General features: G+C 42.4%; 4 protein-coding genes and 1 long non-coding RNA gene across 8 annotated transcripts; 3 read left to right on the top strand and 2 right to left on the bottom strand.

Annotated features, from left to right (window-relative positions):
• The first annotated feature begins 21,445 nt into the window (after nucleotides 1-21,445).
• On the top strand, nucleotides 21,446-59,386 carry UBE2Q2 (ubiquitin conjugating enzyme E2 Q2). The gene is made up of 13 exons (XM_072147675.1): nucleotides 21,446-21,849; nucleotides 37,716-37,820; nucleotides 49,128-49,232; nucleotides 50,344-50,400; nucleotides 50,737-50,877; nucleotides 53,123-53,207; nucleotides 53,363-53,423; nucleotides 53,789-53,879; nucleotides 54,855-54,913; nucleotides 55,271-55,319; nucleotides 55,609-55,704; nucleotides 55,780-55,846; nucleotides 56,154-59,386. Exons 1-13 carry the CDS (start codon nucleotides 21,691-21,693, stop codon nucleotides 56,183-56,185), a joined length of 1,107 nt encoding a protein of 368 aa, XP_072003776.1. The 5' UTR covers nucleotides 21,446-21,690; the 3' UTR covers nucleotides 56,186-59,386.
• On the top strand, nucleotides 31,845-34,403 carry LOC140127239 (uncharacterized). Of its 3 annotated transcripts, none has more exons than XM_072147670.1 (2): nucleotides 31,845-33,473; nucleotides 33,546-34,403. In XM_072147670.1, the coding sequence occupies exons 1-2, from the start codon at nucleotides 31,845-31,847 to the stop codon at nucleotides 33,846-33,848; spliced, it is 1,932 nt and encodes a 643-aa protein (XP_072003771.1). In that variant the 3' UTR covers nucleotides 33,849-34,403. The 3 variants fall into 3 exon arrangements, with proteins under 3 accessions (XP_072003771.1, XP_072003772.1, XP_072003773.1); XM_072147671.1 differs by having other exon boundaries at nucleotides 31,845-32,873; nucleotides 32,982-34,403; XM_072147672.1 differs by having other exon boundaries at nucleotides 31,845-33,091; nucleotides 33,341-34,183.
• On the bottom strand, nucleotides 49,193-71,536 carry LOC140127242 (uncharacterized). The gene is made up of 3 exons (XR_011854969.1): nucleotides 71,345-71,536; nucleotides 50,562-50,620; nucleotides 49,193-49,281 (listed from the first exon to the last, which is right to left on the bottom strand). It is a non-coding gene; the product is annotated as an uncharacterized lncRNA (long non-coding RNA).
• Nucleotides 71,476-88,431, top strand: FBXO22 (F-box protein 22). Its single transcript, XM_072147674.1, has 7 exons — nucleotides 71,476-71,812; nucleotides 73,285-73,423; nucleotides 73,939-74,026; nucleotides 75,038-75,133; nucleotides 76,140-76,304; nucleotides 85,679-85,844; nucleotides 87,826-88,431. Exons 1-7 carry the CDS (start codon nucleotides 71,580-71,582, stop codon nucleotides 88,238-88,240), a joined length of 1,302 nt encoding a protein of 433 aa, XP_072003775.1. The 5' UTR covers nucleotides 71,476-71,579; the 3' UTR covers nucleotides 88,241-88,431.
• A 3,546-nt stretch (nucleotides 88,432-91,977) lies between these two features.
• On the bottom strand, nucleotides 91,978-111,811 carry NRG4 (neuregulin 4). 2 transcript variants are annotated; one of them, XM_072147676.1, is made up of 6 exons: nucleotides 111,721-111,811; nucleotides 107,166-107,235; nucleotides 97,631-97,721; nucleotides 95,461-95,610; nucleotides 94,130-94,210; nucleotides 91,978-93,113 (listed from the first exon to the last, which is right to left on the bottom strand). In XM_072147676.1, the coding sequence occupies exons 1-5, from the start codon at nucleotides 111,787-111,789 to the stop codon at nucleotides 94,174-94,176; spliced, it is 417 nt and encodes a 138-aa protein (XP_072003777.1). In that variant the 5' UTR covers nucleotides 111,790-111,811; the 3' UTR covers nucleotides 91,978-93,113; nucleotides 94,130-94,173. The 2 variants fall into 2 exon arrangements, with proteins under 2 accessions (XP_072003777.1, XP_072003778.1); XM_072147677.1 differs by lacking the exon at nucleotides 111,721-111,811 and adding an exon at nucleotides 107,610-107,809.
• Nucleotides 111,812-128,090: the final 16,279 nt, after the last annotated feature.

A 128,090-nucleotide genomic window follows, 5' to 3' on the forward strand; every position in this document is an offset into this window, starting at 1 on the left:
AATGGAAGAAAAATGTAGACACAACTGAGAAAAAATGCAAAGGAAATGCAACTGCAGCTCAGCACCAATGTCAATGTGAAAGAGGCCGTATGGTGACGCCACACACCGTGCTTTTGGACAGTTTTAAAGCATGCGTTTTCAGTCTGTTTAAAAATGCATTCGTTTTTGATTGTTTACCATGTGTTTGCCTGCATTGAACCTGTTAATCTTCATTTCTAGAACTGTAGGCAGCTGTGAAACAGATTAAAACCAACCAAACACTTAGTACACATTGAACGCATGCTTTTTTAAATGGACTGAAAACGCATGCTTTAACCCCTTCCCGATCTGCGTCCGATATATCGGCTCAAGATCTGAGCCGAACCGGCATCAGGAAACACGGGGTGCCGGCTATAACTAATAGCCGGCACCCCAGTGTAACACCCGCGGTAGGAGTGGGCTCCCTCCGGGGCATTTAACTTGCATTTGAGGGGTCTTTCCCCCACGTTTGCCCCCCCCCACAACTGCTCTCGGGGGGGGCGCCGATCGTTGTTATGGCAGTGCTGGGGTCCGATCTGGTCCCCAGCACTGCCTGCAGGCACAGCCGGTAAGATGGCGTCTATGACGTCATCTTACAGGCAGAGTGTCAGCCTATGCATGTGCATAGGCTGACACTGCTAATACCCTGCAATACATGAGTATTGCAGAGTATTATCATGTCCCATGGAAGAAAAAGTTAAAAAAGTTAAAAAAAATGTTATTCAATAAAAAATGAAGTAATAAATCAATAAAAATGCCCATAAGCCCCAAAATATATAAAGAGACATATAACGCTAAAAAAAGTCTAAATCATAACACAAACCCTACATATATATAGTATCATTGCGTCATTAACAACCTGTAGAATAAAAGTAAATCATTATTGAACCCATACGATGAATGCTGTAAACCCTATTCAATCCCACAAAAAATGCTATAAAAAGCGATCAAAAAAACATATGTACTCCAGGATGATACTGGTGTAAAGTACAACATATTCCACAAAAAACAAGCCATCAACCAGCTCCGTAGCCAAAAAAGTAAAAATGTTATGCCACTTGGAAGATGGCAATGCAAAAATGATAGATTTATCCCCACATTAGGGTTTTATTTGGCAAATTTAGTAAAATGTAAGAAATAATATTCATGTCTGGTATCCCCGTAATCGTATCGACCCATAGAATAAAGAGAACAGGATTATTAGGCTATATGGTGAACACCAAAAAAAAAAGTAAAAAATACATTAAAGAATTGATGCTTTTCTACTCCTGCCCTCAAAAAAAAGTTCCTAAATTTTCAACAATAGGTGATACCAACCCCAAAATGGTAAAACTGGAAAAAGCATCTCATCCCGCAAAAAAATGCCATCACATGGCCCCAATAACGAAAAAGCAACAATTTTATAGCCGACAAAAGGGGCCAATGGGGAAACTAAAATCCTGGCAGCTGCAGGTGCAAGCAAAACAAACAAAACAAATCCCAAAATGTTTATACTACTCTGTAATGACAAACATAGCCTGAGAATATTATTATGTTTACTAGAAGCAAAGTGGTAATCTATTTCCTCAAACATTTAACTAGAACTATGTTTTATGTTTTTAATATTTTTAATTCTTCACTAATAATTCAATTACTTTAATCATATAGCTCTAGGACACCAACGTATGATGATCTTTTTAGATAAACAGTGAATCATTTAACATGCTGTGACTGCACTGTCCTGGAAAAACAGCCAGTGGTTGTGCCAGATTTAATTCATGCCTGGTTCACTATCAGCTACTGAACCATTGCCCTTGCAAACATCAGCATTTCTGCTGCATCCACTGAATGCTTCACTGATTTTAGCTGAGATAAGTAAGCTTTGCTTTGGTATATACACATTCAAAACACCTGAATTATTATGTCAAAATTAACCAAATGCTGGATATAGGCTAAACTAGCACACACGTCCAAAGAAAACTAAAAGAAAACTGTATAAAGAATACAAAATAATACAACACCATTACTAATAAACATCAATAAACAGTAATCAAGTCCACAATACTCCACTGCTGTTGGGTGAACAAAAAAAAAACCTGCTGGTACAATTCAGTGGTTCTTCTGATGCCCATGCCAACACTGGCGTTTTTCTTATCATCCATGATTTTCACTGAAGCCTTACTGAACCTTTCTATTACTTGAGTGTTTTTTCACATTTTTTTTCCACTGATCCATTGTCCAAAAATTTGTAGAACCTGTACTTTTTTTTCATGCATGTGGATCACAGAAGTCTTTGGGTTCGCAAAAAAAAACTGATAACAGATCTGTATTTTTAACTGATGATGCTGGGGAATATTTCCTAAACATTAGGAATATTTCCTGTTAAACCTTCAGTTTCTTTTTGTGGAAGTGAGAAAATACCAAGCAACAGAAGCATAACTGACATGAAAAAAATAGATGCAAACAAAAAAACGGAACAAAGCAGAAACAAAACACAATGGAAATGCCAGTGTGAATCTGCTTTCGTGGTAATTTCACCTTGGTGCTACACTTCAGTTGTGAATTTTGTCTCGATTGTGTCTCCGTTTTGCATCTGCGTTGTCTCCGAAGGAAAAACTGAAAGTTTAACATTTGCTTTAATTATCTGCCTCATTAGTAAAATTGAAAAAAAATCTAAACAATATGTTTAGTATTTATGCATGAAAAAAACTGAAATGTGGCAAAAATTTAGAAAAAAATTATGTTTTCCAAATTCAAAATTTTCTACTTGTTGGAAAGTTATCCAAAAAGTAACTTGATAACTAACATTTTCTACATGGCTGCTTTAACTTGGCATAATTTTTCAAATATCCTTTCCTTATTTAGTTTAGACAAATATGGCTGAAAAACGTCTGTCAGGAAGCATTTGAAGAGCCCTAGTGGTATCAAAACTGAGGTGAACCCCAACAAGAGACACCATTTTTGGAAAGTAAACCCCTTGGAGATATACAAAGGTGTAATATGTATATTTGCCCAAACAAGTGTTTGATTCAATTAGGCCCCAAAAAAGAAAAAGGAGAAAATTTTACCAAAAAAGTCACTTTTAACCCTAATTTTGTAAGCCACAAGGGATAAAAGATGAAACAACCCCCCAAAATGTGTAAAACTATTTCTCCTCAGCGTAAAATTGACCCACACGTGCATATAAAATGTTGTATGGGTACGCAGTAGGGCTTAGAAGGGATAGAGGGACATTGGCCTTTTAGAAGTCAAATTTGACTGACATCCTTTACATGTGTCAGGATACAACTGGAGAGCCCTAGTGGTACAAAACAGAGGAGAACCCCAACAAGTGACACTATTTAGAAAAGTACACCCCTTGGATAATTTAGCAAGGTGTTATATGTGTATTTATCTGTAAAGGTGTTTAATTTACTTAGGCCCCAAAAAGGTGAAAATTTTCCCCAATTAATCACATTTACTTCTATTTTTTTATAGCCGGAAGGGATTAAAAAATGTAATAACCCCCAAAAATGTGTAAAACTATTTCTCCCGAGTGTAGAAGTATCCCACATGTGTATATAAAATGTTGTATGGGCACGCAGTAGAAGAGGGAAGAGGGATGTTTGCCTTTTAGAAACCAAACTTAACAGAAATCCTTTTCAGGATGCATTTGGAGCACCCTAGTGGTATAAATAGGAGGAGAACCTGAAAAGTGACCCTAATTTCTGAACGCACACCCCTTGGAGAATTTAACAAGGTGTAATATGTGGTGTAGTGAGCATTTTGAACATACAGGTGGTTTCCAAATATGATGTGCAATGGATGCCCAAGATGGAAATTGCAATTATTTTTTGTAAATACACAAGTTTGGTGTCCATTATGTGATGCCCAGTTTGTGCCACTGTGAAATGTACGGTCTCTGATTAGGAAGCCATGTTTCCTGACATTAGAGCCTTGTGTCTTGGGAAATCACACAACAAATACGTAAACGGTGGAGCTAATATTAATCTGTGATGTGGTCTAGGACTAGAAGCTCTCCTTCACTCCCCAAACGCATCAAATGAATAGTGTCCAAGAACCCCTGGCAGCTGTAGAGACACCATATATGGACAGATGGTGATATTACCCTGATGACATGGTCCCCTCTGCTATTAACTCCACACATCTATACATCTGTAGAACAGTACAAGTCACTCAGACAAGTGACAGAAACCCAGTAACTTTGGCACAAGTATCGATGCTACGGCTGACTTTATAATGTCGGTGTCGGCTGGCAGCACGCAGGGACCCAGGGACCTGAAGACGGATCTGAAAGGGGGCGTCGGAAAGGAGAGTACAGAGTTAATTTTTGTTATAGACTTGAGTATAAGCCGAGATTTTTTGTGCTGAATTATACACTTTATGCTGTTTTTTACTGTTTCTCCACCATATGGACGCAAATATGGTCCTTGTGTCACCCGTATATTCAATGACTTTACAGTCCATACAAATTATGCAAGGCCGGCAAATTATGTCAATGGGTCAAGATTTATCATAAGTGTCTGAGAGTAGAACTCTTCTAGTTGCCCATGACGACCAATCAGAGCTCAGATTTCATTTTCTCATAGCTGTTTATAAAATTAAAACTGAGCACTGATTGGTTTCCATGGGCAACTAGAACAGTTTTACCTTAGATACTTCTGATAAATCTCCCCCAAATATTACAGTGTACATGTAGCCTAAGGGTTGATATTACCATAAAACTTTTCTATGGAGATTTGTCATTGCTTTCTGAATTGTTTATTATTCTTAGTGTAGCAAGCATAGCTTTATGTACTGTTCATGATAAAGCGGATTTAGTCAATTTTAGTCTTTTTTAAGTAAATTTTAGTCTGCAAAGTGGTACCTATTACTTCATACGCTGTGGTCAAAATTTATGGTTTAACCCGTAAACCTACTCTTCTGTAAACTGTAATTTGTTATGTAAGAGAGTAAGCGGTTTAATTAAAGAGAGAGGACATCCAAGTAAAATCTCATTAACACATTTCCATTTCGCAGAAAAGGTCGCCCGTATCAATTGATTTCCCTTCATTTAACAAGGCATGTACACTGTTCATAACCCTTGCCCAACAGTTGCATGAGATTTCTATTAAATGCATTGAAGCAGATTTTAAATGACTCTTCAGCGCTTTCAACAATACGTTAGTGTTTGAATAGTTCCACCCATACATATTTTTCAAAAGCATAAAAGCACATAAGTATGTATGCAAATGTATGCAAAAATAATGTCCTTTATAAAGGTAGAAATGCTTCATGGTTCATCTACTTCTACATGTCTGTCAACCTTATAGTAGAATTGCTATGGCAAAAACATGTCTGTTAGTATAGAGTAAAGATTTGAAAACTTTGGTAATTTTGCAAACTATGACAAGTCAATTATCAATTGAGGTTGCTATTCAATAAAGCTTGCATATCAATCTATGAAGTGCAATGCTGGGTACATAAAAAGGGTTTTGCCATATATGTTCAATAAGGTGAACCACCTTAACAAACCTCCATGTGACCACAAATTCAATTTTATTGAGCTATTAAAGAGGACCTTTCACTGCCTCTACCAACCCCAACTCATTGCATGCTTTACCGGCATTGTTACACTGATCTTAGCACAGCTGGAGTTTTCTCTCTAGCCTCCAACCACTCCTGAACAATCAGTGTCAACATTTTGACTCACTACTGTCAGATGGGGGAAGCCAGGCTGTATGTCCCAGTCCCAGACCGTACAACTGACAGTACGTAGAAAACCCAATTAGCATAGTTTCAGTTAGTTCCAATACCCAATATGCTAATTTGGCTCTCGACTGTCTGGTGAATAGTCCTGGAATTAAACAGAGAGCCTGAGAGTGAACATTGGAAAAGATACAAGAGATTACTCAAAAAGGTTTAATATGTACCTCCAAATGGTGTGTTTTAAAGGAAATCTACCATCAGAATCAGGTTTCTGAAGTATGCAGCCATTACTGAAATAAGTTTTATTTTTTCCTTATGGAAAGTAATTGCAGCGGTTACTGGGGGCATGGAGTAACCTCCGACAGCTACGGGGGCAATGGTTACTCCACGCCCCTAGTCGCTCCTGCACGTCGCGTCCACTTTACGGCGCGTCCTTGAAAACTCTGAACAAGCACAGTAGCTCCAATTCGTCTGTCAGAGATGTGCCGGCAGCAGACGCTTCTCTGGCAGCAAAACAGCTGCTACTGCACTTGTGCAGAGCTTACCTGCTGCCAGAGACACGCCGTGAAGAGGATGAGCGAGTAGGCAGGTTTGCAATGGCCACAAGAAACACTTCAGGATCCAGCTTTTGTTTGGGATAAAACCGCCTTTATTTAATCCTTCATGGCATCCAACAGGTAAAATACAGGTGGAGCGGTCAGGCTCGACAACACGTTTCCAGCACAATTAGGTGCTCTTACTCATGACTGAGGTTTGCAATGGCAACTGGGGGTGCAGAGTAGCCTTCACCTCCAGAGCTGTCTGAGGCTAGTCCACGCCCCCAGTAGCCTCTGCAATTAATTAATTAAGGAAAGAATACAAGTTATTTCAATAATGGCTTTATATAAGAATTAGATAAAAAAGGTGTGGAGATGTTACACTGAGTGGGAATTTACACTGGGATAACTGTTACTACATGGGTCCCTGTGTCATCATCACCATTATCTCCTCTCTGCTCTGCTAGTTTTTCTCCTGGATTCTTTTTAGATTCGGACTCTCGCATTCCTACAATAAAAATTATGTTATGTTTAAAAAAGTGCAGTGTATTGAATACTTATTTTCATCACTGTAAATAGAAAATGCACCTTATTTTGAAAAAGATCTAAGTGCAATGACTGAAAACACTAGAATCTGCTGTATATTGCCATCTGTTTGCTGATTCTTTGAAAGGTGGTAGTAAGTAAGGTTGTGAAGCATCTTAGGATGTGCTTGTGGAGCATTGTAGGATGTAAGGTTGTGAAGCGTCTTGCTTTGTGGTAACTTGATTATCTTTTGATTATTTAGTAAATCAAAAGAATAAATAAAACCTTTATTTGACTGCTATGTTTATTTGAGCCATGCTTTATGAACTGTGATAATGGCAGAGCTAGGAGCAAAACAAATGCTTCATCCGTTCTTATTTTCATGAGTCTCCTGCCATCTGCTGACAGATAGCCATACAGCATGTAGCAGTTAGTGAAGACACTGATATAAGAAATTAATGTAATATAATCATGTGTTTTAGGGCTTCTTAATCTATTTTTATAGTTGTGCTCAGATTTTACATTTGTTTTATATGTGTACACAAAAAGGAAAAGCCAGCAGTGGGGGCCATCCACTACGGGCAAAATGCATAGAACACCAAAAGATTGATCAAAACAACAACAATCACCAAATTCATATATTAAATTTATATTTTATTAGTAGCAAAATTTAATAACAAAAATTAGATACATAGAATATCAGTAATGAGTGGACCAAAAAATAAAACAATGATAAAAAGTGGCTGTGCAAAGTAAATAGCCAAACAAGGCATAGGAGTAGGTTATACAATCCAAGTTAAATGCATTTAGAACACAAGTAAGGCATTGGGAGATTTTCCAGAAAAGAGAAGTCACAATAAATATTCCACAATCTCTTTGTAACTTTGTTAATTCTGACACAAGCAGTTTCTTTATATTTTCATGAATGGAGCTGTGTAAAGTGTCAGCTTTTGCAGGATGAGCTGTTATTTTTCATTGAGGTAATCTTTATGCTTTGGTCACTTTTTATTCATTTTGTATGCTTTCAAAAATGTATATTTTCTTCCACCAATGAGGAATATTTTGAGGAATATTTTTATATTTTAATTGTGTATTTTTTGAATGTGGGGATATTAAATATGTTTATTTGTTATTGGAAAAGGGTTCTTTCACTTGATATTTTACTAATTTTGGTTGCCAATTATGGTTATGTGCAAATTAATTACATGTGACAAATAAAGGGCTAAAAATGGACCTTTGACCCTCTAAAGTAAGCAGCTTTTAATGCTAAAGCAAATGCAGCAGAGTTACAATGATAGTGTTATCGGAAACGCTATCTAACACCGCTGTGCAATACAATAAAAATGCCGGGTCCAGCATATTCATGAGGGGGTGTTCCGAGGCGCTGCCTCTTCCCCGGACCACGCTGTTCGCTCCATAGCTCGGCGGTGACAGCGGCGCATCATGCCACAGTCACTGCCCCTAATCCCGCCAACAATCCCACCCCCTCATAAATACGCCGGACCGGTTTGAGAGCGGTACGGTGTTTCTATTGTACTCCGCAGCGGTGATAGAAAGCGTTATCTGCGGTTTCCAATAATGCTATCACTGCTTCGTTTGTGTTAGCACTAGGAGCTGCTTACTTTAGTAAGCAGCTCCTAGTGCCGAACCTCTGGCTGACAGGTCCTCACCTGTCTAGCTGTAATTTAGCTGGCACCGGCCATATATCATACCTCCCAACCTGGGACCCCATTGGACCCCTTGTTCCTGTGGATAGGACCTAGCTTGTTTGGTGGAAAACCTCTTTAACTATTTCTGACAAAGTTGTCAATAATTTGAGAAAACCTGGCACACTTTTATGCATGTTTTGCATACATACAGCCCAATTTTAGAAAGTGGTGAGGAACTGAATGCATATAACTCACATTACAACTCAGTAAAGCTTGCCTATACAATGTTACTATCTACAATGCATGTTTGCTGGTTCTCATGCTTATAGCAGACACCTCCCAATGTGTAGCTGGGAAAAGATGGTTCAACAATGTTCTCTATATTTTTGTTATCTAATTTATTTTTATTAATAATTCCTGGTGAAGACTATCCATTTTCTGGGATCCCTCTATTAGATCATAGAAGTGGTCTTTGCCTTGCTACTCATTTTTGCTTATACATAGCACTTATTACTTCAAACTTCACGTTATACATGCATACTTTACTAAGCATTCAATATTTAATTGGAAAGAAGGGTATAATGGTCTGCCAAACCCTTCTGGAAGCAGTATGCCAGCACGGTGGAATCAGACTCGAATAGATTCAATGTTTCATAAAATCATTGTCTAGTAATAAAAGAAATTAACGACCCCGGAAAATTCCTTTAAGATTCTATTCTACTCATTTCTCTCAATGACATCGGTGTTATTTAAGTTTGGAGAGAAAGCTTGTAATGTGTAAACTGAAGATTCCATTCTATACCATTTGTTTACAGATCAAAAACCATTCTGTAGAACAATAACAGGTGAAAACGAGTCCAACAAAGATGACTGATGCAGTTATAGTAGTATATATTGTACTTTAGTACAATTAAAAGAAAACTATCCATTGAACCTCTACACTTTATAGTTTATAGACTTCAAAGTTTCTTTTAGGTTTCTTAGATGCCCTCATGTAAATGCCAATCTTAACCACAGACAAGCAATGGATGAAGAGAACTCTACATATAGAATGTCACAGCTGTACTGCAAAATGTGAGACTACACAATGATGATGGAATAAGGAATCTTTTAAGTTGATTTTAGCTTAGTGAGCCCACGAGACAAAGCAGGAATTGCTTTATAATCAGCCAAATAGCACCTTCATAAACCTTGCCCAGTGTGGCAACTAGGCAGGGCTGTATTGAAAAGTGTAATGCTCTCATCCTTTTCCAAACTGGCCCCTTGCAAACTGTATATGGAGGCCATATGCTACCTGTACGAACGCCAGCTGCCATATGAGTGTATTGTGCATGGCACAGTATGGTGATCACTCACATGTCACTGTACCATGCTATTGCCGGAAAAAAGATAGAGTGTGCTGTATCTTTTAAATACAGCCTGGCAGAATTCCTTCCAATGGAGAGGGAAGGGGTGAGGAGTGCTCACCTCTCTAGCCGAACCCATGCTACGCCCTGGTCCCAATCCGGGTGTAGCATACATTCACGTGGTGGGGCCTTTGCTGCAGCTGTCACAGCTCCCTTGTGTGTGGCAGTAGATTGAACAATGACAGCTGAAGCCTGAACACATCTGTGCATCCACTCAGGGTTCCCTTGTACAAACAGAGCAGAAGCACACTGGACGGCAAGTACGAGTCTTAGCGCCAGCAGTGTAATGGTGTCATGTTGCCGGTGCTGGGCGCATTACTCCATGCGCTGAAGATACAAGATGACCACCTGCAGGAGAAATGAGGAGGTGAGTATATATATTTTTTGTCCTCCCAGTCCCAAGCCAGTGACACCACCATGCCTGCACGGCTACTTTGGGGATAAGGCAGCCGACTCAATATGGGAATAACTCAATAAAAACAGGCAGGAAAAGGGGCATTAATAAATAAGGGGGCAAGTAAAGAGGCACTAAGAAAACTTCTCTTATAAAATGCCCCTTTTTCTTGCCTCTTCTTTTAGAGGGAAAGAAAAGGGGCATTTAATGTGAGAAGGGGCAACAATAGGGGCATTTAATAAGAGAAGGGGCAGAAAAAAAGGAGAAAGTATGGCAAGAAAGAGGACACCTATTAAGATAGAGGGCAAAAAGAAGGCGCTTACTAAGATAGGGGCAAAATTTTGGGCACATGCACAAACAATCGCATTATTCCCTTGCCGCCAGTGCATTTCTTTGGTTTTTGTGTTTCCATATTTTGGAACTTTTTCACTCCTTCAAAAATCCATAACTTTTTATTTTTCCAAGTGTGAGGCTTGTTTTCTGTGTAAGGCCCCTTCTACACTAGCGAGTGTGATGCGATGAACTCGCATCACACTCGCAACGCAAGCTGCCGGGAACGCACGGCCCGAACCCTGCACCGCGGGAGTGAACTGACATGCTGAGTTCACTCCCGCGGTGCAGCGTTCGAGCCATGCGTTCCCGGCAGCTTGCGTTGCGAGTGTGATGCGAGTTCATCGCATCACACTCGCTAGTGTAGAAGGGGCCTTACAAATTATCCTTCCTAGTGATGGTATTTAATATTTCAAGCCGTGTATTTGGAAGGTGGAAAAACATTCCAAATGTGCTGAAATCCAATGATAAGCTTCAGATGCCCGGGACCAGTGCTGCCTGGACTGCAGCCGTAGAAACTTACACAAAAATTAGAAAGCACCAAAGATAAAGCATCTTCTTTAATTTATCGCATATTTAAAAAATGGATGAGTTTATGTTATGGATGGTGACACCAACTCTTTTTTTTAATATACAATAAATATAAGAAGTTTTACCTACAGTGCTGGGATTTGCTGTCTACTATTTTGTATGAATGGGGAGAAATGGACTTTGTAGTATAAAGGGGTGAAGGAATGGGGTTTATAGCACTTTAGGATTTTAGTCTATAGGGGTGGGAACACATAGATAAATCGTCTTTAGTAGTTGAGTGGTTGGTCTTTAAGTGCTGCTCCTGCTCACCTCTATATTGTACTGCATAATATAATACCTTGTGGACCTTCTATCGATATAGTGGTAGTAAAGTTAAATTCAGCAGACATTGTAAATTGAATTTAAAGTATAATAGGAGTAGAGTAGACAGTCTTATGCTGCACGGGATTCATATAGGAGTCCGATGCGGGATGATAGATTAACCCCTTAAAGACATTCAGCCAGTTTGTATGTTAAGGCTCAGCCTATTTTTTTGTAATCTGGCATGTGTCGCTTTACACTCACCGGCCACTTTATTAGGTACACCATGCTAGTAACGGGTTGGACCCCCTTTTGCCTTCAGAACTGCCTCAATTCTTCGTGGCATAGATTCAACAAGGTGCTGGAAGCATTCCTCAGAGATTTTGGTCCATATTGACATGATGGCATCACACAGTTGCCGCAGATTTGTCGGCTGCACATCCATGATGCGAATCTCCCGTTCCACCACATCCCAAAGATGCTCTATTGGATTGAGATCTGGTGACTGTGGAGGCCATTTGAGTACAGTGAACTCATTGTCATGTTCAAGAAACCAGTCTGAGATGATTCCAGCTTTATGACATGGCACATTATCCTGCTGAAAGTAGCAATCAGATGTTGGGTACATTGTGGTCATAAAGGGATGGACATGGTCAGCAACAATACTCAGGTAGGCCGTGGCGTTGCAACGATGTTCAAGTGGTACTAAGGGGCCCAAAGAGTGCCAAGAAAATATTCCCCACACCATGACACCACCACCACCAGCTTTCATGTTGTTGACGCCAAATTCTGACCCTACCATCCGAATGTCGCAGCAGAAATCGAGACTCATCAGACCAGGCAACGTTTTTCCAATCTTCTACTGTCCAATTTCGATGAGCTTGTGCAAATTGTAGCCTCGGTTTCCTGTTCTTAGCTGAAAGGAGTGGCACTCGGTGTGGTCTTCTGCTGCCGTAGCCCATCTGCCTCAAAGTTCGACGTACTGTGCGTTCAGAAATGCTCTTCTGCCTACCTTGGTTGTAACGGGTGGCGATTTAAGTCACTTTTGCCTTTCTATCAGCTCGAACCAGTCTGCCCATTCTCCTCTGACCTCTGGCATCAACAAGTCATTTCCGCCCACAGAACTGCCGCTCACTGGATGTTTTTTCTTTTTTGGACCATTCTCTGTAAACCCTACAGATGGTTGTGCGTGAAAATCCCAGTAGATCAGCAGTTTCTGAAATACTCAGACCAGCCCTTCTGGCACCAACAACCATGCCACGTTCAAAGGCACTCAAATCACCTTTCTTCCCCATAATGATGCTCGGTTTGAACTGCAGGAGATTGTCTTGACCATGTCTACATGCCGAAATGCACTGAGTGGCCGCCATGTGATTGGCTGATTAGAAATTAAGTGTTAACGAGCAGTTTGACAGGTGTACCTAATAAAGTGGCAGGTGAGTGTATATGGTTAGAACTTTTGAACAGTTTAACTTACCAAAATGATTTTGAGAATGTTTTTCGTAACACATTGCATTGAATGCTAGTAGTACATTTTGGTTAATATGTTTTGCGTTTATTTGTGAAAAAAAAATTAAATTTGCCAAATTTTAAGATGGATAGTTTAACCACCCAAATTAGATACCCATACCTCAACTTTATGTTTTCATCATTTTTATAAAGTCCTTTTATTCTTATATGACATTAGACAGCTTACAAATAGAACAGTTTAAAAAAATTTTTCCTGAAATTTTTACATTGACTTTTTTGGGATCATTTTTGTTTTAATTAAAACTGGTTTTACGAAGATTTTTAACCCTTTGAGCTCTAAATAGTAATTATAACAAAATGGAGATTAGGAAATTAGGAAATAGGTGTTGAGTTTAGGAGATTAGATATATAGGAGAAAACAAAAGGGGGACAGAAGGGAGGAGTAGGGGAATAGAATAAAAAAAAGTAAGAAAAAAGGAGGATAAGAGAGAAAGTGCAAGGGGGGAATACCCATGATTCCCAAGTACGTACTTGGGAACACCAAAAACTGGTATAAGTGGGGAACGTAGAAGAATTTGAGCAGATCTTTTTGACCAACAGGCATTAATTATTGTTGAAAATAAACAGTATAGCAGCATCTTCCCCCTCATGTCCAATTTAGCAGTAGATGCTATTTCCAAGACAAGTGTCTTCGACACCAAGACCGTCTTAGGCTTCTATAGGTAGTGCTACTGACAGATCAGGACCCAGCGGGATGTCATCCTCTGTATGTGCAGGATCAGGGGGGTCAGCAGCAGTCACGGAAGATGAGCTACATCTTCTCAGGGAATCTCTTCTCCTTCTTGATGGTGCAGAGGCTATGAGCTGTTCTTGATTGGTCAATAGTGAGCCAATTAGGAACTGCGACTGGAGGCATATTCAGAAAAAAGGAAAAAGTTTCTGCCATTATGTCTGACAATTAAATGGAACGGGTGTCCCCATCTGTAGGTGGCCCCCAACTATTTTATACTCTGTAGAAGGGGTTGCAGCAGATGTCTCATGTTCAAAGTGCGGGCTGAGATGTCAGGATAAATGTGTATCTAAGTACCCTCCATTTGAATAGCGCCCTCTGACCAGGCAGCTCTAGTAATCTTTTCTTTGTCATCTCTGGCTATGGTGGAATCTATAGTAGACATCCGTGATACTCTGTGGATACGGTCTACCAGTAGCTCCGCGTGACATAACAATTTGTTAAAGATAATTGATACCCTTTCTGACAAGTTGTCTAATCTTGAGCTGCTAATTTCCCACTCTAACACAGAGACTCTTTCATTTAAAGAGACAGTTACATTTCCAGTGTTCACAGTGCGGGTTGTGTCACTAAATCTTCTCTAAATCCCTGCTGATGAGATGTCTCCCCTCTTTGTAACACAGAATATAAATCCTGTCATGTGGGGGCCTGGATTAACTCCCAGAGGAATTGGAGCTCATTATTTATCGGGCCCCCATATATATCTGTGGCAGGGTGAGAGGAGAGAGAGTGGCTCTGGGGGCTTTCATTAGGGCTTACCCATGATTAGTGCTAGCACCAATCACAGTTGTTAACCGCCATGATGTGATCAGGGTGCGGCGGTCAGTTGCCATGACAGCCTCGGTTCTAAGAAGAATATCTGGAAGATAATAGTCTAATAGTCTATAGCAGTGATGGCGGACCTTTTAGAGACCGATTGCCCAAGATACAACTAAAATCCACTTACTTACCATGAAGTGCCAACATGGAATTTTAAGCAGTAACTTATTGCTACCTGTTCTTCCACATATTTCAATCGTATCAGCCCCTAAGGCCACCAATACAGTTGAAAGTTGGAGGGAAAATTCAGACTATCATTGTAGCTTCTCTCCAGAGGAAGAATGAAGGGTCCAGCAGGATGACCTCCAAAGATAATGCAGCCCCTTTCCACTACTTTTCCCGCAGTTCCAAACAGCCAATGGAGTGTTGCTTTAAAATAGCGCTGAGAGCATCATCTCTTAAGTTTCCTGGGACTACAGGAAGATTTGGTGGATTTGTTCCTGTCTGGTGAACTCTGTCCTGGGGTGACAACCTGAGTGCCCAGAGAAATGGCTCTGAGTGCCACCTCTGGCACCCGTGCCATAGGTTCGCCACCACTGGTCTATAGTAATGATTTTCATAATGTATAATAAACGGGTTATAGGGAGGGACACTGTGGACACAAGTGGTTAGTCTATAGAAGTGGGGCAACACTGAGGAATAGTTTAATGGAATGAGACACAGGGAAGTCATAGCCGGTTGGAATGGGCAGGGGCGTAACTACAGAAGTAGCAACTAAAACAGCTGCTATGGGACCCGCAATGTCAGCGGACCTAGCCATCTGGCATGCCACAAATAATAATAATAATCTTCATTTATATAGCGCCATCAGATTGCGCATCGCTTTACAAATCATAATCTAAAGAGTGGAGAATGTGTTGTGCATCAGTGTATCCTGCACAGCACATAATTTACCACTTCATGTAGCTGTTGGCTCAGGGGTAAAAGGGAGGGGATCTTCAGATCTTCAAGGGTAAGTATAATGTATACAGGGTTGTAAATGTAATGCAGAAGTGTCTGTACAAGAATATAAGGTACTTTATGTGTGTACATGGATGTATAATGTCATGTACGTGTGTACATGTCATTATAATATAGTGTATGCTTGTATATGGGTATATAGTGTACTTTATGTGTTAGCATTTATATATAATGTACAATTTGCATGTTTATGGGTGTATAATATCCTGTATACATGTATATGGGTGTATAATATACTGTATGAGTGTTTATGGGTGTATAATGTACTGTAAGCGTGTACAGTGGGTAAAGAAATTATTCAGACCCCTTTTCACTCTTAGCCAATTGGTAAGATCAAAAAAGTTTTTTTTTTGCTCATTAATGTACACTCTACACCCCATCTTGACAGAAAATAAACTGCAATGTAGATATTTTTGCTAAACTGAAATATCACATGATCATAAATATTCAGACCCTTTGCTCATTATTGAGCAGAAGCACCTTCTGAGCTAGTAGAGCCATGAGTTTTCTGGGAATGATGCAACAAGTTTTTCACACCTGGATTTGGGGATCCTCTGCCATTGTTCCTTGCAGATTCTCTCCAGTTCCCTCAGGCTGGATAGGAAACGTTGGTGGATGTCATTTTCATGTCTGTCCAATTGGGTTTAGGTCAGGGCTCTGGCTTGGCCAGTCAAGAGTTCTGAAGCCACTGCTTTGTTATTGTAACTGTGTTCATAGTGTCAATGTCTTGTTGGAAGGTCAACCTTTGGCCCAGTCTGAGGTCCAGAGAACTCTTGGAGAGGGTTTCATCCAAGATATCTCTGTACTTGGCCACATTCTTTCATTCCTTCAATTGCATCCAGTCGTCCAAAACTTCAATCTTTGTTTAATCAGACCAAAGTATCTTATTTGTCATAGTCTGAAAGTGCTTCATGTGTTTTTTCGCAAATTGTATGCTGGGTTTTTTTATGTAGAGTAGACCTTCGGCACGCTCTGCCATAAAACCCTGCAGTGATAGTTGACTTTGTGGAACTTTCACCCATTTCCCTACTGCATCTCTGGTGCGCAGCCACAGTGATCTTGGGGTTCTTCTTTACCTCTCTCACCAAGGCTCTTCTCCCACGATTGATTAGTTCAGCTGGCCGGCCAAGTCGAGGAAGAGTTGTGGTCTTCCCAAACTTCTTCCAATTAAGGATTATGGAGGCTACTTGGAACCTTGAGTGCTGGAGAAACTATTTTGTAATCTTGGCCAAATCTTGCCTTGCAGCAATTCTGTTTCTGAGTTCCTTGGGCAGTTCCTTAGACCTCATTTTTCTTATGTGCTCTGAGATGCACTGTGAGCTGAGAGGTCTTATATAGACAGGTTTGTGCCTTTCCTAACCAAGTCCAATTAATTTATATTAATTAAACACAGCTAGACTCCAAATAATCTTTATTTATATAGCACCCTCATATTCTGTAGCGCTTTACAAATCATAGGGGACATATACAAACATTGGTGCCTTCAGAGCCACCCCGCAAACACATCTCTCAGATCACAACCAGCTGCTTCTATACATCAGGTCTACCAACAAACCATCCAAACAAAAACCTCAGCAAACAGGCCTCTTTTGCCTCCCACCATCCTTCAAATGTTTCGAAAACATCGGCTTCAAGATATAAAGACACCCCAAACAGCCCAGAAGTCAAGGAAAATCTCCATAACTCCATGAGATAAACTGACAGGGGGAAAACCAACCCTTGACAGACCTCAACCATATACTGTACAAAATGGCAGGAATGTCTGATAACGTCTGAAGGAGACACAACCACAAAAGGTCAAAAGGCAAACGCCTGAACAGCTGGGACAACAAAGAATGCAAATCCCTATGGAAGGTCCTCCAACAAGAAACACGGAGAACCAAACAAAGCCAACCTGAGGAAGCCTACAACAGCATAAAAGATCAATACAAGTCCAAACTCCGGAAAAAAAATACAACCACATCTCCACCAAGCTCACCCAGCTCCAAGCTGCCCTCCAGGATAACTCATTCTGCGAACTATGGCACCACATGGGCAGTGAGGGGAAGGAAAGCACCCTCCATATCCAGAATGGCAACATCTGGTACCAATACTTCAAGAATCTCTACAAAAATATGCCAACAGAGGAACTAGGCCAAATGCAGATAGACATCAAAACAAAACTAGAAGCCCTTGAGAATATAATCAAACAATTTCAAAACCCTCTAGATGCCCCAATACCCCTACAGTAGGAAACAGAGAGGATCTCCTCCTTAAGATGTAAAAAAGGTGGTGGCTCTGATGGCATCCTACCAGGAATGATAAGATACAGTCTTCCTGAAATACAGGCCGCCATAGCTAAACTGTTAGGGGATTGTGCTAAGTGTTGGCTATTTCCCACATACCAGGAACCAAGCCCTCATAGCCCCCATACACAAGAGCAGGAACAAGTACAACCCCTCCAACTACCGAGGGATCTGTGTGAGTAGTAACCTGGGAAAGCTATTCAATAGTGCCCTGAACAGGAGGATCTCCAACTTCCTCACCCAACACAATGGGGCAGATATATTTACCCAGTCTTGTCGCAATCCCGCAGTGCGTTGTCCGACGAGGATTCGGTTCTGCAACGATTCACTAAGATCGTGCGCCCGATTTCCTGCATCCGCCACTACTGCTTGTAAGTGCGTGTCTTGCAACACATTTCTAATTGTTAAATCCCGCGCATTGTCCGAATCTGTCAGGTTGTCCAACGGCCCGCCCCCGATTTCTATTGCGTGCAAGCCAGCGCCAATGCGCCAAAATCCCGGGGCAATTTGGCGCAAAATGGAAATCATTGGGAAACCCAGCGAAAATGTGCTCCACGGACCCTTAGCAAATGAGCCCCATTGTCCTCAGCAAGAGCTAAGCAGGATTCATGCCAAACCATTGCACCACTGACCACCTCTATACCTTGCACAGCCTCATCTGGAACCACGTCCACAAGGCAAACCAGTGAAGATTATACGCCTGTTTTGTAGACTTTAAAAGGCCTTCGACTCAATGAGTCATCCAGGTCTCTTCCTGAAACTGGTGGAGAGTAGAATAGGTGGGGAAACCTATGATGTCATCAAGATGCTCCTACACTGAGAACACCTGCAGCATGATGGTAAACAGAAGGAGAACGGCCTATTTACAGCAGAGGCGAGGAGTCAGACAGGGCTGCAGCCTAAGTGCAACACTCTTCAACATCTACATCAATAAGCTGGCTGCACTGGGGGCCTTCTCCACACCCGGACTCACCCTACATGACACAGAGGTGAAATATCTGCTATATGAAGGAATCTTCAAGCTAGCAATCCAGATGCTCAGAGATAAGTCCTGCAGAACCTACCATGCAGTCATGAGACGATTTTACAGACAGTCTGGACAAAATATTTTGACAGCATCATATTCCCTATCCTTCTGTATGGTAATGAGTTCTGGGGCCCATACACATACCCAAACTGGTCAAGGTGGGACTCCAGTCCAACCGAAATATTTCACCTGGAGTTCTGCAAATACCTTCTCTAAGTCCATCAGAGCACCTCAAATAGTGGCTGTAGAGAACTTGGCATATTCCCCTTACATATTACAGTCCAGAAGAGGGCACTATCATTCTTGGCTCACCTACAGAACAGCTGTCCAGATTCCTTCCACCATAAAGACTGGCAGCAGCAGGGGGTCCCTGGCAACCTGAGAACCCAAACCCAACCAGACATAAACATGGACCAACCACAGCTGATCAAAACCAAAATCATGGCGCTGATAAACAAGGCCCAGGAGGAACATGTCAGTGACTGGAGTCACCCCAGAAGCTGACCATCTACCAGGGTCTATAGGGGGACTACAAACCGACCCCGTATCTGGAGAAACTTTTGGACCCCAGAGACCATCTGATCCTGAGCCGCTACAGACTGAGCGCCCGCAACCTGGCGGCACAAACAGACGTATGTGCCCAGGGAGAGCAGGGTGTGCCAATAGTGCCAGGACCAGGAGGCCTCTGAGGATGTGGTCCACTTCCTGCTACACTGCTCCAAATATTCAGTAGTGAGGGACACTCATTTCAGGAGACTCTCAGATCTTGTCCCAGGCTTCTGCTCCATGGAGGTGGAGAGAAGATCTGCATCCTGCTGGGGGAAGAGGAGACCACAATGGCCATAGCCGCACAATATGTCACCGTCTGCCATAGAATGAGAGACGTGTGATACCAGGGACTATAATAACCCGCCAAGCCCCATGTCCCCCTTACTGCTCCCCATCACCCTGTACCCCACCTTACTCCCCACAATCCAATATTTTATAAATGTTTTGGCAATGCTTACTTATATTTGGTCCTGCCAATAAAGCTTCTTTGACATTTATAATACTATTGTAAAGAACCTGTCCAGCCACAGAGCAACCACAATAAGGCTGGGTTCTAGCTGTAAGTGGTGGTGAACTCACCCTGCAACGACTAAGGCCCTGCCTGCAGTAGATGAGCTGCCCTGATAAGGGCGAACCCGCTATCAGGAACCTAAATAACGGTCCCTGAATGACCCTACAAGATGACAGGGAAGACTTAATTGGTCTGGCAGCTGCTGGATGGTGGAGCAGACAGGTAACAGGAATTCAGATATTGACTAGTGTTCACACTAGTACACAGAAAACCAACCCAAGTTTGAGAGGGAAAGTGGGGTCACAATGGGAGATACACAACACTGAGGGACAAACAACAGATACAGACAGACGAGCGGAGTCGGACAAAACCGGGTCAAAACAAAGATGGCGGCAAAGGTACAGAATCGTATAGCAATAGAATGGTCGGTAAGCATAGCAGAGGTCAAATAACACGAGGATTCGGCTCTCCCGCGATTCACTAAACTCAAACGCCCGAGTTGCTGCATCTGGCGTTTCTGTGCCGAGGTCCACCAGAGTTCATCTTCTTCTTCCTGGTGCTTATAAGTGCGTGTCTTGCGACACATTTCTAAATGTTAAATCCCGGCCGTTGTCTAAACCCGTCAGGTTGTCTGACGGTTCGCCCCCCAATTTCTGTTGCATGCAAGCCGGCGCCGATGCGGCAAAATCCGATCACGTACGCCAAAATTCCATGGCAATTCCGCGCAAAACTGAGCACCTGGATGTGACAGGGAAGTACAGCATGTTTGTAGCCTAATATACTGATGGTAGATGTCCTTTAAAGTGACTTAACAGATTTGATATCTGTTAAGATCTGTTAAGACAGATTTGATATAACAATTATGATATACTGTATTTGCATACATAATTTGTTTTCTCTGTAACTCATTTAGTAAAATGCATAGTATAAAATGTTTTCATGGGTTTTAATTTAATTTTTATTATTGCAGAGGCAAAGGTTCCTGTTATTTTTAAAAATGGTCTACACAGCTTAAAGGTAAAGACACAAAGACAAGATTCTAAAATATACTCGGGATAACTACCGTATATACTCGAGTATAAGCCGACCCAAGTATAAGCCAAGGCCCCTTATTTTAGCACAAAAACCTGGGAAAACCTATATTTTTTTTATTCGAGTATAAGCAGAGTTTGGGTTTTCAGCACATTTTGTTGTGCTGAAAAACTAGGCTTATACTTAAGTATATATGGTAAGTAACACATAAAACCATTGACACGTGCGGCACCGTACCGTTCCGGCGGGCAACGGCAGTGCGAATGTAGCCTTAGGGTTGATTCACATGACCGCAGGGCAGCGCAAGGCCAGCGTCATAACACGGCGAAATATCATACATTCGCATATAGTATATTTCTCTGTGCGCGTTGCGGTGAGACGTGTTCTTACCGCAACATGGCCAGTTTTTGTCCCCATTACATTTGTGTGGATGTACCCTAAACTTGTAATGCAAGGAGATTAAAATATAGCCTATGAGGCTTTTCAGCTAAACCTAGTGTGAACATAGGCCTCTCTGATAGCAGTATAGGAGGAGTCCAGGGCCTGGTAGCTGCCCCTCTCAGCTATGCTGGAGCGCCTCCCGCTTGTTGGACCATCCCCGCCACACACCACTAGCACTGCCTTCAACAACTCCCCAGTTCCGTGTACTTCGCGCGCATGCGCAGAGGCAGCAGCGTTTTATCAATAGTGCGCAAGGGTGCTTCCTTTCGGTAGAACTCCGTCTCTGACGTCACTGCGCCGGAAGCTTCGCTCTCCGTGGCCCTCGGTGGCGTCGCTCCGCATACAAAGACAGGCCGCCGCCATCTTTTGTACAGGCCGGGCGGAGAGCTCGGGCCCCGGGCATGACCCCGCTGTCTCCTCGGGCCTCCGCCGGGCGGAAATGAGGCCAAGATGTCGGTGTCTGGGCTGAAGGCCGAGCTGCGACTCCTTGAGTCTATCTTCGGTAAAGAGCACGAAAGGTTCCGGATCATCAGCTGGAGACTGGACGAGCTGCACTGTGTGTTTATTCAGAGCACCGGAGGGGCCCTGACCATCCACTGCAACATTACGGTGTGTACCAAGAGGATGAGCACATCAGCTGCTAAGAGCCCGTACATACAGTGCGGCGCCATCCGCTGCGGTACCGGCTGTGCACGTACACAAGCTGCATTGTTGTGGTACCTCTGTACCGGCAGGGAATCTATCCTGTGATTTGTACCGGGGCACCGTATTTATATGTGCAGGGACAGCTGTTCAGGGCATCTGGTGCCATCAAAGATGGCAAACACTTGTGCTGTGCCAGTACGGGTCTAAGGGATCAAGCCAGGCTAGATCCATATCTGTTTTGGCAGAAGTTTGGTGTTGATCTATCACCTGTAGCCCTTCTCTGGCATCAGTTTATCCCACAGATATCTGATCTGTTGTTTCTAAATTTAGGACTGGGGAAGAGGGATGCAGGGTGTTACATTACATTTTGGGAAACAAAACATGGTAAATCCATGGGGCACAAGTCTATGTGGCTATTAGTGGATGTGGCTGCCCTCTGATCACAGATCTTATGTAGCTGATCTTGGAAGGGTGATGTTTACAGGAGCACAATCCAACCTGTGACTGATTTCTGCCATTGTCACTGTCATGGCGCAACTGACCCACTGAAAGTGCCCCTCTACCATAGTAGTAGAAAGAATTCTTAGAAAAAAATAACTGTTTTGCAAGTTTGATTCCAAAACATTTTTCCATGTTGTAATTGGTGAGACAGCGTTTATACTGCGGTATCTATCTTTATTTATATCACAAAGTCTGGAGTTATGAGAATCTCATATATATATATTTTTTTTTTTAATAGAACTAGAGATGGGGGCAGTGAAAGATGCATGGGAATGTGAGCTACAGGTGAAGATCCAGTTTCTGGTTGTCTTTACCTGCCTGTATCTTAGTCCAATAGCTCACAGAAGCACAAGTGCGATGAGAAAATAATTTATTGAATTGCATCTTTACATTGAAACCTGAACCATGGTTCTGGTTACTATACGCTCCCTATCTAGCCCTTCCAAAAGAGATGATTTACATTTCATATGCATATGACTTTTATAGGTCTATGCTTTTTATAGTTAAACAGGTGAGAGAATGCTACAAAGAGCTTTTCATATCCTACCTGAGGGGGCTGTTGGTGTAGTGGGGTAAAAGCTGGTGACAGATTGCCATTAACAGCTTTTCCTTATCATAATGCTGTATGTGTGAGTATGGAGGGAAAGGTCCTGTTCTCGTCATGAATCTAGCGGGCAGCTGAGCTGTTGTTCTGTTCCATGCCTGGCCTGCATTACTAGTGCACAGTCAACTCTGCTGCCCAGCATGACCCCCTTTACTCCCACTCGTGGTGACGATGTAAGGGGGGAAATAGCAATTCCCGGTAGCGCGCAGGAGTAGAAATTATTTCAGGGCTTGTATGTCAGAAAAGTGGTGTATAAGCCCTGCTAAATCAGCCCAACTAGGTACTGGGAAAAAATATAGGACCACTGAGGTTTTTTTTTTTGTAATGGTGTATACTTTTACCATCTGTATCATTGATTTATGTTAGAAAAATGCTTTCAAGGCAATGTGTTATTTTTTTTTTTTTTTTAAACTGTTATTTGTTAATATTTTTTAAAATATTTTGTGTAACAGAATTTAGTGATATACTTTACAGCATTCTCAAGGCCATAGGCAACAATATTTTGGAGCTGACACACTGAGATTTATGTAGTTTGCTGGCCATGCTGTGCAGATAGATGATCTGTGACGCCATCTATTGTCAAAAGATTTTTTTTTTTTTTCTACAGAGATGTTACCTGCTATGCTAAGCCATTCTGTCCTATGTGTCCTTGAGGTGACGGCTATATAGGAAACCCCTACAGCATAAAGTGTCTGCTCTATTAAGTGAAGAGTTCAGATACAGGCAGTCTCCTGACTTGGAGGCAACAACCCCTAGTTACAGACGGACATGGATGCTGGTAATTTACTGAACTTTAGCCCCAGGGTGCAATGATCAACTGTAAGAGTTATCAAAGGTGTCTGTAATAAAGCATTATTGTTAAGCTTTGTTACCAAAACAACACAAAATGCTGAATATCCAGTTGTCACTAAAAAAAAATTTGTGTGGAGTTAATTACAAAATATACCTATTCGGTGCAAATTCAACTTAAAGGACATCTATAACAGGATTACTGGTGGTAGTGTCCTAAAATGGCTGCTTGTTATGTGTAGGGGATTGGGGACAGTGTTTTATGTGTAATTTGAAGTTTTTATTGCTGAAATAACTTTCAGGCAGACGGCGTAGGGCATCTCTTGGCTTCCCCGGACTTTAATATATTCACAGATCGTAATTCCCCGTCCGGCAGCAGGAGGTGGCTTTCAGCTTGAATATAACAAAGTATGGGGAAGCTGAGAGGTATTTGGGCGCCGTCTGTCTGAGCACCTCCGGCACTTTTACAAAGTTATTACGTCGGCAATAAAAACTCCAAATTAAACATAAACTGTTCCCCATCCCTTAGACATAACGTGGTATGCAGAGATGTTTAAAGGAAATCTAGCATTTTGTTTTTATGCATTATGAAACAAACAACTGTCCTGGTGCTCTCCTCACCCTAATTATGCACTGTTTCAGCCTTGTCCTGCCCAGCATGAGCTGAGAATCATCACTGTGTTGTCCCTGAGAGGCAGAAGTAATCAATTGCTGCACCACCCCCCAGCTGCTGTGTAGGAGTCATCCAGCTCAGGTTGATTAGTCCTGTCTGGACAGTTCAGGAAGTTCCTGTGTATGTAAAAGTAATGTGTTTATCTACGGCAGCCAGGGCACCCAGCTATCCCAAGGTCCTGAATTTTATAATTGTTTTTGGAGCAAAACCGTGTGGCTCAGGGATTAAAGATGTTTCTACATCAGCGTAGCTACAGGTATTCTAAAGGTATGTTTGGTTCACAATGCATGAAAACAAATGGCAGATTTTCTTTAAATATCCGCTATATTGCTGTTGTACAATGCAGTGGTTTTTGTACTGGTTGAATCTGCCACAACATTTTTCATTTTAATTATTTATAAAGCTCCAATAACACATTTTCAAATATACAGCTAGTGACGGGTTCCCCTAGTGCAGTGATGGCGAACCTTTTAGAGCAGGGGTCTCAAACTCGCGGCCCGCGGGACAATATTTTGCGGCCCCCACCTGCATGGAGAGGGCAGGTCGCGCTGCATGGAGAGGGCTCACGGGCCGAGCCCTCTCCATAGCCGGTAAGTCTTTGCTGCATATTGCAGCAAAGGCTTACCGGTAACACCCGCGATCGGTGCTAGTACCGATCACGTGTGTTTTCACAGCGATGGCTGCCGGCAAAGCTTACCTGGGATCGCCGCTCCCCGTGACGTCATCGGGGGGCGGCGATCCGTCTCCATGGTAGCCTCGGGTCTTCCGAAGACCCGAGGCTATTTCGTTTTAACCCCTTCATTACAATGTGCTGATAGCACATTGTAATGAATGAGGAGGAAAATCCCCATATATTGCCATACTGTAGTATGGCAGTATATGATACTATCGATCAGACAACCTAGGGTTAAAGTACCCTAGGGAGTCTGAAAAATAGTATAAATAAAAATACAAAAAAGTTAAAAAAAAAAAAAAAAATGATAATAAAAAAACCTAAAATTTCAAATCACCCCCCTTTCCCTAGAACTGACATAAATATAAATAAACAGTAAAAATCATAAACCCATCAGGTATCGACGCGTCCGAAAATGCCCGATCTATCAAAATATGATAACGTTTTTTCAATGCGTTTAACCCTGTAACGGAAAATAGCGCCCAAAGTCAAAATGGCCATTTTGAAAAATATAAAAAATCTATAAAAAGTGATCAAAAGGTCGTACAGTCCTAAAAATGATATCATTGAAAATATTATCAAATTTCGCAAAAAATGACACCACCCACAGCTCCGTACACCAAAGTATGAAAAAGTTATTAGCGCCAGAAGTTGGCAAAATCAAAAAAATAATTTTTGTACAGGAGGTTTTAATTTTTGTAAAAAACATTATAAACCTATAACAAATTTGGTATCCCCTTAATCGTACCGACCCAAAGAATAAAGTAGACATGTCATTTGGGGCGCTCAGTGAAAGACGTAATATCCAAGCCCACAAGAAAATGGCGCAAATGCGGTTTTTTTCATCATTTTCATTGCATTTGGAATTTTTTTCCCGCTTCCAAGTACATGGCATGGAATATTAAATACCATCACTATGAAGTGCAATTTGTTACGCAGAAAACAAGCCGTCACACAGCTCTTTACGTGTAAAAATAAAAAAGTTATAGATTTTTGAAGGTGGGGAGTGAAAAATGGACATGAAAAAACAGGAAAGGGCCCGTAACCGGTTAATCCCCTTCCCTCCGGTACTTGAAGAAGATGAAGTCGCCGCTCTGAACGCACTTGGTGCAGGTCAGAGCGGCGACTTCATCTTCTTCGATGGGAGGCAAGTACCGGGGGGAGGGGGGGATCGAGTGTCCTGGGCTCAGTGCGGTAGGAGCTTGGGACCCCTCGGTGCACAGGACGCGTTCATAGAGAGAACACGTCTCCCAGCATGGGGCTTTCCTTGCGCTGGGAGACGCCATGACATTTGAATCTGAATAATGATATTTTGTAAGCGCATTTTGTGTGGAAAACTTGATGCGGCCCAGCCTTACCCAGAATCTACCTCCAGCGGCCCCCAGGTAAATTGAGTTTGAGACCCCTGCTTTAGAGGCTGAGTGCCCAAATTTCAACCAAAAGACGCTTATTTATTGCAAAGTGCCAGCACAGCAGTAATTTATTTCTGTTTGTTCTTTGACAATTTTTAATCGTTCAGCCTCCTAAAGACACCAACGCAGTTGATAGGAGGAGGGCAAATTCATCTATCATTGTAGATAGATTCTGCAGGAAGATTCTTTGAGTCCTGTCTGGTGAACTTCATGCTGGGGTGAAGGCCTGGGTGCCCACAGAGAGGCCTCAGAGTGCCGCCTCTGGCACCAGTGCCATAGGTTCGCCACCACTGCCCTAGTGCTTTAGTAAATGACACCATTTAGCTAAAAGTTGTTTCCCTCACATCCCCATAAATAAACTTTGTTATATTCCCTGGCATCAGAGGGGACATGGCCTGCCCCTCCTATCTACTCCTCCCCATGCCTTATGCCTCCTCATTATTCAGCAATTCATGTCATGGGCCAGGGTGATGTCGTTTAAGGTCCTATACCATTTACATTCCCATGTATGTATCTGATCACATGAAATTATTTTATGCCTCCATGGACTTCTACTCTTCCCCCCCCCCCCCCCCCCCAAAAAAAAAAAATCCTCCATGGAGACATGCTATGATTTCATGTGATCAGATGTGACTTTAGATGACATCACCCTGGTTACATGACTTGAATGTAACACAAGGCATGGTGTAAAAAGAAAAATTGATGCAATATTTTGTATCAGTAATTAGAGCTTTATATGTCTGTAGTTGAATGTTGGCAGATGAGGCCCTAAGTACAAGGAGGCAGAGCAGTGATTTGAAGAGACACCAAGCTGTCAGTCACAAGGGAGTTGGGGTTAACTGGCAGCCTGGAAGATAAGTCAAGAAAGCTAATTTGCATATAAGAAAAATGGCTGTAATTAAGGCACATTGTCTCACTGGCAGCTAATTTTAGGTGATATGAGGAGGATTTGTAATCCTTTACCAGCAGAAATTGTGGGTTTGGATGGTAAAATTCTGGTGAAAGGTCTTCTTTAAAGGACACCTGTCATCAGGTCTGTGTCACTAGTCCTGTCACCTCTTCCTGTTGGAGCAGCTCACAAGGATCCCATCCCAGCCTTTATCTAGTTATTTCATACATTAATCATTGTAAAATCATCTATTCTTTATTATTTAAATGAGGCTGGTCACATGGTCAGAGGCAGTGATGTCACCCCTGTTCCCCCTCCCCTCTCCTCCCCCTGCTCATGTCTATGTGTAATGTATAGTAAAGCATGGCTAGTGTGTGTGCTGCATCTGCTGACATGCTGCATCCTCCTAATATACAGGTGAGAGACACAGACATCAGCTACACATGAATCTGACATGTTCTGCTGTAACATGGCTGCCTGGAGCTGCTGTATCTCTCCTTTACACACACATGCACACACAGGCTGCAGGGGGCGCCAGCACCAGGAAGCACATCATTATACAGCCTCACATCATTATACAGGCTGTCAGTCAAGCACTGGGGGTGTGGCTGTGCCTCCCACTCATGAATAGAGTGGACAGCTTGAATATGCTAATGCTTCATTGGACATTTCACAGGTCATTTGCATACAGCTTTAGGACCTCATTGCTTAGGTTTACAGGCATGTAGAGGGACAATAAAGGGATAGAGGCAATGCTCTCTAATGGCGGTTTATGAAAATATATTTAGTTTAGGGGGGTTATTTTGCATGACGGGTTCTCTTTAATGACACAGCCTATAATGGCCTTCAGGACACAGCAGTTTTTTGTTTTTTCCCTGCTCAAATTCCAAAAGACATAACTTTAACCTTTGCACAGTTCACCATACAGTATAATAAATATGATAAAATTATTCTGTAGGTTAGCTTGATTAAGGAGACCCCAAACATATACAGGTTTTTTTTTTTATGTTTTCGGACTTTGGCAAATAAAACTTTTTAACCCCTTACCAACTTGTGACATAATACTACGCCACATGCCAGGCGTGGGTGCATGGAGAGGGCTCACGGGCCGGTAAGTCTTTGCTGCATATTGCAGCAAAGGCTTACCGGTAACACCTGCGATCGGTGCCAGCACTGATTGTGGGTGTTTTCCCGCTGATCGGCGGCCTCAAAAAGATATCGGCGTCTTTCTGAAGATCGTTGCTCCCTGTGACGTCATTGAGGAGCGGCGATCCATCGCAATGGAAGCCTCTGGTCTTCCGAAGACCCAAGGCTTCTTCAGGTTAACCCATTCATTACAATGTGCTATCATCACATTGTAATGAATAAGGAGTAAAATCCCCATATACAGGCAGTCCTCGGGTTACATACATGATAGGGTATGTAGGTTTGTTCTTAAGTTGAATTTGTATGTAAGTCGGAACTGTATATTTCCATAACGTCCCCCATGACGGCCCACTAGGAGGATGACCCTTGACCTCTGTAGGGACAGGAAGCAGAGAGGTTAAAAGCCTCCCCCCACATCCTCCCGCCAGTGTCTTCCTGTCCCTACAGGGGTCAGGTCAAGAGAGGGTCTCTCTCCTCCTAAGGGGGGGGGGGGACGTTTTGAAAAAAAAAAAAAAAAAAAAAACGGAGAAGGATCTCCATACTCACCAAGCCTTACCTGGGGTTACGCCGACTGCGGTCCAAGTTCCCCTCCGGACAGATCCTCGGTTAGCCCGGCGGCTGCGGGCTCTCCCTGGAAGTTATCTTCGTTCCGGCTGGCGTCCTCTCCGGCGGGCTGGTCACCAGACTCTCGCGCGGACGCAGGAAACTACGTTTCCCAGAATTCCCCCTGTTCGATGACGACTTCCGGTCGCGACCGGAAGTGACCGCGGACCGGGCGCGGGACGCAGTAGGAGCCACCGACAGGGGGATGGGCTCCCCATGCAGGTATTTAAATCCTCAAATAGCGGGTAGTCAGTTGGTCTGAGGTCTATGACTCGTTTTCTTCTTGGCCGGCCGTCCCAGACATCATAATGGCTGATGAGGCAGACTTGGGCCTACTCCACCCCCCGGTGCACGTGAGTGGTGCTGTATGGCAACATATACAACTGTTTTTTGTGTGAGCTCCAAGTCATTGTCTCCTTGCCTTCCTTCCCTAGGAGCAAGTTTCTAAGGGGAAAGGCAAGGAAGAGAAATCAGGAAAGGAAAAGAGTAGAGAAAAACCTGAAAAAAGCAGGATTCCTGTTAAAAAATGCAGTATGTGCTTCCGTACACTACTAGAGGGCTATAAGAAACCGATCTGCAGACTCTGCATAGAAGAATTCATGCGGGAGGAGAAAACGTCTTTTATGGACGAGCTTAAGTCCTTTATAGACGAGAAGGTGGTTTCTTCAGTGGCGGCGGCTACGCAGGGAGCCCCACCCCCACGTAAGAAAGCTCGGATAGTATCGGCTTCCTCCTCAGAGGAAGAAGAGGGGTGTATTTCAGACTCTCCCTCCTGCTCTCTGGCGGGAGACCAGGATCATCAGGATCGTGAGCAAGCAACATGTTCCCGCTACTTATTCCAAAATGAGGATCTGGACGATCTTCTGAAAGCTATGAGAGATACATTGAACCTCGAGGACGAGGAACCCCCTCTTTCTCGCGAAGATGAACTATTTGGGGGACTCAAAGCCAGGAAACAGCGTGTCTTTCCCCTCAATGATACCCTTAGGGGTCTAATTAGTCAGGAATGGAGAGACCCTGAGAGGAAAATCGCGGTCTCTAAGAATTTCAGGAAACGCTTAGTCTTCGACCCTGAAGAGTCAAAGGATTGGGACTCGTTCCCCAAAGTTGATGTACAGGTTTCCAAGGTCGCTAGGAAGATGGACCTGCCCTTTGAAGATTCGGCTCAGTTAAGAGACCCAATGGACAGGAAATCAGAAGCCCTTTTAAAGAAAGCGTGGGAAACTTCCATGCTAAGCCTAAAATCGAACTTAGGAGCCACTTCGGTAGCAAGAACACTATATTTCTGGCTGGGGAAATTAGAGTCCCATATCCGGGAGGGTACTCCCAGAGAAGACTTACTGGAAAGCATACCATTGTTAAGATCTGCTACTGCCTTCCTTGCTGACGCATCTGCCGAAGGAATAAGGTTTGCTGCAAAAGAAGGAGCTCTTACCAATGCCACCAGGAGGGCCTTATGGCTGAAACAGTGGAGCGGGGACATCCGCTCTAAATCCAAATTGTGCAGCATTCCTTTCTCCGGAGACTTTGTGTTCGGACCCGAATTGGACGCTATACTCGAAAAGGCGTCCGACAGAAAAAGGGGATTTCCAGAGTCCAAAACAGTACCCAAGAAATCTTCCTTTCGTCCTTTTAGGAACACCGGAGAGACTTACCGTGGCAAAGGTAAGCAAGGACGGTGGAGTTATCCCAAAGGAGGAAGGGGAAGGGGGTTCCTTTTCTCTAACCTCCCAGAGGGTCCAGGAAACAAGAAACAATGACGCCAGAGTGGGGGGGCGTCTCCTGGGATTCCTATCCCAGTGGACAAAGGTCACCTCGAATCCCTGGGTACTATCTATCTTGGAATCAGGCTACAGGATAGAATTCTCATCACCCCCCCCTTCTCCAAGGTTTGTCGCTCCCTTACCCTCTCCCTCTCATTCTACACATTCCTTCATTTGGCAGGAAGTGTTTCATCTAATCCACATGGGAGTGGTGGTGCCGGTCCCTCAAGAACAAGAAAAATTGGGATTCTACTCCCCGTTGTTCCTTGTCAAAAAACCAGACGGATCAAATCGCCTAATTATCAACTTGAAAGAGCTAAACCGCTTCATCGTTTACAGAAGATTTCGCATGGAGTCGGTAAGAACAGCTACCCAACTTATTCACACAGGCTCCTATATGTGCACTTTAGATCTAAAAGACGCATATTACCATGTACCTATTCACCCCTCATCTCAGAGATTCCTAAGATTCTCGGTTCTCTCTCCCGAGGGCTCTGTCTTACACTTTCAATTCCGTGCACTTCCATTCGGTATTTCATCGGCTCCAAGGGTCTTTACCAAGATCATGGTGGAGGTGGTAGCCTTTTTAAGACTACAAGACATATCAATCATCCCTTACCTAGACGATTTGCTAATTATAGGGAAAGACAAACAAAAACTAATCTTGGCAAGAGAGTCTTCCCTAAGAATTTTAACAGAGTTGGGGTGGTTAATCAACCTGAAAAAATCAAGTTTAGTACCCTCCACTCGAAAGACCTTTCTAGGGATCATTCTAGACTCAACTCACCAAATGTCTTTTCTTCCTCAGGAGAAAATATCCAACATAAGGCATCAGATTCGTTCATTCAGACGGAAGGACTCTGTACCAGTCAGACAGGCGATGAAGATCCTGGGGCTCCTCACAGCATGCCTACCTGCGGTCGCCTGGAGTCAGAGCCATACTCGGATCCTTCAGAGTTGGATCCTAACCTTCTGGAACAGGAAGTCTTCAGGTCTAGACAAGAAGATCCGGATTCCTTCCTTTGTAAAGAGGGACCTGCTGTGGTGGATGGAATCAAGGAACCTAGAGAAAGGAGTATGTTGGCACCACCTCCCAACCATCACCATAGTGACGGACGCAAGCAGCTCAGGCTGGGGAGCAATCCTTCCTTCCCACTACGAGCAGGGGTCCTGGACTCTAGCCCAAGCAAAAAGCAGCTCAAACTACAGGGAGTTAAGAGCGGTCTGGGAAGCGCTAAGATCGAACACAGCCTATCTGAGGGATCATCATATCCACATTCTCTCGGACAACGTCTCGACAGTGTCCTATTTAAGGAGACAAGGGGGTACAAGATCTCCAGTATTATCGAGTCTGGCTCGTACCATCTTCCAGTGGGCGGAAGAAAACATCCTTTCCATCTCTGCCACCCATTTGAAGGGATCCCTCAACAGAGAAGCGGATTATCTCAGCAGGAGAGAGATCCTACCGAACGAATGGTGTCTCAACCAGGAAATCTTCCTACATCTAACCAGCGTCTGGGGCATGCCCCAAATAGACCTATTCGCCACGAGGGAGAATTCAAAATGCCAACAATACTTCTCTCTGGAGGCCGGCGAGTCCAGAGATCACTTGGACGCGTTCAGCCATCGTTGGAGCGGAAGTCTTATGTATGCCTTTCCCCCAATTCCCCTAATTGCGAGAGTACTCAGGAAAATCTTGCTCGACCGGTCAAGGGTGATCCTGATCTGCCCAAACTGGCCAAAAAGAAGCTGGTACCCACTGCTGAGGTCCCTATCTGTCCAGCAACCCTTTATTCTACCGATTCAGAAGGACCTGCTATACCAAGGTCCGATTTTCCATCCCGATCCAGGAAGACTCCGTCTGGCGGCTTGGATCCTGAGTTCGAGTTCCTAAGGTCCCAAGGTCTCTCTCGGGCCGTAATAACTACGTTGAAGGCAAGTAGGAAAAAGGTTACTTTCGCCATATACCATAAGATATGGAAAAAGTTTGTGACCTTTTGTGGGGCTAATCCCCCCTCTCAGTCTAACCCAAATATTTTACAGGTACTAGACTTCCTGCAAAAAGGACTAGAAATTGGTCTTTCTACTAGCACTTTGAAAGTCCAAATTTCGGCTCTGAGCGCATTCTTCGACCAACCCCTGGCGGACCACAGGTGGGTCAAAAGATTTATTGCTGCTGCAAATAGAATTAGGCCTCAGGTTCTGAAACGGGTTCCCTCCTGGGATCTCTCCCTGGTTCTAGATGCTCTCTCCAGGCCTCCCTTTGAGCCTTTAAAAGACGCTAGTATAAAAAACCTAACCTTAAAAACTTCCTTATTAGTAGCTGTGACCTCAGCTAGAAGGCTGGGGGAACTCCAAGCCATTTCTATTAGAGAACCCTATATGTGTATTCTCCCTGACAGGATAACTTTGACTCTGGATCCAAGCTTTGTTCCTAAAGTGGCGTCCAGGTTTCACAAGAACCAAGAAATAATTCTTCCATCATTCTACGGGAATCCTTCTTCAAGCAAGGAATTGGAGTGGCATTCCCTGGATGTAAGGCGCTCGGTCTTAGAGTACTTAAAAGCTACGAAACCTTGGCGCAAAGATCACAATCTCTTTGTTCAGTTTCAGGGGAAGAACAAAGGGGTAAAGGCATCCAAAACCACGATCGCCAGATGGTTAAAGACTGCCATAGCCTCCTGTTACACAGAACAAGGGAAGGAAGTTCCTCCTAACCTTAAAGCCCATTCCACCAGAGCCATATCCGCCTCCTGGGCAGAGAAGAGGGGCGCTTCTCTTGAACAAATCTGCAGAGCCGCCACCTGGGTTTCTTCATCCACCTTTGCAAAACACTATCGGCTGGACTTACCCAACTCACAGGATCTCGCCTTCGGTCAGAAGGTTCTCCAGGCTGTGGTCCCACCCTAACTCTACTAATTTTGTAGATCTCCTAGTGGGCCGTCATGGGGGACGTTATGGAAATTGTGAATTAGACTCACCGGTAATTCGGTTTCCATCTAGTCCTCCATGACGGCCTATATATTTTTCCCTCCCATGTTTCTTTCACTTCTTTGAAAGTTCTGTATGTGATTCTAACAAGACAGAATAAAAATATGTTGTATCTTCCACTGGTGTAGTTATTTGGTAGACACTGGCGGGAGGATGTGGGGGGAGGCTTTTAACCTCTCTGCTTCCTGTCCCTACAGAGGTCAAGGGTCATCCTCCTAGTGGGCCGTCATGGAGGACTAGATGGAAACCGAATTACCGGTGAGTCTAATTCACAATTTTATCATTGTAATCCCAGCCAGAACTTTTTTGGTCTCTGTGACAATTGGATTTTAAAAATGTTGGATTGTCATAAGAATCAATATTAACACTAAATCTTCATTACAGACACATTTTATAACTGTTATAGCTGATTATTGTAGCCTAGGACTAAAGTACAATAAATTACCAATATCCAGAGGTCCGTTTGTAACTAGGGGTCGTATGTAAGTCGAGTGTTCTTATGTAGGGGACCGCCTGTACTGCCATTCTGTAGTATGGCAGTATATAATGGCATCGTAAAGACAACCTAAGGTTAAAGTACCCGAGGGAGTCTTAAAAAAAAAAAATAGTAAAAATAAAAAAAGTTAAAAATTATAATAAAAAAAACCTTAACTCAAATCACACACCCCCCCCCCCCTTTCCATAGAACTGATATAAATATAAACAGTAAAAATCATAAACACATTGGGAATTTTCGGACGCGGCGATACCTAATCTAAATATAACAATGGCTTTTCACTGCGTTTAACCCCGTAACGGAAAATCGCACCCCAAAGTCGAAAAAAAAATTCTTTAACCCCTTAATGCTCTGCACTGTAGCTCTACGGCGCAGAGGTATAAGGGATGTATGAAGAGGGCTCACAAGCTGAGTCCTCTTCATACAAAGGTGGGGTTTTTTGCATTTTGCAGAAAACCCCCACCGCTAATAACCGCGGTCGGTGCTTGCACCGATCGCGGCTATTAACCCTCTCAAAGTCGCCTGCGGCGTTTAAAAGACGGGCGCCGCCGTCTTTATTACGATCGCCGCGCCCCCGAACGTCATCGGGGGCGGCGATCGGTTACCATGGTAGCCTCGGGTCTTCTTTTGACACGAGGCTACATGGCTTATGCAGGTTCGTTACAATGAGCCAGCGGCTCATTGTAATGTATGACCTGCAAAAATGCCATATATTGCAATACAGAAGTATTGCAGTATATGGTAGGTTAATGTACCCTAGATGGTCTAAAAAATAGTGGAAAAAAAAAAAAGAAAAAAAGTTTAAAAAATAAAAAAATTTAATAAAATATTAAAAGTTCAAATCACCCCCCTTTCCCTAGAACGGATATAAAACATAATAAACAGTAAAAATCACAAACATATTAGGTATCGCCGCGTCCCAAAATGCCCGATCTATCAAAATATAAAAACTGTTACGGCCGACGGTGACCTCCGAGGCGGGAAATGGCGCCCAAATGTCCGAAATGCGACTTTTACACCTTTTTACATAACATAAAAAATGATCAAAATGTCGCACAGACCTCAAAATGGTAGAAATGAAAACGTCGCCTCATTTCACAAAAAATGACACCTCACACATCTCCGTGCGCCAAAGTATGAAAAGGTTATTAGCGTCAGATGGCAAAAAAAAAATTCTTTTTTTGTACACATTCGTTTAATTTTTGAAAATGTATTAAAACACAATAAAACCTATATAAATTTGGTATCACCGCGATCGCACCGAACCAAAGAATAAAGTAGGCTTGTTATTTGGAGCGAAGAGTGAAAGTCGTAAAAACTGAGCCCACAAGAACGTGACGCACGTGCTGTTTTTTTTTTTTTTAATTTTTCCAAATCTGGAATTTTTTTTCAGCTTCGCAGTACACGGCATGTTAAAATAAATTACATTACAGGAAAGTAAAATTTGTTACGCACAAAATAAGCCCTCACACAGGTCTGTACACGTAAAAATGAAAAAGTTATGGATTTTTGAAGTTGGAGAGCGAGAAATGAGCCGAAAAACCCAGCGTTCTTAAAGGAAACCTACCACTTGAAGTGGCAGGTTTCAGATGGAAATACCGGGCACCAGCTCCAGATCCAGAGCCGAGCCGGCATAAGCGCCGTGGCGGATATATCCGCCACTGAGCGCTAAGTCGCTGCGCTCCGTGGCGGATATATCCGCCACGGAGCGTGAAGGGGTTAAACTTTATAGCCGTCGCAGTGAGGTACGCGCTCGGCGCTTACCATGCGCGCGACCGTGCGCGACGGCTACATAGGAAGTGAAGGAGAGCCGCGCGCATGGTAAGCGCCGAGCGCGTACCTCCCTGCGCCGGCTATAAAGTTTAAAAAGTGTTTTAAACCGCGATACCGCGGTTTAAAATGCTAACAAAAATAAGCTCTGGCACCAGCTCAGCCTGAGCTAGTGCTCGGTATTGCCATCGGAAACCTGCCACTACAAGTGGTAGGTTTCCTTTAAGGGGTTAAAAGTGGTGGACAAAAGGACAAGTGGACTAGTAAACAAAAGGTTGTACAGTCCTAAAAATAACATTGTAAACGTCATCAAAAGCCGCAAAAAACGACACCTCCCAAAGCTCTGTACACCAAAGTATGAAAAAGATCTGCACATGGAAAAATAAAAGTTATATATTCTTGAAGGTGGGGAGTGAAAAATGAAAATTAAAAAATGAAAAAGGGCTGCGGCGTTAAGGGGTTAAAGGAAACATGCCTTTATAACCTGCAGGGTACAGCTCACAGCAGCTACGGTAGCTCCGCCTCCTCATACGATGGCGCGCAGCTGCTGCAAGGGATCAAGAGACTATTGGGGCATGGAGTGGCCGTAATTCCTGCTCCACGACATGGCTACTCCGCGCCTCAGCCTATTGATAAAATTTGCATACACATGAATTTAGATTTATGTTTGGGTCCACTACAATTTTAGCAAAATAAAGCATAGGGTTACGCTAGATTAGAGGAACCTGTCACCGGATCTACCTTATTAGACCGCATTAGCCTATGTATCGCCATCTTCTGATGGCTATAAGAAGCTATATTTTCTTGGCCAAGGGCACTACGCATGCGACAATACCAATTTGGGGGGGGGGGTGTATTTTTTTTTTTTTTTTTTTTTCCAATGCAAAATGATTATATATAGGGAATTGGTTGATTTTTGTGGTTCATTATTTTAACTTACTGATACCTTGATCCCTCATACAGTACATTGCAGTACAGAAATGCTGTAATTGTCATTGTTCTACTGACACTTTGCATTTTAGACAGTCATGGCAGGGGACCTTGTCCGTGAGGCCTTGTAATCTATATGGGAGGTTAGATGGAGACGTGAGGTGAGGGAGCAGAGAAGTTTTCGGAAGCTAAGAATATGGGGGAAACCCCCTCTGACATATTGGCTCAGGCATTGTTTGGTTGTATCTTTTTAATATATATCCTTATTTGATAACTCATAATTCCATCTGTTATTGGCTTGTGCAACCTGTTCTTCTATCCCCCTCTCGCTCTTTGGTCAAGTTGAGGTTGCATTTCCAATTGACCTTTTGAAGTGTGTGTGTGTGTGTGTGTGTGTGTGTGTTTGCCGTAATATATAAATGGTGACCCAAAAACCTCAATCATGTGAAATTTCTTGCTTATTGATGTAAAATACCACCTCCCTTCCCCCCCTTCTTCCAGGTTCAAATCTGCAAAAGGTAATTGGTAATTTGTGTCCTCTGGATGTTGTAACCTTCTAAATACATATTTTCATGTTTCTCTCTGATTAGGAATCCTATCCCTCTTCGGCACCAATATGGTTTGTGGAATCAGATGACCCAAATCTGACTTCTGTCTTGGAGCGTTTAGAGGATATTAAGAAAAGCAACACTCTGGTGAGTTTACCAGGAAAATGATAACAGAGGACATTTAACCCCTTAAGGACCAGGCCCTTTTTCATTTTTGCGTTTTTATTTTTCACTCCCCACCTTCAAAAATCTATAACTTTTTTATTTTTCCATGTACAGAGCTGTGTGATGGCTTATTTTCTGCGTAACAAATTGCACTTCGTAGTGATGGTATTAAATATTCCATGCCGTGTACTGGGAAGCGGGAAAAAAATTCTAAATGCAGTGAAAATTATGAAAAAACACATTTGTGCCATTTCTTGTGGGCTTGGTTTTTACAGCTTTCACTGTGCACCCTAAATGACATGTCTATTTCATTCATTGGGTCAATACGATCACGGGGATACCAAATTTGTAAAGGTTTTATAATGTTTTCATACATTTACAAAAATTAAAACCTCCTGTACAGAAAAAAAATTCATTTTGCCGTGTTCTTGCGCTAATAACTTTTTCATACTCTGGTGTATGGAGCTGTGGGTGGTGTCATTTTTTGCGACTTCTGATGACGTTTTCAATGCTTCTATTTTTAGGACTGTTCGACATTTTGATCACTTTTTATAGAATTTTTTCTATTTTTCAAAATGGCAAAAAAAATGCCATTTGCGACTTTGGGCGCTATTTTCCGCTACGGGGTTTAACGCAGTGAAAAACGGTTATTATATTTTGATCTGGCATTTTCGGACGCGGCGATACCTATTGTGTTTATGATTTTTACTGTTTATTTATATTTATATCAGTTCTAGGGAAAGGGGGGTGATTTGAATTTTTATGTTTTTTTAATATAATTTTTTTTTTTTTTACTTTTTTTAATTTATTTTTTTTACTATTTTACAGACTCCCTAGGGTACTTTAACCCTAGGTTGTCTGATTGATCCTACCATATACTGCCATACTACAGTATGGCAGTATATGGGGATTTTGCATACCATCTATTATAATGTGCAGGTCGCACATTATAATAGCCTCGATCATGACAGCCTGGAATCTTTGTGTGATCCCAGGCTGTCATGGCAACGGATCGCCGCTCCCCGGTGACGTCACGGGGAGTGACGATCGGAGCCAAGATGGCGGCGCCCACGCGCCGCCGGCTCTTTAATGCCGCCGGCAGCTTTGCCGGCGGCAATCAAAGGGTTAACACCCGCGATCGGTGCAAGCACCGATCGCGGGTGTTATCGACGGGCGTTTGCTTCATTATGAAGCAAATGCCCGGTGAGTATGAAGAGGGCTCAGCCTGTGAGCCCTCTTCATACTCCCCCATGCGCAGTAAGACGTAAGGGTACGTCTTATTGCGCTATGGGGTTAATAAACTACAGGAAACATGTAAAATGTACAAAAAAAAACCCTGCGGTTGTTACCTTTTAAATGTCCATACCTCTATAGCCGATGCTCTGGTGGTCCCTGCCGATCTTGTGTTTCCTAGAACAGTACTGTGCCTCTCCATCCACGTGATTTCTATAGCTAATGTACAGCAGTAGAGCACAACGACTAGGGATTTGACTGCAGGGGGTCACATGTTTTGTCTAAATACATCAGTGCTGGGCTTTAAATACCCCTCAAACTTTAGAATGTGTCCTTTCCATTCCAGAATTTGAGGCATGTTAAATAAAATCCAGATTCCCCAATAGGGTTGTGCAGGCATATACTTCTGCCTTATGTGACGTTCATTCAGGTGTTTTGGTGGATTAAGCAGAATGACAACCAGAAATTACTGTGTTTTACAATAGCACCCATGCATGAAACTGGGTGTTGCTTTGTTTTCTCTACAGTTGTCCTAAAGATATAAAGTTCACTGGGAAAGGAATAGCTGGGATAACTTATTGGTAGTTTGACACCTGGCACCCCCGCGATCACTATTGGGCTGCTACACTACAGACCCATCTTCAGTGTATTGGCCGGATGCCAGAATTGGATAAAGAATTCACAAAGTAAAATTGTTTGTGGCTATAGTCCTTGGTTAAAGATGCCATTTATTGGATAACTAAAAAGGTTGCTGACAATTGCAAGCTTTTAAGACTACTCAGATTTCTTAATCAGGGATAATATAATACGACATTTAAATATAATACAAATTTATACGCAAATGAACACAATGATGCTATAGAAAATCTCTCCACTGACCTGGTCATGTAACCCACATACTATCATCCTTGGAAAAAAGTTATGTACCCTACAAATACTCCATATCCAAACCCATATGTTGCTGCAGGCCATGATCTAAAATTTCACTTTCCAAAACGTCCTCCATGACGGCCCACTTGGAGGATGCCCCTTGACCTCTGTAGGGACAGGAAGCAGAGAGGTTAAAAGCCTCCCCCCCGCATCCTCCCGCCAGTGTCTTCCTGTCCCTACAGAGGGCAGGTAGAGAGGGTCTCTCTCTCCTCCAAGTGGGGGGGGAGGGACGTTTTTTCTTCTGCCAGAGGGCACTTACCTGGGGTTACGCCGGCCTATTGCAGGTCGTAGTTCCCCTCCGGATCGGGGTCACGGCTGGACCTTTCCCCGGAGGCTCCTCCCTGGCTCTGGTGGATCCGGGTCTTCCGTCTTCACCCGCGGCCGAGCCGGGCTTACGCGAGGACGCGCGGCGCCTGGGGGAACTTCCGTTCCCAGGCGTCCTTTGCGCTCCGTGACGACTTCCGGTCGCGACCGGAAGTAGGCCGAATAGTCACGGAGGACCGCTGCACTGCCACCTGCATGGGGGATGGGCTCCCCGATAAGGTATTTAACGGAGTGGGTTGCTAGTTTTGGCGTCCACTCGTAGTATTACAGTGTACTGTTGGTTGTGCCGTCCCAGACTTCCTTACTATGGCTGATGAGGCAGACTTGGGCCTACTCCACCCTTCTGGTCACGTAAGTGGTGCTGTATGGCATGGTCTTATGGTATCTATGATACATATTGAACCCCAAGTTAGTTAAATTTCCTCACCTTTCCCCCTTAGGATAAAGAGCAAGGGTCTAAGGGGAAAGGCAAAGAGGACAGACCTGAAAGGTCTGAGAAACCCAGCAAGTCCGATCGTTCTATCAAGAGTAGGACCCCTGCTAGGAAATGTAATATGTGTCTCCAGGTCTTGCCCGAATCGTACATAAAACCCATATGCAGACCCTGTATTGATGAATTTATGCGGACTGAAAAAGTTTCATTCATGGATGAGTTAAAATCCTTTATTGAAGATAAGGTGACAGCATCAGTGGCGTCAGCTACACAAAAAGATCCTCCTCCTAAAAAACCTAGACTGGCGGACATCTCTTCCTCAGATGAAGAAATCTATGATTCAGAGGGTCCGTCCTGTTCCCCGGCGGATACTGAGGAGCAAGACTCCCAGGACTTCAGTCAGCGATTGGATTCTCGTCACCTGTTTCAAATAGATGATCTGGATAACCTCTTGAAGGCAATCCGTGAAACTCTGAATATTGAAGAAGAGGTTCCTTGTATGTCTCGGGAGGACGAGTTGTTCGGGGGCCTAAGGGCTAAAAAGCAACGTGTTTTCCCGGTTAATGAAACCTTGAAAGGGTTAATTACAGAGGAATGGAAAGACCCAGAAAAGAAGATCCTAACTTCTAAGAGCTTTAAGAGACGCCTCGTCTTTGATCAAGAGGTCTCTAAAGTTTGGGACTCCGTTCCGAAAGTAGATGTGCAGGTGACGAAGGTGGTCAAAAAAACAGACCTTCCCTTTGAGGACTCCGCTCAGCTCAGGGATCCTATGGACCGAAAATCCGACGCACTTCTTAAAAAAGCCTGGGAGACGTCGATGCTTAGCTTAAAATCCAACATATCAGCCACATCCGTTGCAAGGACCCTCTACTTCTGGCTGAACGAACTGGAATCACATATTAGAAAAGGTACCCCCAGAGCATCCTTACTGGACAGCATTCCGCTCCTAAGATCCGCCAAGGCATTCCTAGCAGATGCCTCCGCCGAAGGTGTTCGCTTCGCTGCTAAAGAAGGAGCATTAACAAACGCAGCAAGAAGAGCCTTATGGCTGAAACAGTGGGGCGGCGATATACGATCAAAATCAAAACTCTGCAGCATCCCATTCACTGGTGATTTCGTTTTCGGTCCTGAGTTGGACAACATCCTAGAAAAAGCCTCAGACAAGAAGAAGGGGTTTCCAGAAAACAAAACACCCTCCAGGAAACCTTCCTTTCGTCCCTTCAAGAACCCTAAAGATTCCTTTCGCGGGAAAGGTAAACAGGGGCGCTGGAGCTACCCTAAGGGAGGCAGAGGTAGGGGGTTTCTGTTCTCCAATCCTCCAGACAACTCAGGGGGAAAGAAGCAATGACGCCAGAGTGGGGGGGCGTCTTCTACAGTTCATCACTAAGTGGACGAATATTACCTCAAATCCTTGGGTCTTGAACATTATCGGTTCCGGTTACAAAATAGAATTCAGCACCTACCCCCCCCCCTCAAGATTTGTTTCCCCATCATCCTATACTTCTCCTTCTACCCATTTTCTTATTTGGCAGGAGGTATCATCCCTCATTCATTCTGGAGTGGTGATTCCAGTTCCGCAGGACCAAGAAAAGTCGGGCTTCTACTCTCCACTATTCCTGGTCAAGAAACCAAACGGATCGAACAGGCTGATTATAAATTTAAAATCCCTAAACAACTTCATCACCTACAGGAGATTTCACATGGAATCGGTAAGATCCGCTACTCAGCTTATATATACCGACCACTATATGTGCACGATAGACCTTCGGGACGCCTACTACCACATTCCTATTCACCACTCCTCTCAAAAGTTCCTCAGATTTTCAGTCTTTTCTCCAGAGGGTTCTATCCTCCACTTTCAATTCCGGGCTCTACCCTTTGGTATTTCTTCAGCTCCGAGAGTTTTTACAAAAATCATGGTGGAGGTTGTTGCTTTCCTGAGGCTACAGAGGGTGTCTATTGTACCATATTTAGACGACCTTCTGATTATAGGGAAGAACAGATCAGACCTTATTACAGCAAGAGATTTTACCATGAGGAAACTCTCAGATCTGGGGTGGATAATCAACACCCAAAAATCCGATCTGTCTCCCTCCACTCACAAGAAATTCCTAGGGGTAATATTGAACTCTACTCTCATGATGTCCTTTCTCCCTCAGGAAAAAGCCGACGGGTTAAGACTCCAGATCCGCTCCTTCAGGAGGAAGACCTCCGTTACAATCAGAGGAGCAATGAAAATCCTGGGTCTCCTCACGGCCTGCATTTCATCTGTAGCTTGGAGCCAGAGCCATTGTCGCACTCTGCAAAGCTGGATTCTCTGTTCTTGGGACCGGAGAACCTCGGGATTGGACAGAAAAGTCATCATTCCATCCTCGGTAAAAAGAGATCTGCAATGGTGGTTGAGAGCAAAGCATCTGGAGAAAGGGGTTGCCTGGCACTGCCTTCCGTGTCTGACCATCATGATCGACGCAAGCAGTCTGGGCTGGGGAGCAGTCTTCCCTTCGCATTACGCCCAGGGACCCTGGACCCCTTCACTTGCAAAGAAACCATCAAACTATCGGGAACTGCGAGCCGTCTGGGAAGCCTTAGGGTCCAACCCTCTTCTAGTGAAGAATCGGCATGTCCATATCCTAACAGACAACACCACGGCAGTGTCTTACATAAGGCGACAAGGAGGTACGAGGTCAGTAGCTCTTTCCTCCCTGACTCGCACCATCTTTTCCTGGGCAGAAGAGAACCTACTCTCTCTTTCTGCAACTCACCTAAGAGGAGTTCTGAATACGGAGGCAGACTTCCTCAGCAGGACAGTGATTTCTCCCAACGAATGGTGCTTAAATCAGGAAATCTTCAGCCAGTTGACAAAGCTCTGGGGCACTCCGCGAGTCGACTTATTCGCCACAAGGGAGAACTCAATGTGTCACCTATACTTCTCTCTGGAGGCAAGGGAGCCGAAGGATCGACTAGACGCCTTCAGTCATCCATGGACCGAACCTCTCTCCTACGCCTTTCCCCCTATTCCCTTGGTCGCAAGGGTCCTCAGGAAGATCCTTATGGACCAGGCAAGGGTAATACTCATCTGCCCGAACTGGCCAAAAAAGGGCTGGTACCCTCTGCTGACATCCCTGGCCATCCAACAACCAGTGATATTGCCTCCAAGGAAGGATCTTCTGCGTCAGGGTCCTATCTTGCATCCAGACCCGGAGAAACTACAATTGGCGGCTTGGATCCTGAGTCCGACTTTTTAAGATCACAGGGCCTTTCCAGAGCGGTGGTAACCACACTTAAGGCAAGTAGGAAAAAAGTTACTTTTAACATATATCACAAAATTTGGAAGAAATTTGTGTCTTTCTGTGGGGATGATCCTCCATCTCAACTCAACCCAAATATTTTCCAGATCCTGGACTTTCTTCAGAAGGGCCTGGAATTGGGCCTATCCACTAGCACCTTGAAGGTGCAGGTCTCGGCCTTGGGAGCCTTTTTCGATTTCCCCTTGGCGGACCACAGGTGGGTCAAGCGTTTTATCTCGGCCTCCTCCAGAATCAGACCTCAGGTTCTCAGGAGGACCCCTACGTGGGATCTCACCCTAGTGTTAGACGCTCTTTCCAGACCTCCTTTCGAACCTCTGGAGAGTTCTGGCATTAAAAATTTAACGCTAAAAACTACTCTACTGATTGCTGTTACCACAGCCAAGAGGTTGGGGGAGCTCCAGGCTATTTCCATCAGGGAACCCTATATGCGCATTCTTCCTGACTGTATTGTTCTTACTCTAGACCCCGGGTTCGTTCCCAAAGTGGTATCAGATTTCCACCGGAACCAGGAGATTACCCTCCCGTCCTTCTACGAGAATCCTTCTTCTAATGACGAAGCCTCATGGCATCTTCTAGACGTAAGACGGGTTGTACTAGCTTATCTGCAGGCTACAGAACCCTGGCGCATTGATCATAACTTATTTATTCAATTCCAGGGGAAAAATAAGGGGAGAAAAGCTTCCAAGATCTCGATAGCAAGATGGCTTAAGTCGGCCATTTCCACATGCTATACCTTGCAAGGGAAGGAAGTTCCTTCTAATCTAAAGGCTCATTCCACCAGGGCTATGTCAGCCTCCTGGGCCGAAAGAAGAGGCGCATCACTTGAGCAGATCTGCAAAGCGGCCACCTGGGCGTCAACATCTACATTCATTAAACACTATCGTCTGGATTTACCAAGTTCGCAGGACCTCTCCTTTGGAAGGAAGGTTCTACAGGCAGTCATCCCACCCTAGAGTTTCTACTAATTTGGTAGATCTCCAAGTGGGCCGTCATGGAGGACGTTTTGGAAATGGTGAATTAGTACTCACCGGTAATTCGGTTTCCATCTAGTCCTCCATGACGGCCTATATATTTTCCCTCCCTATGGTTTTGCTGTACCATAAGATGTATGTGAATATTTAACATACAAATAAAAAATTTTTTTCGTTACCTTCCACCGGTGTAGTTATTTGGTAGACACTGGCGGGAGGATGCGGGGGGGAGGCTTTTAACCTCTCGGCTTCCTGTCCCTACAGAGGTCAAGGGGCATCCTCCAAGTGGGCCGTCATGGAGGACTAGATGGAAACCGAATTACCGGTGAGTACTAATTCACCATTTTTCATGCAGCTGCTGCATTTTCTGTAGTCCTCCTTTATAGTATATCCGCCCCTTACACACACACACACCTACACTCACCGGCCACTTTATTAGGTACACTTGTCCAACTGCTCGTTAACACTTAATTTTTAATCATCCAATCCCTTGGCGGCAACTCAGTGCATTTAGGCATGTAGACATGGTCAAGACAATCTCCTGCAGTTCAAACCGAGCATCAGTATGGGGAAGAAAGGTGATTTGAGTGCCTTTGAACGTGGCATGGTTGTTGGTGCCAGGAGGGCTGGTCTGAGTATTTCAGAAACTGCTGATCTACTGGGATTTTCACGCACAACCATCTCTAGGGTTTACAGAGAATGGTCCGAAAAAGAAAAAACATCCAGTGAGCGGCAGTTCTGTGGGCGGAAATGCCTTGTTGATGCCAAAGGTCAGAGGAGAATGGGCAGACTGGTTCGAGCTGATAGAAAGGCAACAGTGACTCAAATCACCACCCGTTACAACCAAGGTAGGCAGAAGAGCATCTCTGAACGCACAGTATGTCGAACTTTGAGGCAAATGGGCTACAGCAGCAGAAGACCACACCGGGTGCCACTCCTTTCAGCTAAGAACAGGAAACTGAGGCTACAATTTGCACAAACTCATCGAAATTGGACAGTAGAAGATTTAAAAAACGTTGCCTGGTTTGATGAGTCTCGATTTCTGCTGCGACATTCGGGTGGTAGGGTTAGAATTTGGCGTCAACAACATGAAAGCATGGATCCATCCTGCCTTGTATCAACGGTTCAGGCTGGTGGTGGTGGTGTCATGGTGTGAGGAATATTTTCTTGGCACTCTTTGGGCCCCTTGGTACCAATTGAGCATTGTTGTAACACCACAGCCTACCTGAGTATTGTTGCTGACCATGTCCATCCCTTTATGACCACTATGTACCCAACATCTGATGGCTACTTTCATCAGGATAATGCGCCATGTCATAAAGCTGGAATCATCTCAGACTGGTTTCTTGAACATGACAATGAGTTCACTGTACTCAAATGGCCTCCACAGTCACCAGATCTCAATCCAATAGAGCATCTTTGGGATGTGGTGGAACGGGAGATTTGCATCATGGATGTGCAGCTGACAAATCTGCGGCAACTGTGTGATGCCATCATGTCAATATGGACCAAAATCTCTGATGAATGCTTCCAGCACCTTGTTGAATCTATGCCACGAAGAATTGAGGCAGTTCTGAAGGCAAAAGGGGGTCCAACCCGTTACTAGCATGGTGTACCTAATAAAGTGGCCAGTGAGTGTATATTGTCCCCTTGTTTTTGGCCTTTTTAAAATATACCGTATATACTCGAGGCACCTAATTTTACCACAAAAAAAAACCTGGGAAAGCTTATTGACTCTTGTAGACGCCTTGGGTGGGAAAGGCGGCCTCCCCTCACTGGTGACCTGGCCAGCGGTGGCCTCTCCGTACAAACTTGCCTCCAGCTTCCTATTCTTACGGCTTCCCAGCAGAGTGGGCAGAGGCACGTCTATGCGCTTTGCCTGCTTCCACAGCTGGTGACACCTCCACATGGTAGCATCTGCGCTGGAACAGTGCATAGATGATCCTCTGTCTACACAACTGGGAAAACTTAAGAGGAGGAGCTGCATGGAGTGCCGGAGGCAAGACCTAAGGTAGTTATTTTTAGGGGTTGTCCTAGACTAATTAAAAAAACATAAGGTGGCCGGTAGGGGACCGCTTAAAAAAATAAAGATGTACATACCTTCCAGTGCCCTCCGGTCGTCCCGCGCTGCTGTCGCTCCTGTCCATGCTCCATGTAAACAAACATGGCCGTGGGAGCAGTGCTGGACCCGCCCACCCGTGCCTTTTCATGCCATTGTATATGCGGGGCGGCTGGGTATTGGGTCCGTAGGAAAGCTGAGTCCAGCACTGCTCCCGGGGCCATGTTTGTTTACATGGCGCACGGACCGGAGCGACAGTAGCGCGGGACTCCCCGAGGGCGCCGGAAGGTAAGTACATCTTTATTTTTAAGCAGTCTCCTACCGGCCACCTTATGTTTTTTAATTGGTCTCGGACAACCCCTTTTAAGTTCTTTCACCACAGCTGGTCTTTGGAACCTCAGCTATAGATGAAACAAGTGATAAGAAACAGAACAATAAATGCAAAGCGAAAAGTACATACTTATGGAATATTGTAACACTTGGGGGAGTAAGTTAGTTGTATTGTGTTATAATTAACATAAGAACTATGGCTGTGATGACCTTACCGAGTCTGAGGAGCTGCTCGCCCCTCCCCTCTCCATAGGAGATGGTGCCACATGACTGTTTTACGTTTGGATGAGGCCTTGGGCTGACACACCAGACAGCTGTCTGCTTCTTTCACTTTTTTTTTTTTTTTTTTTTTTTTATATATAACTTTACCAGGGAACATATAAAACTCTAACGGAGTAACCCCAGCCCCCCCCCCCCCCCATATAGTACTTAACCTGGTAAAGCTTCAGCTGCTGGGACTTTTTGTGACGTCCAATGTCCTACTGCCTTCCAGCAGATGGATGCCAACATGTCAAGGACATCCGCCCCTCCAACCACTTCTTTGGAAGTAATTACGACAGGGGGTGTGCAGACAGTAATGATTGTATGCCCCTTTCATCCCAGGGGCAGGTCATAGGATGTCCCAGCTGCTTTACAGAAACCTGACCAGCATTAAACGGGTGCCCCCATTAAGGTCTTGTACATACCCTGGTAAATTTTAGTAAACTGCAGCTTTCCAAATGTGTGTTTTTTTGTTTTTTTTTTTGTTTTTTTTTTATGTAATGCGAAGGCAGCATTGCAGATGTGTGTACACTGGAACACGATTGGGCACCAGCACTACATGTTTTGCATGTTAACAATGCAAAACTTGTAGCGTTTGATCTCAGTTGTAAGTATTTATATGTGAACCATATCTGGTTAGGCCACTAATGAGATTGGGTTTTTTGTTTTTTATTTATGCATGTCTTTAAGTATATTTACCATACCATTTGTTTGAACCTGTTTTATCTTCATTTCAAGAAGTGTAGGTAGCTGTGAAACTGATTAAAACCAGCCAAACGCATGGTAAACATACCGTATTTTGCGCCTTATAAGGCGCATCGGACTATAAGGTGCGGGGTATGGGGGCGTGGCGGAGACCCGACGCGACGGGGAACGCGGGGAAGGTGAGGGGGAGGTGGAGGAGGGCAGCGGACCATACTTACATAGGTCCCCAATACCGGAGACAGCAGATCTCCAGCGGGAACTGCAGACCACGCGGCAGAAGTTGTTCATGCCGCGTGGTCTGCAGTTCCCGCTGGAGATCTCCGGTCTCCGGTAGCGGGGACCTGTGTAAGTATGGTCCGCTGCCCTGTGCCATAGATAGGGCGCACCGGACTATAAGGCGCACTTTGGATTTCCACGGAAATCCAAGGCTTTTAAGTGCGCCTTATAGTCCGGAAAATACGGTACAAATTTTACAATGCATTTTCAGTCCGTTCAAAAACAGACCAAGAACGCGGCATGTGACATCACCCTTAAAAGTGATGACTCTTGCCACCATGTCAAACTTCTTATGTTACATGTAAACTTACAGATGCTTTATGTGATACATTTTATAAATAGGATCCTAAATACTGGATACAATATAAAGCTTGCATTAAACGATGGTATTAGCGCTGTCCACAGGAGCCTACAAGATGTTGTAACGTCACCTCTGGATTTGTGTTCTTGTCACTTTAGCTCCTGCAGCAGTTGAAGCGTTTGATATGTGACCTGTGCAGATTGTACAATCTCCCACAGCACCCTGACGTTGAAATGCTGGATCAGCCTCTGCCTACAGGACAGGTATTAATCATTCCTTCAAGGTGTAGATACATAAGCATGCCAAGGTGGTCTAAAGGGGAAATACAGAATTATGTAACAAAGAAATGTATAGATTTGACCTATAGTAGATTTCACTAAAAGTATATAGGGTAAAAAACCGACTGCAATATAGTTGGGTATGCTGAACTCCTAAGTGTGATGCGTCACAATCTCCTCCAAAAGTATCCTGAGCAGGAAAATGTTGTGGTAGGATCACTTATTAACATTTGTTGCTTTCCGAAGAAGATTGATGGCTTTAAGCTGACCTCCATGTAAGAGTCCTATTCTCCTTTAGAGGAGATGTATAGTATGGGCCCTTAGGAAGAAATAACAGGATTAACCAAATTTGTTTGCATCCGTGTGTAAACTGACCAAAAAATTTGGACCCTAAACCGCAAGATATAAATATATTTTTAAAATTTAGACCAATTAAGGGAGACTTCTAGAGATGAATCTATTAATAGAAAATGAGAGCTTTTCCCTGGCCTAACCCTTGGGATCTGTGTTTTGTTACAATACATTTGGGCATACATATTTTTAGTATTATTAGTTTACAAGTCTTTTCTCCTGACTAGCTCAACAAGGAGGCAAGGCTTGAAGTGCAGCATGTTGTGAAAATGGCAACTTAATCTTTCAGCCACACTGCACATTTCCGCACTGCCTAACCTTATAATTCCTCGCTTAGAGGGGTTTTCCCATGAAACAATTAGGCAAGCTCCATCATTTTCATAAAGATGAACGTGGCAACCCAGCCATGTGCGACGGCTGCCCCCCTCATCTCGGGGAGCGACAAAGGGTCAGACTGAGGTACATTGGAACCACCATTCTTGCGGATAGGGCCTAAACTTGATTGGTGGGGAAAAACCCTTTTAAAATCCACTGCAGAAATCCATATATTTTATATATTTTGATGGTTTCGGTCCACATTTTGTAGTCTGTTAACACACTGCTAACAAATCTGGTTGATCCTGTTATTTCATATCATCCGGCGCTTATACATTCTATTAATCAGTGCTAGTTTGGTTGACCTCTTTTCAATAGTTTAGCTCTTTTGTTAAATCTCTAATTTTATATAAATATTTTCTGTTTGCAGAATGGCACAACAGAGGAAGTTACATCTGAAGAGGAAGAGGAGGAAGACATGGGCGAGGTAGGGGAGGTGTAGGAGGCCGTTACACAGTGTAGTGTGTACATTCTTGGCATCATAAGTTTGCCCCCCTGGTTGAGATTTCTCTGTAAGCATGAATGTGTGGGTAGACTCTAATTACTACGTATATTTGCTCTAATAAGGTATAACATGATTTTGCTTACCCCTGGGTGAGTGGTGAGGCCAATCCGCTAAGGATCAATTCTAAGGATAGGCTACCGTTCTAGTTTTGAAAAAAAAAAACTTTTTGTTTAAAGGAATGATAAAACACTAGTTGCAATTCATTTGTTCAAACGCTATCAAAATTGTTGCAGTTAATTTATTTCTAATTTTTTAAAGGATATTGAAGACTTGGATCATTATGACATGAAGGAAGAAGAGCCAGTAGATGGCAAAAAATCAGAGGATGAAGGCATTGAGAAAGAAAACCTAGCCATCTTGGAGAAGATACGAAAGAATCAAAGACAAGACCACCTTAATGTAAGTTCATATAGTTGTTCCTTTCACAAAAATGTTCCAAAAAAAAAGAACCAGTTTAGGGCTTATTTTAGTTGGGCACACAACTTTTTTTTGATCGGTCAACCAAAAAAAATGTTAGTTATGTCTCTGAAAAGATGACAATACATAATGGGACTTTCTCTAATATATTTTTAGAATTTTACTGAAGAAAAACGAATAAACATAAATAAGGTATCACCGTAATCGTAATGATCTATAGAATGAAGATAATGTTATTTTTATGGTACGGTGTACATCCCCAATGAGGTACAAGAAGAAAGGAGACCAGAATTTACTGGGTTTTTTTTTCCTCCATACATTCGAGAGTTAATAAAATGTCACCAATAAGCTAATGACCCTCTAATCTTGCAGAAATTATAAGCCCTTCTATGTCCAAATTGCCAAAAAAATATTGTATAGCTGTTAAAAAGTGACAATGCATATTATGCTGAATGGCACAGCTTTCCTTCAATTCCCTGGCGTGTGCCCATACAGCAGGTTACCACCACATATGGAGGATTGTTATACTTGGGACAGCGTGGGTATCAAACTTTGGAGCGTTTTGGTATTTTATCCACTGAGAATTTTTTTTTTGGCTAAATGAATGTATTTAAATTTCAAAATTGCAACTGATTTTGTTTTAACTCCTGTAAAACAATTAAAGGGTTAACAAACTTCATAAAAGTTGTTTTACATAAGTTGAAGGGTGTAGTTTTTATAATGTGGTAAATTATGGGGTTTTTGCTTTTTTACTTAGGCCTCTTAAAATGACTTAAGATTTAAGCAGGTCCCTCATAACCCTGATTTTTGTGTTTGTATGAAAATGTCAAAAAATGGCACTTAAAGTTCAAAGCCCCATAACATCCTACAAAAATGCATTTAAAAAAGCTTGTCAACATAAAGCAGACATTTGATAAATGTTAGTTATCAAGTCTATTTGCTGTTATGACTGTGTGGAAAAACCTTACATATTTCACGAGAAAACTATTTCAAAATCACTTGGCTATGTTAGTGTTCCAAAGTTATAACCACTTAGTTACACAGGGCAGATTTGAAAAATGAGGCCAAAATAGGTTGACTCCTGAATGGGTTAAAGGAAATCTACAATCAAAATCCAGCATAATAAATCAGAGACACTTACTCATAGATACAGGCACTCTGATTGTGGTCATCTTCTTATCTATATCCATGGCTTCCTTCTAAAATGTATTTTTAAAATGTTGCTAATGAAACAACCCCCCCCCCCCCCCTCATAGTCCTCCTGGCTAACTGGCATGGGGCCATGGGAAACAAATATAAGATTACCACAGTCGCGGTGCCTGGATCCGTGTGCCAAGTGCCCCTGGTTTATACTTGATTTTGATGATAGATTTCTTTTTCTTTTATAATTTGCTCTTGTATTTTATATTTGCCTTTAATAAAGAACTTTAACACAAAACTAAAACTAAGTTACAGATGTCAAGCAGGACAAAAAGGGGGGGGGGGACCAAACTTGTTCATTAAATGGTTATGAAATCAGCGGCGCCCCTGAACAGTTCAACATAATACCAAATGATATACCAAGGAAGTAAGAAACTATTGTGTCCAGTTTAAGCTTTTGTAAATAAAATCTGCCAACATTACAAGATTTTCAACTTGTGGAAAAATATGAGGTAAGCACTCAAGCAGTTTATTGCTGCACAGTTGTCCACGTATAGGATTTGGCTATTCGAATTGGGATCTTTGACTCCTACAGGTAACATCCAAATGTTCATCCAGGGAGCCAATGGATGAATCTCAATGGAGCCAACAGAAATTGCCAAGCGCGGCGCTCGGTGATCTCTGTCCGCTCCATGGAGCTGAATGGAGAAGAACGGTCATGCGCAGTAGTCTTCTCTATTACTCTCATGGAGCAACGAGGGTTCACACTGAGGTACGTGGGACCCCATCTGACCTCTCGTTTTTGTGATCTGTGGGGGTCTCCTCACTGAAACCCTTACTGATTAGCAAATTATTCTGTGGATAGGGCCTAACTTGAATTTGCAAGAGGAATGAATAAAGTTGTTAGTGATGAATCCAGCATTCAAGGTTTCCTCAATAAGTCTCCTCAATAAAGGCACATCCATGGCTTATTCCTGGCTTCCTAAGTGGGACCATCGCAAACAAGAGACCTGGGACTGGAGTCTGTTCACTTTGATGGGTCTTTGCATCTTTTAATGTAACTCATGTTTTTATTTTCTTGTATTAGGGTGCAGTTTCCGGCTCCGTACAAGCTTCTGACCGTCTTATGAAAGAGCTCAGGGATATATACAGGTCACAGAGTTATAAAACAGGTCTGTCTTTCTAAAATAAACCTTCCAAATTCCTCAGCAGAATGCTAGACTTGCACTTTAACCAATGTTTTCTCTTAGACCTCCCATTTTTTATTTTTTTTTGTCATTATTTGCTGAGCTTTTTATAATCCGCTTTTTTTTTTCTTTCTTTATAGGAATCTATTCGGTGGAACTTGTAAATGACAGTCTGTATGAGTGGCATGTAAAACTGCTAAAGTAAGATCATTATTTTTTTTTATCCATATGGGACTTGCCCTCCACGCATAGACATACTCTTCAAAATGAGTAGAAGTTTCTAACCCAGTCCTTAACTTCATTAAAGGGGGGGGCTATAAAACCAACAAAAAAAGGATAAGCGTGGCACTGATGGTTGGCAGCACAGGAGGGCCAGAGGAGGCAAGGATAAGAGTTGGGGGGGGGGGGGTATTTTAATATATATTGATTTTGCAGCACACCCAGGCCAGAAATAAAATGAATTAAAACCCAAACAACCCCTTTTTAAGTCATTTTAAGGTAGGCCATTACTAAGCCACTTGTCAGTAACATTTGTGTGTTTTTTTTTTGTTTTTGTTTTTTCCTAGGGTTGATCCAGACAGTCCATTACATAGTGACCTTCTGGTTTTAAAAGAAAAAGAGGGCATAGACTGCATTTTACTGAATTTTTCCTTTAAGGTAACACATGAATAGATGTCAGGTGGGTGTATTGTTCTGACACCTGCACTGCATGTGCATAGTTTAAATTATTATCTTAGTGTTAAAAAGATGGTCCCATAAAACAACTAAAGATCATACCTCTCTCCTCCAGTCCAGCACAACGCCATCCACTTGGTCGCTGCAATAGTCTTTGGATGGGACAGGATGGTCTGTGCTCTAATGGGAGGAGGAGAGTTTTGGATCTATTGTTTTATAGCCCCTCTTGCTAATCAATAGTAATTTTAAGATCCTTAAGGAATTTACTATCGGAAGTAGATCTGATGGTAGATTCCTCCTTCCTGACTCTGCCCTAATCTGTAATTTAATAATCCTGGAACATAACCAGTTATTAACTTTATGTAAATGCTTAGGTTGGGTTCCAGGATTATTACAGATTATGGCAGAGACCGGCAGGAGGAATCTTCCATTGGATCTACTTCTGATAGTAGACTCCTCATGGTAGGTTTTATTTAACCCCTTGAATTGTGTATTAATACTACGGCAAAAGCTCTACCATGTGTGAAAATGTAAAATTATTGCAGCATTGTGCTTCTTAAACTTTATTCACATATTGCTTTCCCAATACTTGTGTTTGCAGAATCCATAGTTGCCTGGACCATTTATCGGTGTGGCAGCTACGTAATGTAATCACAGACCAGCCACAGTCTCTTAACACTGACTGCAACTTATTACTGCATCTTTTCACTGTGCAGTAGTGGTTCTAAATCACTATATGCTAGTATGCTATGAAATGTAAAGGCGTCAGTCTATATGCAAAGTATTTTGTTCTTGTTATATGCTGTATAAAACAGAAAACCTTCTAAAAAAATAAAAAACTGTTGCCCATTGTGACCAATCACAGTGCAGTGTTCATTATTCAGGACTTGTGCTGTATTGCCATGGTGTTGCTTTCTGCTTCACATATGCACTTGTAATATGTTTTCTCTGCTTTAGGATAATTTTCCATTTGATCCTCCATTTGTGCGAGTGGTATCCCCTGTACTTTCTGGGGGGTGAGTATTTTTGTTTAATCTTGATTCTTATCCATCAGCTGCAAGCGCCAGGCCGATCTTCTCATGTTAAATATTGGTTATATTTATTATTTCTTTTTTTCCCTTACATCTCCAAGTCACTTTCAACATTAAAAAAGTATTTACAATTCTCACTTGCACGTAACATTGGGGTTTTCACCTATTTACATTAGATGTTGTCACAGATGGGCTCAATTCTGCTTATGGCCATAAAGCTGCAGAACTTTCTGAAAAACTTTGCCTTAACAGTTCATAAATTTGTTGATATAGTCTCCAGCTAAACCAACTTCTTAAAGTTCCTTGAAGCTAATTTCTCTCTGTCTTTTGCTTGCTTTTTAGGTATGTTCTGGGTGGAGGTGCTCTGTGCATGGAGCTTCTTACTAAACAGGTATAGAAGACATCTTACCCTCTGCATACAATTTATTATCTTTTTTTTAATGGCTTTGATAAAATTTTATTCCAGATCTGCTTAAATCTCGCTTTAAAGCCTTCTTCCTCTGTTACTGTACAGATCCTGTATTTAACAAGAGGACCAATCCTTTTTAGGCAGCATGTAATATAATGCATATAAATCTTGTTGAATCTTTGTGAATTTTTTAATTTTTTTCTATCCTTTTATTTCCTTTTGCACGTCATATATTTGTAAAACGTTTTAACTTGCCTTTTTTCTTGTTTAGGGCTGGAGCAGTGCCTATTCTATAGAGTCTGTTATCATGCAAATCAATGCTACCCTGGTTAAAGGGAAGGCCCGTGTGCAATTTGGAGCCAATAAGGTGAGGCTTGCCTATATCTACCTGTGTATGCATACAATAAAATATCTACTTCAGCTTATTTTTCTTTTCTTTCAGAATCAGTATAACCTCGCTCGAGCACAGCAGTCCTACAAATCGCTAGTACAGATCCACGAGAAAAATGGTATTGTGGTATTTACAGTAACCAAATAATAAAGTAGTTGCTGTAAGGACAATAGCAGGCACTAGACTTTATATAATCTTTATATAGCTCTATCCTATTCTGCTGCACTTTATGAATCAGATAATTGGACAGTACAAGTAGGAGAAGTCTTTAGTTATACTCTATCAATGTAAAAATAACACCAAAACATTGAAGCTAGAAGCCAAATTGATGGCTAGAACAGGGGACCATTGCAATATATGAATGACTTAAGATCATGTTTCACAGTACAATCCTCTGCAATGACTTTGTTCTTCTTCCTCTTTAGGCTGGTACACTCCTCCAAAAGAAGATGGGTAACTTGAACCGAATTTGGACCAAGATTTAAACCATTTTGTTTTTCTATTTCTTTCCAAAAGAGATCCAATATTGCCCTTTTTGCTCCTCTGTACAGCATAAGTTAGTTTATTATCTAAAGGAACTGTCAGACCTGACCTGTATATTAGACCACGTCTGCTTCTCTGGCAGTGAGAGCAGCTGCCTTGACTGAAGAGGCCACTCCAAATATTTTAACGTCCTATTTAATTCAGAAGATATAGCTTAGTTACATCATTCCACTTTTATTAGACTGTTGTAAATTGCTTTCACTTTGTTCATGTGTTTTTGTTAAAAAAAAATTTTTTCCTTTTGTTTGCAAAATGTAATTTGCAAAACTAATTGCTTTGTATAGTTTCATTTAAAGCCAAACAAATGTTTGATACTTTTTGCAGAATAAGAAATTGTTGATGCAGGTGATTCTAGCACACTTGCTACAGTCAGATACAAGAGAAAATTGTAGCATTGCCAAATGTGTTGTGGGTAGATAAACTTAAGAGGCCATTAAATACAATTCTTCTGGCTCAATTAGTTTGGGGATTTATTCCCCCTCCCCCTTTTGGATGTGGGGTGGCAAAGGATTTAACTGCAATATTATTTTTTCTCATTGATATGTAATATTTAGATTTTACAGATGTTTGCCATTTCTCGTTAAATGTGCTATAAGCTCATATGATGCAATATAGTTGCACTGGTCATCTGGCATCTCCCATTCTCTGAAAGCAGCAACAACCCAGTCTTCAGCTACACTGGCAGATTTAGATGGCATAGAAACCACTGTAATCACAAACTTCCACAGTTTTTCACTTTTGTCGTTTATATTGAAGGGGGTGTACTTCATGCTTAACTAGACCCTGGATAGTTGGTAAGTGTCGGATTGGTGGAAATTCGACTTCCAGGATTTGCACAGATCAGGAGAGCTCTGGTGTTACCCCTTGTGTCCATTCATCTCTGCACTGCAAAAAGAGAAGTTGAGTACAGTACTTGGCAATCTTTGGCAGCCCTGTAGATGACAAAGGGGAAGGCTAAAAGTTTTTAAGATTGTAGGGGATCTTAATAATACTTTGTTCCATCGCCTTTAAATTATGGCAAATGGCTGACAAAAGACTAGTACTGGGTTGTTTTTTGTTTTGATTCTTTTGCTTAACCGCACTGCCCCCTTACGCAGTACAGTCGGCTCCTGTTACAATACAGTCCCAACATGGCCACTGATGGGATGCGTAAGGTATTGGGTCCACCCATCAGCAGCATTTCTTGAGCAATCCTTTACACAGTGTAGGTAATTGTCATATTGTTATAGTGCCATTCTTTTTATGTAACGGTGACACCTGATGGATGGTTTACGAGGCCGGACCTATCAATCAGGACCCATATTGGGATTGGATTTGTCAGCTGCTTGTTCTACCCTTGGGGTTGTGATCCTGGGCAGGAATGCAATGGCACTGATGTACAGGCTTGTAGCCCTGGAGAGCTGTGTAATTTCTTTTCAATATCTTATTAGTAGCAGCAGATCTTGGTATCCAATTCTGCAGGTCTTTCAGCCTATACAGCTAGCTGTTGTCAATACTGAGATGGTTATGAGTAAGTGCTGAAGGAGGGCTCTAGTTGAATACCACAGCTGTCACTCAGAGCAAAGGGGATGGGCTATGGAACAGCTCAGTGCAAGCGGTAGAAAGATCTGCAAGGTGAAAGACCCACCGAGAGCCCTTGCAGAACTGCAGGCTCCCAGTCCTGCTGCTGCCTTACTGTCTGCAACTTTGCATGATCAAAGACCCTTATGGCTTCCCTTGTAAACGATACATGTAATGCTCTTAACAGCTAAAGTGACATTCCTAAAATGTGCAAATGTAAATTGGCACCTGATCTGCCCTTGTAACTTGGGCATTGGCCTATTTATTTTATTGATTCCTATTTTAAGTAGCTTTATTTAGGGGTCATTTTTGCCTCTGCTTCTTCATTCCTCTGGTACTTTCTTTATTCCCTTGTAACTGTGCTATATCTAACTCTGATGGCAGAGAAGCATAGCAGCGTTGCTTGAGAAGAGTATTAACCTTTTTTTCTTATGTCTTTTTATTCTTAACGGGTTGTTGCAATTCTGTGGATTTAAAGAGAGTGAGTAGGCACATAATCAAGATTTCAGATAGGCAAGTGGCTGTACAGTTTTGTGTGAAGAGGAGGGCCTGTAACATTGTGTTCAGGGTGATTTTAAACTCCAAGCATAATGGGCTCTTGGACTTGGTAAACTAGAGAGATCAGCCCACTTTTTTTTTTTTTTTTTTTCCTCCTTTTCCTCCCCTCGCCAAATGTCTTTTTAGTTTGTAAGTAGACATTACTTTTGTTGTATAGTAAGGATTAAAAGGTGGGGGTTGGCTTAATTTGTTGCCTTTTTTGTGTTTAATGGGGTAAATCTGTGCATTCTACAAAAGGAAATGGGATTTCTTTGGACTTGAGTCAATTGTTTAATAAAATTCTTTGTATCGGAGAAGACACACTTTTCTATAGTAGTCTGACATTTCAAATCTTAAACTGTGAAAGGTAGCATAGAGCCATACAAAGTTTACTCAGATTTTCTCTTTGAAAACATTAAAAGCCCGTGTGACCTCTAGGTCAGGCTACTTGGATACTGCTGTAACTGCGTATGTATGGCTTGTTCCTTTTTCTTTACAGATTGACCCCATTAGGCTTACTGCTGTTGTATTTTTCATGTGTACCTGTTTACCTCTAACACTTGGTATGCAGAGCAAGTTGGCACAAAGATTTTGTTCTGGATCTTGCCATTGACCGTCTGAATCTCCCATAACATATATGCAATATTCTGCTATGTTGTTGTAAGTTTTGCTAATCTCTCATTTGGTTTGTACTATTGCAGATACTATTTCTGTGGTACCTTGTAGGAGTTGGCTAAATGCTCCTCTCCCAGAGTGCTCCATACTATATTTTTGCCTGTACATATGTTTTTATAAGGCCCTTCCTGTTTAACACCTATTTCAATGAACCTTTAGGCAAGACAAAAACCTGAAAATATTCTAAGTGGTATTGACTTTTTATAGGGTTTAGAAGGTTGCTGACTTGGCATGCTTTTGGGTTTTGTTTTACTTTTTTCTTTTCATTGCAGACTTATTTGGCAATGTACAGTAATCTGTAAACTTGCATCAAGTTTATGATTAAAACCATTTTAAGATATAACTTGTGGATTCCGAGTTCGAGTTATTGCCTCTGTACAGTAGAGAAGCCTGCAGCATACATGAAATGAGACATGAAACGGAAGATATGTCTGAGGCTTTGGCAAATGTATTGTGAACATCTGCAATGGGTGGCAAGAGGAGACACAGTGCTGCAAACTTCTTCTACTCTGGTCGTCCACGTTTGCTCACCTGCTGCCTACCGTATATAACACTTAAAGAGAACCTGTCATCACATTTTCATCTATACAGCTAGTGACGGGGTCCTATTAGCTGACACCCTTTTACCTACAAATTGTTTCCCTTACATCCACATAAATCAACTTTGTTATATTATCTTGCATCAGAGAAGGCTTGTTCTGCACAGTCTGCTTCTACCATCTACACCTCCCCTATCCCATGCCTCTTCTCAGTATCCCATGTGACCAGGGTGACATCACAGGTCCTTTAGCCTCCTAACATTAGCAAACTATACAACAAGCATATATCTGCTCACATGAAATCGCAACAGCATGGAGGCATGCTGTTATTTCACATGATCAGATATCTGATGTCATCCTGATTGTTTGTGGTAGAGTACACGGAAGTGTAAGTCTCCAAATGCACAGTCCACCCTAGCCAAGCGAGGAAGCAAGGTTCTACAAAACTTTTTTTTTTTTTGTGTGACTAAAACCGTCTTCCTTTGAAGTTCACCATTGTCTGTCTATTTTTCTGCAATGTTCCCTAAGTTATCAGATGTGGAAGTTGCTAATTTTTTTTAAGTGGCTTAGAGCTGATTATAACTTTTGGCGACACTTGTTTACAAAAATCCAAGAAAAGTCCCAAAAAACAGACGGACAAGGCCAAAGCTGAAGCGGTGCCACCCAAGTGCGAATGCAGTGGGAGAAGATGGGATGGTAAGTCTCTGACTCCCTCAGAGTTCCTCTCCAAGGACCTGTCCCATATAGTATGAAAGTCCTCACCTAATACACAAGAATCCCATGCGTAGATGGACAGAATCAGCATTGATAGCATTGGAGGAGAACACTGTGATAGACCCAGCACATCCAAGCCTCTTTAAGCCAGTATTGCTGCTCCCCCTCCAGATGTGTTTCCTTTAGGCACATGATAAGGACACTGCTTCCTAAGAGATTGGAGTAAATGATAGTGATGCACCTGCTCCTCCAAACGTTCCAGGAAGCAATCACTAGGTCTCCAGTTGGTAGAAAAAGTTGTGATGGTCCCTAGGGTGAAAAGGGGAGAGAAGGCCACAGCATCCAATATTATGGAAAAAAGGTTAAACCTTTATTCACACAGGCATAGAAAAAAGTGCAACATTTCGATTCACAATGAATCTTTTGTCAAGGTCCCTAGGGTGAGGCACAGCAGGGCTACAGTGCTTATTAGCGCAATACATAGGGGCAAAAAACAGAAGTAATACAGGAATAAACATCTCAATCCTCACCCCCCTCAGACACTAGTCATAGAGGGTGTTGGCATAAACCCCAACCTGACAAAGGACAAAAATAGGTCTAGAAGTCAGCATACCAATGGCTAACCAATTCTGTACCTGGAAAGGAGAAAAAAAAAAACATATACCTAAAACGCAGGTATGATGAACTTAAGCTGCATTAGAAAAGGATACAGGCCCCATGCTGAACAAGCATTAGACGGCTGTGTGGTGATTCAGCTGGCCAGGACACTATGAGTCTCTGAGGGAAACAACCCCTTGTATCCAGCCATGCTGAGACCAAAGAACCAAACTTGATCTCCGTCCACATGGCAGATTCTTGCATTTTTCAAGTTGGACTCCTGCAGGCGGTTTTTGCCATGCAAGTACTGTACCTGCTTCCTTTGTACATCAATAGAGAACTCCGGGAACACCATGACCTATGCATTGTCCACCTTGAAGTTTTCCAGCTCCCTAGATGGCATCATGGTCCTTGTAGTTGAGAAGTTTGGTGTTGCACCAGACGGAGGGGGCTTAGGAATTATGCGGTGTGTCCGTTCCACCACAAAGTAGAAGAAACTATCGTGCCCGTAGATGGTTGGTGATATCCCGACTACATTTAGCACTACTGAGCTGTATACACTGCTCAAATAAAATACAGGCAGTCCCCGGGTTACATACAAGATAAGAACAAACCTACAGACCCTAAGTTGAATTTGTATGCAAGTCGGAACTGTATATTTTATCATTGTAATCCCAGCCAAAACTTTTTTGGTCTCTGCGACAATTGGATTTTTAAAATGTTAGGTTGTTATAAAATACCTTAGCCTATATCTCAATGAATGAAATATTCCAGTTGCAGTTCTTAATTCATTAATTAGTGGAATGGGATGAGAACAATAAAAGATGAAAATGCTGAATTAACATTGTAGTCTGGATTTGGACCGTTTTAAAGCATGTGTTTTTGAATGTTTATCATGTGTTTGGCTGCTTTGAACCATTCATCTTTGTTTCTAGAAGTGTAGGCAGCTGTGAAACAGATTAAAACCAGCCAAACGCATGGTAAACATACAAAAATGCATGCGTTTTTAGTCTGTTTAAAAACGGTCCAAAAGCGTGACGTGTGGCAGCACCCTTACCTGAGTCACCACCTCCCTGGGCAGTGATTCCCTCATACAGTCATGGCCATAAGTTTTGAGAATTATACAAATGTTAATTTTTACAAAGTCTACTGCATCAGGTTTTATAATGGCAATTTGCATATACTCCAGAATGTTATAAAGAGTGATCAGCTTAACAGCAATTAATTGCAAAGTTAATATTTGCCTAGAAAATGAACTTTTTCCCCAAAAACACATTTCAACTTCGTTGCAGGCCTGCTTTAACCCTTTCAGGACCTGGCCCTTTTTTTTTTTTTTTTTCATTTTCAACTCCCCATGATCAAAAATCCATAACTTTTTTTTATTTTTCCATGTACAGAGCTGTGTGATGGCTTATTTTCTGCGTAACAATTTGCACTTCATAGAGATGGTATTGAATATTTCATCATGCCATGTACTAGGAAGCGGGAGCTGTGGGTGGTGTCGTTTTTTGCGGATTTTGATGACGTTTACAATGTTATCAATTTTAGGACTGTTCGACCATGTGATCACTTTTTATAGAATTTTTTTTTTTTTTAATGACAAAAGTGGCATTTTCGACTTTGGGAGCGATTTTCCGTTACGGGATTAAACGCAGTGAAAAACCGTTATCACATTTTGATCGGGCATTTTCGGACGCGGCGATACCTAATGTGTTTATGATTTTTACTGTTTATTTATATTTATATCATTTCAAGGGAAAGGGATTTGAGTTTTTAGGGTTTTTTATTATAGGTTTTTTTGTTTTTTTTTTAGTATTTTTCAGACTCCCTAGGGTGTCTACACGATCCTATCATATACTGCCATACTACATCTATGGCAGTATATGTGTGTTTTACTACTCGTACATTACAATGTGCTGATAGCACATTGTAATGCATGGGTTAACCCGAAGTAGCCTCGGGTCTTCGTGAGACCCGAGGCTACCATGTCGACGGCTCGCCGCTCCCCCATGATGTTACGGGGAGCGGCGATCCTCGAAAAGATGGCGGCGCCCATGCGCCACCATCCTTTTGAAGCTGCCGGTGGCGATCAACGGGAAAACACCAATATGCAGCAAAAACTTACCGGCTACGGAGAGGGCTCAGCACGTGAGCTCTCTCCATGCACCCGCGGCCGACCTGTGACGTGCTATTTCGTCACAGGTCGTGAACTGGAGCAATCTGTCATGATTAAGTAAGAATCACACCACTGGACACTTTAAAAGGAGGCTGATGCTTGCCATCATTGTTTCTCTTCTGTTAACCATGGTTATCTCTAAAAGAAACACGTGCAGTCAACAATCTATCGTGTCATCAAGGAATTCAAGGAAAAAGGCTCCAGGGCGCCCAAGAAGGACCAGCAAGCGCCAGGAGCGTCTCTTAAAAGTGTTTCAGCTTTGGGATAGGGCTACCAGCAGTGCAGAGCTTGCTCAGGAATGGCAGCAGGCAGGTGTGAGTGCATCTGCACGCAATGTGAGGCGGAGACTCTTGGAGCAAGTCCTGGTGTCAAGGAGGGCAGCAAAGAAGCCACTTCTCTCCAGAAAAAAACATCAGGGACAGACTGATATTCTGCAAAAGGTACAGGGAGTGGACTGCTGAGGACTGGGGTAAAGTCATTTTCTCTGATGAATCCCCTTTCTGATTGTTTGGAACATCTGGAAAACAGTTTGTTCGGAGAAGACAAGGTGAGCGATACCACCAGTCTTGTCTCATGCCAACTGTAAAGCATCCTGCAACCATTCATGTGTGGGGTTGCTTCTCAGCCAAGGGAATCAGCTCTCTCACAGTCTTGCCTAAAAACACATCCATGAATAAAGAATGGTACCAGAATGTCCTCCAAGAGCAACTTCTCCCAACAGTCCAAGAGCAGTTTTGTGATAAACAATGCCTTTTCCAGCATGATGGAGCACCTTGCCATAAAGCACAGGTGATAACTAAATGGATCATTGAACAAAACATAGAGATTTTGGGTAAAAGGCCTGGAAACTCCCCAGATCTTAATCCCATTGAGAACTTGTGGTCAATCATCAAGAGACGGGTGGACAAACAAAATCCAACAAATTGTGACAAAATGCAAGCACTGATTGTGCAAGAATGGACTGCTATCAGTCAGAATTTGGTCCAGAAATTGATTGAGAGCTGCCAGGGAGAATTGCAGAGGTCCTGAAGAAGAAGGGTCAACACTGCAAATATTGACTTGCTGCATTAACTCATTCTAACTGTCAATAAAAGCTTTTGTTACTCATAATATCATTGCACTTGTATTTCTGCATGTAATAAAACATCTGACAAACACACACAAAAACCAGAGGGCAACAGATCATGCAGCAGTGCGTCATCCACACCTAGCCCTGGCTTATATGTAGCTTGAAGTAAGTCCTGAAACGTCTTGACAAGTTTTTTTTCGGGGTATATGCTTAAATGCCTTAATAGAAAGGAAAGTGAAAGCTATTGGTCTGAAGTTATTTAAAGAGGACCTGTCACCCCATTTATTGGCACTAGGAGCTGCTTACTAAAGTAAGCAACTCCTAGTGCTTGAACAAACGCCGCAGTGTTAGTGATAGCGTTACCGGAAACCTCCGGTAACGCTAACACTGCGGCAGGGTATAGTGTAATTGTCGGACCGCTCGCAAAGCTGTCTGACGTATTCATGAGGGGGCGGGGTTGGGGCGTGACTAGGGGCGGTGACTGCCGCCTAGCGTGCGGCAGTCAATGCCGACCTATGGAGCGAGCGTGGCGGTCCGGGGTAGAGGCAGCGCCTCAGCCCGCCCCCTCATGAATACATCGGACAGCTTTGCAAGATGTCCGATGATTACACTGTACCCCGCCGCAGTGTTTGATAGCTTTACCGGAGGTTTCCGGTAACGCTATCACTCTAACACTGCGGCGTTTGATCAAGCACTAGGAGCTGCTTACTTTAGTGTACTGTCCGCTAATATTCAACTACAGACATAAAGGGTCTATAAAAATAGATGGGAAATATTGTGTCAATTTGTTTACTCGGTGCCTTGTGTTACATTCATGACATGGGTCCAGTGATGACATTGCAGGTCCTTCAGACTTGTAAAAATAGCAAACACCATGTATGTGATTACTTGAAATCACAGCAGCTTCCAGGGAGCATGGAGAGGAGTAGAAGTCTATGGAGACTGCTGTGACTTCATGTGGTCAGATACATGCATGGGGTACAATTTGTTATTACTAAGAGGCTAAAGTACCTGAGACTATGTCACTATGGTCACATTACATGAACTTTTACCAGTAAGGTGGTTTTAGGTGCAGTTTTGTTAATTTAACAAGTGAAAGAGATTTGTTGAACAAGTAATTAACGTTTGTTGAGCAGGTTTCCCCTTCAAAATCAAATTCACCCGTTCAGTTCATGTTTTTCACCTGGTAAATTAACAAACTGCACCTAAAAACACTTGGTCACTGATTGCGATGCAGTAGTGACAGCAACTTGTGACTGAACCCTTAGGAGGCATAAGACATGGGGAGGATTAGATGGGAGGGGCCAGGCGAACAGGGTGCGCCCCTCTCTGATGCCAGGGAATATAAGATAAAAGGGGATTTATGAGGATTTAAGCAAAACAATTTTTAGCTAAAAAAAGGGGATCAGTCAGTTATTAGGGCTCTATAGGAACTTGTCACTGGCTGTATAAGTGCAAATTTGCTGACAGATTCCCTTTAATTACACAGGGCTACCTTTTTTACCAACAGGAACAATATAATATATTGGCAGACAACTACAATTTAACAGATTAGTAAACACATCACACAGCTGATCTCTGCATACGGGTAGAATTCCTGAACATGGCATCACTCAAGATATAACTAGAGATAACTAACTTACTACTGCAGCCAATTCTATCTACAAGCCGAGGATTGCAGCTGAAATCCCCCCTAGTTCATTAATGAACAAAAAGAACACACATGGCGCTTTGAGCCCATTTTTGGGCCGTTTTTAAGCAGTCCGTTAAAAAATGCATCCGTTTTTTGACTGGTTTTACCAATTATCTTAAAAGGGTCAAAAACCGCATGTGTTTTTTAACGGACTGCTTAAAAACGGGCCAAAAACGGGTTCAAAACGCCACGTATGCCGCCAGCCTAAGCCTCCTAAATGACAGGGAGGTTGAACGGAAGAGAACAAGGTAGATCGACAAGAGGAGGTTAATAAGAGGGGGAATTATACCCCTGTCTCAAAGTAAGGGACCACCAGCGCAGCTGGAGTATCCATCGGATGAAGACATGAAAGTATAGGCCGAGTAAGGGTGAAGACACACATGGCGTTTTTGGGCCGTTTTTACTAAGTGCGTTTTCAGATCGTAAAAAAAACGCATGCGTTAAAAAACGCATCCGTTTTTAAAAACGCATGCGTTTTTTGAAAACGCATCCGTTTTTGTCCGTTTTTAATTGTGCAAATTCGGAAAACCAGACAAACGCATTCGTTTTTAAAAAACGCATGCGTTTTTTTTAAAACGGATGCGTTTTTTATGATCTGAAAACGCACTTAGTAAAAACGGCCCAAAAACGCCATGTGTGTCTTCACCCTAAATCTCCGCGAGTCGTCATGGGAGTCCATGGGATCCAGGTCAAGTGAAATTTTTAGAAAGTCCACTGCTTTTGACCTTCAAGAACAAGAGGGACCCAGAGGGATCATTTGTCTACAATAGAGGTACACATTAGGCTGGGGTCACACGTGGCGTTTTGAACAGGTTTTTTGGCCCGTTTTTAAGCAGACAGTTAAATGCATGCGTTTAAAAAAGCACACAATTTTTTGAAAATGCATGCATTTTTAACAGGTTTTACCAATTATCTTAATCAAAACTGATAAAAAAAACGGATGATTTTTCAAAAAACAGGTATTTGGACGGACTGCTTAAAAACAGAAAATGTGTGGCAGCCATGTGTGGCATCACCCTTATAAAGAAATGGAGGAGGGAACGCTTATACACTGGGGTGGAGATCTCGCAAAGCTGTAGAAGGAATAGGGCTGCGTCAAGAGGCAAAGTGTTGTCAACAATCTGCCTAATGGCAGACCGCACAGTCCCAAAAAGGGACCGGAAGATATGAAGATACGCCTCAGCCTCAGGAAATATAGAATGGAGCCGGGTTGGAGCATAGTATGATCTAGAAAACAGATAATAGTTGCCTTCCTGGTAGCAGAAGCTAATAGAGGTATTATGGGACACATATACATGCAAATGTATATTCCCGTGGCTCAGTAATTCTTCCTGTCAGGGTGTACACCACCAAACATAACACAAAGCTGCCGGAAGCGTGAAATTCCTGGCAGCGATTTTCTGCCCCCGCTATAACCTCATGGAGTGGCAATTGGTTGCCATGGCAGCCTAGGGTCTTACGAAGACCCAAGGCTGTCTGGTTTTAACCCATTCATTACAATGTGTGATTTGCACACTGTACTATATGATGTGGTAATTACCCAAATACTGCCATACTGTAAAAAAATTATATTAAAAAAACTAAAAGTTCAAATCACCCCCTTTCCCTAGAACTCATATAAATAAACAGTAAAAATCATAAATGTTTGGTATCGCTGCGTCCCAAAATGTCAGAACTATCAAAATATAATAAGTTATTCCCGATGTTTAACGCTGTAACAGAAAATAGCCCCCAAAGTTGAAAATGCCACTTTTTTGCCATTTTGAATGATATGTTATGGAGTTCTCACAGTCAGAATTGAGTTCCTGGCTGGTACTTCCAGCTTAGTCACGGGGCAAGCCAATGGCACTTGTTGTTTCCCCTTCTTCTAGTTTGGGGCAGTTTTTAAAATAGCCCTAAAATTTCAAAGCTCCCTGTTTTCTCTACAAGACGTGTAAACATGTAGCCAGAGGTCGCATTAACGCCTCACCACGCGTCATAGACGCGTGATGAGGCGCCATTACCCCCCAAAATAATTGCCATGCGTAAAGTTACGCTTGGCAATTATTCCTTGCAGCGCGCAGGCTGAGCGGCTCGGCGCGCGCTGCAAAAGAGGTAAATGTCGCGCGATCACAGCGCGCGCCGGACCGCTCAACGCGACACTTGACACAGTGATCTGTGTCAGCAGCGCTCCGGAGCGAGAGCGGGAGCGGGGCTGCTGCTCCCTGTCCTGCTCCATCTCTACCTGCCCGCAGATCCGGACGGGTGAGTGTGTGATTGTAGGTGTAGTGTTCTGTGTGTGCAGTGTAGTGTAATGTTCTGTGTGTGCAGTGTAGTGTAATGTTCTGTGTGTGCAGTGTAGTGTAGTGTTCTGTGTGTGCAGTGTAGTGTAGTGTTCTGTGTGTGTAGTGTAATGTTCTGTGTGTGCAGTGTAGTGTAATGTTCTGTGTGTGCAGTGTAGTGTAATGTTCTGTGTGTGCAGTGTAGTGTAGTGTTCTGTGTGTGCAGTGTAGTGTAGTGTTCTGTGTGTGCGGTGTAGTGTAGTGTTCTGTGTGTGCAGTGTAGTGTAGTGTTCTGTGTGATTGTAGGTGTAGTGTTCTGTGTGTGCAGTGTAGTGTAATGTTCTGTGTGTGATTGTAGGTGTAGTGTTCTGTGTGTGCAGTGTAGTGTAGTGTTCTGTGTGTGCAGTGTAGTGTAGTGTTCTGTGTGTGCAGTGTAGTGTAGTGTTCTGTGTGTGCAGTGTAGTGTAATGTTCTGTGTGTGCAGTGTAGTGTAATGTTCTGTGTGTGCAGTGTAGTGTAATGTTCTGTGTGTGCAGTGTAGTGTAATGTTCTGTGTGTGCAGTGTAGTGTAATGTTCTGTGTGTGCAGTGTAGTGTAATGTTCTGTGTGTGCAGTGTAGTGTAATGTTCTGTGTGTGCAGTGTAGTGTAATGTTCTGTGTGTGCAGTGTAGTGTAATGTTCTGTGTGTGCAGTGTAGTGTAATGTTCTGTGTGTGCAGTGTAGTGTAATGTTCTGTGTGTGCAGTGTGAGTGTAATGTTCTGTGTGTGCAGTGTGAGTGTAATGTTCTGTGTGTGCAGTGTGAGTGTAATGTTCTGTGTGTGCAGTGTGAGTGTAATGTTCTGTGTGTGCAGTGTGAGTGTAATGTTCTGTGTGTGCAGTGTGAGTGTAATGTTCTGTGTGTGCAGTGTGAGTGTAATGTTCTGTGTGTGCTGTGTGAGTGTAATGTTCTGTGTGTGCTGTGTGCGCAGTGTGTGAGTGTAGTGTGCTGTGTGCGCAGTGTGTGAGTGTAGTGTGTGCTGTGTGCGCAGTGTGTGAGTGTAGTGTGTGCTGTGTGTGAGTGTAGTGTGTGCTGTGTGTGTGAGTGCAGTGTGTGAGTGTAGTGTGTGCTGTGTGTGCGCAGTGTGTGAGTGCAGTGTGTGAGTGTAGTGTGTGCTGTGTGCGCAGTGTGTGAGTGTAGTGTGTGCTGTGTGCGCAGTGTGTGAGTGTAGTGTGCGCAGTGTGTGAGTGTAGTGTGCGCAGTGTGTGAGTGTAGTGTGCGCAGTGTGTGAGTGTAGTGTGTGAGTGTAGTGTGCGAGTGTAGTGTGTGCTGTGTGCTGTGTGTAGTGTGTGCTGTGTGCTGTGTGCGCAGTGTGTGAGTGTAGTGTGTGCTGTGTGCGCAGTGTGTGAGTGTAGTGTGTGCTGTGTGCGCAGTGTGTGAGTGTAGTGTGTGCGCAGTGTGTGAGTGTAGTGTGTGCTGTGTGCGCAGTGTGTAGTGTGTGCTGTGTGTAGTGTGTGCTGTGTGCGCAGTGTGTGAGTGTAGTGTGTGCTGTGTGCGCAGTGTGTGAGTGTAGTGTGTGCTGTGTAGTGTGCGCAGTGTGTGAGTGTAGTGTGTGCTGTGTGTAGTGTGTGAGTGTAGTGTGTGCTGTGTGTAGTGTGTGCTGTGTGTAGTGTGTGCTGTGTGCGCAGTGTAGTGTGTGGTGTGTGAGTGTAGTGTGTGCTGTGTGCGCAGTGTGTGAGTGTAGTGTGTGCTGTGTGCGCAGTGTGTGAGTGTAGTGTGTGCTGTGTGCGCAGTGTGTGAGTGTAGTGTGTGCTGTGTGCGCAGTGTGTGAGTGTAGTGTGTGCTGTGTGCGCAGTGTGTGAGTGTAGTGTGCGCAGTGTGTGAGTGTAGTGTGTGCTGTGTGTAGTGTGTGAGTGTAGTGTGTGTAGTGTGTGTGCTGTGTGCGCAGTGTGTGAGTGTAGTGTGTGTAGTGTGTGTGCTGTGTGCGCAGTGTGTGAGTGTAGTGTGTGCTGTGTGCGCAGTGTGTGAGTGTAGTGTGTGCTGTGTGCGCAGTGTGTGAGTGTAGTGTGTGCTGTGTGCGCACTGTGTGTGTAGTGTGTGCTGTGTGCGCACTGTGTGTGTAGTGTGTGCTGTGTGCGCAGTGTGTGAGTGTAGTGTGTGCTGTGTGCGCACTGTGTGTGTAGTGTGTGGTGTGTGAGTGTAGTGTGTGCTGTGTGCGCAGTGTGTGAGTGTAGTGTGTGCTGTGTGCGCAGTGTGTGAGTGTAGTGTGTGCTGTGTGCGCAGTGTGTGAGTGTAGTGTGTGCTGTGTGCGCAGTGTGTGAGTGTAGTGTGTGCTGTGTGCGCAGTGTGTGAGTGTAGTGTGTGCTGTGTGCGCAGTGTGTGAGTGTAGTGTGTGCTGTGTGCGCAGTGTGTGAGTGTAGTGTGTGCTGTGTGCGCAGTGTGTGAGTGTAGTGTGTGCTGTGTGCGCAGTGTGTGAGTGTAGTGTGTGCTGTGTGCGCAGTGTGTGAGTGTAGTGTGTGCTGTGTGCGCAGTGTGTGAGTGTAGTGTGTGCTGTGTGCGCAGTGTGTGAGTGTAGTGTGTGCTGTGTGCGCAGTGTGTGAGTGTAGTGTGTGCTGTGTGCGCAGTGTGTGAGTGTAGTGTGTGCTGTGTGCGCAGTGTGTGAGTGTAGTGTGTGCTGTGTGCGCAGTGTGTGAGTGTAGTGTGTGCTGTGTGCGCAGTGTGTGAGTGTAGTGTGTGCTGTGTGCGCAGTGTGTGAGTGTAGTGTGTGCTGTGTGCGCAGTGTGTGAGTGTAGTGTGTGCTGTGTGCGCAGTGTGTGAGTGTAGTGTGTGCTGTGTGCGCAGTGTGTGAGTGTAGTGTGTGCTGTGTGCGCAGTGTGTGAGTGTAGTGTGTGCTGTGTGCGCAGTGTGTGAGTGTAGTGTGTGCTGTGTGCGCAGTGTGTGAGTGTAGTGTGTGCGCAGTGTGTGAGTGTAGTGTGTGCTGTGTGCGCAGTGTGCTACCGAAATTTTCATACTCCTCCTCGGGTAAAAATACTCCTCAAAAATTATGAGAGGAGTATTTTTACCCTTCTGGAAAAATGTTAGTGCGACCTCTGCATGTAGCCAATTTTTCACTATTTTGCCACCCATAAAAATGTTAATAAAAAGTGAACAAAAGGTGGTAGAGTTCCCAGGATGATATTGACCTGACATGTCAGTATGGTGCTCTGCACATTGCATGTGGTTACAGCACGCACCACTGAAGCAGGTCCTGCACCCCCAGAAATGACTGACCTACCATCAGGCAGGAGAATGTAGCTCTCCAGCGCCCTCTAGCTTATCGGAAGACTACAGTCATGCTATAAATTGGGTTGATGACTGTCTTCGTGTGTAACGGCTCGTGCTAAAAAACGCATTTGCTGGCAAGACGAGGGTTTGGTGGTGAAACATTGCCGCCTCCAATCTGTGCGCAGCTCTGCCCTAATCAAACATGGCGGCCGCCGGCAACTCAATTTGCGTCGTACGTGGTTTCCATGGTAACAGTGAGACTCGTTGACGTCGCGGTAATTCCGGCGGAAGCTGCGGGTTGTTTTGTGACAATGTCTGTTATGGACACGGATTCGTATCTGGAAGTGTTGGAGAATAATGGGACCAGAGTTATTAGCAGCCCCGAGTGCCAGGACCACTACGTGCTCAGCAGCCTGGCGGAAGTGGTGGAGAGAGTGATGAGCTTCCTGCCCAGCAAAGCGCTGCTCAGGGCTGCCTGGTGTGTGCATGTAGCAGAGCTGACTATGGGCCCCTGGATGTAGCAGAGTCCTGGCCATGGCAGGGCTGACTAGGGTGGGGGGCCATGTGCGTGGCTGACTAGGGTGGGGGGCCATGTGCGTGGCTGACTAGGGTGGGGGGCCATGTGCGTGGCTGACTAGGGTGGGGGGCCATGTGCGTGGCTGACTAGGGTGGGGGGCCATGTGCGTGGCTGACTAGGGTGGGGGGCCATGTGCGTGGCTGACTAGGGTGGGGGGCCATGTGCGTGGCTGACTAGGGTGGGGGGCCATGTGCGTGGCTGACTAGGGTGGGGGGCCATGTGCGTGGCTGACTAGGGTGGGGGGCCATGTGCGTGGCTGACTAGGGTGGGGGGCCATGTGCGTGGCTGACTAGGGTGGGGGGCCATGTGCGTGGCTGACTAGGGTGGGGGGCCATGTGCGTGGCTGACTAGGGTGGGGGGCCATGTGCGTGGCTGACTAGGGTGGGGGGCCATGTGCGTGGCTGACTAGGGTGGGGGGCCATGTGCGTGGCTGACTAGGGTGGGGGGCCATGTGCGTGGCTGACTAGGGTGGGGGGCCATGTGCGTGGCTGACTAGGGTGGGGGGCCATGTGCGTGGCTGACTAGGGTGGGGGGCCATGTGCGTGGCTGACTAGGGTGGGGGGCCATGTGCGTGGCTGACTAGGGTGGGGGGCCATGTGCGTGGCTGACTAGGGTGGGGGGCCATGTGCGTGGCTGACTAGGGTGGGGGGCCATGTGTGCGTGGCTGACTAGGGTGGGGGGCCATGTGTGCGTGGCTGACTAGGGTGGGGGGCCATGTGTGCGTGGCTGACTAGGGTGGGGGGCCATGTGTGCGTGGCTGACTAGGGTGGGGGGCCATGTGCGTGGCTGACTAGGGTGGGGGGCCATGTGCGTGGCTGACTAGGGTGGGGGGCCATGTGCGTGGCTGACTAGGGTGGGGGGCCATGTGCGTGGCTGACTAGGGTGGGGGGCCATGTGCGTGGCTGACTAGGGTGGGGGGCCATGTGCGTGGCTGACTAGGGTGGGGGGCCATGTGCGTGGCTGACTAGGGTGGGGGGCCATGTGCGTGGCTGACTAGGGTGGGGGGCCATGTGCGTGGCTGACTAGGGTGGGGGGCCATGTGCGTGGCTGACTAGGGTGGGGGGCCATGTGCGTGGCTGACTAGGGTGGGGGGCCATGTGCGTGGCTGACTAGGGTGGGGGGCCATGTGCGTGGCTGACTAGGGTGGGGGGCCATGTGCGTGGCTGACTAGGGGGGGGCCATGTGCGTGGCTGACTACGGGGGGGAATGTGTGCGTGGCGTGGTGACTAGTAGTAGATATTTTTCGCCTGTGACAAGGGGGCACCTGCCGTCTATCCGTCCATGATGTATGTAGGCACAAGGGATGCTGTCACAGTCATGAAGGACATGGAATTTATTATTGATGGTGATTTTTTTTTTTTTTTTGGTTAAAGTGTTTGTAGATTATGGAGGGATTGTGCTTGGCGTAAACTGAAGGCAAGGCAAAAGGTGGCTTGGATGTCCTCAGTAGGGGCAGCAGACATTGATTTGGGTGTACACTCTCTGGTTCATGTTGTCAAGGAAGAATTAGAGGTAAGATAAACTTGTTTTCACATGGTTTCATGTAGGTGAGAAAGAGAGGCCCTTCCTACATACGGACATAAAAGTACATTGTAGGTTCTATTACGTCGAGGTGATCACTGTGTAGATTGGCCTATAGACCTGCTGATTTATACAACAGAACATAGACTGAGATCATGGTTCTAGGGAGGCAACCCAGGTTCTGGTAATGTATCCTGTATATTTGTGTACACAACAGATGGGCATATATTATGAAGTTCCTGGAGCTCTTCTGTAAACACTGGCATATTACAGGCTACAAATAATAATATATCCATCAAATACATCCTCACTATTAGATTGTTGGGTTTCCCTGTTTCTTACAGCATGTTCACATCTAATTCTATAGCTGTAATTCAGGCATTGTGTATCCTTTTTCTTAAAGGTGATGAGTTTGAAATAGTGCATTGTTTCTTGCAGACAATATCTGCACCACATAATAGTCAGTTGACAACATGTATGTAAGTTGAATCTGCTCTCTCATGCAGAAGGTGTACATTATTCCAGAGATGTTCCTGTACTTCACTGACTCTGAGTCACTTAATGATCACGGAGCACAATCTGGTGCAAAGAAAGGTAAGGCAGTCATGATGTTAGATTTCTGATTCACATAGTGCGGTTAAGGTATTTTGGAATTTTTAATGTTCTGTGTCTTAAGAAGCCCCATATTATACAGGGGAAATCACAGACCTGACAGTCCCTGGCTCACAAATAGCAACTGCATGTGATGACCAGCGGGATGCGCCATGTATATGCATCCTGAGACAATTGGCTTTTGATATAGTTCAAAAGCTAAAGATGCATTAAAGGGAACCTGTCACCAGGAGACCCATTTCCCCCAGTCCCCACAGAGCATAGAACATACACTGTCAAAGTGTTTTTGTATAAAAAAAAAATAGGTTTTAAAAAAAAAAAAAAAAGATATGTTATATTGTACCTTTTATTAGCATTTGCTGTGTGACAAGGCACTAGGCACCTGGGAGTGGCAGGAAAGGAGCAGTTTACCCCCCACCCTTTGGAAACTGCTCCTCCATGTGACCTTTTCAAATATATGAAAACACCCATCACTTGGCTAAGCGACGCCCCCTGCTCCTTTACAGCCAATCCCAAGTGAGGAGAGTTATTCATATATTTGAAAAGAACACATGGAGGAGCAGTTTCCCAAGGGTGGCGGGGGGAACTGCTCCTTTCCAGCCACTCCCAGGGGACAACTGCCTAGTCACACAGCAGATGCTATTAAAAGGTAAAATATAACATATCTTTTTTTCTGTAAAATCTATTTTTTTTTATACAAAAACACTTTGGCAGTGTATGTACTATGATCTGTGGGGACTGGGATAGTGCTAAAAATGGGTCTCCTGGTGACAGGTTCCCTTTTAGTGTGGTTTGGTCTATAGTTTTTGATGCAATACAGATGAAGCACATGTGTTTTGGCATAAGCATCGAGCTCCGTGTATTTAGTGGTCCTGATATCTCAATCCATAAGCCTGACTCAGAACTAAGTGGCTGCAAAATAGCCTAAAGTATTGGTGGGGATGAGGCCATGGTTACCATCTCTTGTCAGTGATGCCAGTTCTTCTTCTGCAGCAAAAAAGAAACATGGTACAGAAACTGCAGCTTCGTTGGAGAAACTTCTGCCAAAGGACTGTAATATTTTGGGAATTGCCACACCAGGAATTGTAGGTAATGTACAGTATGTTCGCACAGGAATATTCTGCTAAGTATCAATAAGCCAAAATTTAAATGTAGAGAAAGCTGGTTTAGCTGTGCAGCTTGTAGAAATAGGCCCGCATGTCAGCCCAATCCCACATACTTCACACCTTATACAGAAGGGAAGTCCTTGCATTATACCAAAATATGACACAAGGACTTCCTGTTTTGCTGCTGGACTGACCTCAGTGCCGGCACTGCAACAGTTAATATAGAGCGAGCCATGCTGTCTGGCCGGCAGACGGAAAGTCCTCGGATCATGTTTTGGTATAATGTAATGACTTCTGTACAAGGTTTACAGTCTGTGGGATTAGGCCGACATACAGGACTGTTTCCTTGGGCTGCGCAGGATTGTGGAGGCAATGCACGGGAAAAAGGAAGACACAGGAACATATTAATTTAAAAAAAATTGATATAAAATGTAGTGAATGTACAGATCTTTCCATTTATCTTCCTGCCTGTATATTCCATTCCTGGTTTTGGAATAAAAAGTGATGATGCAAACTACCGAGCAGAATACTGCCAGTTGAACCCTACTTTTTCCAATCCTGTATCTTGGACGAGGTTGTTGAGTTTAGATGATTTGTAAGGTAGGTGAAAAGTGATTCCTCCAACCCCAACTGTCCCCCATGACTACATGGGAACCTTAGCTACGATGACTGCGTTGTCCAAATATAGCTGTGCTGGACTGTAATGTTGAAATTGATCTAAGTGGATGGGTCACGTTGTGGCCTGGAATGGCTGTAGTTTAGATCTTTACTGACTGAAACCACAGCTTTTTTTTTTTTTTTTTTTTTTTTTTTTTGCAGTTGTGGACAAAATCCTCTTATTTAAAAGAAAATCCAGGCATTTAGATCTCCTGTGATTTTGTCTTCTTTGTTAAACACAGACCTTCCTATTCCCTTCATCTCTATATTATCAAGTGTATCCCCACTAGTGGCATGGACAGTTTACTGATATCTACTTGTCTTTACACTAGTAACTCCTGGGGGATCAGCAAGTAATTCACCTATGGAATTTGAAGATGGAGAGTCTGGCTTTGCACTCCTCTTTCCAAAAATCAGTGGAGTTAAAATTCAACATTTTCACTTATTCAAAGACTTCAAGAGTAAAGTATTTGATGAGAAGAAGCTGGAAGAAGCAGGTGAGATTCACTGTTCATATGATAGTGGAACACAAACACTTTAACCCCTTAAAGAGTTTGTATTTAAGGGTCAGCCCTTTTTGTTACATAAGACCAGTGTTTCTTCTTGTGGTAATAACTTTTTAACACTTTGACATATCCCTGTGATTTTGAGAATGTTTTCTCGTGAGACATTGTAGTTTATGTTAGTAGTATAATTTCACTGATCACTTTTTTGAGGGGTAAGAATTCAATAATTTACACTTTTCAAAGTTTCAAATGTTTTAGACAAAACATCATACCACAATTGATTTGATTTTTTTTTTTAGAAACCTTTTGCCATTGGTCTTTTTTTTCATAATTTGTTTTTCCTTTTTTTTTTTTTTTGAGGATGTTAGAAGGTTTATAGTTTTAGTAGCAACTTCTCAGACTTCCAAGAGATTTGAAAAAAAGCTCAATTTTGGATGACCCATTTAGTTTGGAAGTGATCTATGAAGGCTTATGTTCTACAAACCCCCACAAGTAACACCATTTTATGAACTTAATATCTCAAACTATTCAACATTTGGGAGGTCTGTTAACCATTTAATTCTTTCTCAGGAATCAAACAAGAATTGATTGTAAATTTTTTCATTTTAATTGGATAAGAATATTGTCATTTAGCCATAAAATGTACACATTTAGAAGGTATTAGAGGTAAATATGCATCACCAAATTTTTGGCCTGTTTCTTACGAGTACGGCAATACCTGACATGTGGATTTTAACTGCTGTTTAGTCGACACAGCGATGTACAGAACGGAGTTGGTGCTACTGGGTTTTTGGCAGGCTACAAATGTTTTGTGATGCCACGTGGTACTTGAAGAGCCCCTAAAGTACCAGTACAATAGAAAACCCCCAAGGATTACACCATTTTGTCTAATTTATCTAGGGCTGTAGTGAGCATTTTAACCCCAACATGCTGGCCAAAATATAATTCAAAGTAAGTGGTGCAGAGTAAAAATTCCATTTTTTTCTCAAATATGCCATTGTAGTAGGTTAGTGCCAATGTATTTTACCCAGCTCATGCCACTGGTGACAAACACGTCAAAACTCATTATGCGGGTAATCCCGGTTATGGAAATACTCCATATGCGGCAATAATCAACAGGATGTGCACACAGAAAACAGAACTGGAATTTGGAGTACAGACATTTTAATTTTTTTTTTTTTTTTTTTTTTTTTTTTTTTTGCATCATGAAGAATTTTTAGATGCTCTTGGGGATAATTGCAGTATAAACCCCTGAGAATTGACCATATCCAAAACTACACCCCTCCATGAATAGGGGTGTAATGAGCATTTTAACCCTACAGTTGGACCCCAAGGATAATGCATAATTGATGGTGTATAGTATAAATATCCAATCCAAACAAAACAAGAAAAAGGGGGGATGTGTACACAAGGCTAGACAGAAATAACAAAAAATGTTTATTGGATAAGTAACAATTTTAAACACAATCTAGACGGGACAACAATAAATATAAAAACACTTAAAAAGTACACCAGAGGGGTGTACAAAGCTGCCAAGGGCCAAGTTGCCCTAGAAACCCCCTACTACAGTCTGCCAATAGTAGAACTACAGTAACCATAAGGACCAGAATATGAATAACCATATAGAGCTAAAGTGCAATAAATGATGCATGAAAAGTGCAATTTGAACAATGTAACAAAGCTCTGATGCATTGATCCCTACATGCCCAACATATACAATACCGTGTTGTCTTAGAATGAGACAATAAAGCAAGGCAGGCAGGTGTAGGCAGAGAGAGAAGGGGGGGGGGTAGGCAGGAATATCAGTCTAGTACAAATATCCGTTATATCATCTTGTGCGCAGCTCATACCACTGGAGACAAATACCCCAAAAATCATGATGCAGGTTCTCTCGGTTGCGGCAATACCCCATATATGGCAATAATTTACAGTCTGGGCACACAGGAGGGCTCAGAATGGAAGGTCACACCATGCAGCATGATGTATAAGCTGTGGAGAGTAGTCCAAAATGCAGTCAGGCTTGGTGGCTTCTGTACAATACATGGGCACACCAGTACGCCTGCCCCTGTACAAGGACCTCTCTCTTGTCCTTGTATTTAACACACGATACTGAGTCGCTGCTTAGTGCTAGGCTCTCGCGCCTTCTAAGTTTTTCCCCTAGTAGCGCCTTCAGGAGACCTCTCTGATTGCTGAACCGTGCCGCCTGCTGCAGTATTTCTGGAAACTCTTGAACAGGGTAGTGCTGGTGTAAAAATTGTCAACGTAGAGGTGGTAGCCCTGGTCCAGTAGTGGGTGCACCAAATCCCAAACTATCTTTCCAAAAATTCCAAGGAAGAGGGGGCATTCTGGGGCACTATAGTGGAGTCCTTCCCCTCATACACTTTGAACTTGTATATGTAGCCTGATGCACTCTCACACAACTTGTACATCTTCACAACATACCTTGCCCTCTTATTGGGCAGGTACTGGCGAACTGAAGTCTCCCTTTGAAATGTACCAGGGACTCGTCAATAGATATGTGCCTCTTGCAGGTATATACTTCCATAAATTTTTGGCACTTAGTCTAATATGAGCCTGACCTTATATAATCAATCATAACTGGGGTCATCTCTGGGTGGGCACTGTGCAGTGTTGGCATAATGCAAAAACTTATGGATGGTTTCAAAGCGCATCCTACTCATTGCCATGCGGAACGTCAGGGGGTGGTACAATATGTCTTTGCTCCAATAGTCCCTGATAGTGGGCTTTTTTACCAGTCTCATAAGAAGTATTATGCCCCTATATTTCTCAATCTGCAGCACTTACAGGGATCCACCTGTGGGATTGTGTGCAAAAAGAAGTTGGGTTTTGGTCAATATATTGTGCAGCATAGAGATTTGTTTGGGATTCAATCAGACCAATTAGGTCCTCACTAAAAAAAAAAAAGACTTGAAGGCCCTGCTGGGTCTCTGTGTATCCCAGGACTGGCCATAAAATAGGGGTTCTGAGGGGCATGGTTACTGGGGGTCACTCATGTGGGGTCAGAAGTCCCAGCCCCTACTTCAGCCCCACCAGCAGACTTGTTATCAGAGGCAATATAACTTTATACCTCCAATCCTGTGTAGGTTTTACCGGCCATTTTTTTTCCTGACCTGAAAAAGGGGAAAACCTGTGCATACTACAACTTCCTCCGCACGACTACTTCTCCTCTTCCATGCAACTACTACTACTCCACACTACTATTACTTCTCCTACTATCAGACCACACTTAAAAGTATGGTTGTGGGGGAAGGGAAAATGGACAATGGGGGGATTGAAGAAGGAAAAAATTAATGATGGGGGTTAATAGTTATTTTTGGGAACATTAATGTGGGACAGATTACAAAAACTGCTCTCCCCGACACCACCAAAAGCAAAATAGCGGCGTTGGAGAGCGTTCCCCCAGGGTCCTAGATCACTGTCATTGGCCAGTCTGTATGGACAATGGCTGCAATCAACAGCGCAGGACCAATCACATTGGTCCTGTGATGTCAAAGCGCTAACGAGTTAATAAACTTTAACCCCTTAACGCTGAAGCCACTTTTCACCTTCCTGACACGGACCATTTTTTAAAATCTGACATGTCTATTTAAGTGGTTATAACTTTGGAACGCTTTAACATATCCAGTTGATTTTGAGATTGTTTTTTCGTGACACATTGTACTTCATGCTGGTTGAGAAATTTAATAAATATATTTAGTATTTATTTATGAAATAAATGGAAATTTGGCAAAAATTTTGAAAAAAACAATGTTTTCCAAATTCAAAATTTTCTACTTTTTGGAAAGTTGGTCATATCACTAAAATAACTTGATAACTAACATTTTCCATATGTCTGCTTTAACTTGGCATCATTTTTCAAACATCTTTTCCTTTATTTTGGATGTTAGGAGGCTTATAACTTTAGGTGCAATTTTTCAGATTTTCACGAAAATCATCAAAACCTACTTTTGGAGGGTCAATTTAGTTAGAAGGGACTTTATAAGGCCCACATGACAGAAACCCCCCACAAATGACACCATTTTAGAAACTACACCCCTCAAAATATTCAAAACAACCTTTGGGAATTTTGTTAACCCTTTGAGCGTTTCATGAGCGTGAAAGATAAATGAAAGTGAAATTAGAGAAATGTAATTTTATCTTACTATAGATTCATTGGACACTAAAATTTGCACCTTCACAATGGGTTAAAAAGGAAAATGCATTTTACAATGTTGAGGGCAATTCCTCTTGAGTATGCCAATACCCATTTTGTCACTGTACCCTGCTGTACGGGCACAGGGGGGCACTTGGAATGGAAAGAGCGTTGTTTCGTTTTTGCAGGGTAAATATGGCTGAAAAAGTTTACATGTGTCAGGATGCATTTGGAGAGCCATAGTGGTACCAAAACAGAGGAAAGCCCCAACATGAGACACCATTTTGGAAAGTACACCCCTTGGAGAGTTTAGCAACGTGTAATTTGTGTATTTTCCCCAACAGGTGTTTGATTCAATTAGGCCCCAAAAGGGAAAAAAGGTGAAAATTTTCTCAAAAAAGTCACTTTTACCCCAAATTTTTGTAAGCCACAAGGGATAAAAGATGAAACAACCCCATAAATGTGTAAAACTATTTCTCCTAAGCACAGAACTGCACCACTTTTGCATATAAAGTGTTGTATGGGTACACAGTAGGGCTCAGAAGGGAATGAGGGGCTTTGGCCTTTTAGAAGCCAGATTTGACAATCATCCTTTACATGTGTCAGGATGCATTTGGAGAGCCCTAGTGGTACCAAAACAGAGGGGAACCCCAACAAGTGTCACCATTTTGGAAAGTTCACCCTTTGGAGAATTCAGCAAGGTGTGATATGTGTATTTTCCCCTACAGGTGTTTGCTTCAATTAGGTCCCTAAAAGGAAAAAGGTGAACATTTTCCCCAAAAAGTCACTTTTACGGCTAATTTTTGTATCCCATAAGGCATTAAAGATGAAACAACCCCAAAAAATGTGTACTAGCATTTCTCCCGAGTATAAAATTGCCCCACACATGCAAATAAAATGTTGTATGGGTACGCAGTGAAGCTCAGAAGGGAAAGAGGGGCGTTGGCCTTTTAGAAGCCAAATTTGACAGACATCCTTTACATATGTCAGGATGCATTTAGAGAGCCGTAGTGGTACCAAAACAGAGGGGAACCCCAACAAGTATCACCATTTTGGAAAGCACACCCCTTAGAGAATTTAGCAAGGTGTAATATGTGTATTTGTCCGTAAAGGTGTTTGATTTAATTAGGACTTAAATAGATAAAAGGTGAACATTTTCTTATAAAGGTCATTTTACTCCTAATTTTTTATAGCCACAAGGGATAAAAAAATGTAATAACCCCTCAAAATGTGTGAACCTATTTCGCTGGAGTGTAGAAGTACCCCACATGTGCATATAAAATGTTGTATGGGCGCACAGTAAAAGGAAAGGGGAATGTTTGCTTTTAGAAGCCAAATTTGACAGAAATGTTTGACATGCATTTGGAGAACCCTAGTGGTATAAAACAGATAAGAATCCGAAAAGTGACCCTAATCTTTGAATGCACACCCCTTAGAGAATTTTGCAATGTGTAATATATGTATTTGCCCCTACAGGTGAATGATCCAATTAGGCCCGAATCATTAAAAAGGTGAAAATTTTCCTATAAATGTCACTTTACCCCTAATTTTTGTAAGCCACAAGGGATAATATATTAAATAACCCCAAAAAAGGTGTAAAACTATTTCTCCCGAGTGTAGAAGTACCCCACATGTGCATATAAAATGCTTTATGGGCGCACAGTAGAGGAAAAGAGGGATGTTTGTCTTTTAGAGGCCAAATTTGTAAGAAATCCTTCACATGTGTCAGGATACATTTGGAGAGACGTAGTGGTACCAAAACAGAGGAAAACCCGAAAAGTGACCCTAATTGTTGAATGTACACCCCTTGGGGAATATAGCAAGGTGTAATATGTGGTGTAGTGTAATACACATGGTGAAATGAGCATTTTGAACATATAGGTGGTTTCCAAATATGATGTGCAATGGAGTCCAAGATGGAAATTGCAATTATTTCTGGAAAGTTCAGTGCCCGTTATGTGGCGCCCCTTATGAAATAATGGAGGGGTATAGGGAGCAACGGGACATAACAGTTGTTACAATTATTCATTTTACCGAAATTAATTCACAATAGGTTGGGCGTGAATTGTGAATGTCTAGTGTATAAGGAGGTAGAATATACCAGGGGACCAACGAAACTTTTGTCACTCTGGAGTTGTCGCAGGTCTCTTAGTAGTATGTAGTGTCCATCCTAACTTCTCTTTTGGAACAGACTCTTTATTGAGTCCTACCATTAGAAGCAGCAGAATTCACCGGGAAAATGCTGTCCTAGCAAAACACAGGAACATCTAAACCAGAGGTACTGGGGCCGCGTCCTTCTTGTCCCAATATTCGTTTCCTAATATCTTCCTCTTGAAAACAGAGAAATGATACGGCAGGACATGCACATTGGAACAGCTCGTAAGAGTTGTACAGCGTAATCTGTACAATGTGCACAGCCAGCGCTTTTGTACCATATCTTGGTTTTTCGTAGGGAAATTATCGCCAAGTGTTTCTCTTATTCACCCTAGCGATGCCCATTGTGACGAATATTGCTGCTTTTGGCTGGACCATATCGACCAGCAAATAGCGGCAAACATGGACAGAGGGGGGCAACAAAACCCCTCTGGACCGCAAGGCAAAATTGGTGGCTGTCAGGAACAGCCGCCACCCTGCCCCGATCACAGTGTCTACAGACATGGTGATCGGTATTACTGACGTCATAAGTAAATTCGCTGCTATTGGCTCGTCTGAATTGATGAGCCAGTAGCAGCGATAATAAACTGGGGGTGTGTGGGGGGGACGTAACCCTTCTGGTCCATGGGGCAGGATGGATGGCTGTCAGGAACAACCGCCGTCTTACCCCGATCAGTGAACAGCCGCCGTCTTACCCTGACCGGTGTTGGAAAGTCACTACCCGCCGCACCGTTCTATAACAACGCTCGTTGGGAATAGGCTATACAATCTTTATTTATTTTTTAAGCAATTTAGACAAATAAGGGCTTATTTTTTGCGAGACGAGATGCACTGTAAAAAAAAAACTTAATTTTAGTGGGTTTTTAGCTTATTGAAGAAATTTTATTAACTTTTTACGTGTGGAGGAAAATAAAATCATCAATTCTTGTTTTGGATTTTTAGCATTTTTTTGGGGGGGTGTTCACTGTAGCATAACAATAATATATTATCTTTATTCTACGGATCACTACGATTACGGTGATACCTCATTTATATAGTTTTATTTTTATTTGTCCAATTTTATTGAAGGAAAACTAGAATAGAAAAAATTGCATTTGTTTTAGTATTGCCATTTTTATAGCGGCATAATTATAGTATTTTTTAGTTGACGGAGCTGGTTGTAAGCTTATTTTTTGCGTGACAAGTTGCTCTTTTTATCGGTATCATTTTGGTGCTTGTAACTTTTTCGGATCACTTTTTAGAACATTTTTTGTAAAGCAATTTGATAAAAAGTTTTAATTTTTGGCAAGTTTTTTTTTTTTTTTTTACCACGTTCACCGAGCGGGTCCAATTATGATTAGGATTTATTGTACAGATTGTTACGGACGCAGCGATACCAAATAAGTGGGGTTTTTTCGTGATTTAGTGTTTTTTATACTTTATTACTTGTGTACAGGGAAATGTGGTGTTTGGGGGGACTTTCACTTTCTTTTATTATTTATTTTAATTGTAAAAAACCTTTATTTATTTATTTTTACTTTTTTTACAGTTACTGTCATCTAAGCTTGAACAAGTGATCTTCTGATCACTTGTTCAAGCTTTTTTACAGGTTACACAGTGCAATACAGATGTATTGCACTGTGTAATGTAAGACACTGAGCATGCTGCGCATGCCCAGTGTCTTACAGCCGGGTCCTGCCAGGAGGCACGGACCCGGCACCGAGAGGAGGATCGCGCAGCCCCGGGCACCGGCAGTCCCGGGGCTGCGATCGGAGGAGCGGACCCCCCCGGTAAGCATCGCGGGGGGGTCCGATTCGCATTTAATTAACTTTAAATGCCTCTGACACGCCGCGGTCAGCGCGACCGCGGCGTGTTAGGGGTTAACACGCGGGTGTTAGAGGTGGGTGTCAGCTATAACATATAGCCGACACCCGCAGCTTCTGGCCCCGGCTCCGTTCAGGAGCCGGGGCCAGAAGCTTGACGTAATAGTACTGCATTTTGCGGGAACGCACCTCCCGCGATGCAGTACTATTACGTCAAATGTCGGGAAGGGGTTAAAGGGAATCTGTCCTCAGGAATTGGCCTACTAAACTTTAACTAATATATTGTAAACCAGCTAAAAAGCTTCTCAATCATGTTTCTTTCATGGCCCAGCTTGGCGGCATCATCAAGAAAATCAGCTGTTAACTGATTGCATAAAGTCAGGGAGGCGGAGAGTTTAACACTAAAGCTCTCCCCACCTCTGAACACAAACTTCCCTGTGGTTGACATCATGTGTCGGGCTTCAAGAGATTTGGTAAATTATTACAGTAAAGGGCATTCTGAGGCAGGGAAAGCCTGACTTCAGTGACACCTTACTTCAAGGTAGATTTTCTGGTACCTTTTCCAGAAAACATGAAACCTGAAAGAAACTTGATCTGGAAGCTGCTCATCTGCTTGATAACCTACTGCTAGTGGTTTATTATTTCTGATTAATAGTTCGCTTTAAGCAGTCAATGAGGGAGATGAAGTCACAACCCTTGTCACTTCTTCAGAGCAATGATTGTTTTAAACCTTTAAAGGAAATATCACACAAATTGTTATCGGAATTGAACCCAGATATTCAAAAATATATTTTTCTAATCACTTTTTTTTTTTTTTTTTATTATCTTTATCAAAATTTTTGTACATGGTTATGGGAACAACCATCTTGCCTGAGCTAGATTTAGAGATATGCATCATAAAATAGGAACCTGTGCTCTCAAGGACAATGTTCTAGACCCGGTTAAAGGGTCTATAAGGAATGCAAAACTGAGGTATTCCTGATGGTAGATTCCTTTCTCTGTTCTAAGCCATACACTGTCTTTATCTAATCTTTCCCCCCTAACTTAATAAAAACTTTCATTTATGTAAATGAACTTCAAAGGCTATTGGGGCATGTAGTAACCCGGTCAAGCACTACTCCACACTGCTGCAGCCTCTGAAGTCACGCCACCCCAGCACTCTTCAGCCCGTTCCCACGCATGCGCAATAACTTCCGGAGCTCCAGGTTATCAGTTTCCTTTAATGCATCAGTATCAGAATTCTTTTTCATTTTCAGGCCTTAAAAATAATCCAGATCTGCGTGTAGTTCTCATCTTTGAATACAACTCTTGGAAGCCGGGAGGGGTACGTTTCCTAAATCAAGTTCTTAAACCTCTGAATGAAAAAAGTATTATAATTGCTGGTGGGCATGTGGATTACCTTGCATCATTTCCTCCCCAAGAGTAAGTGTAATTTATCTCTGTATTATGATTTATCTATATTATGATTTATAGCTTTCACTTGTAACCTTCAGTACTGTACATTTTGTTGTGTTACTAATTATCAGGTAAGTGGGCATTTGCAATATTGCAACTCTGATATGAGCTGTATGGGGGGAGGGTACAGTGACTTTTAGGCCTCCTTGTTTTATGTAACCTATGTTGTACGTTATTCAATAACGATTGCTGTGTTTCTTTAATCTTTGATTGTGTTTGGTATTTATCATTAGACCAGACACTTAATATCTTTGGTGGTGTACCTTTTAGGTACCTGTCATAACTTTTTTTTGAGAATAATACAGTAGCGTCATGGGATTATCAAAATTCCATGTAGACACTATGTGAAAAAAAATGCAAAGGAAAGAAGGTTCTGTCTTTGGGTTTATGATCATTTTACATTTTTTGCTGTGAACTCTTGTCCAGAATTTAACCTTGTCGACCTTTGCCCCCTGCCGTGGCAAAAATGCTGCATTAAAACGTAACAGAAACTAGCTTGAATTGTTGCGTGCATAATACCTGCTTTGTAATGTCTTCAAAAGGTCTTGCTGTGGTGATTTGTATTTTTGGAAATTTAAAGGTGATGAATTAAAACCCATCCTCAGTGACACGCCCCACGATCAATCACTTAAAGGGAGTCTTTTGACCATAATAAACTGCAGACAGGGCTAAGTGGAGTCTCTTGGGATCTGTGTAATCATAACTTCTTCTTTTTTTATGTGTGCATGTAGAAAGTAGCAACAGGACTGTGAAAAGTGAACGTCTAATCTAGGTTTACAGTGCTCTGGGCGGTTCTATCAGCCTGAAGAGCTTTATGCTCCACAGCCCGTTCCTGTAGGCTGAGTGACTGCTTTAAGTATCCAACCAAAATCCTGATACAGCTCCTACTCTTAGTAGAGGGGACATGGTTTGTAGTAGCACAGTGCAGAGAGCAGAAACCTCTTCAGACTGAAAGACCTTTCAGGAGCTACATAGCTGGATTATAACTTCTGATTTTACGGTCCTGTCACCACAGGGCTGCGAACTAACACTGTCTGCAGCTTTAAATGGCCAAAACTGCTGACAGATTCCCTTTTAAGGTGGTTGAGTGCTTTGGCATAAGCCAGTGTAATGACATGCAGTCTTCACATGGCCAATGAGAATAGGGGTGAGCTGCAATACCAATAAACGTTGTACTGCAGTGTAGAACATTTCTGAGATCCCACACAACCCCTTTAAATGCCAAGTTTATAATACATGCACTCGCTCACCTGTAAACTGTTTCTCAGGATCGATACAATGCAGGTTATGAAATGTATCTGCACAAATTATCTACACTATCTATACAGTTTCTGTTTATGTAATTTACTAAATAGTAAAGATAAATGTACAGTTACAACACAGTAGATGAATTGAGCCAGAAATCGGGCACACTTGTCCTGTGCCCAATTTATAAAGTGTTTGTTCTTTTCACTGCGTTTTATGGGGGATTGGTGGAAAGGAAATGGGCAAGATGTGCAGGAAGGTTTCCATGGCTTAAAGGGGCTGTCAAGAATTAATCTATTTTTATTATGGGCTATGGCTGATGAAATTTAAAAAAAAAAAAAAAGCTGGAGGTCAGAATTTGTTTTTTGTTTTTTTTACCACCACCTACAGCCAGTAATAAAGAGTGATTGATCCCAGGACTTAAAAATATGCAAAAGGAATCATCCAGCTTCTTTATTTTCTCGTGTCATCTAGTTTAGTGCTATTGGTAATTCTACCTGCCTTCCGCTAACATCAGAAACCTTCCAAAATAGTCTCTGCACCTCTTGCATGTACATAACAATTACATAGGAGCATTTAGGGATGCTGGAGTTCTCTTTAGGATAGTATTAGTAAATGTATCCTGGTGTCTGTCTCCCTTGAATTCATTGTGATATACCTAACATAATGCAGCTTTTGATCCCTTCTGATTTTTGTCTTTCAGAAAGGCCAGATTCAGTACAGATTGCGTTGGTGTTGTAGGGCTGGCACTTAGTGGACCACAGATCCAAGGAGCCACAGTTCTTCTAGACCAGGATGTTTGTGACGAAAAGTCTGTTGATTCTGCCATGCAGCGCCTCAAAGCGGCCAACATCCCGGAGCAGAATAGTGTGGGGCTTATGTTTGCATGTGTTGGCCGAGGAGAGCAGCATTACAAGAAGAAAAATGTTGAGGCCGACTCTTTTCGGAAACACTTTCCTAGTGTGCCATTGTTTGGCTTCTTTGGCAATGGGGAGATTGGGTGTGACCGGGTAGTGAGTGGCAATTTTACACTAAGGGAGTGTAACGGTGAAAAGGACAATCTTTTACATCAGTACACCACAGTAATGACCATTATTCATTTCGGACATGCCAAGTAACGCTTCCAGAGTTGTTATATATAACGTACCAAACAGATGTGTCCGCATTCAGTACTGGTCCTGCCAGAAACATTAGACTATTGATTTTATGTCCTATTCAGAAATACTGTCTCAAAATGCTTTGTAAAATATCAAATTTCCTCTTTTATGTGGCTTTAATAAACATTTTGTGTCTCCTGATTTCATATAAATCTGCTTCCATCATTATTCAGTGTCTGAGAGTATGTATGTAACTATAGAAAATTTATTGTACAGGGTGGGCCATTTATATGGATAAACCGAAATAAAATGGGAATGGTTGTGGCACATTAGTATACGGGAGAGGGAAATCTTTTCAAGATGGTTTTTCATTGTAAAGGTTGAATTTTTGCAACAGAATCTACAGTGAACAATCTCTTAAAAGGAACCTGTCACCACATTTTTCACAAATACAGCTCCTGGAAGGTTGCCACAGAGCCATCCCATCCCCATAAATTCACATTTTGTAATCTTTCCTGGAATCAGAGGGGGCATTAACTGCTCAGCCATCCCCTTCCATTTACTCCTTCCCATGCCATATACCTCCACAGCATTCAGAACTTCATATTATGTGACCAGGGAGATGTCATCTAAGGTTTACCCAGTAACATTTGCAAAGTCTACCCCATGTATGTATCTGATCCAATATATTGGTAATAATATTAGTATTAGATAGTAGAGAGAGGTTCAGGGAACTGTGCAAAGAGGGCATGCCTGAGAGCTGTGACACTACCACTAATAAGAGCTAAATGGTACAGAACATCTTGTGATTGGCGAGGATCAGGTAAGGATTCCGTATGCATCAGTGGAGTTACGCTATGAAACCCTCTGCAGGTGCCAGAACCAAGGCCCAGTGCCACCCTCTCCATGCTGTCTGGTTAATTGATAGGACATTACCGTGCATTGACTGGTGCCTAGTGTCTTGGACCCTATTGGATATTCCAGTGTTTCTGATTAATATAGCCCATGTGTGACCAATAATAATGGACATGAGATTGAGAGTGAACAGCAGGAGGCACCATCACAAGTATGTAGCAGCAATATACAGACCGAATTTCTTTGATAATTCCAGTTGAAAACTGGTTACGTCTTGTGTAATCTAACAAAGTAATTTTTCATTGTGAAACAGACATATATCAATAATATGAGGTGTACACCAGTGTTGAGTGATTTTGTAGATAAAAGCTTTCCAATGATGTTTAATGGCAGTATTTTATGCTTGTAAAGGAGCACATTCTGTTTCACATACAAGCACTCACATGTTTAAGGAGATGTCCTGGGCTGTTGTGTTGCAGCATGTAACATTTGGCTCCTGTCTCAATTTTGCTAACTTTCTAATACATTGTTTCAGGGTGAATCCACTGGCACACTGTGATGGTCTGTGTTTATTAAACACGTTGGAAAATTACAGAATCTAGCTCCTTCACTGTCAAGACTGAAAGTTTTAGGACTTAAACTTTCTGTACTGGTATTGGGTACACATGCATACAGTAGCAAGGATGGAGAACATCATGCTGCAAATACTACCTATACAGCAGCATAGAGAAGTGCATGCTGCAAATACTACCTATACAGCAGCATAGAGAAGCGCATGCTGCAAATACTACCTATACAGCAGCAAATAGAAGCGCATGCTGCAAATATGACCTATACAGCAGCATAGAGAAGCGCATGCTGCAAATATGACCTATACAGCAGCATAGAGAAGTGCATGCTGCAAATACGACCTATACAGCAGCATAGAGAAGTGCATGCTGCAAATACTACCTATACAGCAGCATAGAGAAGTGCATGCTGCAAATACTACCTATACAGCAGCATAGAGAAGTGCATGCTGCAAATACGACCTATACACCAGCATAGAGAAGTGCATGCTGCAAATACTACCTATACAGCAGCAAATAGAAGCGCATGCTGCAAATACTACCTATACAGCAGCATAGAGAAGCGAATGCTGCAAATACAACCTATACAGCAGCATAGAGAAGCGCATGCTGCAAATACGACCTATACACCAGCATAGAGAAGTGCATGCTGCAAAAAAACGACCTATACAGCAGCATAGAGAAGTGCATGCTGCAAATACTACCTATACAGCAGCATAGAGAAGTGCATGCTGCAAATACTACCTATACAGCAGCATAGAGAAGTGCATGCTGCAAATACTACCTATACAGCAGCAAATAGAAGCGCATGCTGCAAATACTACATATACAGCAGCATAAAGAAGCGCATGCTGCAAATACGACCTATACAGCAGCATAGAGAAGTGCATGCTGCAAATACGACCTATACAGCAGCATAGAGAAGTGCATGCTGCAAATACTACCTATACAGCAGCAAATAGAAGTGCATGCTGCAAATACTACCTATACAACAGCATAGAGAAGCGCATGCTGCAAATACTACCTATACAGCAGCATAGAGAAGTGCATGCTGCAAATACTACCTATACAGCAGCATAGAGAAGCGCATGCTGCAAATACTACCTATACAGCAGCAAAGAGAAGTGCATGCTGCAAATACTACCTATATAGCAGCAAAGAGATGTGCATGCTGCAAATACTACCTATACAGCAGCAAATAGAAGTGCATGCTAGAAATACTACCTATACAGCAGCAAATAGAAGTGCATGCTGCAAATACGACCTATACAGCAGCATAGAGAAGTGCATGCTGCAAATACTACCTATACAGCAGCATAGAGAAGTGCATGCTGCAAATACTACCTATACAGCAGCATAGAGAAGTGCATGCTGCAAATACGACCTATACACCAGCATAGAGAAGTGCATGCTGCAAATACTACCTATACAGCAGCATAGAGAAGTGCATGCTGCAAATACTACCTATACAGCAGCATAGAGAAGCGCATGGTGCAAATACTACCTATACAGCAGCAAAGAAAAGTGCATGCTGCAAATACTACCTATATAGCAGCAAAGAGATGTGCATGCTGCAAATACTACCTATACAGCAGCAAATAGAAGTGCATGCTGCAAATACTACCTATACAGCAGGATAGAGAATGATCATATCAAAGAAAGTTTCTCTGTGAAACCATCACAGTGCTGGTTTAGAGATATGAGGGGATTTTTATCTTTGATCCTGGCCGTACTAGAGCCTGGAAGACATACTGCATGCCAGTTAGTTTAGTCCTCCATAACACAGTGATAGCTAGAGATTTGGCTTGTACAGAGGGAAGCTAGATCACGTATACTCAAGTTGATGGTCCTCCAGAAGGAATGTGGTGCCATTGATGAATCTTTACACCTCTAATGAACTGACCCAACAGATTTTATTGTTGGGCCAGTAGAAACGCGTCAGGTGTTGCTTTCAATAGCATGTTTCTACATGTGACAAACACAGGGGCCAGGTATCTAGGTCCTAAAGAAACACTTCATGTCTTATCCGAGTAACCTAGCCTGATTGTGGAAGGAGGGGTGAGGCATTGTTATCACAAGAAAGTAATACTGCTGTGTGCACTCCTTTGTGAGAATCTGGTCCTCACCATTTTTAGCATGCTGTACATTTTTATATACATGTAGCAGACCCACTGCTCTTTGTGCTCCTAAAATGGTGCTACATGTTCACATGCCCAATTTATTTTAATAATTGAATAAAAGTTATATTTTAATATCCCAATATTCTCCTATGTACAAAAACACTAGAACAATTAAATATACCCAAAGGGTTTAAAATTAATTTAAAAAGTGCAGTAATGGAAAAACAGTTTTTAATGTTGAATATGGAGTATTAAAGGAAAAAACAAATCCAGATAAATATTATGATATGATGTTTCAACATTGGCTGTGTATTATACATGAAAACAACAGTAGATACTTAGATATATGCTCACCATCTCTTGTAGCCTTTATACTATATTCATGTTATATTTAGAAGGCTAACACAATATTGTAAAATACAATAGTGAATATCAAGGAGTTATACGGTAACTGCTGTATGCAGGGAACTTGATATTCTTCTTCTGTTCAGAAATCTGGCAAGAATCACATGACTAATCTTCACTTGTGCACCAATAAATTCTAGGGTGTGCACTGTTTCTAACACTTCATTGGCGTTTCAGAAGTTTACAATGCCTCAGGTCACAGCACTGCATCTAGCACTCATAGAGTAGTTTAATACAATGGAATACAGTGTTTTGTTTTATTTGTACCATACACTTCATTGAATTCTTAAAGTACTGGTACATATATATAATAAAATAAGATTTATATCAGTAAAAGCCATGTTCAAAAAAGTAGACGGTCAAAGACCAGCTTACTGACCCTCTCAAAAAAGTAAGGCTTAACCTGATCAGACTCACATAAATCATAGACTAAGTTATGTATAAGAAATATAAGTATATGTATAAGAAATGTGTATGTTTTTTCTTCCAGATCGCTGGTTCCAGGTAATCCATCTTCATTTAATTTGAAAGCTGCTGGTTTGGCAGGGCTTGCTGGCCTACAACTTAATGTAAGTGCTGCAAACAGTCACAAATGGCATTCCCACATCTTGTCTGTCACCTAGTTTGCCTTCTGATCATGTATTGGGCTATTAGAGCTCTTACTTTAAAGTGTAGCTTGAATACTTGTGAATTTGGCAGATTCTGTTCTGCATCTTGTGAACTATAAATAGCTTGGTGAATTCATGTGATCAGATCCAGGTTGTGCAGTAGATGTTTCAGGAGGGATTCCCAAAGAGCGTAACAACAAACTTTATCTTCTACTTGGGATACTAAATCTGTGGTAGCCACATGGCTGCTTGTTATAAAGGAACTCATCCTACTACTTTGAATATAATGCGGTCTAAAGGTCCAGTCTTCCATAAGACAGCAGCCTTCTTCTTATACCTGTCCAAAAGACATATAATTTCAGGAATGCCTGGTGTGAGGCAATGTTTATTAAATCATTTGTTGCACTGGCTATGAAAAGTAAAACAATTATTCATACACCAACTACCATGTTCATAACACTAAAACAATCATAAAATAGAACAAAGTCTAATTTTATTGTAGGACATAGGCAAACATTTTTAAAGGGAATCTGTCACTGCTATTTGCAAACATTACATTGTGGGCAGGTTCCCATAGAGCCTTTATAACCTAAGGACAACCTTTTTCCACGTAAAAAAAATCTCTGCTCAGAAAAGGATAAAATGAACATTGATTCTCTAGCAAGTCAAAGTGGGCATACTACATCTGCGTAAGTCTGGTGACTTGCTTTCACCTCCGTAGGAAATCAACACAGATGATGTTGAGAAAAGAGGTGTGGATTTCCTAGGGAGGTGAGACAGAGCCGGCAGACTCACACAGATGTACTACGCCCACTTTGACTCGCTAGATTCAAATCAATGTTCATTTTATCCTTTTCTGAGCAGAGGTGAAAAATGGGTGTCCTTATGCTATAATGGCTTTATGGGAACCTGCCCTCACCTTCATTTTCGCAGCAATGACAGGTTCCCTTTAAAGGTTTTGTCCCATCACTGGTCCATTCAAGAAGCAATTGAGATGGAGGTCAATAGACCTCAATTCTGAAGATATGTGTAGATCACACGTCTGGGATCTGCACCTACATTTAGTGACAGTCTAAATCATGCATAAAGCAAAACATAGTATATGAAGTATGGTAGGCCCAATATGAGGACTGGCTCTTACTTAATTTAGCACATTTTATTCTAAAATATTTAAAGTGTTTAAGACTGCCGTATGAAATGTAAATGTAAGTAAATTTCCCTTTGAATGGAATTACAGATCAATGTCAGTTGTCAATGGCAATAATATAGATACATATTAACACATGTACATATACCCCTGTACATAAAGCAGCCCACACCAAAAATATAAAAAAAAAAAATTAAACAATTAACCTCAGGTTATCTGGAACTCAGCTGGGTCCACATAGCTGGCATATTTATGGTCCGTCTTCACTACGATTCTTTAATTTTCTTCTGGACAGTTAAAAAAAATATTGACGTCAGAAAAAAATCTTAGCAATATAAAAGTAAATTAAACAGATGTCAGATTGATATGAGACATACAGTGGATCTGAATGATTTCCAAATGTATATTAGAGAGAATTGTCCCCGCTGTTTACCCAAGGTGTGTACCACCTGTGAGACACTGAAGGGGTTAACTGTGGATGGGCGGTATGTTTCCCCTAGGTTTTGCTTCTATGCAAGGCCTTAGTGCTGAGGTGGGTTTGTCCAGCACCTTGGACCCAGGTGAGGGGAACAGCCTAATTAGCCTGGATAAAATGACTCAGCAGAGTTGAGTGGGTTGTCTCTCTGTGGAAGGAGGCTGAGAGGACACAGCTCTGACCTGTGGGTCTGGAGCAGCCACATGATCTTTTGTTTAGTGTGAGCTAGTGGACTATTGTGTATAGTTAGCACCCTGACGGGTAGGTTTTCTTTTGTTTATTCAAATACCTGAATGTAAAGGCTGGTTTTATTTTGCTGCAATAAACGCAGGCGAGACCTGTTTGGACTGTACCCTGGTGTCCCTGTCTTGAACTGCATCCCAGCACCCCGCTACCACGGTCTCTACTGGGCCAAATCCCCACACACCCTAAACTATTACCAGTAAGGCTATATGCACACGATGTTTGCCCGCTGTACCGTAGTACTACGGCGCCGGGGAGAGGAGGGAGGGAGCGCTGCTCACCTCCACCGCTCTCCATAGGAATACAAAGGCACTGGCACTGTATTCCGTAGAAAGATAGGACATGCCCTATCTTTCTACGGGCTACGGAACGGTACACTGTGAGGCCATAGAAGGGTATGGGGGATGTATATACGCCATATATATGTCCCCCATAAGTTCATGTGAATGTAGCCTTAGCGGGAGAAGGGGGCACTGGGTTTGTTGGAACTCCACCCAATATCCAATGCTTGAGCTGTGCCAGTTAGTGTTTCATGTGAAGATCCAGGCACCCAGCATGGACATCTCACTGATAAAACTTTTGTAAAATCATTCTGGGGAAAAGTATCAAAATCAATGGCAACTATATTAGTTCCTTGGAACAGTCTTTCTTTTTAATACAGAATGACATGTTCTGCATCCTCCCTGCCTGTGCTGTCAATGTGATTGAGTAATTTTCAGCGTTTCTATCTTTCATTCCCAAAACTGAAGTAGGGATGTGATTATCATTTCACACACACAGCATGCAGCCTCATAGCACTAGCCCAGTAAGTTAGCTTACCTGCAACAAAAGACAACTAATCCCAAAAATATCAGGCCCAGAAAAGATCCTAAAATCAGGAAGTTAATTAAGAAGTTGCTCTGGGGTCCTGTTTCCACACTAGCCAAGAGGATTTCTTCACAGCGTTCTCCTGTGTAATTGTCAATACATCTGTAAAACATAAAAAGCAATAAAATCAGTTAAGAGGCAAACCCTCCTTGAAAGCGTAACTGTAATGTTTTAGCACAGCTGGAGTGAGCCTTTGACAACAATTCCAATGATATCATGCTTCTGGCTTCTTCCTAACCCGAGATCCAGCCTCATATACCTATCAACCCTTTCTGTAAAATCCTCTCACCTTCTCATGAAGTGGGTGGGACTTCCTTGTTGTGACATCAGCTAAGGGCAGTGAGGTCAGAGCACTGGGGGCATTTACTTTCACAACCCCAGCCAATCAGGACACAGAATCAGTGTTACTGATTGTACAGAGATCTAGTTCAGAGCTGTATAATAATAATCTTTATTATATACCGCCATCAAATTACGCACCGCTTTACAAATCATTTTTTGCCATTATATTATTTTGCCCCCTATCTACAGACCACACCTTTCCTATGCAAAGAGGTTTCACTGTATATATACTGTGCTGTGTGTGCAGCATCTGCATTCATTAGAATTGATGGGGACTCTGAGCTTTGTCTCTACATGTGCATTCAAACTTCCACACATACACAACTCTGCTGCATTCAAACTTGCAAACACAACCAGCCCTGTTACATACCATTCATGCGGCAGTATAAAGTAGTTATGTGTCGTGTGCGAACGAGCCGGTTCTAAGAGCCGCCTCTTTTACACAAACAACAGGAGACGGGTCTCCTAAGTGAGCCGATGGCTCATTCAACCCCGCACCTAACCGGCTCACCACACATCCTTCAACCCGATACAATCGGGTTAAAAGTGGTGTGGAGTGGGGGGGACTGCGGCTCTCTATTATAAATGTAATAGGGAGCCGTTCATAAGCCAAAAGAGCCGACTCTTATTAGTGACCGGAGCCTTATGAGCCAGCTCACTAAGAAGAGCCGTTATTCCCATCACTAGTTTAAAGAGACTTCTTCCTTGTAATTGGATGACCGGAAGCATGTGATCAGTCACATTCTTGTTTTTACATGCTGGTGGGACTGATATTCTCCTGCACCCAGTAGGCTATAGATTGTCTCCTAGTGCACCTCCCAACAGGATCCACCCACCCTCTTCTCCTCTCCAAAGTACAGATACGGATTCCCATGGCAACTAATTTAAACAAAGTGTGACAGAGCAGCCAGGGGGACAAAGTAAAACCCCTGCTAGCAGGCAAACAGCTGCAGATAGCTAATGAGAATAAAATAGAGAATTGCTTATATTAGCTTAGTGCAGAGTTAAACAAAAGTTTTTATGCTTTACAGTTGTTCTTTCACAAGAATTGATGGAACTTCTTTGGAGTTCAACTTTCACAAGAACAAGGGTTTAATTTGTTTTTATTTGTTATTTACAGGGTTCTTGGGCCGTTACCAGAGCCCCTCCGTGCTGCAGCTTCACAGATTGTTACACTGTGTAGCGGCACGTCTCACTGCTCCCTCAGCACTTCACCTTTCAATCTCTGACAAAAAAATACGGTCGCAATTCTGCCTACATTTCTAATTTCTCCCAAAACAGGAAATGCTCCATAATACTAGTTCAGTCAGGTACTGTTCTGGTCAGTGAATGGTTAAATAGACATATCAAAGCCTTTCTTGTGCATCCGGAAATACCAGGTAGTAAAGAACAGTGGAGCTCTGGAAAGTGCAAGAGCCAAAATAGGAGATGATCAGGAATAGGTTGGTAACTTTTGCTGTGTTAATGGACTAGTGTGGGGCCCTAATGCTTGTAAATGCTTGGCATTAAAATAATAATAATTCTTTTATTTATATAGCGCACACAGATTACGCAGAGATACACAGAGCTTGCCAAATCAGTCCCTGTCTCCAATGGGGCTCATAATCTAATCAACCTACCAGTATGTTTTTGGAGTGTGGGAGGAAACTGGAGGACCCGGAGAAAACCCAGAGATAACTTACAAACTCTTTGCCCTTGGACTGCAATGCTGTAATGCTAACCACTAAGCCACTTAGAATACCCCTTTACAAAGTGAAGCAACGCAAAAGCTGACACTCACCTGCAGAGTTGCTTTGGACCTATGCTGTAACATATGCCTCCATTCAAACAGAAAGTTTTCTGCCCTTTCTCTGCACATGGTACTCCATGACCTGAAACACAAGGTGTATCCAATGTAAACACTTCCAGAATGACATTCATTACAAGGTCTGGGTCTCTTACTACATTGCTGGCCTCTGAGTTACCTTAGATATAAGTATTGCCAATATTCCAGGCGCAGCGTGATAAACACCAGGAAATCTATAAAGGCAGCATGTTATAGTAGTAGAGAAGTGGAGACAACTTATATAATATTTGTAGGTAAAGATTCCTACTAATCACTAATAAGTGATCAGTTAATTATCTCTAAATTCACACTAATTCAGGCCTATTTTACCAAAATGTTGAGAAGAGAAGACCTGGTGGAAAACATTTAATACAATTCATTTGAATATATAACTTTGTAGAAAGCAGGCAATTTCTTGACAATAAAGGGCTTTTCTGTAAATAAAGCTTAATTAATGTAAATAGCAAAGTTTTCCAGTTTTCGAATATGTTTGATGTGCCAAGTCCTCATTTGCAAATCTTTTGGTGAGTATTTAGAAGCAATTTTTTAAAAAATGTTTAAAACTTAACTGAACCCTCAAATTGAATAACATAGATGATTATAGTAAACTTCGCATTATATTTGATTTAAGAAATATGTTCCTGTGTTCTTTTTACTCTGCCTTCCTTCTTTATTGAAAGGGGTTGTCCAAGTTTAATAAATAAATTAGGGCCGGATTTTGGTGGGCTTTTTAAAAATAATAAATGTGTACTGACTTCCTCTGACGCCGCTGATGTCCTGCGCTGCGGTCCCTCTGATCTGTGTTCCTGTTTGTTTACAGGGGCACAGAAACCACACACAGGGAGATTCAGGCCGGCCGGAAGCTCCCACCCAACACCATATCCCAGCGCCTACAATGCTGAGAGATAGGGACAGATGGGAGTGGCCGGCCACCTCTGTTGGCCGGAAACTCCCAGTGCGCGGCTGTTTGTAAACAAACAGGGGCACAGATCAGACGGACCGCGGCGCCGAGGAGGTGAGCACACGTTTATTATTTTTAAAAACCCACCCTAGCCTGTCCCTAATTTATTTATTAATCTTGGATAACCCCTTTAAGTAGTTTGTGTAAGGTTGAGTTCATACTTTGTTTTAGCTGGTTGGATGGATTCCTGATTTGACCTTACAACATATGGCAGGAGTGTATCCCACTGTATGTACATACAGTGGGGTACATCATCCTGTTCCTCCCCTCCCCCTGAAAGCAGTGAATGGCTGCTGTCGATGTTCAGGGTGTTTCCCTAGTGATGTAACTGTCCTTATATGGCAAAAAGAATGGCTCCATCTGCCACTACATGTCTATTTATATATTCAGTGTATATGCTGGGAGCTGTCCTGGCATATACATAAAGTTAGATGTTAATGGTCTAAAGTTAGATGTGGATGGTCTAATAACCATACAGAGATAAATCAAATGAAATGTTCTTTATGTATGAAAAGAGTTAATTATTAGCCTCCTCGTCTGTCTGAAATGAATGGGCCTCAGAAGGAAGTTTGATACAATGCTCATCACAGAACAAATAGCAGAAAAAAAAGATGCAGTTTAGCTGTTAAAACTGTTTTACTTAATGTTCATGTAAACAAATATAACCAGTAAGGGTGGGTATTACCACATACTCATATGGTCCTCTTAAAACACCTACAAAATTAAAAAATGGTCCAATAAACATCATACACCCCGATAAATCATGCAAAAATAGAGCAGAACATTTTATACATTTTATTTACTAAAAAATTCATATTAACATACAGAAAAGAGACTGAAATGACCCAAACCACCCAGCCCTGGATATATGAAGTACAAGGCCTATAAATACTGCATACAGCCTATATAGGTATTGAATTGATTTACAGCTATGTGTGAAAAATTGGGCTATGTGAAATGTTTGTAGGCCTTGTACTTTATGTATCCACGGTGGGGGTGGTTTATATTTGGGTCATTTTAGTCTCTTTGCTGTATGCTTACCGTATATACTCGAGTATAAGTCAACCCGAGTATAAGCCGAGACCCCTAAGTTTACCACCAAAACCTGGGAAAACCTATTGACTCGAGTATAAGCCGAGGGTGGGAAATGCATTGGTCACAAACCCCCCCAGTATATAGCCAGACAGCCCCCTGTAGTACACAGCTTGCCCCCTGTAGTACACAGCCTGCCCTGCCTGCCCAGCTTGCTCCCAGTAGCATACAGCCAGCCCAGCTTGCCCCCAGTAGTATACAGCGAGCCCAGCCTGCCCCCAGTAGTATACAGCCTGCTCCGAGTAGTATACAGCCTGCCCCCATTAGTATGCATCCTGCCCCCAGTAGTATACAGCTTGCCCCCAATAGTATACAGCTTCTTCTGCTGGGCGCCGCCACAGCTCCCCCCCGGCCGGCAGGTGAATAGTATGACGTGCTGCTGCTGACGTTATACTATGCGCCGCCCGGGGGTAAAACATGGCGGCTCCCAGCAGAAGAAAGAAGACGGGCGCGGAAGCCAGAAGACGAGCCGCGCGGACATCGGGGGAGCAGCGTTGCACATCGGGGCCACCGGAGGGTGAGTATATAAGTTTATTATTTTTTAAGTATTTTTTACTCGTGCATTGACTCGTGTATAAGCCAAGTGGACGTTTTTCAGCACATTTTTTGTGCTGAAAAACTCAGCTTATACACGAGTATATATACGGTATATGATTTTTTAATTACAATCTTGATTGATGAAATAAAGTGTACATTTATAAACTTTATTTTTGCATAATTTATCATGGCTTAGAATGTCTATCAGAGCATTCTTTTTATATTTAGGTGTTCAATGTATATATATTACAAAGTTTACAATTATCAACTGCACTATTAATGTCTGCAATTAAAAACAATCTTCACAAATTTTGTTATCCCTGCAATAAGTAGTAAACTATATAAAATAGAATAAAATTGTTTTCTTCATTGTAGTTTAGTTTAAATGTATGAGCCAGGCTGGAAATTGGTATTAACCCGTTGGTGCAATAAGACATATACAACGGGAAATGCAGTCTGTTGCTGCATACTGGCATACATGTACGTCTCAGTAATCACCTGGGCTCAGGAGCAATCGCAGCAGGAGGTCGGCTGTATGTGAAAGCCTGGCTCCCACAGTAACAGCTGGCATCGCCATCCCGCCTGTGTAACCCTGTAGACTGTATGGTAGTTCCAAGTACTACGTGCCGACCCGTTTAACCCTATAGGCCATGATAAACTATGGGGCAGTTCCCTATACTCACTAGGCCGGTCAGGTAAACTCACAATTGGAATTGCACCCACAATTTTATGCCACAGAACAACCTAGAAAAATTAAAGGATGCATAAAAAGCTAAGCCAACATAAAGCAGACATTCAGGAAATGTTGGATATAAAGTTATTTGGGTGCTATGACTATCTTCCTAAAAAAAATGAATTTAAAACTTTAGGAAGTTTTCAACATTTTTGACAAATGTATCATTTTTTCCATAATTAAACGCTAAAGATATCATCCAAATATTTCTGCTAATTTGAAGTACAATGTGTGACCAAAAACAATCTAAAAAACCCTTGGATAATTTTAAAGCATTTAAAGGTTATAACCACTTATAGTGACACAAGGCAGATTTAAAAATTGGGCTTGCTGCAAAAGCCCCTTAAGGGGTTAAGGTATAAAAGAAAGTGACAAGTTCAGTTTACACAATAAACAATCCTCAGTGACATAGAACCGGAACATCCTATTTACTTAGTTCCATTTGACCAGTTGTGATTGTATCCTTTTCCTCCAGTTATCACTTAGTAGGTTATTAAATTCTCTAGTATTGTGCTCTCAGTTACAGTTTAACCTGGAATGCACTTTATCCCATAACACATTTCTAGGAGGATATACTTACATCATGTGACTGTATAATAATATTTTGCTAAATTAAAAAAATTATAAAATTATTGCCTAAAAGACTTACTAAATAATTAAGACCTCTCCATAAGAGACAATCACTTCATATCTGTAGTTCCATGTATTATGAATATAGGCAAGCGCCAGAGAAGTGTCACTGCAGTTGTAAATGACAAAACTGTAACTGTGCACTGTCAGGTCCAACTACAGGGGGTAAATTATTAAATCACATGCTGTTATAACATATTGTCAGTCCCTGCCTTAATAATGGTGAAGAGCCAGACCATTACTAAATATTGGAAATCTCCTAAAATCTTTCCTTACTAGCCCCATAGTAGTTTATTCATGAAAATAAACATATACAAGGATGCAAGTTATCTTTTTATTCATCATGTAACCTCCTAAAATTATATTTAATTTTTTATTAAATAAAATAAAAGGAAATAAAGTCCCCCCAATCCATTTATCATCTTTTCAGATGTGAGCTACATAAGCAAATTTTGACAGAATGATCTTTAAACAGCATGTCACAGAGTAGGATGTGCTGAGCTTCCTAAGAAAAGTTCTAATTTAACTTTTCATTTATTTTATTGCTACTAATTCTAAGTTTAGGAGTCCAGTGGGTGATCCTACTCATTGATACCTGGATGATCATGTATCAGAGAAATAGCTGTTAATTACTGGACCAGCCAGTAGACTAAAAAACAGAATAATTATGAGCTGAATTTCACGCTTTGCAATGACACATTTGAAAATTGAAATTTTGCTTATTTATTCTATACTAACTCCAAATATTTTTTTTCTACAATGTGGTAACAATACAGAACTGATATCCTTAATTTACAGTTGCAAGTTGCCTCTTGCTATTTAACTTATTTAATTAAACTAAACAAATGTATCTATCAATATGATCCTCACACCTTCCAGTGTATAACAGTATATGTGTACCTTCCCCACTTTTCTTACCTAGTATCCTCAAGGTGATGAGCATGGTCTGATGCAATGCAGCATAGTTTAAGGCTAGAATCTGGCTGACACATTGTAAACTCTTGCGGCACAATCTTATGCAAATCATTGGCTGTAAATCAGTTTACTTGTGGTAAGGGGGGGGGGGTGCTAAATATTTGGTTTCTAGTCTGCCCTTGTGAATATCAGAATAAATAAAACTGCCATTGCACTATTATGCTAGCTGATGCTATGACATAGGGTTATAGTGACAGGATATTTTGCATCCTGTTTCCCATTGCATCATGCAGGAAGTTATTACACCTGAAGGGAAAATACTTGCAGCTTCATCAGATTTTATAGGTTAGTGCAATTGGGATTGAGTAAAATTTCACAGTGTAATATAAGAACAGAGAGGTTATTCAGTTACCTCATCCATCTAGATTAGACATACATGATTTATTGGTGAAAAGTAGGTGTGGATTGCATTTATTCATAGGAAACAGGCACAAACCACTAAGATATTAGCTGTAAAATATTACTGTCATAATTAGTCACTTGCAATGCCAGGACTGACCAATATGAACTACAATGGGCTATTCTGCCAGACGCAGTGGGGCAGAGCTATCATTAGTAAAAAAATAGTGAGCTCACCATCTGATGTCCACAAAAGTCCTTGGGCATATATGTTCATTCCTGGTATGCCCGCTGCACAGATAAGAGATAGCTGGGCCTGTCCGAAGACACTTGAAAAATGTGTGAAGCATCCAGTTAAAATCTTCTTTTATTGACTCCATCGTAAAAACGCAGAGAATCGGAATGGTGTGAGCTACATGTTTTACAACCATGATTAGGAACCCAAAGTGGTTTGAAACATGTCGGTCTCACTCATTGTGGGCTCTAGGTGATTTAAGATGGTGCAAATAAAAAAAAAAAGTTTTATTCACCACTGAGTGCTGGATTCTCCACACATTTCTCACGAGTTATCATTAGGCAGGATCTTACTCCAGCTGTTTAAGAGCATCTTAGGAGCTGTATGGATATGTTCTGCACGTCAGGTTTACTATAATGACTCAGACTGATTGATAAATGTAGTTTCACCCTATCACATAAAGAGGATTTGCAATTTTGTTGACTAAAAAGTCACCAAAAAAGTGGCAAATAAGTTTTTCCTATGCCAAGAGGGTACCAGAGTGGATTTTCCACTAAATTTGCAACTTGAAAAGTCATTCTTATAATATGTCCATCTGGAGTCACATGGTAAATGTGGAGTAAGTTGGCTGAAGCAAAAAGGGCAGCAGGTTGATTTAATCTCACAAAAAATGTCTCAAATATGGCACAAATCTGCAGATGCGACAATTATGAAACCTTTGGAAGAGTTTAAACCTTTGTAACTGCAATAATACATCTCCCAACAACGTGGAGAATTCATTAAGACTATTGTTTTTAACAAATAAAATTTCCCCTGCTGGTGGTCCTGTGTCTGCATCACTAATAGGCTCCAGCCTCTTTGTATATGCGGGCGCAAACTTAGCCAGTTCGGACCTGTAGACCAGGACTGAATGGGTAAAGTTTTTCCTATAGTGTCCGCCAGTATTCCAGCAGAGACTGTAGTAAATGAGGTGGGTTGCAAGTTCATGCCTTCGACCACCCTCCGCCTGCCCCACTCTCTTTGCCCCAAAACTTCCATAGTGGCTACAAACTGACAGGAAGATGCCAAAAACTGTCAGGTACAGGGAGATTTACGAAGCTGTCGGAGAAGGCATAATGTGTGTTCACTGCAATGTTACATTTCCAATGTAAAGCCCCATGCACAGGGTAGTCCGATGTGACTTCAACCATGCATCCTAAAATTTCATTTAGAGGCCCCTTAATTAGGGCAGCATGTTATTGGGGACAGCTCTAGATTTCAGGTATTCACTATTTTAAATTTAAGGTTTGCATGTACGTCATTGATAACCATAACCACCTCCACTGTTTTTTCTACACTATATTTTCATAAGCCCAACCTTACACCTTTACAGTAGGACTCTGTTAAATGGTGACCACAGCATCCTGCTATATAAATATATAAGAGGAATGCCAAGTTTTGAACACAAGTACATGTTTATATCCCTATATATGTTTATCAGCTGGTTAACCCCTTCAGGACCAATCTGCTCTGTGTCATTATAAGTAATTATAACTTTGGAATACTTTAACATATTCAGTGGATTTTGAGATTGTTTTCTTGCCACACATTGTTGAAGTTATAAAAAAACTGAAATTTGGCAAGCATTAAAAAAAATTCTCCATTTTCAAAGTTCTAAATTATCAGGCAGATAGTGATACCACCCGAATGACTCCATAACTAAGATTTCCCAGATGTCTACTTTATATTGGTTTTTATGCATCCTTTCATTTTTCTAGGAAATTATATTATAAATAATAGAGTTAGCCCGGCCCCTGCCCATGCAGTCAGCCAGCCCCCTGCCCCTGTAGTCAGCTAGCCCCCTGCCCCTGTAGTTAGCAAGCCCCCTGCCCCTGTAGTCAGCCAGGCCATGTTTATAGCCATATATGTGTGTATCAGCTGGTTAACCCCTTCAGGACCAATCTGCCCAGTGTCATTATAAGTAATTATAACTTTGGAATACTTCAACATATCCAGTGGATTTTGAGATTGTGTTCTTGCCACACATTGTTGAAGTTATAAAAAAAACCTGAAATTTGGCAAGCATTTAAAAAAATTCTCCATTTTCAAAGTTCTAAATTATCAGGCAGATAGTGATACCACCCGAATGACTCCATAACTAACATTTCCCAGGTTTGTTTTTATGCATCCTTTCATTTTTCTAGGAAATAATATTATAAATAATAGAACCTTATATAATCGAGTATAAACTGACCCAAATATAAGCCGAGGCTCATAATGTTGCCACAAAAAAAGGGGAAAACCTATTGACTCGAGTATAAGCCTAGGGTGGGAATTGCATTGGTCCCAGCCAGTACATAGCTAGTCAGTCCCCTTTCCCCCTAGTATATAGCCAGCCCCCTGCCCCTGTAGTTAGCCAGCCCCCTGCCCCTGTAGTTAGCCAGCCCCCTGCCCCTGTAGTTAGCCAGCCCCCTGCCCCTGTAGTTAGCCTGTAGTTATCACGCTTTTATCCCCTGCCCCAGTAGTTAGCCAGCCACCTGCCCCAGTAGTTAGCCAGCCTCCTGCCCCTGCAGTCAGTCAGCCAGCCCCCTGCCCCTGCAGTCAGCCAGCCAGCCCCCTGCCCCTGCAGTCAGCCAGCCAGCCCCCTGCCCCTGCAGTCAGCCAGCCCTCTGCCCCTTCCAGCCATTCACCATACCAAAAAATATAATAAGTTATCTTTATTCTATGGGTCACTGCAATTACAGTGATAACTCATTTATATAGCTTTTTATGGTTCACTTGTTTTTGCATCGCTATGTTCTAAGAGGCACAACAATTATATTTATTTGTATCCTGAGCTGTTTTAGGTTTTTTTCTTTTTTATTGGCATCATGTCGGGGGGAAATGTTACTTTTATATATCACTTTTTATCCTGTTTTCATGAGGTTGGATGTAAAAATATCATAATTTTTGCACGTTGTTTTGTCTTAGTGTGGGACAAAAATAAGTGATCATTTGATCATTTGTTCAGCATATTACATGCATTCTGCATAGGCAGACTGATATATGCTGAAATCTAACTTGAATCTAATGAAGACAGCCATGAGGTCCTTTATCGGACCACAGTGCTGCTATAGACATTATTGGAAGCTGTGCCAATCATCCCAGTAATGCTCTATAGCAGTGATGGCGAACCTTTTAGCGGCCGAGTGCCCAAACTGCAACCCAAAACCCTCCTTATTTATTGTGAGGTGCCAACCAAAAATTAAAGCAGAAACTTATTGCTCCCTGTTCTTCAACAACTTTCAATCATACTGGCCTCCTGAGGACAGTAACACAGTAGAAAAAAAAATTTGCATCATTTTAGCTTCTTTCCAGTGTCCCTCTGTACACAGAGAATTGTGGGGCCAGGAAAAGGTCCTCCAAAGACAATTTGGCCCTGTTTACTCATTCTTCCTCTTCCTACTGTCCAGAGTAACGAAGTAAGTATCACTTTAATGTCACTTTAATATCTGACATCTTTTAAGTTGCTTGGAACTGCAGGAAGATTCTTTGAGTCCTGTTTGGAGCGATGCCCTGGGTGCCCACAGAAAGTGCTCTGAGTGCCGCCTCTGGTACCCGTGCCATAGGTGTTACTGCGGGAGCCCGGCTCTTACATGCTGGCAGGATGCTACAGTGTTCTGTACTGTACGTCATAGTGCAGTAACTACCTGCACCTTATGGCATTCAGTTACATCAGGGTGCGGGAAGAGGTTAATATACATCTCTGACCTTCAGGACAATAATGGAAGATTAACCAATGCTAACCAAGGGCGCAAGATGCTTGCAAATAATCTATTTGGCTTTTTCCTATCTTCACATTTCATATAAGATCACAGCTTGTTCCTCAACAATTCAGATTAATACAATGCTAAGATTTTTTACCTTAATTTTTTTAAGCTACAGAGAATCTTAAAATAAGCTTTACAAATGCATATGCACTGGTCAAAGAAAGACATAGTTATCCCTTTAGCATAATGTAGAAAATTACCTGTTGTCATATTATGCAAACAAATAACTTGGTACGGGCTTAGAGTCAATAATTTGTGGGAGAATGGAGTCTGGAATTAAAAAAAAGTATATAATATATTATAATATATATTTTAATATTAAAATATATAATGAAAAATATATAATAATTTACAAACACAAAATGACCAAAAATAAATGGTGATATTCTAAGCATTGGAATACCTAAACTGTATAAATTATTTTCCCAGCATAGCATATTTGTTTGAATACACAACAATGTAGCTACACACCTAATGCATCTAGATAAATCAATCTACTTGTCATACAGGATAACAAATAGGCCCACTAAAAATGTGTAACTTCATAGCCTCATGCTACACATACACATGGATGTTATTACTGCACACAATGATATACTGCTGATACATATAGCTGGACTATGCTAGTGTGTTTTGTTACTTACATTATCCTGGCATCTACGGGAGAGATAGTAGAGCTTGTTGTATGTCACTGATCAGTGCACAGTCTGTGCCACCCCATGCAATCCTAGTATGGATATGAAGCTTCCTGGGCTCCACACATCTGCTCCTCCCCTGGGCTGATCTCTCCCTTTCCTCTCGTTTTTTTCTACTATCACTTCTATTTTTCCCTTTGTTTATTATTACTTGTAGGATTATTACTACTACTACTATACTGAGCTTTTTATCTTTACTGTCTCCTTTTCAGCACTTTTATACCTTCCAGTTACATTTCCTAAAGACTTCTTGCATCATAGGAATGTTGCTGGTTGCATAATTTTGCATGTGATATATTTAGAGGCATGATTTTGTCTATAGCTATAAAACTGGTGGTGATAATCTTGGCACTGTGTATTCACTAAGTATCCTGTTTCACAGTTAATCAGCAATTCTAAGCTATTTGACATCAGGAGAAGAAAGGAACTCTATCTATGAAAAAGTTAAATTGACTATATTGAATAACAGCACTAACAGAATACAGTAAAAGATAACAGAGGAAACAAGCTGCAACCAGATGTGTGTTTCATTCAGAAACTGTCACTTACACATACAAGAACAAAACTATCGCTGAGAAAAACATCTACTTGCAAAAGGAAATGTATTTTAGATCAAACTTTAAATACAAAATATATTTTATGTCTACAACAAATGACATTACACATAAAAGTAGATATTGAAAGGTGTGTATACCTGGCTGAAGTGGAACAGTCTATGCTGCCTGCTGTTGCTTGAGGGTATTTAAGTTCCCTGCACAGCTGGCTAATGATGAGCAAATAGGTCAGTGATTGGCTAAGCAATTACATCTACTTAATTACCTTTACGTAATTATTACGTAGTTATAGATCGTGAATGTCCGAGATTCGGAATTCCTGCATAAAGTTAAAACAACAGTAACCATAAAACTAACCTTTATAGTCTATTATAATAATGACTTAATCCAGAATGCTCATTAGAAAGAAATAGGAAAATACATTGTCATAATTATAATTGTTATATATCAAACCATCAACTATTGTTCTCTTTACCATCTTGATACTATTCTAATAGTATTGCTTATACTTCCAGTAATATTGTAAACGCTTTCTAACCAGCCAAAAGCATAGTATAACATGTGAAACATGCAAATGCATCCATTTCACACTTCTAGCCATGTTTGAATGCATCTGAAAACCCTAAATGCCGTTCTACACATGTCTCTCTGCTGAATAAATTCTCTTTAACACATTGCTTTGCTTCCTGTCTCTTTGGGAGAATCTTCGGTAGGGCAAAATGTGGTAGGTACAGCCTTCAATCATAATTCACATAGGTCCAAGGAAGTTTATTCTTTGGACCTCTCACTCCTGTTGTTTTATATTATTGAATAATGAGCAATGTCTTATGATCTGTGAAGCTCTGCAGAATAAGATAGCACTATAATAATAATAATCTTTATTTATAGAGCGCCATCATATTCCGTAGCACTTTACAAATCATAGGGGACATATACAAATGAACAAAGACATTACATAGTACAAACAGTCTTATAGAACAATAGGAGTGAGGGCCCTGCTCACAAGAGTTTACAGTCTATGAGGATGAATGGGCGGCACAAAATAGAAAAACAGAATAAAATAATTTAATAAATAAAGATGCTACTGCTTGAACCAGCCATCAGCTGCCATTTTATATACAATGTCGGCATCTGTTGTTAGCTGGATAACAGATGGGAGAAGTACACAGGATGGGATAGTAAAGAGAGAGATGAAATTTCAGGTAGTTAGCGACTGTGGTAGGCTTTCCTAAAGAGATGAGCATGTGGGTTGGGCATTGCAGAGAATTGGTGCAGCTCGGGAGAAGTCCTGGAGACATGCGTGAAAGGTTGAGAACAATCTAACATCACTGGCAGATTAAAGATCATGGGTTGCGCGATAGACTAAGATTATAGAGGAGAGGTTGGGTGGTGCAGCATTATACCCCACCTAGATATCACATGAATAGACGTCATGAGTGGCCCGCTTCAAATGGATATGTCTTCAGAACAGTGGTACCAAGAAATAATATCTTATTTCTTTGACACCTGGATATTACATTAAAAGTGAGATTCTCCTTTTTAATATGACACCAGAACGCTTTTCTACAGACATAACTATTTGAATTGCAGGGAGACAGATCTGACAATTTGTTGAAGTACATGTACACTATATAAATATATATATATATATATAAAAGATGCATTATTATTATAAAGGAACCAACACATGTAAGAATACTTACATGTCTTTCTTTAGTACATGACCCAAAAATAGAAAAGACACAACACCAAATAGACACAACCAATTAAAAGAACACCAGTACATAGAAAACAGCAGATTTTGGTATCTGCAAGGTGGCCCACATAAATAGTCCGCAAATACCACTATAGTATAATGCTGCCTACCAAACATTAAATATGATTTCACACAAACAATACACAAAATTGTAAATCCACAGATAAATGATGAGCCCAGGAAAGTAGCAAAGCTACTACAAAGCAGTGATACAAGTAATACAATCCATCCAGCGTATAATACTAATTGATACCAGTCATCAGGTGAGGCAGCAAGTCATAGGAGGCAAGAGGAGCACTCCACATAATGCTCATTTACTAAGGGCTCCACGGCCGCACTTTCGTCGGGTTTCCCGATTTTCTTCCGGATTTGGAAAAAACACGGAATTTAAAAAACGTATTGTGTCGCAAAATCAATCACTCACATGCACCAGGAATAGGTTGGTGAACTCCGGCGGACCTCGGCGGACTTCAGCGCAGCAGCGACATCGAGTGGACATCGGGCGCATGACCTTAGTGAGTCGGCGGAGTACCCGAAACCTCGTTGGGGAACGCGCCGCTGGATCGCGACAGGACTGGGTAAGTAAATGACCCCCATTGAGTCACCAAAGGCAACTTTATTAGGGGCCAGGTAGTGGAACTTTTTTCATGCTTTGTCCAGCAGAAGATTGGTGGACATAATAAATGTTCTGCTATGAGTGTTTACGATGCTGGTCTGACTATTGTTCTGACTATGTGGGTTTCCCTAACTATTCCTTGGATTTTTGATTGGGGCATTGACATTCAGTTCTTGTTGTGACTTTGGTATGGACATGGATATTATCTTGGTTAGTGATTTAATGAGGTATATATGAAGTTATATGTGGCAAAACAAAGAAGTGAAACATAACAAAAATATATATAAACTTATATATATATATACATATATATATATATATATATATATATAAATAGAAAAAACACAAAAACCAAAAGTGCAGTTTTTAAATTCCCCCCTTACATTTCTTCTTATACATTAAATGGATAGTGATAAATGTCCAATAAAAAAACTTGCTCTCAGCAAAGCAATTGTTGCTCTTGGAGTAACACCAAGGGGTTATAGGAGTATTTTTATGAGATCCCATACTTTCTGTCATTGTAATATCAAAACGAAGCCACCATATGGCCACCGATAGGCATGCAAGCTGACTAATAAAATACGGCATGTGATTTTTAAAACCACATTGTCATTTTTTTTTTTGTTAGAATAGAACAGACACACGAACAATGGTTGTTATTTTTACAGACTCTGAAAGAAGTTTAACAGAAGCAGGATTAATAATTATAGTCATTTGGTTTGGGTCAGTGATCCTTGGCTCCAGTGTGTGGATAGCTGACGTACTTTAATATCCTTTGCTGACATAATCACCTGCCTGATATCTACAATTTACAACAGTTCTTTTTTTAACAACATTGGCTTGTTTCCTTTTTCATAATAATTTAACATCTACGGTAATCTAAATTTGATCTGTAGCAATATTTTTGTATGAATTGTGGACTATTATTAATCATAACTAAATAAAACTGAAGCATGGTGCCCACATCTGGAGAGAAAGAGATTGGTGGGGATGTATCACATACTGATTTATAGGTTACCTGTGATCAGCAAGGTAATATTTAGACAATGACAGGTTCCAATAGCCTCTAGCATGTTGATTTTAAATATGCCTCTGTGTTGTATCAGTGCTTTTCAATCATTTCTTTTACATTACCTGGCTCCCTGCCAGCAGTGGTGTGTGGCGAGTCCCTGGTGGTGGTGGTGGTGGGGGGGGGGGGTTCATATAATACAAGCCGTCTTCTCCTCAATTTCTTCCCCCATAATCATCGCTCATTACCCCCCCCCCCCCCTGCTTAGTAAACTGCCACAAGCAATTCTCAACTGAACTTTCCCCCCGGGACTCACCACCTCACCACACAATACAGGCAGGGAGCCAGGTTATTTAATTAATTGAATAAAAAGGCACTGGAAATATGCAGATACTCGACAAAGACCACATGAGGTCATCGGAGGCCAGCAATAATTTGTGATCAAACCCCCCCCCCCCCCCATGGTTCCAAATAGTAAAATGCAAAAAAAAGGTTTAAATTACAAAGAAATTACAAAAAATGGGTGAAATGTAATAAAACATTTGGGCTCACATTTAATGAAATGCCAGTACTAGTTTTTTTTTATCTGACTTTGTGACTTTGATTTTAGTGCTAACTGCTTGCAAATGTATCAAAAAACAGTTTGTGCAGGGGGTAACAGTAAAGTATGTATAAACAGAGACTTCAAGAAAATGGGGGAGATTTATCAAGCTGTCTAAAAGTCAGCCCATGGCAACCAATCACAGCTCCCCTTTAAAAGATTCATGAGCACTGATAAAATGAAAGCTGAGTTGTAATTGGTTGCCATGGGCAACTAGGAATATTCTGACTTTTAGACAGCTTAATAAATCTGCCCCAATGTCTCAAATGCATTTTCTGTTGTCATTTTGACCACAGTGAATTTTTTAATGTTTGTAATACATAGTTGTGTCAACAGAAAATTTTGGAAGGAGAGGAGCAAAGAAATGGAAATGATAAAGGGCATTGTGGCAAGGGGTTAATGTGATTCCTTAAAAGTTATAATTATAGGGCAAAACATGTTGAACATGCATCAGGCAACTTTATTCAATACATTGGGCTGTAACAGGACATACCCACAACTCTATTCATTATAAGAAGAGGACCCAAATTTCCATGGATGTCACCTGATCACATTTTTATTTCTTATCCTCTATTTCTTATACATTTAGAAAATATAAACTGCTGAAATGCATATAAACTTACTACTAGGTGATATAATTGAGTGTGTGTTACCCCAGTCACCGATCCTACACATCTGGTGGACCTGCGACAAATAACCTTTTTCTGGAAACTTTTTAAGGAATTGAAAGGAAATCTGTGAAGTGAAATAAGCTTGGGGGGAGACCCCAAGCTCCATACTACGCTTAACAGACTTAGGCCCGTTCCACACTTGCAAGTGTGATGAGATGAACTCGCATCACACTCGCAACACATGCTGCCGGGAACGCACGGCCCGAACACTGCACACCGGGAGTGAACTGACATGCTGAGTTCACTCCCGCGGTGCAGCGTTTGGCTGTGCGTTCCTGGCAGCATGCGTTGCGAGTGTGATGCGAGTTCATCGCATCACACTTGCAAGTGTGGAACGGGCCTTAAAGTGTCTACAAAATTTCTCCTGCAGCTGACTTTTTATATGGTGTAGTGACTTAAACCCCATTTTTGTGTTCAGATTATTTGGCAATTGTTAACACCTTATTAATACTTGTGTAATGCAGGTCTGTGTATCTCTTTCTGTATTGAAAACCAGTATAAAACTTGCTATTTTTGGAATGTTTATTGGTTCCTTGTGTACTCTATAAAAACAGTCTACCAACAAAAATTTCAGCAGAAATCTGCAACTCACCTAGGGATCTAAGCAGGGGCGTCGCTAGGTCAAAAGATTCGGGGCTCGTGCCCTGGATCTTTTGGCCAGTGCCCCGAATCTCCTCGGGTCAGCAGATCATCTGCCCCGCTGCCCGGGAGATTCCTTCCCTCTCGTTCTCATCACGATCTGTGTCCTCAGATCGTGATGAGAACGAGTGCAGGCGCTGCTTTCCCCTGCAAGGACCTTACCTCTGGGAGTTCCAGAGGCTGAAAGACCTGTGATGATGTCATGATCACATGACCTGCAGGGGAAAGCAGCGCACGGAAAGAGAGAGAGCTGCATCTGTGAGGTGAGAAACATGATAGGGACTAGGGAAGGGGGAGAACATTGTGAGGCACATTATTTACTGGGGGGACTGTGTGAGGCATATTACTTACTGGGGGGGGGGGCTGTGTGGGGCACATTATTTACTGGGGGGACTGTGTGAGGCACATTATTTACTGGGGGGACTGTGTGAGGCACATTACTTAGTGGGGGGCTGTGTGAGGCACATTATTTCCTGGGGGTCTGTGTGAGGCACATTATTTACTGGGGGGCTGTGTGAGGCACATTATTTACTGGGGGGACTGTGTGAGGCACATTATTTACTGGGGGCTGTGTGAGGCACATTATTTCCTGGGGGGCTGTGTGGGGCACATTATTTACTGGGGGGGCTGTGTGAGGCACATTATTTACTGGGGGGCTGTGTGAGGCACATTATTTACTGGGGGGACTGTGTGAGGCACATTATTTATTGGGGGGCTGTGTGAGGCACATTATTTATTGGGGGTCTGTGTGAGGCACATTATTTACTGGGGGACTGTGTGAGGCACATTATTTACTTGGGGGGCTGTGTGAGGCACATTACTTACTGGGGTACTGTGTGAGGCACATTACTTACTGGGGGACTGTGTGAGGCACATTATTTACTGGGGGGCTGTGTGAGGCACATTACTTATGGGGGGGCTGTGTGAGGCACATTACTTACTGGGGGGCTGTGTGAGGCACATTACTTACTGGGGGGCTGTGTGAGGCACATTACTTATGGGGGGGCTGTGTGAGGCACATTACTTACTGGGGGACTGTGTGAGGACATTACTTATGGGGGGGGCTGTGTGAGGCACATTATTTACTGGGGGACTGTGTGAGGACATTACTTATGGGGGGGCTGTGTGAGGCACATTATTTACTGGGGGGCTGTGTTAGGCACATTACTTACTGGGGAGCTGTGTGAGGCACATTACTTACTGGGGGGGCTGTGTGAGGCGCATTACTTACTGGGGGACTGTGTGAGGACATTACTTACTGGGGGGCTGTGTAAGGACATTACTTATGGGGGGGTTGTGTGAGGCACATTATTTACTGGGGGGCTGTGTGAGGACATTACTTATGGGGGGGTTGTGTGAGGCACATTACTTACTGGGGAGCTGTGTGAGGCACATTACTTACTGGGGGGCTGTGTGAGGCACATTACTTACTGGGGGACTGTGTGAGGACATTACTTACTGGGGGGCTGTGTGAGGACATTACTTATGGGGGGGTTGTGTGAGGCACATTATTTACTGGGGGGGTTGTGTGAGGCACATTACTTACTGGGGACTGTGTGAGGCACATTATTTACTGGGGGGACTGTGTGAGGCACATTACTTACTGGGGGGCTGTGTGAGGACATTACTTATGGGGGGGCTGTGTGAGGCACATTATTTCCTGGGGGGCTGTGTGAGGCACATTACTTACTGGGGGTCTGTGTGGGGCATGTTACTGGGGGCTGTGTGGGGGACATTTCTTGGAGCGTGTTCACACATGGCACTAGCACAGGTCTTGGTTTGATCACATATATTTTCCAGTAATACACATGTGATGGGTAACACGCACCTGGTTTTGTTGAAAACAAGCAAGACAAACGTGTGAGCGCAGCCTTACAGTATGTGGGGAGATTGTTAGGGGCGGCAGCAGGATAACACTGCCAGGGAACAAAGATGGAGGAACAATGAGGAACATAAGATGTGGTGATGGGGATTTCTCCTTTGTTCTCTGTAGCTGTATATACCAGAAGTAACCTTGTTATTGGCACAACCACATGTGAGGGGGTTATGTACAGGAGGGGGCATTACTGAAAGTGCAATACACGTGCATTGGGGCCCGTGCCCCGAATCTTTTACCACCCTAGCAACGCCCCTGGATTTTGATCTTAGTCTGCAGAATTTAAACATACAGCAGATTTATCACAATGGCGATGCTGAGCTGATATGATACATCTTGTGCATCTTTTAACTGTCTAGATCAGTGGTGGCGAACCTATGGCACGGGTGCCGGAGGTGGCACTCAGAGCCCTCTCTATGGGCACCCGTGCCATCACCCCACCGCAGAGTTCACCAGACAGGACTCAAGGCCTCTTGCAGCCCCAGGCAGCCCAGGACCCTGGAAGGAAACTACAATGATAACCTAAGCTTTTTCTCCTTCTTTCTACTGTATTGGTGGCCTCAGGTGCCTCTACAATTTAAACCTGTGACAGAGCAGGGAGTAATAAGTTACCGCTTAAATTGTCACATTGGCACTTTGCTAAAAATACAAGGGTTTTGGTTGTAGTTTGGGCACTTGGGGGGATATTTATCAAAGGCTGGCGCTCGTGCGCCAGCATATGATCGCCCCGCCGCTGCAAATTTGCAACCCGATACATCAAGAGGCATCAGCCTCTTGATGTATCGGGCTGCCAGCAGCGCAGCGTTTATCCTACGCCAGGCAGGGCCTGGCGTTAAAAGAAAACACAGCCGTCGACTTTTCACAGTAACGCCCCGCGCCGGCCCACTCCCGTCCGGCCGCGCCCCCGCTCGGCCGGTCGCGCCTCCCTTTCACGCCCCTTCACGCCCCACTGGCGTGAAGGTGGCAGATTGGGGAAAATAATCGCAAAAGCTAGCAATAAGCTAGCATTTGCGATTATTTCAGGGCCTCTGCGCCACTGGCGGTGCGCAGAGGTCCTGATAAATATGCCCCTAGGTGTCTAAAAGGTTCCCCATTACTGGTCTAGATACATTAATACCACAAATTTACCTTGATACATGTATATATATATATATATATATATATATATATTTATGGCTATATATATTTATGGCTTGTAATAGCTTCTACATCATTAATTTGGTTGCCGATCTTTACGTCAAACTATTAAATAAGAATTTCCAGGAACCTTGGTAAGTACTTGTGTATCATATCTCAACATTCTTCAGCGGATTATACTGTTCTATTGGTCTTTTTATCTGGTCAAGAAACGCACAGCGTATTCATAATAAAACCTTCTAATCTTCTATTATTCTATTTCCTTTTCATTAAGGTCAATTTATAGATTAGTTACTCTATAATCTAGTATAGATTAGTCAGAAAATTGCTGACATTGTGTACCTTGTCACATCTGAAGATATATATATATATATATATATATATAGCAATCTACAATAAACCGCTTTTGAACTGACCAGATAATGAAAAGGGGTTTGTAGATTTATTAAAAAATGGTCATACTCATCGTATCGCAGATGGGGGTCATTTACATTGTGATGGCTTAATAACTGTATAAAAAATTCAGCTGGTGGATTGATACATTGCTAAATCTTGGCCCATGAATAAAATGCTTCCGTTGACTATGATATTTTGTTACTTTTAAGAAGAATTCAACAAAGATGGATCGTTTCACCTAACTGTTGCCTGATAAGTATGCGCCGGGACCATTTACCTTTGGGGGATATTACTTGGGGTTGTGGATACATTTGATAGTGTGGGCCGTGGTGACATTACGGGGGGTTGTGGGGTCATTACTTAGTGAGGACAGTGGGCACATTACAGGGCTGTGATGGTGTTGCGGGGGTTGTGAAGGATATTACGAGGGATGTGGGGGACTTTTCTGGGATCTGTGTGGGGGACATTACTGGGGTCTGTGGGGGATATTACTGCAGACTGTGGAAGACATTATTAGGGGCTGTGGGGAATATTAAGGAGGCTGTGGAGGAAATTAGTGGGGGCTGTGTGGAATATTACAGCGACTATGGGGGACATTACTGGAAGCTGTGGGTAATATTATTGGGGTCTGTAGGGACATTAGTTAGTGCGGGCTGTGAGCATAGGTGACATTATGGGGGCCGTAGGGGACAGCACTTAGTGTAGGTATTATGGTGGGGGGCAGTAATTGTCAGGTTCATTATTACGTCTGGGGACTATGTACTGTGGGGAAAGAAGAATGTGTATATATATATATATATATATATATATATATATATATATATATAATATAGTTTGGGGGATTTCTGCACCTGTTTTCTGGCGTAGAAGCATTAAAATTATCGCTAATTTTTGTGCAGTGACGCTATTTGCGATTATAATAGCGACTAGGCCTCCTCGGCCACCGTGTCTACATTCTTTTAAATCACCTGCGACCTTTCGTTTTCTGATTTTCACGCAAAACTAGCATAGAATTGTAGCGCGACAAGGGGAGGCATGGCCACAGTCTCCCCTTATATGGGTTTTATGGCATTTACAATATGTTATTTTTGTTACGAGTATGTTCAGGAGAACTTTCTGTGTAACGGTGAAAGTGCTCTAAACTTTGCTCGATCGCATATTTGAGCACCTGCTATTTTGCATTCTTTAAACAAAAGGCATACGGCACGTGTGAACACAGTGGGGCACATTTACTTACCCAGTCCTGTCGCGATCCCCGCAGTGCACACCCCGACAATCATGGACTAATTCACTATGATCAAGTGCCCGATATCCTGCATGTGTCGCTTCCCCGCTCAGGACCGCCGAAGTTCACCTTCTTCTCCCTGGTGCATGTAAGTGCTTGATCTTGTGACACAATTTAAATGTTAAATCCCGCGGTCAGTCCGAATCCGTCGGATCATCCGACGGCACGCCCCTCGATTTGTGTCGCATGAAAGCCAGCGCAATTGTGCCAAAATCCGATCGCATGTGCCACAATACCCTTACAGCGCAAATGGTAATCATCGGAATATCCGACGTTTGAGCGGTCCGCTGACCCTTACTACATGAGCCCCAGTCTTACAGTATTTTGGGGAGAGTGTTAGTGGTAGCAGCAAAATAACACTGTTAGGGTTTTAAGGTGTAAGGACAATGAAGAACATAAGATCTCTGTGTGTTGAACTCTACAGGGAGGACACGAGACATGGTGATGCTGGGCCTAATGGAAAAGATAGAGAACTACTATAATGCCTAGTTCACACCACTGTTTAGCGTTTCTGTTAACCTTTGCCTTTATGGACAGCCCTTTGATTTGCATCACTTCTTATGGATTTTCAGACATTGAAGTATCTCTTCCATTATGCTTTCATGATTATGACAGGAAAAAAATGTCTGCTGCTGTGCTTCCACTTACCATCAGCATTTGTTTTCAGTAATTCTCTTCCATAATTTAAAACTCTAAACAAAGATGTGAACTTAGCCTTAATGTATTTAACCTACTGTCGGCTAAATAACACATAGTGGGAAAAATGTCAATGTGTGTGCAAAGATAAAAAAATAAAAGTATTTAATATAAGGCTCAGTTAAAGCAAATATGTAAGATGGCCAAACTTTCATCTCCAATTCCTAGAAGTCAGCCCACTGTATGTCAGCTAGTATTGTGCAGGTGTATCTTTTTGCAAACAAACTAGGCTATTTCTGCACCCATAAGCGACCCAAAGGGCAGCTTTTTACAACCCCCGTGTAACTTATCACTGTGTTTAGTCTTCTTCCATCTTGCTGTTGTTTCTACAGGATACACAATAGTCCTACACACAGTGGGACACCTATATAGAAGGCAAATTGTTATTACATATTTATCTCAAACTGAGTATCCACTATTAGTGGAAATGTAAATATATATAATGTAAATAGATTGGGTTCAGAAAGTATTCAGACCCCTTTAAATTTTTATTGCAGCTAATTGGTATGATAATTTTTTTTTTTTTTCTGCTCATTAATGTACACTCTGCACCCCAAGTTGACAGAAAAAATGTAGATATTTTTGCTAATTTATTTAACAAGAAAAACTGAAATATCACATGGTCATAAGTATTCAGATCCTTTGCTGTAACACTCATATTTAACTCACATGCTGTCCATTTCCTTCTGATCCTCCTTGAGATGGTTCCACTTCTTTATTTGAGTCCAGCTGTGTTTAAGTAAACTGATTGGATCTGATTGGACTTGATCAGCTTATGATGCATGTCAGAACACATAAGAATCATGAGGTCTAAGGAACTGCCCAAGGAGCTCAGAGACAGATTTATGGCAAGGCACAGATCTGGTCAAGGTTACAAAAGAATTTCTGTAGCACTCAAGGCTCCTAAGAGCACAGTGGCCTCCATGACCCTTTAAGGGAAGGCAATTGGGATGACCACAACTCTGCCTCAGCCTGGCCTTCCAGCCAAACTAAGCAATCATGGGAGAAGACTCTTGGTGAGAGAGGTAAAGAAGAACCCCAAGATCAGTGTGGCTGAGCTCCAAAGATGTAGCAGATAGATGGAAGAAAGTTACACAAAGTCAACTATCACTGCAGCCCTCCACCAGTCGGGGCTTTGTCAGCAGTATCATCACCTGTCAAATGCAATCCTAACAGTGAAACATTGTGGTGGTAGCATCATGCTATGGGTTTGTTTTTCAGCTGCAGGGACAGTACAACTGGTTGCATTTGAAGGAAAGATGAATGTGGGTAAGTACAGAGATATCCTGGATGAAAACCTCAGAGTGCTCTGGACCTCGGACTGGGCCAAAGGTTCACCTTCCAACAAGACAGTGACCCTAAGCATACAGCTAAAATAACAAAGCAGTGGCTTCAGAATAACTCTGTGACCATTCCTGACTGGCCCAGACTGAGCCCCAACCTAAACCCAATTGAGCATCTCTGGAGAGACATGAAAATGACGTCCACCAATGTTCACCATCCAACCTGAGGGAACTGGAAAGGATCCCCAAATCCAGGTGTGAAAAACTTGTTGCATCATTCAAGAAGACTCATGGCTGAACTAGCTCCAAAGCTGCTTCTACTCAATACTGTAATACTTAGGATCATAGCACTTGCTTTATCCCACCATATCCTGCTTTCAAATATTTGTATTTGTGAAGATGGGGGGCAGAGTATACATAAGTGAGCAAAAAAAAAAAAAAAAAAATTTATCTTACCAATTTGTGGCAATGAAACAAAGAGTGAAAACTTTAAAGGGGTCTGAATACTTTCTGTACCCACTGTAACTGATTGTGTGTGCAAATAGTGTACTGTACTCTACTGTTTGAGTACCATAACAATAGTAATAAAAATAAATCTTTATTTATAAAGTGGGATCATATTCTACAGCGCTTTGCAGAACATGGGGTACATAGGAATGAGGGCCCTGCATGCAAGATGAGGCCATGACAAAATTATGTTTTATTTCTCTCTGGATACTGCAGTTTGGCTAATCACCAATAAAAATGGCTTAACAGTCACTGGTGGATTAACTGTTTGCCTGTATATTTGTCAGAAAGGGTGCATTTTCGGGACAGTAGGAAAGCATAGTAGAAGAGATGAGCTTACAATACTGTGTATGACTAAAAGTAAGCTCTACTGTACATACTGCACTGCTATGCTCTCTCACCTTGTATCTCCATCTACCCTCCTATATACATTGTGAGCCAGGGTCCTCCTCCCACTTGTTCCAGGTCTACTTTTTGTATTTTTATTTGCATTTGTTCTCGTCTTAATGTTATGTATGTGAACCATTTACATGACACACAAGGCTTAGAGTCAGGAGATAGCAGGGGGCACTGATCGGGGAGTATTAATTGCAACCTCAGATGAGCAAAAGCATACAACAGATTCCACCATTTGTTTATTATTATTTATAAACATTTTTTTACAATATATAAATCATACAAATATATTATAAATACAAATATTTCTATATCAAATATTTCATAAATACAGATCCCCCTTCCCTGCTGGAATAGAAAAAGAATAAACAACACTTTACAAATTAATTCACAATTGTCCCAAGTTTTTTTTTATAAATATTACTTAGTCTCTTACACCATATTTGTCATGATTCTATGCAAGATGTTGAGCCACTGGGGCACATTTATTTACCCGGCCGCAGGAGTTGCAGCAATACGGAGTGTCCGACGATCATGCACTCTGGTGCGATTCACAAAGATCGTGCGCACAATTTCCTGCATCTGTTGCTTCCCAGCTGAGGTCCGCCGGAATTCACCATCTTCTTCCTGGTGCATATAAGTGCATTGGTTGCGACACAATTTGAAAATTTCATCCCGCGCTTAGTCCGAATCAGTCGTATCATCTGACGGCCAGTCCCACGATTTCTGTCGCATGAAAGTCAGCGCCACTGCGCCAAAATCCGATCGAGTGCGACACAATCCCCTTCTAAATAGTTGTCACAGTGGCGCAATTCCCGGAAATTTCTAAAATCCGACGAAAGTGTGATCCGCGGGTCCCTTAGTAAATAAACCCTATTGTCTTACATTTTGCGCTGAGTCTCTTTCCACTTTCTAGCTATGCATACACATGCTATTTGCATTATAGCTGTAAGTTAATAACTTAATTATTAATCCATGCAGATTTGGTTTTATCTCTACACCTTCAACAGACGCGTAACAGGTATAGGCTGGGCCCCTTAGCAGTCTTCTATATGGCGCCCCCTTTCCATTTCCAAAAATTTACACATTTGTACACTCATGTATACACAAAACATTTATATAATTATATATATATACACATACAGTTCTTCACTCATACACATTTATACAATCTTGCTCACATACGCACATTTATACACCCACGTACACATATTTATGCACAGATAAATACACTTATACATGCCAGGCCCCCTGACGCTGCAGGCCCCATAGCAGCTACTATGACAGTTATCATTGTAATTACACCCCTGACCTTCAAATATCACAAACATGGAGACTGGGATCGAGGGTGTAATATTTATCCCTAGTGTTATCGACACCTCCCACCAACAGGACTTAATACTAGGGCAGGACCATAAAATGTGTAGACTACTTGCTTCTGTGATCTTATATGTGGGACTCATTGAATCCTCTTTAATAAATAAATAATAAATTCTATGTATTATGTTAGAATATAACCAGTTATTCTAATTTAATAAACCCATTTTAGTTCCTATAAATCTTACCCCAAGTAGCTTTTGAGATTTTACCTACTATATTCTCCCATTAGGCTTTGGTATTATGTAACTGGTTTATTAAATACCCTTTTATCAGGTATATTTGTGAAGTGATCTTATTATTAATGCAGTTTTGTAGTAATTCAATACAGTACAGTCATGTGACTCTATCTTAATCCTAATCTTTTTGTGCCATAACGGTGTATCAGATAATAAACCTTGAATACCAAGTACTATTTTAAGTGCTACCCATCCCCTATTCATTATTTACCAATTGACCATCCAGTATACTCAACATTTTTAAGACTCTCAGTTTTATTGCTTTATTGGCATGAAAGAGCAGAATTAATGAAACTAAGCACTGGTTTTATTATAGCAGGTCAAGACAAGCAGTTCAGTCATCAGTTACTATGACTTTTTACATAGTATTTTAGATAATGACCTCCTGACTAAGGTAACGTCATAACTTGACTATTGTGATTCCCAGACTTCACGTGACTGTAATGGACTGTAATAAAAAAACAACACATCATAGAGCTCACAGCTATGAAATGTCCAGCCTAAACCGCTCAGGTATACAAAGATCAATCAAATCCGTTCTCATAAATATTCACAAAGTGACCTTAACATCTAATTGACCTTTTGCGTTTTCGCTCCAAGGATCTTGTTCATCTGTATTACCATTTAACATTTAGTCATGTGTTAATTTTTTATCCACTACAACCTGGTTTCATCCGCTGCTACCAATACAAAGTGCATAAGATAAATGAGTTCAAGGAGACAAATAGATGTGACTCAGCAGTTCCTAGAATAGCTCTGGGATGTATTTCCCAACATGAGCCCCTTGAGCTTATTATGTTTAATGATATTCTTATCTGAATAGTAGAACAGTTAGCTGCTGGAAAATTTAAGTCTAGGAGTATGCCATAACTCTTAGCAGCAGAACATCAGGTTTACAACATTAAAGGGGATTTTAGATTCCCAGGCAATTTTCCTACTGATCTCATTGGTGATGGGGGATCTGAGGAAAATAGGTGTAAAACCAAGACCCTGTACCAATTATCTTTTCTGGTAGCCTCCAGACACTGCAGTTAAAAGCACTGTTTCCACTTTACTGCAGTTTTGCTACCATGCAAGCAGACATATATTGCAGTGAGGGCTGCAGTTCAAATATTGTATTGTAAAACACAAGGCCATTTAGGCCTCCCTGCCACTATGCCAGGCACACCAGACAGGACTCTTCCTGCAGTTCCAAGCAACTTAAAAGATGCTGCTTTCAGTCATATTTTGACACTTACTTCGCTACTTGGGACTGTAGGAAGAGGGAGAATGAGTAGACAGGGCTGAATTATCTTTGGAGGTCCTCCTGCTGGCCCCACGAGACAGAGGGACACTGTAAAGAAGCTAAAATGATGAAAATTTTCCATCTTTCTACTGTCCTCAGGAGGCCAATATGATTGAAAGTTGTTGAACAGGGAGCAATCCGTGCTGCTTTAATTTTTGGTTGGCACCTTGTGATAAATAAGGGGGGTTTGGGGTTGCAGTTTGGGCACTTGGCCGCTAAAACGTTTGCCATCACTGCCCTATCATGTGCTAGTTAGGACTGAAGAGTAGGTGTTTTCCCCACTCTCCCAAAACAGCAGCTGTATTTTTCTCTTCTGCTCTTTCTTTTGGGTGTATGTGGCTCTGAATCAGGAAGATGTGACGAAGAGATCACATTGTGAAGTCACATGCCGACTTCAGAGACACAAGTGTCTGCTGCCAGGAGAAGAGGAAAGGGCTACTGCTGCTTTGGGGAAGCAGGAAAAGGTGAGTAAATGTTTTTTTTTTTCCTACTGTGCGGAATACCGTGACTATTGGCTATTGTGGGGGAAACTGTGGCTGTTGGCTGCTGTAGGGGACACTGACTATTGGCTACTGTTAGGGACACTGTAACTATTGGCTACTGTGGGAAACACTGACTATTGGCTACTGTAGGGGACATGGTGACTATTTGTTACTGTGGAAAAGACTGACTATTGGCTCCTGTGCAGGACACTGTGACTATTGGCTACTGTGGTGGTCACTGTGGCTATTGGCTTCCTTGGGGGACACTGTGATTATTGGCTACTTTGAGGGGGGACACTGAGACTATTGGCTACTTTGGGGAACACTGTGCCTATTGGCTACTTTTGGGGACACTGTGCCTATTGGCTACTCTAGGGGCACATGCTGACCAGGCTGGCATCTATGTTTATTTAACAATATGTTAAGCTTGTGGCTGCCCTCAAATGGCTGATTGTAATGATAATACTGTAAAAAAAAGTAACTACTAAACAGCTTGAGTAGATACATTTATACAGTAATTTATATAGAAATAGAATTAAGCCTTTCTGAGGCTACCAAGAGGCTGATGTGGCCCCTGGTGAAAATGAATTTGACGCCCCTATAGGATTTTTAAAATAAATGGCTCTGAAACTACACTTTTTACCTTTTTCCTGTCCTTACTAGAATGCTGTGCCTCTCTTGCATGGTGTATTTAGCAGTGTGCACCATTCCCTGCACCCCTTCCCTAGTGGGTAAGGCCAAGCGATGATGGGCAGAGCCACAGTCAATAACTAAGGGTGAATATGTTTGGGGAAAGATTTTAATGGTGCTAGGAAGCAGAGTTAAAGGGGTATTCCCACATAGACAATGTTCTAAAAGATACTGAAGGATAACAAAATAAAACATTCTCTTATTCACTGTGATTAACAAAATACAACATTTCACATATAGAATTCCAACCTGTTGCTATCAGTCCTGGTGTATACAATTTCGGTTGCCCCGGGATCCAACCCTAAATCAGAAGTCTAGAGTTGGGCAAGACAGATTGTTTTCTTGTCTGACGCTGCAGTGAACTCCTCTCGGCCTCCTGCTCCTCCCACCTGCATTCCAAGACGAGCTGGAACAACAGTGTGCAGAGTAGTGATGGGAAGTCCATCTCTTCTTCGTGAGCTGGATCATGAAGCTCCGCTCACTAAGGAGAGCCGTATCTTCTGGCTCCTGAACGGCTCTCTATTAAATTTATAACAGTGAGCCTCAGGCCACTTAGTCACCCCACTCCACACCACCTTTAACCCGATTTAATTGGGTTAAAGGGCTGTGGTGAGCCATTTAGGGTTGGGGTTAAGTGAGCCATCGACTCACTGAGGGGAGCCGATGGCAGTCATTCACGCGAAGCAGCCGGCTCTTTGTGCCGGCTTGTTTGTGAACGACCCATCACTAGTGCAGAGACTTACATAACAAGCTATAGACAGATAATGTCTTTATCCAGGGGAAGGGGAGGGAGGCACAGCAGAGCTGACAGTAGGTAATGAGATAGCAGAGCTGAGAATGTCATTGGGTGTTATATCCATCAGATGGATCTCATCATCTCTCATCTGTCTCAACTCTTTATCTATGTGTCAGATGCTAGTACAATGTTCAGGAGCTCAATAAAAGTGTACATAAACCTGTACCCTGATAATCTAAGCACATTGTCAGCACAGAGCATCTCATAGCACAGACGATGTATAAAATGTCTGCTTAGGGAGTCTTACACTGGAAATATTATTTTTTTTTGACACATTGTACTTCATGTTAGTGCTACACAGAGCTTCAGATTCGTTAAAAAAATTAGAGTGAAATGGAAAATGTTCTCATTTTTATGCTCATTTAGCAGTAAAATTACCGTATATACTCGTCTATAAGCCGAGTTTTTCAGCACAAAAAATGTGCTGAAAAACCTCATCTCGGCTTATACACGAGTCAATAATAATAAAAAAAAAATTAATACTCACTCTCCGGCTCTCGGGAACCTCGGCGCAGGCTCCCGGTCCTCGGCAGCAGCTCCCGATCCTCTGCGGCGGCTTCTCTCTTCTATCTTCACTTGCCGGCAGTCACGTCTATGCGATCTGCCGGCGGGCGCACAATATGATGTAGCGGTGTCGCCGCTGATGACGTCATCAGCGGCGGCACCGCCGCATCGCACTGCGCGCCCATCGGCAGGTCGCATGGACGCGACTGCCGGCAAGTGAAGATAGATAAATATGGTAACACATTTTCAAGAGATAAAAGGAGAAAATCCATCATAAAATTTGTTGTGTAATGTTTCCAAAGTACAGAAAACGTGGATTTTACCAGGTTTATGGGCACAGAAAGAACTAAAGGGCCAGTGATCTTTTGGAGGGTAGAGTTTGCCATTATAGTTCTCAGGTGCCGTGTCACGTCTGCAGGCCCCTTGTGCATGGGTACCACTAGGAATTTCAGGGTCTCTGACGCATTAGTTTCCCATTTTATACTTCCAAGACCCATTGCAAACATAAGTTTGTATAAAGAGAATTTGACCTCTTCAACGGTCTAGGGAATTTTAATGCACTTTAGTGCATAAAAACAGTAATATAAAAAAAAATAACTTGTTACACAGAAACTATAAAGCATAAGCAAAGTATAATGTTTAAGCATATTACAGGGTGACAGTGTTAAAACCAATCTTACTATATAGATACAGCACTGGAACCAAGCTTACTACATAGTTACAGTACTAGAAACAAGCCTTCTACATAGACCCTATATGAGAACCAAGATTATAACATAGATACAGCTCCAGAACCAAGATTACTACATAGATACAGAACAAGAACCAAGATTACTACATAGCATATTTCTCAAAAAATAAGACGATCTTATGATGTTATTTGCTGCAAAAAAAAATGATTAGAGCTTATTTTCAGGATGGCTTACTTTTGATAATCATGTTATAATTTTTGAAACATCATCATAACTCTCCAAACCATAAATTCCATTGTGAATTTCTTGTGACCGGATCACCTTTAGAATCATTGAATCCAATTACTAATGATTAGCAATGGTATTTACCACAAGGGCCCCTCTTGCCAATTAATCTGCTTGTACCACATTGTATTTGTCAGCTCCCTCTTTCCTGCAGCTGGAAGGGGGCAGAATTCATGCAATATTTAGTGAACCTGGTGATCTAGGTGCTACAGACACAGCTTAATCCACATTTAAAGTTACAGTCAGGAGAGTGGGAGCTGTAGGTGAAAATCACATTCTCGGCTGTAACATTAAGGTTCATGACTGCCAAATAGGTGCATTTTGCTTGGCACGGTGCATTGAACACACCATGTCTCACCACACCGCGGCTGGGTTGTGCCACAAAAGACTGGGTGGGTACTATTCCTGCCCGTACATGCAGCTCAGCCGCACAGCTCACTATGGAGCGCTCACCTTCCCCCTTCTCCATATGTCTGAAACTGGTCCAGAAACCAAGGTGAGTTTCACTCACGGACATGTGAAAGGAGCCTAACAGTGGATATAGCTGGTTCGGTGGCACCTAGAAAAACAATTGTGTGATATTGACCCTTAAAAGACTTGGCCCTTTTTGTGTTTCCATATTTCACTCCCCACCTTCACTGGGAAGCAGGAAAAAATT

The sequence above is a fragment of the Engystomops pustulosus genome, chromosome 4 (assembly GCF_040894005.1).
Source record: "Engystomops pustulosus chromosome 4, aEngPut4.maternal, whole genome shotgun sequence".
Lineage (NCBI taxonomy): Eukaryota > Metazoa > Chordata > Amphibia > Anura > Leptodactylidae > Engystomops > Engystomops pustulosus.

Coding starts and splice junctions, on each gene's coding strand:
- FBXO22 (XM_072147674.1), top strand. CDS start 71,580: ATGGTAACAGTGAGACTCGTTGACGTCGCGGTAATTCCGGCGGAAGCT. Junction 71,813..73,284: donor GCGCTGCTCAGGGCTGCCTG/GTGTGTGCATGT, acceptor TTTTGGTTAAAG/TGTTTGTAGATTATGGAGGG. Junction 74,027..75,037: donor ACAATCTGGTGCAAAGAAAG/GTAAGGCAGTCA, acceptor CTTCTTCTGCAG/CAAAAAAGAAACATGGTACA.
- LOC140127239 (XM_072147670.1), top strand. CDS start 31,845: ATGCCTACCTGCGGTCGCCTGGAGTCAGAGCCATACTCGGATCCTTCA. Junction 33,474..33,545: donor TGGAGTGGCATTCCCTGGAT/GTAAGGCGCTCG, acceptor CTCTTTGTTCAG/TTTCAGGGGAAGAACAAAGG.
- UBE2Q2 (XM_072147675.1), top strand. CDS start 21,691: ATGTCGGTGTCTGGGCTGAAGGCCGAGCTGCGACTCCTTGAGTCTATC. Junction 49,233..50,343: donor AGCCTCTGCCTACAGGACAG/GTATTAATCATT, acceptor TTCTGTTTGCAG/AATGGCACAACAGAGGAAGT. Junction 53,880..54,854: donor TACTGAATTTTTCCTTTAAG/GTAACACATGAA, acceptor TCTCTGCTTTAG/GATAATTTTCCATTTGATCC.
- NRG4 (XM_072147676.1), bottom strand. CDS start 111,789: ATGAACCCCCCCCCCCCACCACCACCACCACCAGGGACTCGCCACACA. Junction 107,236..111,720: donor CACTGCTGGCAGGGAGCCAG/GTAATGTAAAAG, acceptor TTTTAATTCCAG/ACTCCATTCTCCCACAAATT. Junction 95,611..97,630: donor GGTCCAAAGCAACTCTGCAG/GTGAGTGTCAGC, acceptor TATGTTTTACAG/ATGTATTGACAATTACACAG.